This window comes from Mytilus trossulus, chromosome 9 (assembly GCF_036588685.1).
Source record: "Mytilus trossulus isolate FHL-02 chromosome 9, PNRI_Mtr1.1.1.hap1, whole genome shotgun sequence".
Taxonomy (NCBI): domain Eukaryota; kingdom Metazoa; phylum Mollusca; class Bivalvia; order Mytilida; family Mytilidae; genus Mytilus; species Mytilus trossulus.
Window position 1 is genome coordinate 13,100,618 of NC_086381.1, and position 120,309 is coordinate 13,220,926.

General features: G+C 32.1%; 5 protein-coding genes across 5 annotated transcripts; 2 read left to right on the forward strand and 3 right to left on the reverse strand.

Moving 5' to 3' along the window:
- Positions 1–7,640: 7,640 nt before the first annotated feature.
- On the reverse strand, positions 7,641–17,280 carry LOC134685165 (sulfate transporter-like). Its single transcript, XM_063544643.1, has 2 exons — positions 17,247–17,280; positions 7,641–10,615 (listed from the first exon to the last, which is right to left on the reverse strand). The coding sequence occupies exon 2, from the start codon at positions 10,601–10,603 to the stop codon at positions 8,498–8,500; it is 2,106 nt and encodes a 701-aa protein (XP_063400713.1). The 5' UTR covers positions 10,604–10,615; positions 17,247–17,280; the 3' UTR covers positions 7,641–8,497.
- Positions 16,913–30,653, forward strand: LOC134685168 (endothelin-converting enzyme 1-like). The gene is made up of 4 exons (XM_063544645.1): positions 16,913–17,065; positions 25,009–25,104; positions 27,811–27,884; positions 29,957–30,653. Exons 1-4 carry the CDS (start codon positions 17,033–17,035, stop codon positions 30,054–30,056), a joined length of 303 nt encoding a protein of 100 aa, XP_063400715.1. The 5' UTR covers positions 16,913–17,032; the 3' UTR covers positions 30,057–30,653.
- LOC134685166 (uncharacterized) lies at positions 17,393–87,959 on the forward strand. The gene is made up of 13 exons (XM_063544644.1): positions 17,393–17,422; positions 66,684–66,899; positions 67,715–67,892; positions 68,322–68,466; positions 70,356–70,562; positions 71,124–71,182; positions 74,508–74,603; positions 75,722–75,865; positions 76,192–76,315; positions 77,089–77,164; positions 80,494–80,566; positions 81,600–81,725; positions 87,542–87,959. Exons 2-13 carry the CDS (start codon positions 66,688–66,690, stop codon positions 87,638–87,640), a joined length of 1,539 nt encoding a protein of 512 aa, XP_063400714.1. The 5' UTR covers positions 17,393–17,422; positions 66,684–66,687; the 3' UTR covers positions 87,641–87,959.
- Positions 38,934–41,151, reverse strand: LOC134683604 (sulfate transporter-like). The gene has a single exon (XM_063542911.1). The coding sequence runs from the start codon at positions 41,143–41,145 to the stop codon at positions 39,043–39,045; it is 2,103 nt and encodes a 700-aa protein (XP_063398981.1). The 5' UTR covers positions 41,146–41,151; the 3' UTR covers positions 38,934–39,042.
- Positions 87,960–97,006: 9,047 nt separating the features above from the next.
- Positions 97,007–115,310, reverse strand: LOC134684306 (uncharacterized). The gene is made up of 15 exons (XM_063543592.1): positions 115,221–115,310; positions 113,851–114,085; positions 112,782–112,857; positions 111,159–111,326; positions 110,726–110,927; positions 109,680–109,970; positions 106,881–107,004; positions 105,206–105,306; positions 104,714–104,826; positions 104,105–104,202; positions 103,282–103,343; positions 99,309–99,533; positions 98,728–98,831; positions 97,871–98,657; positions 97,007–97,454 (listed from the first exon to the last, which is right to left on the reverse strand). Exons 1-15 carry the CDS (start codon positions 115,300–115,302, stop codon positions 97,375–97,377), a joined length of 2,748 nt encoding a protein of 915 aa, XP_063399662.1. The 5' UTR covers positions 115,303–115,310; the 3' UTR covers positions 97,007–97,374.
- Positions 115,311–120,309: the final 4,999 nt, after the last annotated feature.

The window sequence follows — 120,309 nt, forward strand, 5'->3', positions numbered from 1 at the left end:
ATGATATAGAACTACCATATCAAAATAAGTGCCATAAGAACATTTTGAACATATTTATACCATATGCACTCTTTTATACCATATATACTCTATACCCTTTAAATTCATTTAAGTGACATGTGCACCGATTCTTAATATTATATTTTATTAACCACAACAGAATTGACATTAATATGTACCCTAAGCACTGCCCATCAAAGCACCATTTTTACTAGAGCGTCACAAATTCATCTAAATGCTATTTGCACTCAAAACTAGATACAATGAGTACTCAAACACAACAAATCTATCTATATGCCATATGGGCATGCTCCTCAACGCACCATATGTACTAGAGCCTCATAGAATTCATCTAAGTGTTATAGGCACCCATCATGCATACAACTATGTACTCAAGCACAACAAAACTATATAAATGCCAAATGGGCATTGCTCATCAAAGCACCATATGTACTAGAGCCTCATAGATTCAGATGCGCTTGTGTTAAGTACATAAATGTATCCAAGTACACTATTTATCTAAGTGGCTCATCAAAGCACCATTTGTACTAGAGCCTCATAAATTCATGTAGGTGCCATAACACCTGTTTAAAGTACACAATGTATCCAAGTACACAATTTAGGAAAAAATAAAATAAAAAATTAATCATATTCTATACATATAAAGTACCATTTGTACTAGAGCGTCACAAATTCATCTAAAAGCTATATGCCTCAAAACAAGATACAATAAATACTCAAACACAACAAATCTATCTATATGCCATATGGGCATGCTCCTCAACGCACCATATGAACTAGAGCCTCATAGAATTCATCTAAATGTTATAGGCACCCATCATGCATACAAATATGTACTCAAGCACAATAAAACTATATAAATGCCATATGGGCATTGCTCATCAAAGCACCATATTTACTAGAGCCTCATAGATTCAGATGCGCTTGTGTTAAGTACATAAATGTATCCAAGTACACTATTTATCTCAGTGGCTCATCAAAAGAGCCTTATAAATTCATGTAGGTGCCATAACACCTGTTTAAAGTACACAATGTATCCAAATACAAAATTTACGAAAAATAAAATAAAAAAAAATATTATGATATTCTATATATGTGTCATATGCACTATTAACTAATAAATATGTGAATTCTAATTACAATGATTCTTGGTGAAAAAGTCTACATGTATAATGTTACACTTATAACAAAACGCAAGGAGATTTAAGCTCTGTAAATATACGCAGTTCTGTTGCCAGTATTTAATTGCCCACCTAATTTGCTATGATAAGGACTGTTAAATAAATTTCTCTTAGTTGTTTTCATGAACTCTATCAGACTGTCTGAATGACCGTTAAAAGTAATGTAATATGCAGCTGTGTTTTAATTTGTTGGGGATAAGGTTGTTAAATAATTTTATCTTAATTGTTTTATGAACCTTAGCAGACTGTCTGGATGACCGTTAAAATTGATTGATGGTGCAGCTGTGTTGTTACTATCATGACTTTAATTACAAGCCGTATAGTTTAAGAGTTTGTTTATTTATCTTCTGCTCCTATGTGTGTTCCCGATTCGATACAACCACACGAGAAAGTATCCAAGGAATATAACGTGTTGTTATCATAAAAACTGTTATAATGATATGACACTCCGGTTAAAACCCTAATTTTAATATAATTATTATTGAAACAAATCATCCTGGTATAAATATACCATACATGTAGTTGCATAAAACTATTTCTGGCACATAATACCCAAATTATACGTCCAGTTTTGAAAGAAATTGAACATTAAATCGCATTGTTCTGTACAAGCATGTTTATGGGGAATTTCCCTTGAACTTAATATAGCTTTTAACAAACAAATAAATAAATAAAAACCTGTCCAATACTTAACTGCTATTAACTTTCTTTATTTCATAGCTTGAATAATTGACCCTCTTATATTTCGAAAATATTTTGGCATGCCAACATCATAGTTAAAGTGAACACCATCAACATAGTTATTGCGATCCGAATTTTCACCCCTGTTATTTTCCAGTAACGACAATGTGGTTGGTCCTTTATTTGTGCTTTCAAAAATCTGTCAGTCTTAATAACTAAATCATTATACACATTTGATGCAATGACTCGTGTCGATTCTCTTGGTAGAAGTTGGCATATTGTGTGTTACTGACTTAATCTCGAATCGGGTTGTCAATGTTGAGATTTACTTTTTGTCGAGTAGCAAGTATCAAGTTACAAAAAGCGAGTATCGAGTTATAAAAAGTGAGTAGCAAGTAACAAAAAGCGAGTAGTGAGTTATAAAAGTGAGTAGCGAGTAACAAAAAGCGAGTAGCGAGTTACAAAAAGCGAGTATCGAGTTATAAAAAGTGAGTAGCGAGTTATAAAAAGTTAGTAGCGAGTAACAAAAAGCGAGTAGCGAGTTATAAAAAGTGAGTAGCGAGTTATAAAAAGTGAGTAGCGAGTAACAAAAAGCGAGTAGCGAGTTATATAAAGTGAGTAGCGAGATATAAAAAGTGAGTAGTGAGTAACAAAAAGCGAGTAGCGTGTTATAAAAAGTGAGTAGCGAGTTACAAAAGCTATCATTTATATGTTTGTAAAGATTATTATTTAAACGAATGATCATCTCATGGCTTGTTTCCCTTTTCATTTATACTTACTAATTCTTAGGCTTTCAATTAACTTCTTAATATATTTCAATACAATTTGATACATTGCTATTTTATATGAATTCATTGCAAAGGATAGTCGTTTGACTTTATTTATAAATTACCCTAAATCAGGATAAATGTTTTAATTCTGTCATCTAACCTGGTTATTTGTTTATAGTTTGCTTAGTATCGAACCGATGAGTTAAAACTTAAAAGCTGTTCTCTTCAGAGTTTTACTTGGTTGTTCTTATATATGTTGTGCTGTAACGCCACTGTCCTAATATATGTTAGAGGAATGACAAAATCTTTTTGATAAAAGCAATTATAGGTCACAGTACAGCCTTCGACATGGAGCATTGGTTTATGCCGCAAAGTAAGCTGTAACCCCCCAATTTTACATGTAAAACAATTCAGATGAGATTACACAACACCCAGATTTAAATACGAAATCATCAATGTTGAAACATATATGATTTACAGTAACAAGAGATAACAAAAATCATAGGCTCCTTACTTGGAACAGACAAGTTAGGTAACAGTATATATATTTAGGGAGGTTAAACGTATGTGCAGGATCAGTCCCCTTCCTCTAACATAGGACAGTGGCGTTACAGCACAACATAAGAACAAAGATGTAAAACTCTGAAGAGAACATCTGATCGATACTAAGCAAACTATAAACAAATAATCAGGTTAGATGACGAAATAAAAACATTTATCCTGATTTAGAGTAATTTATAAATAAATTAAAACGACTATCCTTTGCAATGAATTCATATAAAATAGCAATGTATCAAATTGTTTTGAAATATTTCAAGAAGTTAATTGAAGGCCTTAAGAATAAGTCAGTAATGAAAAGGGAAACAAACCATGAGATGATCATTCGTTTAAATAATAATCTTTACAAACATATAAATGATAGCTTTTGTTACTCGCTACTCACTTTTTATAACTCGATACTCACTTTTTATAACTCGCTACTCGCTTTTTGTTACTCGCTACTCACTTTTTATAACTCGCTACTCACTTTTTATAACTCGCTACTCGCTTTTTGTTACTCGCTACTCACTTTTCATAACTCGCTACTCGCTTTTTGTTACTTGCTACTCACTCTTTATAACTCGCTACTCACTTTTTATAACTCGCTACTCGCTTTTTGTTACTCGCTACTCACTTTTTATAACTCGCTACTCGCTTTTTGTTACTCGATACTTGCTACTCGACAAAAAGAAATCCTCGTCAATGTTTGGGATAATAAAATCAGCCGTAACCCCAATTCCTCTGTCGTATCTTCTGAGGCTCCTAATATATCCAAATCGTTACCACTAATGTGAACAATTACATGTTCTGGACGATTTTTCTCTATGAAAGACAAAATAGTTTGCACATGATCTGAATTTGAACTTTTCCGCCGCCGATCCCAAGACATTTTACCTCACAGTTCATCAAGTTGAAATTATATAATGCAGGTCGATCATAAATAAAAGTTCCCAATCTACGAACGTGTGAACTACCAACTTCGACAATTTTCATCGTAAAATTATACAGTCTCTCTAATTAAACTATAATTTTATTTTCTGGCGCTTCAGCTGACCAAAATCACTCACTGGATCTAATACAATATTCTCTGGATACTTTTTCTTGTACTTATATAGGAACCGTTCCGTGAAAAGTAATACAAGAAAAACCTTTCAATAAAATTAGACTACAATGTTCTTTAAACTCTAGAAATCTCAAGCAGGTAGATGCAGCATTACGACAAATTACGGACCTATAAATTACAATGTCAGATAACATATTAAAGTTACCTAATTAACTACAGAATATAATCCTTTTTCTTCTCAAGTCACAATATTATCGTATTATTTAAAAACACAAATTACGCAGAATGTAATATAATTTTTAGTTCCAAAATTTTCCTGCCACTTCTAACTGCAACTGAAGCGCCTTCTGAGATCATATAACATGATCAGGGGAAGGAATAACTTGGTATTTGCGTTTCTACCAAATAAGAACAAAGAGTTATGCCGCTTTCCATAGTACCGCCTAGTTTGCCAAAAAATCATTTTTAATAAAAATTAGCATTATACTAAATTAAGTCCTGGTATCTATGATGAGTTTCTTTATAAAGCAGATAAAATTGAATTTTTAACTCATTGATGACGTACATCAGTCATCGGACAGAAGTGACTTCGCACTAAAACAATGTCCTATCATTTCAACTAAAATCGATATTTCAAAAAATTATTTCCAAGTAACACTAAAAGCGATTTTTATATAATTGATACCATTAGATGCAGAAATGTCTGATGTTTTAATTTTTATTTGGCCATTTCTGCATCTTATTGTATTTTTTTTTTTTTTATAAAAATCGCTCACTTGGTAATAATTTTTGAAAAATATCAATTTTAGTTAAAATGACAGGACATTTTATGAATGGGAACTCACTTTTGTCCTATGACTGTACTTGCTAGAAAAAACATGTAACCAAAATAATGCGATAAAAAAAATGTACCTGTTTCACGATACGTTGAAACGACTACTAATTAGATAACTAAATACAAGTAAATCTACAGGGACTTGAATGAATTATTTGAAATCGGCTTAAATTAGAAAAAAAAAAAAATCCATCTATATAATATTTATGTAAATAATGTATTTTTTTAAATCTAATATGCTTATATATATCTTACGATTTGTTTGGAGTTCTATTGTATTTTTTTGATATTATTTTGCTAACTTCCTGTTTACTTTTATATAGATATTTTGGGGATTGGAGCTTCTAACTTCACATCGAAAGAAGCACACACATAATGTAAACTGTCGTTTGGAATAAAGGCAATAGTAGTATACCGCTGTTCAAAACTCATAAATCCATGGACAAAAAAAAAACAAAATCGGGGTAACAAACTAAAACCGAGGGAAACGCATTATATATAAGAGGAGAACAACGACATAACACTAAAATGTAACACACACACAGAAACGGACCGAGCATCAGACAAAATCCCACGAGAATAACATATATAACATGAAAACCAAATACATGAATTTGGGATAGACAAGTACCGTGACGCGTCTTATCGCAATGTGTTACACTAAAAAATAAGAGAAAACAAACGACGCAACGTTAAAATGTAGCAGACACACAAAAACGAACTATAATATAACAATGGCCATATTCCTGGCTTGGTACAGGTCATTTTTATAGGAACAAATGGTGGGTTGAACCTGGTTTTATGGCATGCCAAACCTCGCACGTTTATGGCAAAACACTGTTTATTAACAAACCTTAAAGATGCCGAAACGTAAAATGTGGCATATAGTTCAGGACGAGGACGGGCACATTCATTTATTTTTCAGCCCGAACCAGTCATATAGATTGTTAAACGATGGACTTTTTCTGGTATTTGGTCATGATCATGTCATGGATAGTTATCGTTTTTCGACTAATAGTTTTATTTAATTCTTTGGATTGTGAATCTCTTATGCAATGGCAGTATACCTTTGAAATAACCATTTACACAGCCAATTTTGCATAGGTACTATCTTTGTACTTAACATCTGCAGTACTGAAAATTTACATTTGATATTTAGTACATTTCTTTAAATTATTGTACTATTAACGTACCTGTACTTTACAGTACTTGATTTCTACTTAAAATTTTGGTACAGAAATAATATCAAAAGCGATCACAATACTCCATGTTTGAAAATCGTGATTTGAAGAGATTTGAAATAAAGATACTATCAAAATGCTGAAAATCTAACGTTGTAACCAAAAATATGTAGTACTTAAATTTTCAAGTACAAATCAAGTACTGTAAAATACAGGTACCTAAATATTACAATAATTTTAGAGTAACAAAGTAGTATTGAATATGAAAAGTAGATTTCTGGTACAACAAATTTTTGGTACAGACATAGTACCTATGCAAAACTGGCTGTGTATGTGTTGCATTGAAGTGTTAATTGTAACACATTATAGGAGATGAAAAGGGTTAACAAATCATAAAAAATAGAGACACGTCCAGTCAGCACCATATCATTTTACGTTGCAGCTTATTGAAAGAAGTTCAGATTGAAAGGTAAAAATATTAAAATCTTGAAAGGAAATAAACCAAAAAACAAAACCTTAAGTACAAAACAATATAAAGTGTAAGTCAAGTATTCATTGTCCGTTATTTTCATTACTATTTCATAACATTAGAATATGAATATATATGGATCTGTTATTTACTGTTGTAAGAATTAACCTTAAACTTAGATTTAAAGTACAAAACACACTAGTTTGTGATACTATGTTATGTTTATAAAATTTGTGAGGGTTCCGCGGAACCCAGTGTCTCGCCTACTTTTTCTGTAAATTGCATGCTCAACAAAAATGAGGCAAAAAATCAATAAAAATATTCCTCTTGATACTATCCTATGATTGTAAGAAGGTTCTGTCCAAGTTTGGTAAAAATCTAGGACAGTTAATGAATCTAATAAATGTGTTGAAAACTTTAACTGCTGACTGTATGTAATGTTAACTGGAAGAAAATCTAAGTCAATTTAAAAGTAAAATACAGAAAAAATGGAGTTATCTTTATACAAAATTTACTAACTTATGATCATAAATAAGCTTCTGTCCAAGTATGGTACAAACCCAGGATAGTTTAAGAAAGTTATTCTAATTCTAAAAACTTTAACCACAGAGTGAATGTAATGTTTCCCCGCAGAAAAAACTAAGTCCATTTAAAAGTAAAATACGGAAAAAATGGATTTATTTTTTTATGAAATTTGCTTCTGAATACTATCTTATGATCATAAACAAGAGTCTGTCCAAGTTTGGTACAAACCAAGGATAGTTTAAGAAAGTTATTAAAATTCTAAAAACTTTAACCACAGAGTGAATGTCATGTTTCCCCGCAGAAAAAACTAAGTCCATTTAAAAGTAAAATACGAAAAAAATGGAATTTTATTTTTACAAAATTTACTTCTGTTTACTATCTTATGATCATAAACAAGCTTCTGTCCAAGTTTGGTAGAAATCCAGTATAGTTTAAGAAAGTTATTAAAATTTCAAAAACTTTAACCACAGAGTGAATATTTGTGGACGCCGCCGACGACGACGCCGACGACGGAATGTAGGATCGCTTAGTTTCGCTTTTTCGACTAAAGTCGAAAGGCTCGACAATAATGAACAGAATGTTGATAATCATATTGCATGTTTTGAGTGGCAGTACTTTCATATATAAAACTTAGTCCTGGTATCTATGATGAGTTTATTTTCAATGTACTATCTAAAATCGATGTTTACGAAAGCCAGACATGTTTCTTATTCGTAAGATTAAAGGGGGTCAAGTTTTAATGAGATAGTCCTCGTCCTCTACTTAAAATGTGAGGTACTCCGTAAATTCGACTATTTTTTGGACAGTTGAACACACCAAGTGTTGTTTCGGATTTTCCGTTTTTTTTTCACTTTACGAAATCCCGATATTAAGATCAGTGCTCTGAAACGCTGAATTAAAATCTGAATTATTTTCCATTTAGTATAACAAGAAGAATCAACATTCTGCAATGTTCCCCCTACAACCTGGTTCACGTTCATAAAGTATTTCAAACATTTGTGTTTTCGAAGAAACGCTGAATTTCCGCACAGAACCGACATAATCAGTTTGTTTTTGAAGACCTGAAATCGGCCGCTTCAGATTTTTATTTATTTCTTGTCAACAAATTTTATTCCCACTTTTAAGAAATAGTAATCAAAGTAAACAAATATGGAAACGTATCATGGGAATGCACTATAAGTTGTGTATAGTTGTGTGTCTATGTAATTGGAATTTGGACATTTCGCATTGTTCAAAGCTTCGTGTTTTCACTCAAATCTGATTTCGTTGTGGTATTTTCATTGTTATCGGTAGCTTTATTTGAGTTAATAACATAAACTGCATCTGCCAAATCATAAAGCAAATTCTCTTTTGGAAAGTTTTCAAAGAAGTCAGCTGCTCTTAGTGTTTCTGTGATTTTTGAAGAACACTTTACAATGTATATCTCTATATCAACGGCTTTGTACTCCTTCATGATCTGAGTAAGAATGTTTATTCCAGATAAATCAACATTACTGATCATTTGAAAGTCAAGAATAATGTGACGGACGATTTCATCAAGTTTCTTCCCTTTCTCAGATACATCCTGATTTTCAACTTTAACGAGTTCATATTTTTCTTTTGTTTTCTTAAGATGAATGGCGTCTGCAACTTGACTATATAATATTTTTCTAAAATTTTCTGCATTCGCAAAATGCAGTGGTGCTTGATATTGGAAGATTTTGATAGAACTGATTTCGATGACGTGAACACGGTTTTTCGAATCTACAAATATGTCTTCTCGGTCAGAATAACCAATAACTTTGCCGGATGCCATTTGATTTTGAATCACTATGGATAATATTGAGAAGCCTATGCCAGCCATGAGTCCATATTCCAAATCTACCAGTACCGATACAGAACAAGTAATCAGCCAAATTATACAATCAAACTTATTTATTCGCCAAAGCCTTGGTATATCTCCAAACTGCATCAATAGGTTCTTCATAGCCACAATTATCATAGCTGCCAAGATTGCAACAGGCAGTGATTCGAAAAGAGTTCCTATCCACAAAATAATAAGCAATATAATAATTCCAGTTGGTATGGCATTCAATGTTGATTTCGCGCCCAAATTGCTTAGAACCATTGTTCTAGGGGCTGCTGTTGCTTGTGGGAAACAAGAGAAAAACGATGACCCTATGTTACTAATGCCATATGCAATCAATTCCTGATTATTATCAATGGATATTCCATGTTTTTTGGCAGTTAGTTTTGCTAATGATATTGTCATCGCGAGAGATAAAATTGCCATCACAAAACAGTCCATTATCATTGTAGATGCAGTGTGTAATGCCGGAACTTTAGGCATGGGAAATCCTGAAGGAATATCTCCTACAATTTTTACATCGAATTTTTCTTCAAATTTTCCAAAATATGAAACGATAGTCCCTATTATTACAACGATAAAATCAATGGGAATTGGTATTTTCATGCGATCTTTATATTTTTCGTTAATCAGAATTTTTACAATGAGTAATATAATAATTGTAATTACTGCAACTAAAAGTTCAGAAATAACGGTTAATTTTATATTTGAGAAAAGCTCAATGTACATCTTTACTAACTTTCCTGCTCCAGAGTGTGGTGACACGGCGATTCCAAGCATTTTAGGAACTTGGCTTGAAGCAATATGAATTGCTGATGCCGTTGTAAAACCGCCGATAAAACTAACGGACATGTATCTTGTCAGAAATCCAAGACGACAAATACCAAGTCCGGCTAAAATGAACCCTGTTAGTAAGGACGCTGTCATGGCGGCTCCAACTTTGATGTCCTCCAAGTCGTTTTGTAAATAACGAGTAGAATTGTTTCCCGTAGACTCATTTGTATGATTAATCGTGGATATTAAATGCAATGTGTTGCTGCCTAAATAGCGATCAGCCTCGCGTTGGACAACAGTATGTGTCAAAAGAGCCATGACTGCATTAGATCCGAAAGAAACGTGTGGAGACGTCCCAAAAAACATATATATCAAAACAGGAAAGAAAGTTGTGTACACGCCATTGATTGGTTGGAGTCCCGCTAATATTCCGAACCCAAGCCCCTGTGGAAGGTGTAAAAATGTTGCTGTAAGACCGCTAAGGAAATCACCGAGGATGTTTGACGTTTTGTATTTCTTAATGAATTTAATTATAGGTAGCAGTGTTGTCAACACTTTCCAAACGCGTGTTCTAGAGCAAAAGCAGTTGTCCTTGATCTTTTCGATTTTCGAACGTCTCTTGACAGGTACCTTATAATATACGCTTTCAAGTGTTTCAGATGAGTACCATCTTCTTTGCGTTGATATCAAGTCTTGGGCTTTTAGTTTTACTTCCATTGTTGAATTTATCTGAAAAAAAAACCCAATTGGTTATTATTATATTGGTAACTAGCTTCATGATATAAAAGATACATTACTTCTTTCGGTCTTCCCTGCTATATACATTTCAACTGATGTTCCCAGATAAATACTAGCGGAAACTATAATGTTTTTTTTCAATGTGTAATGGCAAACATTTTCAACACTAGGCTCGTCAATTTAAGGCAAATTGTTTTGTGAACATTTTTATTTGCTACCATTATGTATACAAGAATTATAGAAGATGCGGGGTAGACCTCATTAATCAAACACCCAACGAGTCCAATAACAATAATACTTTCAGCGCATCCTATGGATCGAGCGTCTTATGTAACAAATAATGGTATCTGGTATCCGATTGTTTTAATAACACGTGACATGTAATGGACAGTCGAGGTTTTTAGTCGAGGGACTAAAATATGATTTTATATGTGAAATATGCCCAATAAGGGGAAGAAAAGAAACAACGTTAGTAACACAAGTGACAATAGTGCTACAAATGATCCCGATGGAAAGAAACCAAAGAAAAAGAAGGCGAAACAAAAAAAAAGTAAACCTCAATCAAAATGTACTAAGGAAGACGATAAAACAGGTGACATTACAAATGTAAACAAACAGTTAACCAGTACTCACTTGGATAACGGCGATTTAAAAAGTGTATTACAAGAAAATATTATGAACAATATGAATCAGTCTAGTTTTTCACAAGACACAAACTTTTACTGCCCTAATCCAAATAATATGTTTCCAAGCCATAGTCAAAGTCAGCAGATGTGTTCAACGCCAAATACTGGAATGATTGCTATGCCTATGCAACACGTCTCGCCCCAAATGTTTTCCACCATGCAACAAAGACCACCATGGGTAGACGAACTATTTAGTAGAATAGATAGATTTGAAAATAAGTTAGACCATTTGAATTCAAAAGTGACAAAATTAGAAAACACAACAAAGGCATTAGACGACCGTTTTTGCCAGATCGAGTCCAGTACACAGTATATCAGTAACGAATTTGAAACGCAAAAAACCTCTATATCAAATATTAAAACTGAAGTTGACAAATTAGCAAAGAAGTTAAAAAACAACCATGTGAATGATGAAAAGTTAAGCAAAACAATAGACCAAGTAAAAAAGGAAAATGACAGGTTACAAAATGAGTTAACTGATGTCCATATGAGTTCTATGAGAAATAATCTTATATTTTACAATATTCCGGAAAATGAAACAGACCTGTGTGCGGATGTGGTTTTTGAATTTTGTAGTAAATACTTAAAAATTGAAAACCCTGCAGATAAAATTACAATACTTGATTCGTTCAGATTAGGAAAAAAAGCTGAAAAAAAGAGACCAATCCTGGTAAAGTTTGCAAATTTTGAGATGCGGGATCTTGTAAAGAAAAGTTCAAAGAATTTGAAAGATTCACCTTTTGGAATTTCTGAACAATTACCGTTAGAAATACAAAAACGTAGAAAAGAAAAATTACCATTACTGAAGGAACTGCGCTCTAGGGATATCAAGGCATATTTTGTGAAGGACAAAATTTTTGTGGGTGGTAAAGAGTATGTCCCATAGGGGCATCACAGGGAACAATTGAGCAATTTAAAATGTTTAAGTTGGAATGTACATGGTTTAAATTCTTGTTATGAAGACAATGGTTTTTTGAATTTTGTAAATACTTACGAAATTTTGTTTTTATGTGAAACTTGGTTACAAGAGAAAAATATTATAGAAATAGAAGGTTTTGTGAAACTTATATGTTTGAATAGAAATGTTAAAATTGGTACTCGAAGTGAAGGTGGATTAGCTATTTTTTGTAAAACAAAGTTATCAGATGGTATTTCTATAGATAGAGAGATAGAATGTGGTATTGTTGTAATTAAACTAAATCATGAATTTTTTAATACTGCAAATGACATCTACATATGTTTTTCTTATATTCCACATGAAAAATCAAACTTTTATAACAAATGTGATGTTGATTTTTATGATATTATAGAACGTATTTGTTTAGAGTATAAAGAAAAGGGTTCATTTTTAGTGTGTGGCGACCTAAATAGTCGTATTGGTGAAATTGATGATGTTTTATCAAATGATAACTTAGATCTGTATTTAGAAAGTGTAGACCACGTGGAAACCCCGATTATTCCGAAAAGGCACTCCGTAGACAAAACCGTTAACGCATTTGGTCGAAAACTTTTACAGTTATGTTATAATACAGAACTTACTATTGCTAATGGAAGAATCGGAAATTGTGTTGGAAAATTTACATTTTGTACAATGAATGGCAGGAGTGTCAACGACTACCTACTTGTTTCACCTAGCGATTATAAACTTATTAAGAATTTTGATGTGCTGAATTTCAACGAATTTTCTGATCACGCTCCATTATTATTTGAACTTGAATTTCGAAATTTCAGACCGGAGTTATCGTTTCCAAAGATTCGCAATTACATAAAGTGGGATATAAAAAGATCTAAAGAATATATAGATATTATACTACAAGAACAAAATAATTTATTGTCTATAGTGAGTAACATTACCAATGAAAATAACTTAAATCATGCTGTTAAGGAAATTACAAACATCTTATTTGATAGTGCTAATAAAGTTTTTGGTAGATCTGTGTTAATACACCAAGATGAAATCAAAGTTAGGCCTAACAACGAGTGGTTTGATAACAATTGTGCGATTGCACGTAAAGATTTTCATGTAGCTAGAAACTTTTTCCAACATCACCCGTCAGACGTCAACCGAAAGGCATACGTTATTTCAAGAAACAACTATAATAAAATGAAACGAAAAGCACAATTTAAATACAAACGTCAAAAAGGTATCGAACTTTGCGACTTAGCTAGTACCGAACCGCGAAAGTTCTGGTCGTCGTTAAAACGAAAAGTGAACAACAAGTGTAAAATTGATAACGAAACCATGATGAAACATTTTGAGTCAATACTAGGAGACAATTCGGAGGATATATGTGAAGAAGTTCGTAATCTCATAGACAATACGGTATTTGGCGATATAAATGTTACACAATTAGACTCTGATATAACTGAAGACGAAGTAGTAGCATCAATAAAAAAAATGAAGTCCGGTAAAAGTTCAGGTAACGATGGACTAATAAGTGAAATGTTTTCTGCATGTCCTGACGTATTTGCGCCAATATTAAAGACTCTGTTTAATTACATTTATAGTTCGGGAATATACCCAGATTCATGGTCAGAATGTCTAGTAGTTGCTGTCCCAAAGAGTGGTGATCTATCCGATCCTAATAATTATCGTCCGATTGTATTGATCAGTGTTTTATCGAAACTTTATACTACTATTTTGACAAATCGTTTACTCAGTTGGTCCGATGAAGAAGACATATTAATCGATAACCAATTTGGATTTAGACCCGGCAAGTCAACTGTAGACGCTATATTTATTTTATTTGGAATAATTTCGCATACACTTCAAAATAAACAAAAACTTTATTGTTCGTTTGTGGATTTCTGTAAAGCGTTCGACAAAATTAGCAGGAGGATTCTCATTTATAAACTATTACGGAGTGGTGTTAGCTCAAAATTTGTAACTATGGTTAGATCAGTATATTCATCTGTAAAAATGCGTGTCAAAACTGCCGATTTACTGTCCGACTCATTCGAAAATTTTCTTGGTGTAAAACAAGGGGAGCCCTTATCACCTTTACTGTTTTTATTTTTTATAAATGACTTGATTGAAGACATGAACATCAGTCCTTCAGCTGACATAGTTAACATTAATGAAGTTCTGATATACTTAATACTATTTGCAGACGATACTATATTATTTGGGAAATCTCCTGAAATTCTACAGGAACTACTTGATAAACTACTTATTTATTGTAATAAATGGAATATAGAAGTGAATATTAACAAAACGAAAGTTGTTGTATTCAAAAATGGCTGGCAACCCGTAACTGAAATTTTTTTCTATAACAACGAAGAACTAGAAATTGTCGATTCGTATATATATCTTGGTATGCTGATACAATGTAACGGAAAATTTTTAAAAACACAGAAGAGATTAGCCTTACAAGGTTCACGATCTTTGGCAGCTCTGAATAATTCTACAAATGGTTTATACTTGACGAAAAAAAAGAAATGTGATTTGTTCGATAGTATGGTTGCGTCTGTGATAAATTATGCCTCGGAAATTTGGGGTTTCCATCGTGGAAATGATGTTGAAATTATTCATAACCGTTTTTGTCGATCTATTTTGAAACTGGGTAAAAGTACGCCAAATGTATTTTATATGGCGAACTAGGGCGTTTGCCAATGTATGTAATAAGAAAACAAAAAGTTTTAAAATACTGGTTAAAAATTGTAACTCATAAACCACTTATTGTGTATGATATCTATATATTGTTACTCAGAGATGCAAATACTGGTAAAACTAATTGGGTTTCTAATGTTCGTGACTTATTGTTTAGTATTGGTTTAAACTTTGTATGGTACCAGCAGTCTGGTATGAATATATCATTAGATGTAATAAAAACTAGATTAAAAGATCAATATATTCAAAGCTGGTCTGCATCTATGCAGGATTGTGAGAAACTTACTATGTACAGAATTTTAAAATTAGATTTTTGTTTTGAAGATTACGTAGATTATAACTATAATTCACATTTTTTCACAAAGCTACGTAGTGGTACTATGAAGTTAAATGTTGAGATAGGCCGTTATACAAATATACTAAGAGAAAACAGATTATGTACTTGCTGTAATATGAAAAGTGTTGAAGATGAGTACCATTTTACTCTAGTGTGTCCTGCGTATAGGCATGAACGACTGCAGTTTTTACCAAATTATTACTGTTCATGGCCAAATGTGACAAAACTTATGTATTTGTATCAAACCAAATCTAGATCTTTAGTTGGAAAATTATGTAATTATTTGAAATCTGCCTGGCAGATTAGATCACATTTGATAAGTTGATAATTTTTCTATTGTACTATCTTATGAAATTGTTCTCTGTTGTTTATTGTGTGTCACAATGTAAATATGTTTGTGTTGCTATAGCATGTAACTACTGCTTTGCAAATAAAGAATTCATTCATTCATTCATTCAACACCGAGAAAATATCACTGTTTGGGTACGTTTCGCTCCCGAAGGTGAAACAGCCCAGTCGTCGTCATATCTTTTTTGACATGCAATATCAACAAATATGTTATTTCCTGTACTCTTGAAGGTTAATGAAATTTGAAAAATTCGACAAACAAGAAACCCGAAGGCATAGATGGACGCTGTCGTATTTGGCACACAAAAAAAATCTTGTTTGCAATGCTTTTCATTATCATATTTGATTTCTTCCAACTGTTTTGATTCGAGCTCTGCTTGTGAGTCTTATATGGTGTCTAGCGTATACAAAATAAGTTATATCTGGTATCTTTGAGTTTTAAAATGCATCATACAGACTTCAACTATATACAGGTATAATACAATTCATCGATCTCTATCTAAATAGTTCCGAGTTTATTCAAATGGAGAAAAAATTCAACAGAAACAATCAAAGAATTGCAATTAAATTGCCCAATTCTCCAAATGACAATATTGTTAAAGATACTGGTATTATATAGATAACTACTTTTAGTTGTCAAAGAATATAAACATATCTAGTTTTGTTATTCAGAGACATGATTCGGTGACTGACCTAAAGTAACGACGCACCTGGTACATGTTTATAAAAATATATAAACATGAATTATATCTTTCTATCGAGTAAATCACGCATGTTAACCATAATTTAACACATTTGTCATTAAATTTGTCTATTTCTTGCTTGCTTTTAAACTATGCACGTTTGCATGTTATTTTATTGAACATACAAGTACATGTAACATACGATTATTAAGAAATGAAAGACAATTTTCAACATAACAAATAGACCTTTTTGACTGTATACCTGAATTGTCAATTGGAGATAAATAAGGGATTGCAAATTTAAGACGAATTTAAACGTGCGCAGAATATAAATTTAGAAGTAAATATATTTAAAAAAGAAAACTATCAAACTTGTGTCCGATGCGTCGACATTTTCGGTTAATAAATTGCGACCCTCTTCAAAAAAAAATAGACAATAGTAATAAACCTATGATAACGATGCTGTTCAAAATTAATCATATCTATTGAATTGTAAAGTGCGGGTGCCATCGTCTCATGTTTCTTGGTGAATGTACATCAGAATATTTAACTTGATGATACATTTTTTTAACTGATTCTGGTATATATATCATGCATATTTAGGACGGACAGTATATCCAGATTTGTTCTGTAACTACGTTCGCCATTAGAACTGTCACCCTTCCCTGAATACTGAATACATACTGCATATGTCCATATGAGAGGTAGACACACAAGAAGCAATAACTAATTTGATTGAAGTCCATGGTTGGCCTAATCGGACGTTTAAGAGCAGAGGTGAGTAAGCTTCAGCCTGATCACTTAGATAAAAAATATTGTCAAGAGTTTTAAAAAGGTCAAAACAACATATTTTTTTTTAAATTGATAAAAATACAAGTTTCTTAAACTTAACCGTTTTAAACATAAAGTAAGTTCTTTTTAAGAAAAATTGTAAACATTGTAAAATTAATTAACATACCTTTAGTTGTACATGTGTGTACTACAAACATAGATGAGAAATAAATGTTTTAATTAAATGTTTTCACAGATAGACATAATACATATGTCTTACTATTGTTTTTTTGTAATTAATTTTGCATGTAAAAATTATAAGATCACGTGAGATACAATCTATGTCCCTTCAGGTACGGAAAGGTAAGAAAATATAAGTTTCAAAATCCTACTTAACTATTTTCAGGGCATATCAATACAATACTACAATTTTTTTTCATATAACACAACCTAATTTTTAATTATCAAACAAAATATCATTCATAATTTCATAATTTATGTACATGAAAATCAGATATAATCTTATGATCATGTGTGTTCTAGATATATGTTTCTCTGTCGGACCCGCCGTCCAGGAAAACCAACAAAAACTAGTTAACTCGGTCAAACTAAATTTAAAATGCAGAAGAAAATATTTGAAACACCAATGCTCGAAATATATATGTATGTATGAAAAAACTCAGATGTATGTTTTTTTAGAATACATGAAGTCAGTGTGTAAGCAAATTAATAACCAGTTGAATTCCAAAGTATAGTTTGTCCAGTCTGATATACGGCTAGAAGTAAACATCAAGGAAAAATATGCCTGCTAAGTCTAAATATCACATGCTTATAAATGTAACAAAAACCAAGCATCAATAAGATCAACAATTGCTATAACTAGTGCATTGGATTATGAGCCTGAAATTGTTATAAATAGATTGATATAACCATGGAAGTATCATATAATACTAAATGAACAAACATGAATGATTTCCATGTAACAGTATACACAATATTCTTATTATTCAAAAGACCTTTCATGATAATTAAAGTTATTTCTCCATATTTATTACAATGTATTACATTGTACACTTCAATGAGACACCAATCCAAATAGACCAAAATATTCGTTTACTTGTATGCTTAATGTATCTGCATATAGTTTGATGCTTAATGTATCTGCATATAGTTTGTATAATATTTGTGCTGATATAACTAAATCATTTCAAGATATTGGACTGATGATTTTAATTATGAAGAATGGACGATGGCATATATTTATCTGCTTTTATTTAAAGTTAAAACTGGCTGAAATAAACAAAAAGGAATAAAAATAAATGTACAGTACACGTAAAATTATTATTTAAAATATTTGGTTCGTTAACTTCCAGTGATGGTTATACTCTCATATATCATGAAAATTTATGTACAATTTTGTCTGTAGCACTTGACAGGATAAAACTTGACTCGTATCAAGTATTTCTTTATTTGAAACAATTGAAGATAAATTCTTCACACAATTTGATAAATTAACTTCCAGTGATGGTTATTCTCTCATATTCTATATAAAATTTATGTGAAATTTTGTCTGTAGCACTTGACAGGATAAAACTTTACTCGTATCAAGTATTTCTTTATTTGAAACAATTGAAGATAAATTCTGCACACAATTTGATTCGTTAACTTCCAGTGATGGTTTATATTCTCTCATATTCTATATAAAATTTACGTGAAATTTTGTCTGTAGCACTGGACAGGATAAAACTTTACTCGTATCAAGTATTTTTTTATTTGAAACAATCAAAGATAAATTCTTTACACAATTTGATTCGTTAACTTCCAGTGATGGTTATTCTCTCATATTCTATGAAAATGTATGTGAAATTTTGTCTGCAGTACTGGGCTGGATAAACATCTACTTATATCAAGTATTTATCTTATTTGAAACAAAGATAAATTCTGCACAATTTTGTGAAAAGTGCAAATTTAACAAAGACCAAAGCTCGGTGTTGGAGGTCGTACCTTAACCTATAATTGTTTTCCTTTATGAATTATTACTTGGATGTTGTATCATTGGCAAATCTTCTTTTCTTATATACACAACAAGAAACCTGTACGATTGCTATTATTCCAATATATACATTCATACTCATAATAAGACAGTTGTGCAATTCCTGCAATGTCTCAATAAACATTCATACTCACACTAAAAATTGTTCCGTTCCTACCATTTCATGATATACATTCATCCTAGCAATAAGAAACTGGTATGTATACTCACAATTAGAAACTTGTGAAATTCCTACTATTTCATGATTTACATTCATACTGACAATTAGAAACTTGCGAAATTCCCATTATTTCATGATTTTCATTCACACTGACTCACAAAATAAGAACAAATTATACGATTCCTACCATTTAATGATATTGTTGTGGCAACGCAGATCTTAAACACACTTTATCTAAACTTCCCAAATTTTAGAAAGTCCGCCCACTACTAAATTCCTACATGAAATGCATAAAAAATGAAGTGGTGCATGAATTATAAGCATTGCACTGATGACGAAACAAATACTTAAAAAAAAACAATAAAGAAGTCGCTTTCATATAATAAAAATATGAATTGCGTCATACAAAAGATTTGGTTAAAGGTATAGATGAGCACGGGTGGGGGGGGGATGAGATTAGTCTTTCACATGAAACCCCTCCTACATGTCTAACAAATATAAACTTTTCAAACTGAAAACTAATTACTATTTTAACTGTGTAAGTTATAAGAAAGTCCCCATGTAACAATTTTGAAAAGCAACATTGCAGCCGAATCGTCGAAGCGTTAGACGGCGTGCACAAAGTTGACGGCAACTGTAAAATGCGCTTTTAAAATATGTTTTATTCAACCTTGTTAAAATATCGTTTAAGCAGGAAAAGGTTATCAAAATTCAATATATAAAGTCTTTTAAAAAAGAGCTTAGAGAAAACGACAAAAATATGTGTAACTTGTTACATTAATTAAATTTTCGTATAACAAAATTTTTCGGATTCGGACAATTGCGTTATACGCAATTTACCCCCCCCCCCCAAAAAAAAAAATAATCAAAAACGGCCATGGTGAATGAATTTGGAACGTAGTTCGCTATGTGAAAGAAGTAGTAATTTGGAAGGGTTAATATTCGAAAAAGGAAAAATACGGCAAGAAAAAATATGTAATTGCTGTTTTTTTATTAAAAAAAATATTTCTATGAACTGCTGATCCCATATATCATTCAAAATTTACAACCACCGTTTACGTTTTAAATCTCACAATACATAGACCATAATCAAGACCTGTTGAAGGTAAAAACAAATAAATTTTGATCCTATTAGCTGCTTTCTCATAGGAATGAATCGAAGCAACAACAATCGAAATAGCTTACTGAGATTGCTAGTAATCGGACTAGTAGAAAATACCTTACAATTACTGTCCAAACATTAAATGAACGTGGCATTCTCCAAGCAATGGTTCAGAATTATACTTGACAAATGTTTTATGATATGGCTTTCTTTGGTCTGGTAACCTTCTATTTGAGTATCTTAAAAAATATGTGTACCATTTACATCTCCAAATCGAAACTATACATTTGTATATATAATACTTAGAACATGATTTACTGTTGTCAATTAACAAAAGCATTTATTTGCCTTATTCTCAACTGGTTGATCTTTTAACGATGTGTATAAAAGGATGTGTCTTATTTTCACTTCCATCCACTCAGTCCCCTTACTCACAATTCCATTCTTTCAACTCCCAGACAAAAATCAGTCAGAGATGATTGTCCATCATATTCCTTATTTTCGCAACTTGTTCTTTCAGTTCCTGTCTCCTCTGAAACTTCGTGTCCATTCAACAGAGAACTGAAATCAAGAATTAACCAGCTGTTGTTTTTCACTCTTCCTATTATATTTCTTTGCACAAAAATAATTAAATCAACCATGGGTAGGTTCATATAACTTCCATGATATACCTATATGGAGTTATTTTCTTTCAGAACGTCAGGTTATTCTTTTTCAGAATCAACCCGGACGATACCATGTTTCAATGGTATATGCTCCAAGGCATAACATAATGACCTGTGTAAGGTCATTATTTTCCTTGATAAACATGCAATCTATGATTTACTTTAAAATTTTATTCGTCTAATAGTTTTTTGTTGCCGATTTGGAGATTTATTTTCAAAAGTTCAACCGAAGACAGATGTAAAAGAAACCGTCATTGTAGACCCGCAATTTAATTTTAGAAACAAATAACGTGAAATTTTGTTGATTTATCGCTATAATAAAGAAACATTATCATATAGGTCAGATGAATTTTAATGTAGACTTTCATAAAATAAATCCAGATTTAACATATTCGTGTGTAAGATTTTGAAAATCTTATTGAGTCAAACTGAATAGGTTGATTGCTTAACGTCCAGTGGTCAATATTTCATGCATGTTCAGAACGATACACAATGAATAGGAAATCATACTGTCACCTACATGTATTTATATTCGTCTTCTTGTCAGTTCGTAACTTTTTAAAATTTATGTATACCTTTTATCAAATGATCAACTAATAAAATAATCTTATATTCTATTGAATAACATTAACGTAACTCACGAAAGGGTCGGGTGTGGAGGGTATATAATTTTATCCTGATTATCTTTTAACAAAATGTATTGCTATTCGAAAGACAATCTTTCTGAATTTTTCATTCCATTCAAGTAAAATGATTTAATAAATAACAACTTTTCCGCGATAGAAATAACATAACAAAACGAAAAAAAACAACATACCCCTCCCCCTTTTCCATAAGCTAAGTGATACAATAAATAACTTACAATGTGTCTTGTATTTGTCATACACCGTTATCGGATGGCAACAATACATTTGTGTCTTACTTCATGCAGTTACAGTAATATTTTTTATTGTGTATGGATAACAATTTTTAAAAGGTTTATATCTCAATTATTCAGTGAGTTTTATTTCACATTTTAGATGAGCCGCAGGGCGTATTAAAACCTGAACGCATTAGAAAGGAATATCCCACTTTAGTGTTGTCGGTTAAAAAGGATACTAAATTTTACAAATCTTTATAAAATTAATATTTTTTTACGGTATATAAGTCAGATAATGCATATTTTAAGGTTTTTCTTGTCGTAGATCACACCTCAGGGTGTCAGGATTGTTCAAAGAAAGACCTCCCTCCGGTCGGTCTTTCATTTGATCAATCCTGACACCCCTCGGTGTGTTCTACGACAAGAAAAACCTTAAAATATGCATTATCTATAACATAACTGTCGGCAAAATATATCTAGTTATGTTTTAAAAGCAAATCAAAGTAATTACCAATGCTGACAATAAAGCATTTAATCAACCAACCAACCAACCGACCAAAATTAGCATAGATGAATGAACATGAAATTCGTCAAACTTGATGATATGCTTAATATATACCAATAACCAAACAAACTAACACACTCACAACCATCAAAATCAATCAAACCATGGAAGTTATATTTAATATTACTTCCATGATCAAACTAACCAATATGTGGAGAAAATGCTCTTTGATGCAAACAATTTATCAATCAAACAACCGACACTAGTATACCGACCAACCCCAAAATTGTATTATTGAAGACACGCTGAAAGGGCCTGCAGTGACAACTGTGTAATGATTCAATTAATTGGAAATAATTCCCGTATACTGAATAGTAAGGAAGGGTATTGGCACCGAAAAAAATCTGTCTTTTTTCCTGTGATTATCAATGTTAACGTAATTTAACAAAAACATTCGCAATCTTTCTCAACCCTTTTATCAATTCACAATTGTATAAAAAAAAAATTGTACATCTCTCGGATATTGCAAGTCACAGACTTTTCAAACTAGTCCGCATTGGAAAAGACGAAAAAGATAAAAAGATATTTCCTTAATTTTTCCTTTGCCAACAAACATGACAAAGGTCTCGATTACGTCAACATAGGCAATATCCTTCATCATAAATTAGTTCAATCGAAAATACCTCCTTATTTCAAAGACCAGTCTGTGCTAATCATTTCTTATACCTATACCAAACCAATTGCAACTAAAATTTTCATTTACAAACACGGGTTCAAGGATATTGATATTGACGACTTCAAGTCTAAACCTCCTGATTGCACTTGTGCTAGTTCACATATAATCCGGCTGGCCACGGTATGACCGGTGACCTCAACATTGTTAATAACACTTCTCTACGAAATGTGTTATCGAAAGGTCCGAGATATCGTGAGCCTAAATCCATCCATTGGAAATACAACCTTAAATTTTTTATGGATTCAGTTGAGGATTATGTCAGGCAATGGGCTAAGCGCGAGAAGGTAGACGTAAACACTCTTTCCGAATGGATTAAGGCAGTGAGGTTCGTTGATACAAATCAGAATTAAGAAACTGAATGGGTCTATCAATGTTCATGCTACGTCAATCTTTAAAAACGCAAATGTTGCAAAACACTTATCCTACCTCCATGACAAATATGTTGTTGTCCCCACAGATAAAGCCCCAAAACAACATCGTTTTTGTGTGTAAAACTCATTACATTACCTGCTTGATAAACGAATTAGGTATTGACAATTCACTTGCAAACTCAACATATACCCTCACGACACTTACGAAAGAGGAAATCCTGGATAATCATAGGTTTGTTCTATGTTCTTTTGGAATTTCAACCAAAGATGAAGAACTGGATCTTCCATCACTGTTATGGATACCTAAACTACAAAAGCGACCTTACAAACAACGGTATATTGCTGGGTCTTCCAAGTGCTCCACAAAACCTCTTTCTAAATTATTAACATCTATGTTATCAGCAATCAAAGACGGGCTTCAAAGTTATTGTGAAACTGCCTATTCCAGAGGTGGCATGAATCCGATGTGGATACTTAAAAATTCCAAAGATCTTTTAGAGAACATACAATCTAACTCTCGTTCATCTTGTAACAGTATGAAAACATTTGACTTTTCTACTCTTTACACAAGTATTCCACATTCCAAACTAAAAGACAAATTGAAAGAGTTGGTATTACTTTGCTTCTTTAAAAAGAATGGCCAACGTAGATACAAGTATCTTGTCTTAGAGAGGGATAAATCCTATTTTGTAAGGATCACCCTGATTCAAACAAAAAATTCTCTGAAACTGATATTATCAATATGCTTGATTTCTTGATTGACACCATATTTGTAACGTTCGGATGACGTGTTTTTCAACAGACTGTCGGCATTCCAATGGGAAAAAATTGTGCCCCTCTACTTGCCGACTTGTTTCTTTATTATTATGAGGCTGACTTTATGCAGAAATTTCTTAGGAAGAATGCAAGAAGTTAGCGATATCCTTAAACTCTACCTTCCGCTATATCTTGGCTTACATCTAGAAATTGACAATGATGGTCGGTTGAAAAACAAAACTTTACGACAAAAGAGATGATTTCAGCTTTCCAATTGTGAACTTTCCATTTATAAGTAGCAACATTCCAGCAGCACCTACATACGGGGTATATGTCTCCCAATTGATACGACATTCTCGTGCTTGCTTTTCTTATCATGATTTTCATGATACAGGATTGTTGCTCACAAGGAAGCTATTAAACCAACAATTCCAAATGGTCAAGTTGAAATCATCCCTTCGTACATTTAACGGACGCCATCACGAGTTTGTTGACCGTTATAGAATAACCGTTTCACAAATGATATCGGATATGTTCCTTACGTCGTAACTACAATCCCCTTTCCTTTCATGAATGCGACCTACCGAATTAGACTGTTTACCGGATTTGTTATCACATTAGCAACACGACGGGTGCCGCATGTGGAGCAGGATCTGCTTACCCTTCCGGAGAACCTGAGATCACCCCTAGTTTTTGTGGGATTCGTGTTATTTAATCTTATAAAAATCGACTTTTTTTATAGACTTATCAGAAATGGACGGCGGCCAACAGGATTGAGAAACTATCTCCAGGAACAGGTCTATCGAATGAACAAATGTTCTTTGTGTCATATGCACAGGTATAAATAAACTCATTATAGATACCAGGACTAAATTTAGTATATACGCCAGACACTCGTTTCGTCTACAAAAGACTCATCAGTGACGCTCGAATCCGAAAAAGTTAAAAAGGCCAAATAAAGTACGAAGTTGAAGAGCATTGAGAACCAAAATTCCTAAAAGTTTTGCCAAATACAGCTAAGGTAATCTATGCCTGAGGAAGAAAAGCCTTAGTTTAAAAAAAAAAATCAAAAATTTGTAAACAGTAAATTTATAAATTTAACCATATCAATGACAATTCATGTCAGTACAAATAGTGTTGACTACTGGGCTTGTGATATGTTTCTTTCTCTTACATAGTGTTACCAAAAGACTGTAATTGGTATTTGCTGATTTTTAGCCAAACACGCGACATTCAAGAGTAAGAGCAAATACTGGTCACTCGGAGTCAGAATAAGGTATCCGGGTCATGTTACATTTCTTCCTTCTATCTGTCTCTTTGTGAAGAAGTCCACTGATAATCCAAACACTTTACTGTTGTCAAAAAATACTGCTATGTGTAGGGACTGTTTTGTTCAAAATATGTAAATGTTTCTTGCATGTTCCTTCTAACTGGACCCGAATTACTGATTCGAAGATTTAAACTTTTCTTTTTTGTATTTTTTAGGATAAATGCAAGATATTGTCAAAATTATCAGAATTGCGGTTATGGATATTCTTCATATGTTAATGATCTAATGATTTGTTTAGAATTCAACATACTTGGCTGTGACATTCAGAATAAGGGCAAATATCAAAAAGACTTCCTGAGAATGGCCCTGGTATGAAATGAATTCAGGGGAAATTGGGTCTACTCTCTTTTACAACTTTTCTAGAGAGATCAGATCAATTAAGAATTTGACAAACGGAATAGACATTTGTATGATGTTGAGTATTGTACGAAGAGGGCGACTGAATGTTTGGTATTATGCGTAGTGTGATATTGACACATGCCATTCATACTTGAGAAATAGAAATACCTAAAAACTAGAGGCTCTAAAGAGCCTGTGTCGCTCACCTTGGTCTATATCATGTATGTGAATATTAAACAAAGGAAGTAGATGGATTCATGACAAAAATTGTGTTTTGGTGATAGTGATGTGACAGTGATTTACGAAAAATGGTTAAAAATTGACTATAAAGAGCAATAACTCCTAAAGGGGTCAACTGACCATTTCGGTCATTTGACTTATTTGTAAATCTTACTTTGCTGAACATTTTTGCTGTTTACAGTTTATCTCTATCAATAATAATATTCAAGATGATAACCAAAAACAGTAAAATTTCCTTAAAATTACTAATTCAGAGGCAGCAACCCAACTACAGTTTGTCTGATTCATCTGAAAATTTCAGGGCAGAGAGATCTTGACCTGATAAACAATTTGACCCCTGAAAGATTTGCTCTAAATGCTCTTTTGAGTTATATGCTAAAAACTGCATTTTACCCCTATGTTCTATTTCTAGCCGTGGCAGCCATCTTCGATTTGAAAGCCGGGTCACCAGACACATTTTTTTAACTACCCCAAAGATGATTGTGGCCATGTTTGAATTAATTTTGCCCAGTAGTTTCAGAGGAGAAGATGTTTGTAAAAGACTTCTAATATTTACGAAAAATGGTTAAAAATTGACTATAAAGGGCAATAACTCCTAAAGGTGTCAACTGACCATTTCGGTTTTGTTGACCTATTTTTAGATCTTACTCTGCTGAACATTATTGCTGTTTACAGTTTATCTCTATCTAAAATAATATTTAAGATAATAACCAAACACAGCAAAATTTCCTTAAAATTACCAATTCAGGGGCAGCAACCCAACAACCAGTTGTCAAATTCATCTGAATATTTCAGGGCAGATATATATTGACCTGATTAACACTGTTACCTCTATCAGATTTGCTCTAAATGCTTTGGTTTTTGAGTTATAAGCCTAAAAGTCTTCATTTTCCCCCTATGTTCTATTTTTAGCTGTATCAGCCATCTTGATTTGATGACCGGGTCACCGGACACATTTTTTTAACTAGATACCCCAAAGATTATTATGGCCAATTTTGGATTAATTTGCCCCAGTAGTTTCAGAGGAGAAGATTTTTGTAAAAGACTACTAAGATTTACGAAAAATGGTTAAAAATTGACTATAAAGGGCAATAACTCCTAAAGGGGTGAACTGACCATTTCGGTCATGTTGACATATTTGTAGATCTTACTTTGCTGAACATAATGGCTGTTTACAGTTTATATCTATCTCTAATAATATTCAAGAAAAAAACCAAAAACAGCAAAATTTCCTTAAAATTACCAATCCAGGGGCAGCAACCCAACAAGGGGTTGTCTGATTCATCTGAAAATTTCTAGGCAGATAGATCTAGACTTGATAAACAATTTAACTCCCATGTCAGATTTGCTCTAAATGCTTTGGTTTTTGAGTTATAAGCCAAAAACTGCATTTTACCCCTATGTTCTATTTTTAGCCATGGCGGCCATCTTGGTTTGTTGACGACGACGGACGCAGGATGACGCCGGACGCCGGACGCCAAGTGATGAGGAAAGCTCACTTGGCCCTTCGGGCCAGGTGAGCTAAAAAAGGTTTTACGAGCGTCACTCCTTAGTGATTCATTCGTAGACGAAATGCTCCTACAAAATAATAAGCCTACTGTCTTTAGTAATTGTTTTTAACCTTTTACTTTGCAGAGTGAATGCTTTAATAGAAATGACAGATATGCATACAGTAGAGCTATCCGGGGAAGTGTATCTGAAGATATAGCGTATGTATTCATTGTGTTATCGAATGAGTCTTTAGCGTGTCTCTGTATAGTGCACTTATTTAGATAACAGTATTTTGTCAATGTATTATGTATGATTTAGATAACAGTATTTTGTCAATGTCTTATGTATGATTAAAGAAACAAATACATACTCCGGGAATCTTAAAAAGAGCGAGATCATATGTGTCGACGAGGTAAGCGTCTATTGCTATACATACATCAACCGTTTTACGATTCAACATTCAGTCGTAATTGCACACTCAGGACATAATCAGTAAAATTTGTGACGTCATAACTACTAATTAGCAGAATAATAGGTAGTTTCGTTTTTGATACTGACTATATCATGTGGAATATCTAAACTCGCCCTGACATATGTAGATAAGAAGATGTGGTATGAGCGCAAATTAGACAACTTTCCATCCAAGTTACACTGAAACAAAGTATGTTTCGATTTCTCAACCAATTTTATCATTACAACAGAACTTTAAACAACTGTTATTAAGATAGAGGGTTAAGTAAGCAATCAAACCAGGTTCTTCCACCATTTTCTACGAAACAATGTCTGCACCTAGTCATCACTTGTGTCAGTTCTCTTTTGCTTGTTCTGTTGATTTTTAACGTTTGATTTTGTCAGTTTCTATGTCGTCCCGTTTTTGTAGTTTGCCTTTCAATTTGGGTCTTTTATTTTATTTGTTTGGTAAGAAAATATCAAAGATTTCAATCACATTCCGCCTTTTCGTCTGAACTCATGAAATTTAAAATACGGATATCTCCCCGCGTCTGGCGTACAAGAAAGTAAAACTTATCATGAGTATATACAACTAGTTAATTATTTAAGTACATAAATGGCGTTTCAGGTTAATATGTACATATCTATATCTTGTTTTTAAACTCAATTTTGTCGAGCCTTCGACTTTAGTCGAAAAAGCGAGACTAAGCGATCCTACATTCCGTCGTCGTCGGTGTCGTCGGCGGCGTCAACAAATATTCACTCTGTGGTTAAAGTTTTTGAAATTTTAATAACTTTCTTAAACTATACTGGATTTCTACCAAACTTTGACAGAAGCTTGTTTATGGTCATAAGATAGTATCCAGAAGTAAATTTTGTAAAAATAAAATTCCATTTTTTCAATATTTTACTATAAATGGACTTAGTTTTTTCTGCGGGGAAACAAAACATTCACTCTGTGGTTAAAGTTTTTAGATTTTTAATAACTTTCTCCAACTATCCTGGGTTTGTACCAAACTTGGACAGAAGCTTGTTTATGGTCATAAGATAGTATCCAGAAGTAAATTTGAAAAAAATAAAATTCCATTTTTTCCATATTTTACTATAAATGGACTTAGTTTTTTCTGCGGGGAAACAAAACATTCACTCTGTGGTTAAAGTTTTTAGAATTTTAATAACTTTCTCCAACTATCCTGGGTTTGTACCAAACTTGGAAAAAGCTTGTTTATGATCATAAGATAATATCCAGAAGTAAATTTTGTAAAAATTAAATTCCATTTTTTCCGTATTTTACTTACAAATGGACTTAGAATTTTCTGTGGGGAAACATTACATTCACTCTGTGGTTAAAGTTTTAAAAATTTTAATAACTTTCTTAAACTATCCTGGGTTTGTACCAAACTTGGACAGAAGCTTTTTTATGATCATAAGATAGTATCCAGAAGTAAATTTTGTAAATAAATTAAATCCATTTTTTCCATATTTTACTTTTAAATGGACTTAGTTTTTCTGCGGGGAACCATTACATTCACTCTGTGGTTAAATTTTTAAAAAATTTAATAACTTTCTTTAACTATCCTGGGTTTGTACCAAACTTGGACAGAAGCTTATTTATTATCATAAGATTGTATCCAGAAGTAAAGTTTGTAAAAAGATTACTCCGTTTTTTCTGTAATTTACTTTCAAATAGATTTAGATAAAATTCTTACAATCATAAAATAGTAACAAGAGGAATATTTTTATTGATTTTTTTCCTCATTATTGTTGAGCCTGCGCATTACAGCAAAAATAGGCGAGACACTGAGGTCCGCGGAACCCTTACAAATTTTGTTTATTTCAGTACAAACAGTGCAATGTCACACGTGAGAGAGTTTTCACAAGCATTTAGATGTCCAGTTAACTCTCCGATGAATCCTGCCAAGAAATGCAATCTGTATTGAAGTGTTCGCTGGTAACGAAAAAACATCATCCAAATGACTGGTTTCATCTTCTCCATAGTATAAAACCAAATGAAAAGACTGGATAATCTCTATCATTCATTTCCTTTTTTATATAGTCTTCCATATTTATCAGACCGTTACATTTCAACCTTAATTAAAATCACAATGTTTTCATCAGCAAACTGTTCTCGTACCATTGTTCATCTTAAAAATCTGATTTCTAGAATTAATCGTTTGTTATTCTAAAATACTCAGGCTTTACCAATACAATGTATCTATTTCTTGTAAAAAAATTTACAAAAAGAGTCACCTTATATAGTGTAACATAAACCATATGTCATGCAATATCAATGCTTTGAAATCATCAGTATATGTATTTGCAGATTTTTTCTGAAACAACGAATGGCTTTCATTTGAATAATTTTTGAATTTTTCAAGGGTCCATATTGGTTGTGACAGCATGAGGAAATAGATATTTTTTTATGGTAAAAAATACAAAATTCCTTTAAAATAGTGTCAAAATTCAATAATCTACTATGTGTTCGTTAAGTTTTGTTGATATCATTTTTACCTATTGAGAAATAAACTTTATGTGAAAACTCAAATTGTCAATCTTTAAAATACATTTGTAACTGTTATGTGATTGGTTTTAAAGTGTTAAAATCTATCATAACAATCATGTTTGCTAACATTGAGTGTCATTTAATCTTTTAATAAAACAAAAATTGCATAATCAATATGTAAAACAAAATATGTATTGCAAATCGTTGAATGATAATGAGGATCACAAATGAGCTTGTAAACATAACAAGTTAGTTTTCGACTGCCACAATCTGAACCGTTTTAACAGGAAACTTTGCAAACACATGTGTCAGCCATTTTAACATCATATCAGTTTCTGACAATTTAGGATATAATACAAGTCAATTCTGCCTAATATCTAGACTCTCACCCAGAAATTCACAATGCATGTTGGAAAAGAGCAAAACTTTAATTTTCTCTTTCTCTCTCTAGATATATTTTTGTTCGTTATTACGCTACACTTCGCGAAACAACGCAAACATTTGTAGAATAAGGAACCTTTTATAATATTCACAGTTATATGTTACATTGTTTTGACGTATTTCTACTCTGATACTTACTGTAGTAGATAAAGGCAAACGTACTATTCCGCTGTTCAATAGTCATAATTCGACTAAGCAAAAACCAATCAGGGTAAACAGTAAACACAAAAATACTGAACTCCGAGGAAAATTCAAAACGGAAAGTCCCTAATCAAAAGGCAAAATCAAAAGCCTAAACACATTAAACGAATGGATAACTGTCATATTTTTAACTTGGTACAGGGTAATATAACAGACTTGAATCAGAATTTCCCAAATTAATTCTGTTCTTTCCATTGAAAAATGTTCATATAGCATATTTTTAATATTAGAATTTATTTAATTTTCTGATGTTATTCTTAATTTGTGTATAATTTCGACTATAAATTCTTTCCTGTGTACATTTATGTTTATGATGGTTAATTGGCCTTGTGTTAATGTTGTGTTTATTAATTTGTTTTTATTTTTAAATATCAGTAGGACTATATATCTCATCCATCTATAGAGGGGCAACATTTTCGTGTTTTAGATTTAAAGACCTGTCCAACCCAAGTCAAAGAACTGAAGAAAATCTTTATGTTTTAAAAAAAAAAATCAGTTTTGTAAACAGGAAATTTATAGAAATTACAACATTGATATTTATGTCAATACCGAAGTGCTGACTAATGGCCTGGTGATACCCTCAGGGACGAAACGTACACCAGCAGTGGCATCGACCCAGTGCTGTTATAAATAGTTATCAAAGGTACCAGGATTTAGTACGCAAGATGCGCGTTTCATCTACAAAAGACTCATCAGTGACGCTCATATAAAAAAAAAAAGTCAAACAAATACAAAGTTGAAGAGCATTGAGGATGCAAAATTCCAAATAGTTGTGCCAAATACGGCTAATGTAATCTTTTCCTAGGATAAGAAAATCATTAGTTTTTCGGAAAATTCAAATTTTTGTAAACAGGAAATTTACAAAAGTTACTACATAATTGATATTCATGTCAATTCCGAAGTGCTGACTACTGGGATGGTGATACCCTCGGTGACGAAACGTCCACCAGCAGTGGCATCAACCCAGTAGTGTTAATAGTTAGCAAAGGTACCAGGACTATAATTCAGTACGCCAGACGCGCGTTTTGTCTACATAGGACTCATCGGTGAAACTCATATCCAAAAAAATATAAAGCCAAACAAATACAAAGTTGAAGAGCATTGAGGATTCAAAATTCAAAAAAGTAGACATGTCAATAATAGGGATACAGCGGTCAACAATGTGTTACTCTTAAAACATTCACTAACAAACATTAACTATGGCAAAATTACACGTCATATGTAAGAAAGAAATGCAAAGGCATATAGACAATTAATATTGAGAATGGAAATGGGTAATGTGTCAAATAGACAACATTCCGACCATAGAAAAAAACAACAGCAGAAGGTCACCAACAGGTCTCCAATGTAACGAGAAATTTCCGATCCCGGAGGCGTCCTTCATCTGGCCCCAAAACAAATACATACAAGTTCAGTGATAAGGAAGTACACCACTAATTCATGGTCCCATTGCTTTCTATGTTAAATTCCTCCGTTTCAAGCAGGCACACCTCTTTTATTTTAAGTTCAAATAAAGTGGCAATCATTGCATTTCAAAGCAACACCTTCTGGTATCCTGTACTGAAAAAATCAACATACCTTTAATTGCATATAAGAAAGAACTGGTTCCCGGAGCTACGGATGTACCAAAACAGGTACTTCCGATCTGACAAAAAGGCAAAATGTACCCTCCTTTTTAAATTTCATGCCATTTTTTTATTATTCAAATTTATCAGTCAAAAATTGTTCTACAATGATCACCAGTTATGCAGCTTTCATTTGATACCAAAATTAATAAAATATTCTACACATTTTGAAAGATATGTCCATGCGTAGGAACTATTTTGTGTTAAATATGTACTACTTTCTGGTATGTGCTTTCTGGCCGGGCCTGAATTAGTGGTGTTACACCTATAACAGAACCAAACTTGCTATATTGACTTGAGCATTACTTTATTTCATTCTATGATCTATTTCAAGCAATAAAAAACAAATAAAGCTTTTGTCCAAATACTATTTTATTAATTTAAAGCTTAAATTGGACTGGTAGTAACATATGGGTTATTCAAAGAAAACTGCATATATGTATATTACCATTGGCCAATATAATTTTTTTATTCTCAATATCATTCTTTTATTTATAAATTTCTATTATGAAAGCTATGTACTTACTGATAGTCATATTTTTATCAGAGGTTCTTCATTAAATAAAAATATATTAGTCCAAACGTAAGACATAAATGAGAAATTATCCCCCCTTTTTTCTTGAAATAGGAAAAAGGCTTTTTTTTTGTATGAATTATAATTCTGTGGTAAAACATAGATTAATAAGAGCAATTTATATATCCCTCAGCTAGATAACTGGCTAAACTGGTCCAAAATTGCATGTACAGTGAGATTTTAGAATTCTTATATGAGTATATACCATTTGCCTAGATTGTAAAAGGCTACCATAAGAAAAGCAAGAAAACTTGAAAATTCATGAGATTATTTTGACCAAGATCTATTTTTTTCCATAAACAAGTCATAACATACATGTTTTATTGATTTCAATCAGAAAAAGTGCAAAAATGAGAAATTGGAGTCAAGTCTTAACTGAATGCATGTTGTATGACCATAAAAGGCTAACATTCTTGAGTATGCCAATTTAAGAGCTTAAATTTCCCATAAGCAGGACGGTTGACCCAAAAAAGATGATTAGACATGATTCCTAACATCATATTTGACTTATTTTCATTGGAATAGGTACAACTTCTAAAAATTGGATTTCTGGTGATTCTCTGTAATACAGAACCAAACTTGCTATATTGACTTGAGCATTACTTTATTTCATTCTATGATCTATTTCAAGCAATAAAAAACAAATAAAGCTTTTGTCCAAATACTATTTTATTAATTTAAAGCTTAAATTGGACTGGTAGTAACATATGGGTTATTCAAAGAAAACTGCATATATGTATATTACAATTGGCCAATATAATTTTTTTATTCTCAATATCATTCTTTTATTTATTAATTTCTATTATGAAAGCTATGTACTTACTGATAGTCATATTTTTATCAGAGGTTCTTCATTAAATAAAAATATATTAGTCCAAACGTAAGACATAAATGAGAAATTATCCCCCCTTTTTTCTTGAAATAGGAAAAAAGGCTTTTTTTTTGTATGAATTATAATTCTGTGGTAAAACATAGATTAATAAGAGCAATTTATATATCCCTCAGCTAGATAACTGGCTAAACTGGTCCAAAATTGCATGTACAGTGAGATTTTAGAATTCTTATATGAGTATATACCATTTGCCTAGATTGTAAAAGGCTACCATAAGAAAAGCAAGAAAACTTGAAAATTCATGAGATTATTTTGACCAAGATCTATTTTTTTCCATAAACAAGTCATAACATACATGTTTTATTGATTTCAATCAGAAAAAGTGCAAAAATGAGAAATTGGAGTCAAGTCTTAACTGAATGCATGTTGTATGACCATAAAAGGCTAACATACTTGAGTATGCCAATTTAAGAGCTTAAATTTCCCATAAGCAGGACGGTTGACCCAAAAAAGATGATTAGACATGATTCCTAACATCATATTTGACTTATTTTCATTGGAATAGGTACAACTTCTAAAAATTGGATTTCTGGTGATTCTCTGTAATAGGAAGTACACCACTAATTCATGGTCCCATTGCTTTCTATGTTAAATTCCTCCGTTTCAAGCAGGCACACCTCTTTTATTTTAAGTTCAAATAAAGTGGCAATCATTGCATTTCAAAGCAACACCTTCTGGTATCCTGTACTGAAAAAATCAACATACCTTTAATTGCATATAAGAAAGAACTGGTTCCCGGAGCTACGGATGTACCAAAACAGGTACTTCCGATCTGACAAAAAGGCAAAATGTACCCTCCTTTTTAAATTTCATGCCATTTTTTTATTATTCAAATTTATCAGTCAAAAATTGTTCTACAATGATCACCAGTTATGCAGCTTTCATTTGATACCAAAATTAATAAAATATTCTACACATTTTGAAAGATATGTCCATGCGTAGGAACTATTTTTTGTTAAATATGTACTACTTTCTGGTATGTGCTTTCTGGCCGGGCCTGAATTAGTGGTGTTACACCATAATAAACGCCATACTTAACTCCAAATTGTACACAAGAAACTAAAATTAGAATAATACAAGACTAGCAAAGGCCAGACTTGTTTATGATATCTCAACCCATACCATGTTTATGAGATCTCAAAGCATATAAGCAAAAATGAAGGACAAGAGTACAAAAACTATCAACAGAACAATAACAACACGATGGGATGTAAAAGTACAGAGCCACGTTATATATAACAAATTATCAGACAAAGGCATCTTGACAAAACATATTAGCAAAAATGAAAGACAAGAATACAGAAATTATCATTGAACAATTACGGAATGATTAAGTACATAGCCACGCCAAATGGATACCACCAAAAGCAGACTAAACAGTAAAAATAAAATTCATAAAGACAAACGTTAACAGGAGATAAAAGCAGACTAAACAGTAAAAATAAAATTCATAAAGACAAACGTTAACAGGAGACAAAAAGCAGACTAAACAGTAAAAATAAAATTCATAAAGACAAACGTTAACAGGAGACAAAAAGCAGACTAAACAGTAAAAGTAAAATTCATAAAGACAAACAAAAGAATATTTTTGTAGATGAAACACGCATGTCTGGCGTAAACATTTCTAATTTTTATTTAGTCTCGATGATAGCTTGTGGTAGGTTGTTTTTTCTAAATTTCCTTAAGCTTGGTAGTTTGCCAGTCTAATGATGCATTTTTCTATTATTCATTGCATGCGAAGCGTTAAAGTTTTTTGTACCTGCATGATATCTAAAAATAAATTAGAAACGATGCATTTCCATGTAAAATAATGATGCAAATTTAATGATTTTTACTATAAAAGCTTTATAGCAGATAAAATTGTTTTTTAACACATTGATGACGTATGTCAGCCATTGGACAAAAGTGAGTTCCCACTCAAAATATGACCTATTATTTCAACTAAAATCGATATTTTTTAAAACATTATTTCCAAGTAACACTATAAGCGATTTTTATAAATTGATACCATTAGATGCAGAAATGTCTGAAGTTTTATTGTTTATTTGGCCATAATATTATTCATGCATACTTTTAATTTCTGACAAGGCGAACACAAAAAAAGAAAAAAAGTTTCTTGAAAAGTTTGCTATGTATTCTAACCAAATTAAAATCTTTAAATTTTGCATTTGTGTTTAACCATTAGATAAAGATTATGAACTTTACCAAAATTAATGCCAAATAAACAATAAAAGTTCAGACATTTCTGCATCTTATGGTATTTTTTTATATAAAAATCGCTCATAGATTTCCTGTGTAATAATTTTTTGAAAAATATCAATTTTAGTTGAAATGATAGCACATTTTATGAATGGGAACTCACTTTTGTCCTATGACTGTACTTGCTAGAAAAACATGTAACCAAAGTAATGCGATAAACAAATGTACCTGTTTCACGATACGTTGAAACGACAACAAATTATATAACTAAATACAAGTAAAGGTACAGGGACTTGAATGAATTATTTGAAAACAGACTTAAATTTTATTTTTTTTGATTCATTTTCCATCTATATAGTATTTATATAAATAATGTATTTTTCTTTAATCTAATATGCTTACTTGATCTTACGATTTGTTTGGAGTTCTATTATATTTTTTAATATTATTTTGCTAGCTTCCTGTTAGATATTTTTGGAATTTGGGCTTCTAACTTCACATCGAAAGTTAGGATACACACAAACATAATGTAAACTGTCGTTAAATGTGGCATATAGTTCAGGACTCATTTTTCAGCCCGAACCAGTCATGTTGATTGTTAAACGATTGACTTTTTCTGGTATTTGGTCATGATCATGTTCATGGATAATTATCATTTTTCAACTACTAGTTTTATTTAATTCTTTAGATTCTGAATCTTTTATGCAATGGCAGTATACCTTTGAAATTACTATTTATGTGTTGCATCGAAGTGTTAATTGTAACACATTATAGTTGCTGAAAATGGTTAACAAATCATAAAAAAACCTCCAGTCAGTACCATATCATTTAACATTACAGCTTATTGAAGGAAGTTCAGATTTAAAGGAAAAAATGTTACAATCTTGAAAGGAAATAAAACACAAAACCTCAATTACAAAACAAAATATAGTGTGAGTCCAGTATTCAATGTCCGTTACTTACAATACTATTTCATAACATTAGATTAAGAATATAGATCTGTTATTTACTGTTATGCGAATTAACATTAAACTTAGATTAGAGTACAAAACACACTAGTTTGTGATACTATGTGATGTTTATATAATGAACAAAATACTGATAAGAATACTTAAAATTATTACTGTATTCAGAGTAGGAACTAATGGGCCAAACAGACAATTCATATTGCATAGTTTGAGTGGCAGTACTTTCATATATAAAATTTAGTCCTTGTATCTATGATGAGTTTATTCTTAATGTACTATCTAAAATCGATGTTTGCGAGAGCCAGACTTGTTTCTTATTCTTAAGATTAAAGGGGGTCAATTTAATGAGATATTCCTCGTCCTTTACTTAAAATGTGATGAACTCCGTAAATTCGACCATCCAATGTTGGAAAGTTGAACACACGAAGGGTTGTTTTTGAAAATTTTCCGTTTTTTTTTTCACTTTATGACATCCCGATATAAAGTTCAGTTCTTTGAAACGCTGAATAAAAATCTGAATTATTTTCCATTTAGTATAACAAGAAGAATCCACATTCTGCAACGTTCCCACTGCAATCTGGTCCACGTTCATAAAGTATTTCCCAAATTTGTGTTTTCGAAGTAACGCTGAATTTCCGTACGGAACCAACATAATCAGATTGTTTTTGAAGACCTGAAATCGGCCGCTTCAGTTTTTGTCGAGCCTTCGACTTTAGTCGAAAAAGCGAGACTAAGCGATCCTACATTCCGTCGTCGGCGGCGTCAACAAATATTCACTCTGTGGTTAAAGGTTTTGAAATTTTAATAACTTTCTTAAACTATACTGGATTTGTACCAAACTTGGACAGAAGCTTGTTTATGATCATAAGATAGTATCCAGAAGTAAATTTGAAAAAAATAAAATTCCATTTTTTCCATATTTTACTTGTAAATGGACTTAGTTTTTCTGCGGGGAAACATTACATTCACTCTGTGGTTAAAGTTTTTAGAATTTTAATAACTTTCTTAAACTATCCTGGGTTTGTACCAAAATTGGACAGAAGCTTATTTATGATCATAAGATAGTATCCAGAAGTAAATTTTGAAGGAAAAATAAATCATTTTTTTCCATATTTTACTTTTTAATGGACTTAGATTTTCTTTCAGTTAACCTTACATACATGTATTAAAAGTCTACAGTTAAAGTTTTTAAATCATTTATTAGATTCATAAACTATGCTGGATTATTACCAAACTTGGACAGTAGCTTCTTACAATCAAAAGATTGTATCAAAAGGAATATTTCTATTGATCTTTTTCCTCATTTTTGTTGCGCCTGCGATTTACATCAAAAGTAGGCGAGACACTGGGTTCTGCTGAACCCTTAGAATTTTTTTATTTATTTCTTATCAACAAATTTTAGCTCCCACTTGTAAGAGAAAAAAATCAAAGTAAACAAATATGGAAACGTATCATGGGTAAAGCACTATAAGTTATGTATGGTTGTACGTCTATGTAATTGGAATTTAGACGTTTCGCATTGTTCAAAGTTTCGTGTTTTCGCTCAAATTTGATTTCGTTGTGGTATTTTCATTGTTATCGGTAGCTTTATTTGAGTTGATAACATACACTGCGTCTGCCAAATCATAAAGCATATTCTCTTTTGGAAAGTTTTCAAAGAAGTCAGCTGCTCTTAGTGTTTCTGTGATTTTTGAAGAACACTTTACAATGTATATCTCTATATCAACGGCTTTGTAATCCTTCATGATCTGAGTAAGAATATTTATTCCAGATAAATCAACATTACTGATCATTTGAAAGTCAAGAATAATGTGACGGACGATTTCGTCAAGTTTCTTCCCTTTCTCATATACATTCTGATTTTCGACTTTTACTTCATTTTTTTCTTTTGTTTTCTTAAGCTTAATGGCGTCTGCAACTTGACTATATAATATTTTTCTAAAATTTTCTGCATTTGCAAAGTGCAGTGGTGCTTGATATTGGAAAATTTTGATAGAACTGATTTCGATGACGTGAACACGGTTTTTCGAATCTACAAATATGTCTTCTCGGTCAGAGTAACCAATAACTTTGCCAGATGCCATCTGATTTTGAATCACTATGGATAATATTGAGAAACCTATGCCAGCCATGAGTCCATAGTCCAAATCGACCAGTACCGATACAGAAAAAGTAATCAGCCAAATTATACAATCAAACTTATTTATTCGCCAAAGCCTTGGTATATCTCCAAACTGCATCAATAGGTTCTTCATAGCAACAATTATCATAGCTGCCAAGATTGCAACAGGCAGTGATTCGAAAAGAGTTCCTATCCACAAAATAATAAGCAGTATAATAATTCCAGTTGGTATGGCATTCAATGTTGATTTCGCGCCTAAATTGCTTAGAACCATTGTTCTAGGGGGTGCTGTTGCTTGTGGGAAACAAGAGAAAAACGATGACCCTATGTTACTAATGCCATATGCAATCAATTCCTGATTATCATCAATGGATATTCCATGCTTTTTGGCGGTTAGTTTTGCTAAAGATATTGTCATCGCGAGAGATAAAATTGCCATCACAAAACAGTCCATTATCATTGTAGATGCAGTGTGTAATGCCGGAACTTTAGGCATGGGAAATCCTGAAGGAATATCTCCTACAATTTTAACATCGAATTTTTCTTCAAATTTTCCGAAATATGAAACGATAGTCCCTATTATTACAACGATAAAATCAATGGGAATTGGTATTTTCATGCGATCTTTATATTTTTCGTTAATCAGAATTTTTACAACGAGTAATATAATAATTGTAATTACTGCAACTAAAAGTTCAGAAATAACGGTTAATTTAATATTTGAGAAAAGCTCAATGTACATCTTTACTAACTTTCCTGCTCCAGAGTGTGATGACACGGCGATTCCAAGCATTTTAGGAACTTGGCTTGAAGCAATATGAATTGCTGCTGCCGTTGTAAAGCCGCCGATAAAACTAACGGACATATATCTTGTCAGAAATCCAAGACGACAAATACCAAGTCCGGCTAAAATGAACCCTGTTAGTAAGGACGCTGTCATGGCGGCTCGAACTTTGATGTCCTCCAAGTCGTTTTGTAAATAACGAGTAGAATTGTTTCCCGTAGACTCATTTGCATGATTAATCGTGGATATCAAATACAATGTGCTGCTGCCTAAATAGCGATCAGCCTCGCGTTGGACAACAGTCTGTGTCAAAAGAGCCATGACTGCATTAGATCCGAAAGAAACGTGTGGAGACGTCCCAAAAAACATATATATCAAAACAGGAAAGAAAGTTGTGTACAAGCCATTGATTGGTTGGAGTCCCGCTAATATTCCAAACCCAAGCCCCTGTGGAAGGTGTAAAAATGTTGCTGTAAGACCGCTAAGGAAATCACCGAGGATGTTTGTCGTTTTGTATTTCTTAATGAATTTAATTATAGGTAGCAGTGTTGTCAACACTTTCCAAACGCGTGTTCTAGAGCAAAAGCAATTGTCCTTGATCTTTTCGATTTTCGAACGTCTCTTGACAGGTACCTTATAATATACGCTTTCAAGTGTTTCAGATGAGTACCATCTTCTTTGCGTTGATATCAAGTCTTGGGCTTTTAGTTTTACTTCCATTGTTGAATTTATCTGAAAAAAAAAACCAATTGGTTATTATAATATTGGTAACTAGCTTCATGATATAACAGATACATTACTACTTTCTGTCTTCCCTGCTATATACATTTCAACTGATATTCCCAGATAAATACTAGTGGAAACTATTATGTATTTTTCAATGTGTAATGGCAAACATTTTCAACACTTGGCTCGTCAATTGAAGGCAAATTGTTTTGTGAACATTATTTTTTGCTACCATTATGTATACAAGAATTATAGAAGATACGGGGTAGACCTCATTAATCAAACACTCAACGAGTCCAATAACAATAATACTTTCAGCGCATCCTATGGATCGAGCGTCTTATGTAACAAATAATGGTATCTGGTATCCGATTGTTTAAATAACCACTGAGGAAATATCACTGTTTTGGGTATGTTTCGCTCCCGAGGGTGAAACAGCCCAGTCGTCATCACATCTTTTTTGACATGCAATATCAACAAATCTTCTATTTCCTGTACTCTTTTAGGTTAATGAAATTTGAAAAATTCGTAAAACAAAATACCCAAAGGCATAGATGGGCGCTGTCGTATAAAAAATAAGTTATGTCTGGTATCTTGGGTGAGTTTTTATTAGAATGCATCATACAGACTTCAACTACATACAGGTATAATACAATTTATCGATCTCTATCTTAATAGTACCGAGTTTATTCAAATGGAGAAAAAATTAAAAGAAACAATCAAAGAACTGCCATCAAATTGACCAATTCTCCAAATGACAATATTATTTAAGATACTGGTATGACATAGATAACTGCTTTAAGTAGTCAAAGAATATAAACATATCTAGTTTTGTTATTCCGAGACATAATTCGGTGACTGACAGAAAGTAACGACGCACTTGGTACATGTTTATAAATGTAAACAAACAAGAATTATATGTTTCTATCGAGTAAATTACGCATGTTAATCATAATTTAATACATTTGAAATTAGATTTGTTGATTACTTGCTTGCTTTAAAACTATGCACGTTTGTATGTTCTTTTATTAAACATACAAATACATGTAACATACGATTATGAAGAAATGAAAGACAATTTTCTACATAAGAAATAGATCTTGTTGACTGTATACCTGAATCGTCAATTGGAAATAAATAAGGGATTGGATCTGACCATAATACCAGAGAGAGAAGATTGTCCCATTCAAATAACAGACTTTTAATTGATAATTAGCAAAAACATCAGAAATGTACAGATGTTGTTATATTGAAGGTCTATCTAAAATTTCATAATTAAAAAAAAATGTCCTAAAAGTTGTTATTGATGAAGTTCATTGCTTTCGGATTTTTTGAAGAAATTTAACTAGATAAACTTACGGAAATATAATTAGGAAAACACTTTACATTCATAAAAAAAAAGTTTCTATAGGCATAAGATTGTATAAACTAAACTTTGTCAGATGAAAAGTTCAAATTTGGACGGCAAATTTCAGCTTTTTATTGCTCCGTTTGGCTATGAAAAATATAAAATAAACTATCGCACCAACCTTGCACCAAAAAGATTTTTTATCCGAAGTTTGATATGTATGAACTTGTCAAAAGGTTAAAATTTCTAATTGGTGCAAGCATGGTGCGGTGGTCAAAATTTAGAAAAACCATCAAATTTTCTGTATTTTTGCTTATTTTCCTAATTATGACGTCATTTGCACCTACCATTGTGACGTCATTGAACCTTTTTTAGTTAAATAAAAACATTTTTTTTTAAATCATTGACTGATATTTTAATAATTTATGGAGAAAAATCTGCTCTGTTAGAATTTTTATTATCTTGTAAATCTGGGGCCATTTTAGGCCATTAAAGTCCCTACTCCTTTAAGACGAATTTAAACGTGCGCAGAATATAAATTTAGAAGTAAATATATTTAAAAAAGAAAACAATCAAACTGGTGTCCGATCAGTCGACATTTTCGGTAAATAAATTGCGACCCTCCTTCAAAAAATAAAATAGACAATCGTAATAAACCTATGATAACGATGCTGTTCAAAATTAATCATATCAGATTTATTCTATTGAATTGTAAAATGCGGATGCCATCGTCTCATGTTTCTTGGTGAATGTAACCACGTACATCAGAATATCTAACTTGTTGATAAATTTTCTTAACTAATTCTGGTGTATATATCATGCATATTTAGGACGGACAGTATATCCAAATTTGTTCTGTAAATTAGTTCGCCATCAAAACTGTCACCCTTCCCTGGATACATACTGCATATGGCCATATGAGAGGTAGACACACGAGAAGCAATACATAATTTGATTTAAGTCCATGGTTGGCTTAATCGGACTTTTTAAGAGCAGAAGAGAGTTAGCTTCAGCCGGATCATATAGATCAAAAGTATTGTCAAGAGTGTTAAAAGTGGTCAAAACAACAAAATTTCTGGCATGTATATGGGTTTCTTAAACTTAACCGTTTTAAACATAAAGTTCTTTTTAAGAAAAATTGTAAACATTGTAAAATTAATTAACATACCTTTCGTTGTACATTTGTCTAGTACTACAAACAAAGACGAGAAATAAATGTTTTAATTAAATGTTTTCACAGTTAGACATAATACATATGTCATACTATTGTTTTTTGTAATTAATTTTACATGTAAAAATATATAAGATCACGTGAGATACAAACAAGTGTCCCTTCAGGTACGGAAAAGTAAGAAAATATAAGTTTCACAATCCTACTTAACTATTTTCAGGGCATATCAATACAATACTACAACATTTTTTCATATAACACAAACTATTTTTGATTATCAAACAAAATATCATTTATAATTTCGTAATTTATGTACATGAAAATCAGATATAATCTAAATATGATCATGTGTGTTCTAGATATATGTTACTCTGTCGAACCCGCCGGCCAGGAAAGCCAACAAAAACTAGTTAACTCGGTCAAACTATGTTTAAATTGCAGTCTAATGAATACATTTCAAGTATTGTGGAAAACGTCGGAAACCTTGGTCAAAACCCCAATGCTCGAAAGATCGTCTTGAGAGTAATGTATGGACAGTATGACAATAAAATGATTGTATTAGAATACATAAACTTAGTGAGCAGGCAAATTAATAACCAGTTAAATATCACAATATAGTTTATTTCACTATTGTGCAGTCTCATATTTTGTAAGAAGTAACCAACAAGGAAAAACATTCCTGCTTAATCTAAATATATATGAAATTAAATGCATATAAATGTTACAGTTAACAAACATCAATAAGACCACCAACAACTTCTATAGATGATGCATTTGGCATATGAGCCTGAAATAGTTATAAATAGTTAAAAAATAACTTATAATTGTAATTAAGTATTCGACTTCATATCTTTAATACTAATTGAACAAATTTGATGGCTTTTCAGGATGAAAATCATTTGTAAGACTGTAACTCAGATTACACAATATTCTCATTATTGGAACGCGTCTGGCGTACTAAATTATAATCCTGGTACCTTTGATAACTATCATGATAATTAAAATTATTTCTCCATATTTATTACAATGTATTACATTATAAACGTCAATGAGACCCCAACCCAAACAGACCAAAATATTCGTTAATGTCCCTGCTTATATAACTGAAACATTTCAAGATATTGGAATGATGTTTTAATTGTGAAAAAAGAGCGAGGGCATATTTATCTGTTTATATTTATTATAAAAATGGCTGAAATAACAAAAACGAATGAAAATAAATTGAGTTTGAATTGTGTTTATACAGTTTAAATTATTATTTTTATATTCTCAATAACACAAAATTGTTAAAATAGGAAACATTACAACGTAACTCACGAAAGGTTCGGGTGTGGAGGGTATATAATTTTATCCTGATTATCTTTTAACAAAAAGTATTGCTATTCGAAAGACAATCTTTCTGAATTTTTCATTCGATTCAAGTAAAATGATTTAATAAATAACAACTTTTCCGCGATAGAAATAACATAACAAAACGAAAAAAAAACATACCCCTCCCCCTTTTCCATAAGCTAAGTGATACAATAAATAACTTACAATGTGTCTTGTATTTGTCATACACCGTTATCGGATGGCAACAATACATTTGTGTCTTACTTCATGCAGTTACAGTAATATTTTTTATTGTGTATGGATAACAATTTTTAAAAGGTTTATATATCAATTATTCATTGAGTTTTATTTCACATTTTAGATGAGCCGCCGGGCGTATTAAAACCTGAACGCATTAGAAAGGAATATCCCACTTTAGTGTTGTCGGTTAAAAAGGATACTAAATTTTACAAATCTTTATAAAATTAATATTTTTTTACGGTATATAAGTCAGATAATGCATATTTTAAGGTTTTTCTTGTCGAAGATCACACCTCAGGGTGTCAGGATTGTTCAAAGAAAGACCTCCCTCCGGTCGGTCTTTCATTTGATCAATCCTGACACCCCTCGGTGTGTTCTACGACTAGAAAAACCTTAAAATATGCATTATCTATAACAAACACAACTTCTCACATAAACACCATAAATGTAAATTCGAGATAGTTTTTGATCATGAAATATTTACAACTTTATGAATAATAGATATCAACATGCTTGCGTTATAACGCAAAAGGTTTAAGGTATAAATGGGTACAAATAATTATAGAATTGGGCCTGCACAAAATAGACATGATTATATTGGACTAATCGGTCGTGTATAATTTTTAAAGTTTTATTCGTAATGAACGCCATGTAGAATTCTTTTTATATCAATAATCGAAGTTGTAAAGATTTAGATTCAAGAGCACAGTTTTGTGATGTTCTGTTGAATTATGCAACAATTCGAATTTAAGTACACAGTTTTAAGATTATTTTCATAATTCCGCAACAGTTTTACAGTTGTTTTCATAATTCTCCAATGATTAAACTTTAGTCCACAGCGAGTTTTTTTTTTGTATCTCTCAATTCTTCAAAACCAACTTTATTTAGTTCAAAACCCATTGTGCTATGTTCTCTATATCGTTTCGTAGATGTTTGCATTCTTCATTTTTTCCCCTCTTTTTTAATTAGTTGCATAGTTTTGCCAGTTTCTTCAGTTCTGTTAACAATATTTTATATATTGTGTTATGTGTATAGTTCTCATTTAATTTTGGTGCACAGTTTTACAGTATTTATTGTTGGTTGTTTATTTTTGTGATTTACTACATAGAAACTTAGGACTGATCAATTTGATAGTGGACATTTTTCAACCATTTCTGATTTAAGTATACGAAAAGGATTATTGTGTTAGCATCGAACTGCTGATTCAAGCACTTTTCAACAGAAATTTATAATTTGTTGTTTTGTTACATCACTCTCTCGAGTTTTAGATGGATGATTGTGTGTCAACAATTATATCAAACCCCTTATTCATCATAAAACTATCACATTCGAGAAACCTGTAACAGTTATTCTTAAATAGTTTTCAATGTCTGTCATGTGTGATTTCGGTCAATTCGTTTTCTCTTTTGTATTGTTTACTTAAATCAAGGATTTGTATATAGACAATTATAGTGTATTGACTTGACATATAAACGATACTAGAACACACCCGTGATATCGCGGGTCCGTGACTGAATTAAAGTATATAACTATGCGTAAGCCTTATTTTAGTATTGGTATTAACATCTGATAAAAGTCTTGCCGATTATATAAGATACAGTTTCTCTGCTTTCAAATCTTTCTGTTTGAACCCGTCGACCTAGAACTCTTCAATTATTGGTAATAATCAGGTCCTTGAATTGAGTATTTTTAATCAACAGCATTGTCCAATAAAGTTCAATTCTTTGATTCGCTGTTTTACGTCATGCCCGCTAACAAATTGAAAACTGTACCTAAACGCCTTATTTCAAGTTAAGTCCACATTTTTAGTATTCGTATTGTTATCTAAGAAAGTCTTACTAATTAAAAAAACTACAATAGGGAACAATTTGACAATGATTGAATTTAGTTGTGTCGACCCTGTGATTATGACTCGTGTTTAAAGCAAAATCAATTACACCATTTGGTGGTGCGCCTGTCAGATGCGGAACGTACATATAAGGTTAAAGTAACAGGTGAATATACTAAATTGGTATCGGTATCGGATTCGACCCGGAACTTGTTAATTATTGGCAATATTAATTATCTGGAAAACAAAAGGGTCTGGAGTGGTGTAATTTTTAATCTACACCATTGTACTTTATTAGTTATAAATAAATTTGAATTCTTTGATTCATCGTTTTAACGTGATGCCGGCTGATAAATTGGACCTCGTAATTTTAGTATTATAGATAAGGATGAGGCTTAGAAACGGGGAAATGCGAGACTATGCCTAGCTATTCCCCCGTTTCGGGCCGAACGCGTAAGTTATATCGTTGATATGTCAGGTCAATGCACTAGTATTGTCTTTATACTGCAATATAAAAATAATATATTTTGAATTGTTGTTTAATCCGTTAATGTTATTTATTTGATTTAAATATTGGGATCCCCCCCCCCCCCTTAAAAAGGCCTCATATCATGCTGACGGAAAAATATACAACACAATGAAATGTACATTACCTGTTGAAACCCACAAATCGATTGTGAACGAAATCGTTTGAGTATTGAGTAAAATATCAACAATAATCATAACATATAATGATGTTTAGGTTGCAAACAAAAATTATAAACAGAGAAAATATGTTTTTTTCCAATAACTGTAAAAGAAACAAGTTCGAGTATCCACGCATCATTCTATGAATTGGAAACAAGAACAGGTTGAACATGTTGAAGAGGTCATATGAATATAAATTAGATATGATTTCGACAACTTCTATTTAAATATTCATGAGGAAAATTGATATTGGGTCAGTGACTGTATATGACATAGAAATATACAGTCAACGCATTTTGACTGCTCAAATCAGTAGAACGAGTGCAGTATAAAGTCTAATATGTATACTATACAAATACTTCACTGTTAACTTATGTTTTATTTTCGTGTGAGATAAAAATTGAAAAAAATGCCGTGTGTAATTGTTGTGTTTATCTAGTTCATATCAAACTGAAATTAGATATTACAAAATCATAGTCTAGTTTTGCGTTGATAATGCATACCGATAATTTTAATATGAGGCAGGCATTACCTGTAAATGGGGACGAAGTCTATATGAATTATTGTTTGTAATTTTTAAAACAAAAAAACAGAAATACCGTGACGTTTCCGATTTTGGTTCTGTTGTTAGGGATTTTAGTTGTGACGTTATCTAACTATGACGTCATATGCAATGTAAACAAAGAAACGCTTTCATCAGGTCATCAGGTTACGTTTTTTCATATCAAGGAATTATTTTAAAAAAAAATGAAATTGGTATTGCATTCCTTCCTATTTATACTAGACTGATAAATATATATTTTGCTCAAAGACCGGAAAAAGGAAGTGCATTGTAGATTTCTGCGCAGGTCCGGGATTTCAAAACATGACATAAAAAAAATTGAACGATTTTGAGTTCATTAGTACAATGAAAAATTCGGGAAATTTTCCCGATTTTTTTTTTTTTTTATTGAATTTTCTACTGTTATTGGGGACTTCGTCCCCATATAAAGACAAATTTCAGATAAGCGCCGGTAATTTGTTCGTCATTGTGCGAATTGCTCCTTTGAAGAGGGATTTTCTAAACCAGAACAGAAAATATGGCATAATTTTATTACGGTGGAAAAATCAATAAAAAAAAATTGGGAAAATTTTCCCGAATTTTTCATTCTACTAATGAACTCAAAATCGTTAACTTTTTTTTTCAGATCTATACTTCCTGTTCCGGTTTTTCCCGCATTTGCGCAGAAATCTGTCTTGTTTGCATGATCGAGACTTTTAAAAACAAAACAATTTATCAGTCTAGTAAAATATAAAATTGGATCTCAATAGAAATTCATTTTTAATAATTGTTTGATATGGAAAAAAAACGTTACCTGATGAAAGCGTTTCATTTGTTTACATTGAATATGACGTCATTACTAAAAGAACGTCACAGCTAAATCCCTAACAACAGAACCAAAATCGGGAACGTTACGTATATAGTATTTCGGTTTCTTTTTCAACGTGTTTGATAAGAATAATGATACATACAGACTTCGTCCCCATTCACAGGTTATGCCTGCCTCATTTTATGGGGACGAAGTCACCAATAACAGTAGAAAATTCAATAAAAAAAAATTAGGGAAAACTTCCCGAATTTTTCATTGTACTAATGAACTAAACATCGTTCAATTTTTGTTGTCGTGTTTTGAAATCCCGGACCTGCGCAGAAATCTACAATATACTTCCTTTTTCCGGTCTCGTTTGTATGAATCTTTGAGTAAAATATTTATTTATCAGTCTAGTATAAATAGGAAGGAACCCAATACCAATTTCATTTTTTAAAATAATTCCTTGATATCAAAAACGTTATCTGAGGGATAGCGTTTCTTTGTTTACATTGCATATGACGTCATAACTTAAATAACGTCACAACAAAAAATCCCTAATAACAGAACCAAAATTGGATACGTTACGGTATTTCCGTTTCTTTTTTTAACAAATATTTAAGTTACAAAAATAATTCATACACACTTCGTCCCCATTTACAGGTAATAGATATAAGAAGATGTGGTGTGAGTGCCAATGAGACAACTCTCCATCCAAATAACAATATAAAAAGTCAACCATTATAGGTTAAAGTACGGCCTTCAACACGGAGCCTTGGCTTACACCGAACAACAAGCTATAAAGGGCCCAAAATTACTAGTGTAACCATTCAAACGGGAAAACCAACGGTCTAATCTATATAAACAAAACGAGAAACACGTATATATAACATAAACAAACGACAACTACTGTACATCAGATTCCTGACTTAGGACAGGTGCAAACATTTGCAGCGGGATTAAACGTTTTAATCGATCCAAACCTTCTCCCTTTTTCTGAAACAATAGCATAACACCTCAACATAGAAAAACATACAATAAAATATCCATTGGCAGACTTAACTCAATCAAAAAACGTATGATTACACAATGAACGAATAAATTTGATCTGCGATATCTGAATACAAATGCACAGTAAATTAAATATTAGAGACAAATATTCATGGCCAAAAAGCTAACAAACAAATTCAAACACACTGAGAAATATTTAACCAATCAATGTTCACTTTAGAAAAAAAAACGGTTGTTTATAATCTTGAAGTTTATACAAATGTTGTAAGAATAAGTGAAAAATTGAAGATATTACAAATAATCAAAGCTGGTGTACAGACAAGATCCATATAAATAAAAAAATAACAAAAAAGCATTATAAACAGTATCAACAGGTCAAATTAACAAGAAAATACGATTTGAGAGTACTCGCAGTTACTGACAGCTAGTTAAAAGCCAAAACCAATTAATAGTAAAATTCAAGCATCAGAGACTAAAATCGACTAAAACACATCACAGTTATTTAGATTTTAACGTCATTAATAGTCAAAGAAGACATGACTTGTGCAATGCCAAAAATAAATGTATCGACAGGTAGTAGTATAGTGAAGAGCGACTTCTATAGAAATACAAGTTAACGTGTCTGTGTCCTTATACATCTCGCCTCAAAAGATAATGAAATTTAGTTATGTTTTAATTTGCTAATGACAAAATCAATATTAGTGCCAATGTGAACTATATTCAGAGATCTAATTACAATATTGGTACGATAACCCTTACTTATAAGTTTGTTTAAAGGTTCGATGAGTTTACAAGGATCACATAGTGATTTCCTCGCTTAAAGTACAATATTACCATAAAATTTAGGATGTGAAATACCATTTTTAATAAGCTTTCTACAGGTATAGCCAAATTTACTTATTAAATCTTTGTATCTATGAAAGAATTTAGTAAAAGTTTTAAGTAATTTATGGTATCGAAATCCCTGACACAACAATTTACCAGTGATGCATTGATTACGTTCGTTAAAATCTGACATCAGAACACACACGGGCAAACCGAACGAGTTGCGATATATAAACACCGTACAGCCCGTAACAGAGAAGTGATCGAATTTGCGTTTCTTTACCGTCAAAATTAGCTACGTTATCGACAAACTTAATTGAGTAGTGACCGAACTATTGGTACTTTAACGTTAAAAAGATTGACAATGCTGACAAACTTTCATGTGTCGATAATCAAGTTTAATACCGATAATATTGAAAATAATTCTAATAATATGAAACAAAATATGTCCATGCACCATTTCGATTGGGCGAAAAGTAGTCATTTCTTCATCAGAACAGAAAAAAAAGATTTATGGAAGGACGTCTTGATAGTATTATTTCCTTTACAATTTTACCCAAAACTAAAAAAAATATACTGGTAAACAATTAAAAAGGTGTTTGATAGGAATGAAGTCCTTTATTTTTTCGGACTACAATTTGTACCGTATGTGTGATGGATTTAAATTCAATCAATAACTTTGAAATGTTTTTTTTTCATATGTATACACAAAAGAGAGGACTGGTATTTGTACTTGTGTTAGAATATATCTTCGTCCGTTTCACATGCCAAACTATTTTCTAATACAGTTTAAACGGGAAAAGTTTGTTGAGAATTTTTTTTTAATGTGACAAAATAACGAGCAAAACTATTTCTTGCAATGGCACACACAGAGAATATTTTTTTTTTGTAAAAATCAGTAAAAAAAAAATTCTCCAAAATATACCAAGGCCTAGACCTGACAGTTTTTAGCAGTGTACAAATGAAAATCGTCCGGAAAACTGCGCTTGCCGTCATTTTGAGGGATCATGCAATATTTCACCTATTACTCATAAACAACATAGGTTCTCAATTACTAAAAAAAGTTCTAAAAGATAATTTCAAATAAAAGTAAACATATAGTTCTCTTCCTTATATACAGTCGAATTTGTCTATAGCCTTACACAAAGCTGGTTCTCAAAACGTTTGTATCAGGGAAAACATTTTTCTTTTACTTTTAAAACATGTAGGGGAAACGGATTTCCTAACCATTCACATATAATATTCCGTATTTCTGATTTTTTGTTCGATAACGTAAATTATAAGACTTTTTTTATGACTACGTAAACTTGTGCCATTTGTTTTTGCTGGTTTTTAAGAAGACAATTTACAATTGTGCAGTGAACGGAGGCACTTATACATAACCTTATAATTCTGTTTTGAAACAAAAATAAAATCCCAATATATAAATATACATGTATGAATATACATGAATTTTATTTCGTGTACATGATTGGATTTTGTAGATATAACTACCGCATGGATTTCGAGGCTTTCATATTTAAGGTTTTGAATTCAACCCTTACGTCGGATACCGGGCAGTTTCTTTGTTATATCTGTACTTTATCAAATACATGTACATGTTAATATTTACTTAATATTAAATAGGTAAAAATTATTGCTGAAAGCCTGTTCAGGATTTCTTTCCTGTGTATGATTATATAATTTTTCACATGCCTGAACTCATTGACGATAATATAAGGTGCTCTATTAGAAAAAAATGGATTTCTAGATCGGGTTTGAAAAAGAAATTTCGCCTGTTCTTGAGCCTGTTTTCTACATTTAGTTTAACAGATATGATCTAATGGAAATTTTCGCATGGAACCTTCGGTAAATAGGAAAATGAAAAGATATGGGGTAATTTACAGAGATACAACACTCCATCCATGAGAAAAACGGAGGGAATTTAAATTCTAGAGGTCTCCACAAGGCTTTCAACAAGGGTGGAATCTCACTCCTTCTGAAAAGCTCTAAATCGCCCCAACGTGTACACACGTTTGGTCATCAAGAGATTCTTGTTTCTCGTTTTGTCTGTCATAAACATTCAATTCGGATTTGAATTTAATTTACCGAAACATTTCCGTACATAAAATCTTAGGACGGTCAGAACATTTTAAGGACGGCAACCGATCGAAGTACAATTTTAAGTAGTACATAGATATGCAATAATTCAGCTTCCTGTACATGTTCATGAAGTTCTAAATTTTGAATGTTGATTTCTTTAAAAAAACACATTTTTTTACAATAAAAAATCTCAAAATGTCCGTTAACAATGAAAAAGTTTGACCATGAAAAATCACATATCTAAGAAAAGCAGTCGCTTGATTGATTATAAGAAAGTTTCAGTATATCATGTCAAATTTCTTTAATTTGAGAGTTTTCCGTTAGTTACAAGCTCCATGTCTGATGGTGAAATAAAAACGAATGTCTCAGAAAGTTGTGACTCAGTTTCCATAAATGACAGATGAATCGGGCCAAGCTTAGTAACTTACAGTAAAAAGACTACTGTAACATTGACGCACTCGATTCGCACGACGAAGCCATTGTCAGTTATGACAGAACACACATTCTAGATTATGTATTTTTGTTTCCGTCAGTTCAAAAGTAGTTGATCATTTCAACTCCTTTGTATTTCATAATATGTGTCATGAACGAAGACAAAGACATTATGTTCGATTGAATAATGATTTCCTCGTAACAAATGATAGAAATTTCGGAGATCCCGTATTTGATCCTTTACCGTTAAAATGAAAATGCAAATGACAGAGGAAACTCTTAAATAATGAAAACTTACACGTTGGATATGAAATATTTTGTCGATGAAGAAAATTAAATTATGTCACTTCTAAAATAAGTTTGTCGATAACGTAGCTAATTTTGACGGTAGGAAAACGCGAATTCGATCACTTCTCTTTTACGGGCTGTATGATGGAGCCAACGGCACATCGCCGTCTAAAAAAGGAAAATTAACAATAGGAAATGAAAAATCGTCTCTTTTGTCGTAAATTTTAGTGTGAAGTTTCCCGTTTGAAATTGAAATGTCTAAATCTAGAAAAGGACAACTGCTGCTGTTTATGTTAGATTTAGTTAAAGTAAGTTCGTTTGGGTATATGCCTGTCTCATATAACAGTAGAAAATTCAATAATAAAAAAAAAAAATTGGGAAAATTTCCCGAAATTTTCTTTTCACTAATGAACTCAAAATCGTTCAATTATTTTTTTTTGTCGGGTTTTTGAATTTCCGGATCGGCGCAGAAATCTACTTCCGTTTTCGGTCTTGTTTACATGAGACTTTGAATAAAATGTTTATTTATCAGTCTAAGAAAGGATCTAATACTAATTCATTTAAAAAAATGTTTGTTATTAAAAAAAAACGTTACCTGACGATAGCGTTTCTTTGTTTACATTGAATATGACGTCATAACTTAAATAACGTCACAACTAAAATTCCTAACAACAGAACCAAAATCGGAAACGTTACGGTATTTCTGTTTCTCTTTTTAAAACTGTTGATTTAAAAAAATCATAGACTTCGTCCACATTTTTATTTATGTTTATCGAAACGGACGTTATTGTTCATTTTTTCATATAATTTTCGTTGGTAGTTGGTATTGATAAAATAGACAAAAAAAAATATCAGAAAGTATGGAATTAAGGAAATTTAGGAAAACAGCCTCAACAGGAGATCTTCAACCATCAACAATTAACACCAGGCTGTATACCTTAAATAAAGAGAAAGCCCTCCAAAAAAAATCAGATGCCTGCCAGAGACAACATTTAAAATACGAACTTAAGGCAGGAAATAATTTCGTTGTAGAAATGAGTGCAGGAGCATATGAAATACTAAAAGGAGAAATACACAAAATATTGAACTCTACAGATGAAAACAGCCTTGCCGTAGTACAAAAACAAGATGGAATCGAGGAGGCAGGTTTAACAGTTGACTCATGCTACCGAGTATATAACAGGAAACAAAATGGTCAAGCCGGCAGCGTATTGAAATTCTCCATTAATCTATACCATACCAGCTGTTCAATGAACGTTAATGGAAAGAGAGTAGATATATTTATCAACGACATTTTTGATAAACTTTGTGAAAAAATTAGAAAGGAATATTGCGAGATACAATTGCTTAACAACAGTATTCATACCTGTATATCTCAGATGAAGAAGTACTCTTCAAAAGTGATACAAAAGTCTATAACAAACAGCGACAATAGGCAGGGTAGTCATCAAAAAGACAATGAAACTAGTTTGAATATATACAATAGAAACAACCAGAATGTAGAGGTACAAGGAGCTGAATCAGACACAAGTATATGTCCATCCTGCAGAAAATATGTAGAAGATGGGATAGGCTGCGATAGGTGTGACTACTGGTACCACTATGAGTGTGAAAACATCTCGAAGGATATAGGCAGTGAAGAGCTAAAACATATAGAATACATATGCAGATTCTGCAATGACGACATGCTATATGAGAGCAGAAATTACATGGAGTGCGATGAAGAACAACATAATTCTCCAGAAGATTCAAGCACAGATGTAGAGACTTATCAAATACATAATATAGAGAGTATACAGGAAATTCAAGATCAGAGCCTAGAAAATAATAATACAGAGAACATCAAGGAAATATTGATAGAGAAAAAGGAAGCCATAAAAACCTTGAATCCTGATGACCAAAATAAAGATCAGAAAATGCTGCCAGAAGCAACAGAAGATGAGACTGTGGTCAAAAGGGCAATATCACCAATTCAACCCATAATAAAAATGAATACAAAATCCCATGAGAAGAAAGCATCAGGACAATCATATGAGAATAGTCAGAACATCGACAAAACATCAATGCAATCCACAGACAAGAAAAAGGGTTCCAAATCAACAACTGGGACAAAAAGATCAGATAAAGACGAAATTATAGTCTCCCAAAAGACCAGGATACTGAATCTTGAAAATGAAATCAAACACATGAGAACTGTAATAGAGACAATCAAAACGCAAAATGATCAACCAAATCAAAACCAGACAAGAACTGATAATACAACCAGGATTGATAATAACCAACAAGAATGGAAAGCGCATAACAACATGAGAGAAATGCTGCTTGAACATCGATTAAGAGCAATTGAAGCCCAAATGACACAAAATATGTGTATTCAAACAGCACTCACAACGCAAATTGCGCTACAGGTCAAAAACCATCCTCCTACAAATCCATGTATGTGTACAGGAAATTTTCCATCTCACCCACACTTGATGAATCATGGATTACCACAATATACACATACAGCATACACAAACCAACATGTGCCAACGACAAACATACCAAGGTATATGCCAACTGGAATGTACAATCAATATGCTATGCCAACTGAGATGCATAATCCATATACTATGCCAACTAGGATGCATATGCAAGGTCCATATACTATGCCAACTGGGAGGCAGATGCAAAGTTCATATACTATACCAACATATATAAATCAGCAGCAAACATCAGGAGTTTATATACCAACTGCTCCATTTGAAGTACTGCAAAGACAACAAGGGCAATATCAACACCACAACTTGTCAAATACACATATCAATCCAAACATAGGGCAACAGAATCAACAAAGAATGAATGCAACAAGCCATCCATTGAATCCTGAGCCTATACAACAGACAAAAAAAACAGGACTCCTGCCACATCCTCAAAATTTCAACAAGAATATGAATCATACAGGTCAACAAAACCAAAAAAATGCAGTAAGAGCTAACACAATACAAAAGCAGCAGAACATCAATACTCAAAGAGAGAGAGATAGGGATATCTCTATAAAAAGCAAAATAACAACCCTTGACAGGAGAACACACAATCAAGGATTGACTGGCATGCTCGACCAAAGCCAGAGGATGGACACACATAATGAAATAAATATACCATCACAGGATATTGAAAAACATCAAAATACCCTGTCAGAACACTTGTCTTGTACACATCCAACATCTGACAACCTAAAAGTACAGACAATCAATGACACCAGTGCTACGGATAAAGAGCAGGGAAATTTTCGTGTACTAGCCCAAGAAAGCCGCCCGCCAGATCAGGAACAAGCTGCAGGAAAGGTAAAAATTCTAATCCAACAATAGAGATTATCACAAACAACATTGAAGGATTAAAAACAAACATTACATTCCTACATTCTTTAGACCTGTCAAAATCAATAGTATGTCTTCAAGAGCACTTCCTATGGGATTTTCAAATTAGAGAAATTAAAAACATACTGCCAGATATGGAAAATCATACAAGATGTTCGGATACCAATGACCCAATAGACAGTTTTAAACTTCCTAAAGGCAAAGCTGGAGTCTCCATATTATGGCCAAATGCATGGAATAACAGCATTAAAAAGCTAAAAGATGGCAATGAAAGAGTAATTGCAATACTAATAACAGCCTCACAAGAACTATGTATTATAAATGCATACATGCCAACTTGCAATACAGACTCCCAATTTGAATATACAGAATGTTTGGATATAATATATGATATCATACAAAAGTATCAGGAGACTCACAAAGTTATACTTTGTGGAGATTTGAATGGGACACTCCTATCTACGAGAAGTAACAAACATGACAAGATGCTGAAGAACTTTGTGGCAGAAATGGGTTTATCAACAGGACAAGATATATGCGAAAAGCACACATTTTTCCATCATGCTTGGTCATCTTCATCACAAATTGACTATATACTAGTCCAAGACAAAAAACTAGTACTAAACTACACTATAGATGAAAAATCCAGTATCAATCTGTCAGCGCATACCTCAGTCAGAGTCATTACAACAATAGACATACCAGCAAAAGTGAAATCTGCAAATAAAAACAGAAAAGCTAAGTATAAGTTACAATGGGACCAAATGGATACAAACCAATACAACAGGCTCATACAACAGGATATAACTGCAATAGTGGATGAAAATAACATTAACACACAGGTTGATATTCTAACAAATAGCCTTGTAAGAGCAGGAAATATTACAATTCCAACAAAACTCCTGCAACTTAAGGGTCCAAAATGGAAAGCATCCCCAGAGGTTCAAATACTTATAAAATCTTGCAGAAATATATACAAACAGTGGCAAGAAGCTGGTAAACAGAAAGAACATCCATTAGCTACAACACTTAAGCTGGAGAAGAGAAAATTGCGTAGCAAAGTAAGAATGGAACAAGCTGTCAGTAGACAAAGTTTATATCAACAGATAATGGACAACCCAAATACCCAGCTTTTCTATAGACTAATCAATAGGAACCGTAGCAGCCAACAAACTTCTACAAACTGCTTAAAAATCAATGGGGAATTGAATTTCATACCAGAAGATCAAAGAAGAAGTTTTGCATCCTACTACGAGGACCTGAGTGTCCCAAAGGAAGAGTTATTTGACAATAGCTATCTCAACCTATGTAAAATCAGACAGCAGCTATATGAACAAGCAATGGACCAAAGTATTGTGGAACCAGAACTTTTTACAGATACAGAAGTCATGAAAGCAATAGATGAGCTTAATACCAAAAAAAAGTGCTGATGAATTTGGGATATCAGCTGAACATCTAAAGTACTCCAAAACTACTATTACCCCTGCATTAACATCAATTTTTAACAACATCCTACTAAATAAAGCAGTACCAACAGCATTTACTTTTGGCCTACTTACTCCAGTACTGAAAAAACAAAAAGATCCAACTATCATGGGGAACTATCGTGGTATAACAGTCACAGCTACTATTGGAAAAACCTTTGAATATGCTTTTATAGGAAAACTAAATCTAAAATCAAAAACATTGCTACAGTTCGGATTTACAGAAGGATTGTCACCAATAATGTCAAGTCTGCTTATATCTGAAGCCCGATATGAAATCAAAAAGTCAACTGAAAAATTTTATATATCTGTTCTAGATGTTCAGTCAGCATTTGATGTTGTCCAGCATATAATTCTTATGGACAAGGCCATTGATCAGAATATTCACCCCACCTATTGGAAGATCCTAACAGAACTATATAATGGGCTTAGCTCCAAAGTAAAATGGCTAGATGGAGTAAGCGAATCCTTCACAATAAAACAAGGAGTTAGACAAGGTGGGATACTCTCTACTCATCTATATAAAATATTTGTGCAAGATTTGTTAGTTGAGCTAGAGCAGAATTCCTTGGGTTATCATCTAGGAGACATCTATATAGGAGCACCAACCTGTGCCGATGATATCGCCTTCATCTCAAATAATGAGCATGAGCTCCAAATAATGTTGAATGTTATAGACAGGTATGCAAAGGAACATCATTACAAAATACATCCTACAAAAACTGAAATAATCGATTGCTCAAAAATTAAAACTGATTACAACTGGACTATGGATGGTAAAAAAGTAAAAACCACTGATTGCAGTGAACATCTAGGAGTAAAAAGAACAGATGGTTCAGAAAATAACTTCAACGTAAAAGACAGAATTCAAACAGCAAGAAGAACAAGGTATGCTCTTATGGGATCTGGAGTACATGGCACCAATGGACTCAACCCAGAAATCTCCTACCAAATTTATAGAACATATGTTATACCAAGATTAATATATGGATTAGAGGTACTTCCATTAACAAAATCTAATCTTGAAGATCTAGAGAAATTTCACAGGAAGAATCTGAGACACCTACAGTCCTTACCAGAAAGGACATCAAATGCTGCTGTCCTACTGTTTTTGGGAGCCTTGCCGATAGAAGCTGAAATACATAAGAGACAACTATCACTACTATATTCCATTATAACATGTGACAATACCAAAATCAAAGATGTCATGAACAGACAGATAGCTAACAATTTCGATAACAAGAAAAGTTTCTTCAGCAAAATACTGAACATTTTAGAGTTATACAGTCTACCTTCAATCAACATACTTCAAAATAGCACACCCCAAAAAAATGCATGGAAGGAAGAAATCAATAGATAAATTCACAAATTTTGGAATGATAAATTAAAATCTGATGCTTGTAATAAAACCAGTCTTAAATATGTCTGCATAGATAATTTGGAAACAGGAAAAACAGCACATGTATGGAAGCTAAAAAATCAACCCAGAATTGAGATAAGAAAATCCATTGTGAAATCCAGAATGATGACTGGAACTTATATGTTGCAATCAGACAAACATAAGTTCACACATTTCTCAACAGAAGCAACATGTCAACTGTGCCATACAGAAAGTGAAGACATAGTACACATGATAACCACCTGTCCTGTACTAAGCACTATAAGAGAGAAATATTTTATAGATATAAAAAAAGTCATTCTGGATAGCTGTGGTCCTGCAAAATGGAATACATACTGCAACAATAAGATGGAAATTACACGTCTGATATTAGACTGGAGCAATTTTAAAGAATCCCTTAGTATAGGAATGGAACTGGCAGAAAAGTTAGAGCAGAAAGCTAGAAACCTACTATTCCAACTACATATCAAGAGAATTGAAATATTAGATGCAAGGAACATCAAATAATATTGTGTAAAACCAAAGTGTACAGGTATATGAACAATTATACTGTGTATTAATATTCAATATTCAGTGATTAGTGAAGAAGCAAAAATGGATAAATGTTTATACATATAAGAACTGTTTTATTAAAAATGTTAAACATGGAGAAACAAATATATTCATATTCTCATTACATGGACTAGAGATAGATGATTCAAATAAGTGTGTTAGTAAAGAAGACAAAAGGAGGATATTCATCAAGATGAATTGATAATCACCCGAATGCGAGTTCAGCTCTAAATTTATGAGTGTAATTTTAAGTTTAAAATTTCTATAAAATGAGAAATGTTATCATATAATTAAAATAATTAAAATTAATGACAAGCTCCTGTATTATAAATGATAATTTTATATGATGCCAAAATATTTTTAACCACATTTTCCACTTAAAACAAAGTAAATTTATTACATGATACTGAACCTAAGAATAAGAACTTTGTTTTTAATGACTGTCTTATTTTTAATTTTTTAGCTTTTTAATTAGATAAAAGATTATAATTTTTATCAATGAAATTCCACATCACCAGTCAAGAAAATTGATGTTCACTATTATGAGATATTTTATCATATTAAAATTGATGCAAAATATATTTTTACTTTTTAAAATACATACTTGTTCCTTTTAAAATAATTAAGTAACCTCATTTTTAGAAAATTAATCTATAACTCTATCCTTTTATAAAAAAAAATAGAATTATATATATATAACTACTATCATTATAGACACTTATTTTGTTTTTGTACAACTTTTAAATATTGGATGTTTAAGTTTTAAAACAAACAAATAAAACAACAAAAAAACATGTATATAAGACCCTCACATGTAAATACTGCTATGGTGCACGTTTCTTTTATTATATTAAAAAAAAAATTTAAAAAAAAATAGATACAAAATAAAACAGTCTGTAACGTAAGGGTACCCAAATTGCACCGAGTACCCAAATTGCACCTATTTAGAAAAAATAGCAATGGTATTCTTACAAGATTTCCTAGAGACTAAACCATTTGTACTTTTATGATTTGATACTATGCACGTCTTTCAACATAGGTAAACATATTTAGATTTACACAAAACGTTCACAGTATTTATCAACAGATGGACTGTTTACTGAAAAAGCAAAATGTACGAAAACGTCACCATGCGACGTCATCAAAACGTCATCTTTTTGAAATTAGCAAATACAATTTGTTATGAGTATACATTTCGAAAAATATGAAAAGTGAGCATGGACTTATATCCAATTGTTCAAAATATTTGAAGAAATTAAACAAAAACTCGGTTATTCGACTTTTGACGATGTGAATTTAAGCATAGATGCAATTTGGGTACTCCTCATTACAGAATCATGGAAGGTTTGAAGGTTGATTCAAACCCATTTTTTTATGACTCAATATGGATTAAAAAATAAATTGGTGTACCTTTATAATAAAGAAGGATAGGGCTTCAAAATAAACACAGTTTGAATATTTTTTTCTTGATCCTAAAAAAACGTAGGTGATGAAAAAACTGTCAAAATAGGTGCAATTTGGGTACCGTCACGTTATATATATATATATATAAAAACAACTTATAAATGAAAGTAAACCTCCTACATAGTGTGCTGTACATAGTTATCTACATACAACCAAAAAAAAATCTTACAAAATTTACCCCAAATACTCTAATAATATATATATTAGAGGTGTTCCTATTTAAAGGAAGCTAATACAGAGAAGAAGAAGAAGTTTCATAAAAATTAAATCATTTGTGTGTTTTTAAAAAGGTGTGGTAGTATCGCAAAGATAAAGATGACGTTTGACGTCAATTAAACTTTTTCCGCACAAAATTTGATTGATTTTCTCTCACCGAATTGGATAAGTCCGGTCCATTTGTCGATACAAAATCCTGTAAAGGTATGACAGTAGTGTTTCTGTTTGTATACACCTTATCGCTATTTATCCGCCATTGCTGGATTTCACACAGGTTCCCGTAAAATGTTGACGTCATAAAACAAAATATCTGACGCCACAATAGAAAAGTGATTGTTGTTCACGTCAAAAGTTCAAGCGGCAGGGTCAGCCGGGAATGGCGATAAGGTGTATTCCCCACTGAAAGGCATTATGTTTTGGCACTGGCTACGGTAACATGGAAATTTAACAATAATATGAGGCAGGCATAAACCGTGCATAAACCTGTAAATGGGGACGATTCGAAGTCTGCATGAATGATTTTGGTTCTGTTGTTAGGGATTTTAGTTGTGACGTTATTTAAGTTTTGACGTCATATGCAATGTAAACAAAGAAACGCTATCATCAGGTAACGTTTTTTTCATATCGAGGAATTATTAAAAATGAAATTGGTATTGCGCTCCTTTCTATTTTTCCTGGATATAACAGACTGGTAAATATATATTTTACTTACAGATTGATACAAACAAAACCGGAAAAAGGAAGTACATTGTAGATTTCTGCGCAGATCATGGATTTTAAAACATAACATAAAAAAATTGAATGATTTTGAGTTCATTAGTACAATGAAAAATTCGGGAATTTTTCCCGAATTTTTTTTTTATTGAATTTTCTACTGTTATTGGGGACTTCATCCCCATAATAAAAATATTATTGTTACATTAGAGACTAAATGCCGGAATGGGGTAAGGACCTGATTAATCACGAATGTAACAATAACTATTGAGGCTACGGTTACATTGCGTTATTGTTACATGAAAAACAGCAATGTACAATGTCATTAGAAATATGTATTAAATAATAAAAGTTTCAAGACATTTATTTTATATTTACAATACATTCAATAATACAATCAATTTCTTTATTTTTTTATTTACAATATTTAACAGTTTATACATTCAGTAAGTGGTTTTTAAAGCATGTTTAAGTCCTACACATTTTAAATGAACGAACTTTCCGTCCTCCATGGATACAGAAGTTCCCAGTATATAAGTTCCACGTTAGCAAACTTTGCTTTTGATGTATATTTTTTTTTTAAACTGCGTTTGTATAGCTGTGTGAAGGTCGTGTCTTGCTATAGTTTCAGTTTCGTTTCAAACGCATCCCAAGTTTTTATTTTTTTACCCTAAACAAAAGTTGGTAATGGGAATCTCTCCATCCATTGTTAAAGTATAATGACAGTAATAATAGTATGTAAGTAAGTAAGTAAGTAAGTAAATTTTATTTAGAGTCGGCATATATATACATTATAACAGAGAAAACATGAGCTCTGGTGAGCTCTTTAACCGACTATCACATAAAAAATCATGCAGCATCATGCAAATACTACTAAATAAAACATGCAATATAATGAAAGCAAACTTCTATTTGATTTGATTGCTGTTTTCATGTAACAATAACTCAATGTAACTGTAGCCTCAATAATTATTGTTACATACGTAATTAATCGGTTCCTTACCCAACTTTGCATTCCGGCAATTAGACTCCAATGTAACAATAATATTTTAATTATTGTTACATTTCCATGTAACCGTAGCCAGTGCCTTATGTTTTTCGGTCGTTGCGTCCGTTTGTCCGTGATGTTGTCCGTCCGTTCGTCCCACCTCAGATTAAAGTTATTGGTCAAGGCACAGGAGCTTGTTACAATAGGCTATTTGCCAACTTCCGTAATTGACCATGTAATTAGAGATCCCTTCTTTTGGTTGTCCATTTTGTCCGTCTTATGAGGGACATAAATTTTTAATTACTAGCTAGCAGAAAGAGCAAATTTACCTTTGCGTAATGTGAGTAATCTATAAGATTTCCAAATCTTTTAATTACAATAATTTGTTGTTCAGCTAAATACTTTTGACATCAGAAATTATTTTTCATGAAAAATTAGTTAAACCGCCAGTCCATCACTTTCATTTCATTATGTTTTGAATTAGCTGTGGAACTGTAGCTTTTAGGTCCTTATGACCATATGGTCCTCAAATAGTAAAAAAAATAACATAAGGACCTATTAAAGAGCTACATTTACGCAGCTAGTTTTGCATTGGCAAAAGCCATTTTTGTCCAGTATGGAACCAGTCTACGATTGACAAAGGGAAGTAATTTGTTTAAAAAGTGTGTAATAATAGAATCAAATAGGAAATTGGCAAATGGGCTATTGCCGGGTTAACTAACCATAAGAACCCCTTAAAAACAGTTTTTGATGAAGCTGAAGTCCAATCAACTTGAAACTTATTACACATTTACCTTACGATACCAATGGATATGATCTTTCTAATTGTAAAGCCAAATTAGATTTTTTTTACCAAATTTCATGGTCCATTGAACATTGAGCAGGTCTGCAGCAACCACTCATTTGCATATAAATGTTTGCAGCAAACACTCATTTGCATGGTAATTTATGCAATTAAGGCTAACACGCCGCAAACATGGACTCTGTGTTTGCTGCAAGTCGCAGCGACTTGCAGAAAATGTTTGCAGGAGGCTTAATATTTCAGTAAGGGACTATAAACTTATAGTATTTGTTAAAAAAAAATAATTAATAAGTAAAAAAAATCTGCCAAGACAGTTTAATTTTAAGAAAATAATGGCTGAGATTTCCGAGAAAGTTTACTTGTAATTGAAATATTTTATCTGAAACAACTGTCTGGCATAATATTTTTGTCAATTTTAAAGTTTCTGAATATTTATTCTAAAAGTGTGTAATTTAATATTTTATTCACCTTTTAAAGGTAAAATAAACTGCCAGTAGCCTTTCACGTTAGATATTTTGTTGAAAGTATTTCAAAATCAAAATACAAAGTTAAATATCTTCATCAAAATAAGTCATGTAAGTGTCTTGTAAACAAATGTTAGTTTATTTGAGAGTTTATAACATTGTATAATATAAGCTTTATAAAATTATAAAATTATATGAACTTTTATGTCATTAACGCCAAAAGAATCTGCCAGGACAGTAGCCTACTCAGTTAAATTTTTAGAAAAAAATGGCTGAAATTGTTGAGGAAAGTTTACTTATACTTGTGATATTTTCTTCAGAACAACTGTCTGGCATAATATTTTTGTACGATTATAAAGTTTATGGCTTTATTATTTTTTTTGTCTTTTAAAGGTAAAAAATCTGCGAGGACAGTATTTACGTTAGAATTTTTTTTTAAATTAGTTCGAAATCAAAATATAAAGTTAAATATCTTCTTCAAAATAAATGTCTGGTAAACAAATGTTAGTTCATTGAAAAGTTAAAATCATAATCTTTTAGATTTTACGTTTCAAAGTAATGAGTTACATGTATGTGATTTTGTTCATAAAAAAAAGGGTATTTTACAGTTTTCCTGCAACGCTTCAAGCAGTTATCGTGAATGTTTGGTGACTGGTTTATATCTATGTTATATAACCTCCCTTTAGTGTTTTTATGAATTTATGATACATGTATGACATTGAGAAGTAGTTGTTTATATGAGGCAGGCATTACCTGTGAATGGGGACGAAGTCTGTATAAAAACGGAAATACCGTAACGTTTCTAATTTTAGTTCTGTTGTTAGGGGTTTTACTTGTGACGTGAGTTCCTATATTTTACTAGACTACTCAAAGTCTCACAAAAGCGAGACTGGAAGAAGGAAGTAGATTTCTGCGTTCTGTGCAAATGTTGGAATTACAAAAAGCGACAAAAAAAGTTTGAATGATTTTCATTAAGTACAATGAAAATTTTGGGAAATTTTCCCAATTTTTTCTTTTTTTTTTCTTTTGATTTTTCTACTGTATTAGGGGACTTCGTCCCCATATTATTTGAAAAAGCGACAGGCATTAAGCTCATCATGCTCATGACCCAGCTGTTAATTTATATAATACACCTTATCGCTATTAGCCGTAACTTGGCCGGCCGACCCGGCCCCTTGACCTTTTGACGCATACAACAATTACTTTTCCATTGTGGCTTCAAATATTTTGTTTTATGACGTCAAAATTTTACGGGAACCTGTGTGATATCCAGTAATGGCGTACAAATAGTGATAAGGTAATAAGGTGTATTGCATGGATACAATGTAATTGTATGTATGATATCTATCTAATCACATTTTAGTCTAAAATTACAAAATCACAATAATCTGATAATAAAAAAATATAAATGCAAGCATTAATTTCTGAATTAACAGTTTATTGGCTGCAAAAACATGTTCCCAATTTTTTGAAAACTGATGAATTTTGTTGTTACAGGACAATGTCAGATGACAGATTTATCAACACTATACCTATAGAATGGAGAGGATTGTTCCAATCTGCCATGAAATCCAATAATACTGTTCTAAACAGGATGAATGCATGGTATGAAGAACAATGGTCATCTAAGTATGGAGGACTATTGCTATGGACTGATCTTATACAGAGTTTGTTGGCAGAAGAACCCTTCATCATGGAAGGAGAACTTGTATTGTTAGTATTAATACTATTATTACTACCAATGTACAATATCTTATATTCAGTTGAATGACAAATATAACTAGATATTTGAGTTCATACATGCTACCAAATATAGTCTACATCCACAAAAATGCTGTGAAAACAAAAATCATAGATTTGCAATTGCCATATTTCATCAAATATATTACTTTAATTAAGAGATAAATCTGTTTAATACAATCATTTAAGTTGGACAGCATCCCAAGGAAAAATTATACCTGATTTGCCATTTCAGAATTTTAAAAATTGTGGGTAATTTCAATATTCAAATCACCAAAACTAAAATAACATCACATCATTGGATAAAAGGAGTGGAACACCTTGCCCAACTCTACTCCACGAGTCCTGAATATTTCAAGACTCAGCTTCGTCATTAGATTTAAATGACATGCTTTTAATTGCACCCACTCTTTTTTTGTTTATTAAATTTCATAAGTATTGCATGAGCTCACTCCAAATTTAAATAGTCAACCAGCTGATGGTGGCCGTTTACCGGAAGAAGCAGAAGAGGCCAATCACAACATTTTGGTGTAGGCATTTGAAACATTACCTAGTACGCATTTGTTGCTAAAACGGTTAGTATATATTTTATCAGTAAAATAAAAACACAAAAACAGCTGTCACTTGAGGATGTTACAGTGCTCTCAAATTTCTCAAATTATTATTTTCCCAATTAACATGAAAAATTGAAACAGTAATAAGTTTGTTTTCTATTTTATCTCTAAAACAATAAACATGATAAAGAAAAGAAAACTACTACCACTTTCACCATGAATTTTCTATTTCAGTGTCACAAGATACAGCCAACTACCAGGATTTCTACAACAAGGTTTCCTGTCCTTTATATTGCATCATAGACAATGTATTCCAAAGTCCAGTCTGAATTGTTTTCTGGAAGGAATAAGGAATTCTATGCAAGTGGACTCCTGGGTTGAAGTTCTGTACAGAATGTTACAAGCATACCTGGTAATACTTCAATTCTTATGTTTTAGCTTTAGTATAGTGAATGTAAGGTTTTATTCAGCCTGTTTGACAAATTGTAAATACTCTTGTGTAACCATGGTGACAGTGCAAATTTATAATCATCTGAAAAATTCATTTAATGTTTATACATTGTACTCTAACCTTTATCAATTTCCTTCATTAGAATATTTTTTCATCAACAATGTCACAGTATACGTAGGCAATACTTATCTTCACATACATGTTTTACTTCCATTTACAGGTCTGTTTTTATTTACATGAATTAAATGTAATAGTATATTTTAGATACTCTTGTGCAAAAATGAAAGAATTTCTTTGTTACTCTTTATGTGCCGTATTTTCATTAATATATCAATCTTTTTTTTTTACCTACATATAGACTTTATATTAACTGAATAACATGATTAATAGGTTTCTACAGAAGAACAAAAGAAAGGATACTTTCATTATGAATTTACACCTGCAAACCAAACCTATGCTCATTCTGTTTATCAGCAGCTCCAGAATTCTGAAATTAAAACCTCTCCATGGACAATAACAGCGCAGGTTAATATTGGTATGTTACTTCATTCAGTATGTACTCGCTATGCATTTCAATAATGATTTACAGTTACTGTGGATTCATTTATTTTCTTTGATATCAATTTTTGATAGATTGTGGAAAACTTGCATTTTCCCAGATATTTAATTTCGTTGTTTTGCCAATCTCTGCATACAAGGAATTTATGAAATGTGTTATTTGTTGATCATTCAAATTTGTGGTTCACCTGTACCCACGAATACCACGAAAATTGGTATCCAACGAATAATAATGAATCTGCAGAATTAGACATAAGAAGATGTGGTATGAGTGCTAATAAGACAACTCTCCATCCAAGTCACAATTTGTAAAACTAAACCATTATAGTTCAAAGTACAGCCTTCAAAACAAAGCCTTGGCTCACACCAAACGGCAAACTTAAAAATAACTAGTCTAAAACAAGTATTTTTTTTAATTTGGAATAATTTGAATTCTGGAAAATTGATTAGAAATGTATGATGAAAAGTAACCCAACTAAATAGGGTTAGCCATGGCTAAGGTTAATTTTACTTTCAATATCATTTCAGTATGAACTAACCAACCCTCCTTAGCAATGCATGCATGGCTAACCTTATTTATTTGGGTTAGTTTTCATCATAAATTTCTTTATATCAATTTTCCAGAATTCAAAATTATTCAAGATTCAAATAATTCCTTGTTAAGAGTAAAATCATTCAAACAGGAAAGCCAGCAGTCTTATCTATATAAAAAAACAACAGACAACAAACACTTATGAACCACATAAACAAACTACAACCACTGAACAACAGGTTCCTAACTTAGAAAAGGTGCAAAAAAATGCAGCAGATTCATTTCATGAATGTCGGGTGAAAATTTTCATGAATAAATTTTTGGTTGCACGAGGGTGCAAGTACAATATATATTCTGTGACACATATTATATAAATATTGACTATCCAAATTGACATTGAATTCATTTTTAGAACATCAGGACATCCTTGTGCAATGCAACATGCCGTTAATGTACATAATCTTTGGAACATTTTTTTTATTAAAGATAGTAGTCAGTTATTCATACAATGTTTCAGACCTAAAAAAGAACAAGAAATAATATTATCATGGAATAGAACTAACTATTGATCAGTACTGTTTATCAGCACTTATTTCATGTTTAGTTATAAAGCCAAGAGGGTTAGACAAATTGAATATACATTTGTAAATTAAAATTTTTTGTTCTAACTGTTTGAAACATATTTTTGTCACTGATGATGAGTTTGATCATTTGAATATTTATTTGCACTAGTGCAATACAGCAATATTGCACTCAATCTTTTCATTATGTTCTTTGTGAATATAATGTTGATACATATAGATTCTTACATTGATACCAGTGGATTATCGGATTTATCCAATCGAGATAGTTAAATTATCAATTTTAAAGTCCGAGCTGCCTCGGCGAGGACTTTAAAATTGATAATTTAACTATCGAGATTGGATAAATCCGATAATCCACGAGTAACTATGTAAGAATCTGTTTCTCTACTGATTAAAAAGACATTTTCTTTTTTTGTTAACCGAAAATCCCCTTCGAGTGCCTTTCACATTGCACGAAGTTGTCAATTTCATTAACACCTGTTATTATATTTTGATTCATTCAGTTTGCTAAAAAGGTCATGACCCTTAAAATCATCCAGGGATCTTTTGAGATCACCAGCAACCACACGTTGATTAATTTTTTTTTATACAATGTGTTCAGAAAAGGATAAATTTCCATAGAATTAGAGAAACAATGATATTGCATGAATATTGACCAATAAAGACTTAACAATATCATATCTTTTGTAAGTCACTGGAATTGATAAATATATATTTTAGGTATAATATGAACATTTTTAATGTTTTAAGGATCGGTTATACAAGACAGTGATAATACCCGGGAAACACAAGAAGAGCAGGATATTGAGATGGAAGGAGTTACCTCTCATGTCAATGAAGGAGTTATCTCGCCTGACAATGCAGGAATGACCTTGCCTGTTATAATCATGCTAGAGGATGAACCAGCACATAAACTACCAAGACTTGAAATACAACCTCTCACTCAAATGGACCATTGTAAGATTAACATTTATTTTGTTTTATATTATTGTTAATTTCAAGTTGAATATCAGCAGATTTTGTATCCCCCCTATATAGTTTGCTCAATTATTAATCAGTGCACAAAATACCATGACTGAATGATAACAAATTTATTGTGGATAAATAATTACACAAAGTTAAACAAATATGTATATCCACCACTGCTAAGCATAGAAGCAGCAAATACTAATTTTTAAAGTCTTTGGTTTGACCTAGCCATGGTCAGAACTTACAACCTCCCTTACTCAAAGGGAACATAAGACCACTGAGGTAGCCAGACAAAAGGAAAGCAAGACAATTAGACAACAAATGAGTTTTGACCAAACAAAGCTACTTCCATTGACTTCAGATATCAAGGGAACCACACATTTGATTATAAAAATATTGGGGAAAGTTGAAATTGCTAAGAATAAGAGAAACGCTGTTACTTATTTCATTTAATTTGTAACTCGAGATAACCAAGTGGGAAACAGAAAATTCGATTTGTTTTTAATTTAATTTTATTTTAAACATAAGTCTATTATTATTTTTATTTAGCTCAAGTAACTTGTATGACAGAAGAAAACTCACAGACAGATATACAACCTGAACATTTGGTATGATTAGCTTTACATATGCAACTCAATTTTATAGCATTTCTTTAAGAACTTTTTTTTTATCTAGACAAGTTTGAATACATTTTTTTTGTGCATCATCTATCAAAAACTTGAATATCAGAAATTTTCCTCAGATGGTAAAGTTTGAATTTGATTTGATCTAGCACATATTCCTTTTAATGTATCATAGCAGTAAAGGGTATAATGTATTAGAGTCTTTATGTGTTTCACCACCTATCCCAGGGACTTAACTTAACGCTCGCCCGGGCGCCCGAGGCGACCAGATTTTCGGCTGGGCGAATATATTTAGTCATCATGGTCGCCCAGCTGGCGACTGTAAAAAAATTGAAGTAAATCCTATTTGTACCCTTTCCCCCGCGATATTAACAAAGCATACCTGCCAACTTTTGAAAATGCCCATGGGGGTTTTAGCGCGCGACAACAATTTCAAAGGTTAAAATTCTTTGCGACGACTATTTTGCGCGTGCTGTTTTGTAGTCTAAAAAAAGTGTCATATTTGCATGATTTGTAAGATGAGCTTACATCCCTTTTTCTTAAGTTTATTTGCATGATTCTAGTTATTATATCAGCAGAAAATATGAACATGTAGCTGTAAGACCAGGAATTATTTTCATGTGTAAGGATACTTAATAGTTGTTGACTTTTCAAATTTATAATTATACACAAGGAAGGACCTTTATCAGGTTGGGAACAACACATAGGGATCCCTCCCTAAATGTTAGGACAGTAAAAACCACTTTTTAAGTACAATTGAGCACACATTCATATTATTTGAAGAAACTTTTCCCAAAGAACTATACATCTTATGATCTATCTGGTATTATATGGTCAACACATGTCCAAGAATTTTGTTATGTTCTTGGCCTTATATCTTCTTTATTATTCAAAATAATAGGACTCTTCATCTAGAAAAGCTGTTCCAAATATAATGTCAGAATTTCCCATTTTCAAGTTAATAAATTTACATTTTTCTATTTTATTTTTACAAGAGTGGCCCCTTGACTAAGGTTAGTCCCTCATTTAAGGGATTCCTCATGTTGATGTGGGTGTGGTTGGGGGTCCAAGTGAAAAATAATGAATAGTACATTATACTTTAAATGATTGAATACTTATACATAAATAAAATTATGTTACAGCAAGTGTACATGTAATGTCATTAAATTAGTAAATAAACTACTATTTATTATATTCATGGTAGTACTGCATCATTGTCTTTGTCAATCAGCCATGCTTTTATTCTTATTCTGTGTAAGAACCTCCTTGCAATTGAAAAATCATTTGCCATGTTCACGTTTTTACAAGTCTGAGCAACAGAGGAATACAACACAAGTTCAATATCTAGCATGTTAAAACAATCTTGAGAGAAAACGATTTTGATTGGCTGATTAATTTGATCATGAGAAACACACAATTTGATTGGCTGAACACAATTTTCCTCCATTGTACACAGGTCAAAATCGGGAACAACAATATTTTTCGTGTAGATTTTCACCAAATCGTGTTTTAGAGGGGTTTTCAGGAACACGATCGTGCAATCGTGACAAAGGGTCAAAATCGTGCAGTACACGCCTAAATCGTGAAAGTTGGCAGGTATGACAAAGACTGTTCCCAAAAGGAAACCTGTTTGTCTTATCAAAGCGATATAGAAATATAGAGTATTTCCGAAAACCAGATAACTGAACCCAGTCGAACAGCTATGTTTTCAATCCGGAGTCACGATGTTGCATATATATATACCTTCTTCTTTCCGCATGTTTTCTTAGTTCTACGATAATTTCACTATTTTACTGTTCAATAAGCATCGTGAAAGGGATGTTTTCTTATTGTCCTGTGAGTCATTACAAGCCTGTGTTAGACGGTAACTTGTTCCTGAATCGCTTTTTACAAAAATATTTAATAAAAAACGAAATTTAAAATCTCGTAAATAAAAATCCCAATATCTAGTTTGATTTCCAATCTTCATTAAAAACTTATTGAAAAATATATTTTGATCAACACTATTAGAGGATGGCTTGGATTGAGATAAAATTTAATGTTCAAAGAAAGAGCCATATTGTCTAAAGGTCAACAGGAAGTTGAAAATTGAACAACCTAAAATAAATATTGTCAAATCTTATGATACATTTCTGTTGGCAATAATTCAAATATTATAATGGTTACCACAGAAAACATTTTCAAGACTACAAGTATGATTTCACAATAAGGCTTCATTAGAAAAACTGTATTGTTTCATACCATGAACATACATTTAAAGAAGAATCAAAGAAGTTTGTATTTGAACATATATATGAAGACTACTTCCTGTTTTACTTCTTGTATGAATGATCCTCCTTACGTGGGAGCACTTAACAAATGTACAAGTTTGTTAACATAAACATCAAAATGATTTGCTTTGCTTCATGGTATGATAATTTGATAAAAAAAAATCTGACTGGAACCAACATCAAGAACATATTAATTTCTGAATAAGGTTTAAATACAACTAATGTTCTCCAGCTGAGCCTATAGCTAGCAATATTCAAGGTAATTTATACAATCCCGGTTATTGCGCTAAAGTGCCCTTTCAGAAACTAGCACCCTTCTGCCCTGAGATTTAAGCTGGAACACTGTTAGTAAGTATATACTAAGTAATTTTCAGTTTTGTTTTATTTTTGTATAAATATTAGTGGGCTCCTAGAATTTAAAGCGGGCCCCTGAAAAAAATATCTTAGGGGCCCAGCTGGCCCCTAGAGAAAAACAATTAAGTTTAGTCCCTGCTATCCTGTATCACATGATAGTTTTGGATTAAAGTAGTTTCAAGTCAAATCAACTTCAATCTTAGTACATAATATATTTGGCTTTTGGTGGATAGCTATCTCATGTGAAGTCAAACATATTTTCTTATATATTTTAATTACTATATATAAAAAAGAAGATGTGGTATGATTGCCAATTAGACATCTATCCACAAAAGACCAAAATGACACAAACATTAACAACTATAGGTCACTGTATGGCCTTCAACAAAGAGCAAAGCCCATACCGCATAGCCAGCTATAAAAGGCCCATACAATACAATGTAAAACAATTCAAACGAGAAAACTAACGGCCTTATTTAAGTAAAAAAATGTTCATATTATGAAGAACTCTCGAATCATTGATGCAGATATAATGTCATCTACTGAAAAAATAAAAGTACATCTATAATAAAAAATACTAATAATTGATAAATCAAATACCTCTTGTTAATTTAAATACAGCTAATGATGTTTGATAACTTTTTCAAGTAAATGTTTAAAAAAATGAACTGTTTATTTACTTCCAGGAAAAGATGAAAATGATAAAAGATAAATGTGAAAGTGGAGAAGATGCTGATGTTCAAGCTGAGATGGATTTCATTTTGACTTCAAATACAAGTGTGGTAAGAGTCAATAAATAACATAGCGAAGAACAGTTTACTTACAAAAATGTTTAGGAGAAGGTAAGTGTAAGTTTTTCAGTGAATTTTACAAATCAGCTAATGGTGATAATTAAGTATTATTGTAAAATGGCAAAAAATCTAAGGCATTAAGGTAGCACAATACAAAGATTTTTTTACTTCCAATCACTAACCTTTGAAATGCTGTAACTTTCTTATGAATGCATAGAAAATAAAAAAAGAGGTATATATAGATAGATAAAAGATTAATCTTTTAAATGAATGCAATATTTTTATTATGCAATCATTATGTTATTAATTATTATGTAATAAGTTGCAAAATCTGTGTAAGTTCACTTGAATGAATTTAGCTCTATCATCTCTTTAACTATACAGACAATTTTAACGAAATCTTAATCGACACATCATTGGCTTCAAAAGGGTGTCTCAGATTGTCTCTATGGTATTCCATTCTCTCATAAATCTCTAATTAGTGTAAACATCCTAACCACATAAAAGAAGATAATGTTTAATTAGCTGTAAAATTTGTTATATACATTCTATCTGAAATCTGAGACACCCTTTTGTAGATAATGGCCATAGGAACAACATATAATAAAATCAACCCTCTAGGGATACCTATGCAGAAGCTAATTTCATTTGAAAGTGGAAATTTTGTGAAAATTATTTTAGACACAGTTATCATTATAATTGGTTACATAACTGTTGCATAATACTAACAATGCATTAATTAAAGAGTAATCAGATAGCTATCCAAAACTACCACTTTTATAAATTTTCAAGCATTATTAAGAAAGTTACAGCATTTTAAAACTTGGGAGATGGAGTTATAAAATCTTTGTATTGTGCTACCTTAAACAAAACAATCTCAAGTTTATATGCAATGGAAGGACATGAAACATTTTCAAGTAATTGTTTAGTGTCTCAATCGATTTTTTTTATGTCTTTGACTAAGAGTGATTGTTTTTCAAATGATAGTTTGTCAATTCACACAAAATTGAGGTCACTGGGAGTAAAAATGCATGATAATAACTTTAAACATGCTGATTTTTAAACTGTAATATTTTAGAAACTTTTAAGATAATAATTTTTTTTTGCAGATAGAAATGTTGTGTAAAGAAGTGTGTGTTGCAGACATGTCTGAGACTGCCATGGCAACAGCTTGTAATCAGATACAACAGCTAGATAGAATGATTTCTCATAGTAACTGTACAGTTTTGTTGTCAGCTTTATTACTGCAGAAGGTATATTGAAAGACCTTAAGATACAGTTTTGATCCCGCAGTGATTTTTTACGAAAATTTGCATAATAGCTATTTTTCACCTAGTAGTTAATTCAAATATTCAATTGTGTGCTACTTTAAAATCTATATGGCATCAAAATTTCAATTATTTTTTTTTACGTTTTTATCCTTTGGAAAGCATACTTTTTTGTTTCAACTGAATTTGAAAATGAAATGTTTCTTGTCTGTTTCTTTATTGTCTTAATAATTGCATATTTCTGAAAGTAAAAAATGCTTTGAAGACATTCGCTTCAAAATTTCTTTTTCTATCATAATTACTTTTTTCAGGTTATAGAAATGAACCAAAGTGCATCAAGAATGTTAACAGGAGTAGTTGCCATGGTGACAGAATCGTTTTCTAAACCTTTAATTGAAGGAGTACTTGTTCCTGCTTTTGAATATCATCAGTTTGGTTAGTTAATATTATTACATGTGTGAATCAAGTAATTTTTTGGCTTTGCTGTAGTGGAGGGTGTATTAAATTTTATCCCTGTGTGTTTATCTATATGTACATCCTGAATGGTTTTCATTGTCTAACTTTAGTTTGCCTCAACTCAATATTATGAAACTTGTACACTATGCTTGTTAATTCTACCACCAATAGAGATCAAGATCAAATTTGGGTGGTGTTACTTTATGGTTTTGTAGTTATGCTCCTTTATAACCTTATATGTAAGCTGCGGCATCATCTGTCTCAAAGACACATTCTCCATTTATTTTAATCATATATTGCATATAATTAAACCAACCCTCTGAGAAATAAGCATCAGTTATTACAATTATTGAGATATATGTACAAAATCAAAAGCACAGAAGACACATCACAATAGGTTCTTGCTAAACAAATGTATAGTAGCACTTTTTGCACTTGTAATAAAGACTAATTTTAATATGTATGTTTGATTTCATCAGTGGTGCTAGCATTAACTTTTGTATAAAACATGTAGGAAGGTAGAAAAGCTGAACAATCCATATTTTCTATATTCACCTTATAATCAGCAGTTATTAGCTTTAAATAACTTGAGAATTATTTTTTTTTAATTTTCATGATTAGGTGATTCAGTTATGCATTTGTTAGATGTCAGCTGTACCTAAAATCTGTGGTATTTTACAATGCAATACATGAAAATATGCAAAAATACTTAACCTCCTAATGATAATGGCCGATTCATTATTTTACAACAGGAATATATCAAGCTGACCTTATAATTAAAGTATGCAAGGAGATATTTAATAATACAGACAAGTTATATTTTCTGGAGTAAGTATTAATTTAAAGCCCCAGTCACACTAGATCATGATCACACTACCCTCACTGTGATCTAAAACAAATTCAGATGGTTGTGAGCTCCCAGTATGAGCATCATGAAATTGGAAAATTTCGTTTCTTTCACAGTGCTACTATGTTCTCATTATGCTTCTACAAAGATCCCACTAATTATTATACAACGTTTTTACCAGGCTTATTCTGCAACCTCACTACAATTATCATGATCTTTCAAAGCTCATCACCTCCTCACTACAATCAAACTAAGATTTATCAGATTGCAGCACGATGTTACCACGCTTCTACTGTGATTATAGCAAGCTCTTACCACGACACGATCATACCACATTTATACTGCGATTTTAATATGCTCTCAGCAATATATCATCAACATCTCGTTCCATTTAAATAATGCATCATTCTGCTATTTCTCATTGATACGTAGAGTTTCTCCGAAACAATAGTCATGCAACCAAAATCTACCAGAACTCATGAGCGTAGTGGTAGGGGTAGAGGCAGAGGTAGAGGGAGATCTGATAGTAACAAATCCTGATCCAGTAGATATGTCGGATCAACCAATCCAACCTCAATCACAAACTATTGCTTGTCCATCAAGATTAAATGATGATGCTTTAGTGAACAATAGTAGGGATGACACAGATGTGTCAAGCATGGTCGAGCCATTAGAGAAAAAGACAACAGGTTCAAAATACGTACAGGCAAACAAAACCTGGAGAGCTTTTATATCTTTTACAATTATGTAACAATAAGCATGATGATCTTAGTATTTAACGTAGTCAGGTCGTAAGAACAGCATGATGAGGATGGCATGAGCATGCTTAAATCAAATGATGGTCTTGAACAGCTTGGTATTAATGTGGTATATTCGTAGTGGAAGGGTGGTTGGGTCGAGGTGTGAAACTGTTGGTTGTAAGGAGGTTGTAGTAAAGTACCTGAGGGATCGTAGCGCAGTCTCCCCGACCATAATCACGCTCTCACTACGATGGAACAGCAACCTTTGCCATCTTACTGTGCTTCCACTGCGCTTCACTACAAACTGTTTTCGCCACAACCACACTACAATTGTTTTGAACATGTTCAGAGTTGGCCACGCTCATCACAATCATGAAGACCTCACCAGGACGGTGCTAGGACCTTACTGAAATTTGAGGACTGCACTACGATTGTCAAATTTTCATTTTTTTCACAGATCATAGTGTGATTGTGGCCTAGTTGGTCTATGATATAAGGATGTTTCAAAAATAACAAGCTTTTCAAAAGTTTTTTTTGTCCTTTAACATATTTGAAATAGAGAGAAACAGACATAATGATAATTTATTTCTTTTTTTGCCCCATTCATAGGCATTATGTTTCCTGGTCTGTGCCTCCCTTTGTCCATCCAAATTTCTTTGTCTATCCATCTGTCAATCCATCTAATCTTTGTCGATCCATCTGTCCTGCTTCAGTTTAAAGTTGTTGGTCAAGGTAGTTTTTGATGAAGCTGAAGTCTAATCAACTTGAAACTTAATACACATGTTCCCTATGATATGATCTTTCTAATTTCAATGCCAATTTAGAATTTTCATGGTCCACTGAACATAGAAAAAGGTTGTGCGGATAGTGCATCCATGTACTATGGACACTTTCTTGTTTTTGTAAAGTTATTCTTAGCTCTTTTATCTTGTTCAGGTTTAATAAATAATGAAACTTCTGGACTTCACATTATGTAATGTCACTGTTTTTATACGTCCGTCAAAATTTTGACGGGACATATTATGGTATACAAATGTCCGGTGTCTGTCCGTCTGTCTGTCTGTCCGTCCGTATGTCTGGCGTAAACATGTTGCACAATAACTTGAGAACGACTTATCCAAATTTCATGAAACTTTACATAGTTGTTTCCTATGATGATCAAATGATCTGTATACTTTTTTGTGAAAATAAGATTAAAACTTTTTGAGTTACGGCACTTTGTAACTAAAACAGGGGGTGTTTTTTCACATGTCGCACCGTATTTCAAAAACGATTCTTGATTATGGCTTAAAACTTTAAATACTTCTTAGTTATATTAATCTTAATATCTGTATACTTTTTCGTGATGATTCAAAATTTAATTTTTGAGTTATTGAGTATTTTGTAAAAAAGGGGGAGGTTTTTTTTATATGTCACACTATATCTCAAAAAGGATTTATGATTATTGCTTAAAACTGTACACATGTCTTTGTTTTATTAATCTTAAGATCTGTATACTTTTTGGTGATGATTCAAAATTTCATTTTTGAGTTATTGAGTATTTTATAAAAAAAAAGGGGGGGGGGGGTTACATGTTGTGCCGTATCTCAAAAACAATTTATGACTATTGCTTAAAACTTTACACACTTCTTTGTTATATTAATCTAAAGATCTGTATACTTTTTGGTGATGATTTAAAACTTAATTTTGAGTTATTGAGTATTTTGTTAAACAGGGGATTTTTTTTTACATTTCGCGCCGTATCTCAAAAACAAATTATGATTATTGCTTAAAACTTTACACATGTCTTTGTTTTATTATTCTTAAGATCTGTATACTTTTTGGTGATGATTCAAAATTTCATTTTTGAGTTATTGAGTATTTTATAAAAAAAGGGGGGGGGGTTACATGTTGTGCCGTATCTCAAAATCAATTTATGATTATTGCTTAAAACTTTACACACTTCTTTGTTATATTAATCTAAAGATCTGTATACTTTTTGGTGATGATTTAAAACTTTATTTTGAGTTATTGAGTATTTTGTTAAACAGGGGAGTTTTTTTTACATGTCGCGCCGTATCTCAAAAACAATTTATGATTATTGCTTAAAACTTTACACACTTCTTTGTTATATTAATCTAAAGATCTGTATACTTTTTGGTGATGATTTAAAACTTTATTTTGGAGTTATTGAGTATTTTGTTAAACAGGGGAGTTTTTTTTACATGTCGCGCCGTATCTCAAAAACAATTTATGATTATTGCTTAAAACTTTGCACACTTCTTTGTTATATTAATCTAAAGATCTGTATACTTTTTGGTTTTGATTTAAAATTTTATTTTAGTGATATTTAGTTTTTTGTAAAAAAAAAAACAGGGTTTGGGGTTTCACATGTCCTGCTGTGTCTCAAAAACAATATATGGTTATTGCTTAAAACTTTCTCAGAAACTATTTATGATAATTGCATAAAACTTCCACACAAGACGTCGGGCGTATCATGCGCTCATGGCGCAGCTATTTTGTTCTTGACTAATATACATTGTTAATTTAATTGTTACTTTTTTAAATAATAAAGTATGTTCTTTTTTCAGGCAGATGTTGAAAAAGCCTATAGATATTACAGATAATCATATTTCTGTTTTACATGCTTTGTTTGAAGGCAAGGTAATTATTTGTTATTTGGTTTTCTTTAATGCAAGCCTCTCTGACCCAAACCTTGTGCTGTTATTAGTAGAACTTCATAAGAAAATCACCAAATTAAAATTTTAAAATGCACCTCATGTAAAGCTACACATGGTTACTTTACAAATTGTCTTTATTTAAAAGCCACTCATACATTAAAATGAGGAATAAAACAGTAAAAATAATTTGTTTATTTAAGTGTCACATATTGATTGAAATAAGAATTATTCATACACAATATACTAACATAATAAAACAACCATTCTAATGCAATCATTTTGTAACGATACTTTTCATTGAACATTGACAAATATTTTAAGGGGTTAGATTCCACGTTCTACCAGTCCATAACTAAGAAAGCCACCATTTTGAATTTCATTTTTTTTTTGGGTATGTTATTTCAAAAATAAACAAGATAGTCATATTTTTAGTCTCAAAACCTTCTTTTTGTCCCTATTTAAACCATTCTAAAAATACGTTAAGTATTCATTTTTGACATCAAGAGTATACATATGACGTCACATTGTTTAGATGCTGAAGAAGATGCAACAGTTTTGCGGACTTTTTCATTTATGCCATTTTTTACCAAAATATTTATTAAATGACATTTATTTTAAAATGTGGCATTAGAATGGAGATAACTGTATTGTATTTTAAGCTTGGCCTTCGTAAAACTTGATTTTACTGTCGCAAATATCCGTTTACCTATCTCCGCTCCGCGTCGCTAGGTAAACTCAATTTGCGACAGTAAAATCTACGTTTTACGAAGGCCAAGCTTAAAATACAATACAGTTATCTCCTAAATATCCAGCAGTGATATCCAGCCAAAAATCTGGCTTAGGAAACACCATATTGATGAGACTATCTAATGTCAATGAACTTGGTACAAGAACAAAATAGAGTAGTGTTACAATTCTTTTCAAGAACTTTCTGATAATTGAAATTGTTTACATTATCTTTTCACATTGCACTCAAATGTCATGAGTTAATACATTTGATATTCCGTTAATTTCAGGTAGACATCAGTGAAAGCTTACTTTTGACAGTATTGGAAACTTTTAAAATATATGGATGTAAGCTTGAGAAAAATTTAAAGTTTGGAAAGTTAATTGTTGCATTGGTCAACAAATATGGTGCTCAGGTAAGGCCTTTAAAACATTCGGTAGGCATTAATACATTGTTTGGTTTAAGACAGACTTAAACAGATGATTCTTTTAAGTTCTTATTTTAAACCATTTTAAAAGTCATTAAATGTAGCAGGCATCCCTTTTTAGCTCACCTGGCCCAAAGAGCCAAGTGAGCTTTTCTCATCACTTGGCGTCCTTCGTCCTTTGTCGTCGTCCGTCGTCGTCCTGCGTTAACTTTTACAAAAATCTTCTCCTCTTAAACTACTGGGCCAAATTTAACCAAACTAAGCCACAATCATCATTGGGGTATCTAGTTTAAAAAATGTGTCCAGTGACCCAGCCAACCAACCAAGATGGCTGCCATGGCTAAAAATAGAACATAGGGGTAAAATGCAGTTTTTGGCTTATAACTCAAAAACCAAAGCATTTAGAGCAAATCTGACGGGGTCAAATTGTTTATCAGGTTAAAATTTATCTGCCCTGAAATTTTCAGATGGATCCAACATTCCGTTGTTAGGTTGCTGCCCCTGAATTGGTAATTTTAAGGAAATTTTGCTGTTTTTGGTTATTATCTTGAATATTATTATAGATAGAGATAAACTGTAAACAGCAATATTGTTCAGCAAAGTAAGATCTACAAATAAGTCAACAATGATCAAAATGGTCAGTTGACCATTTTAGGAGTTATTGCCCTTAATATTCAATTTTTAGCACACCTGGCATAGCCATGTGAGCTTATGCCATCACTTGGCGTTTGTCGTTGTCTGTCGTCGTCGTCTGTCATCGTAAACTATTTCAAGAATCTTCTCTGAAACTACTAGGCCAAATACTTTCAAACTTTAACTGAATGTATCTTTGGGTATCTAGTTTATAGATTGTATCCGAAGTTTTGATCTATCAACAAACATGGTCGCCATTGCTAAAAATAGAACATAGGGGTCAAATGCAGTTTTTGGCTTATATCTCAAAAACGAAAGCATTTAGAGCAAATCTGACATGGGGCAAAATGTTCATCAGGTCAAGATCTATCCGCCCTGAAATTTTCAGATGAATCAAACAACCCATTGTTGGGTTGCTGCCACTTAACTGGTAATTTTAAGGAAATTTTGCAGTTTTTGGAAAGTTAATTGCCATCACTTGGCGTTTGTCGTTGTCTGTCGTCGTCATCTGTCATCGTCGTCATCTGTCGTCGTAAACTATTTCAAGAATCTTCTCTGAAACTACTAGGCCAAATACTTTCAAACTTTAACTGAAAGTTCCTTAGGGTATCTAGTTTATAGATTGTATCCGAAGTTTTGATCTATCAACAAACATGGTCGCCATTGCTAAAAATAGAACATAGGGGTCAAATGCAGTTTTTGGCTTATATCTCAAAAACGAAAGCATTTAGAGCAAATCTGACATGGGGCAAAATGTTCATCAGGTCAAGATCTATCCGCCCTGAAATTTTCAGATGAATCAAACAACCCATTGTTGGGTTGCTGCCACTTAACTGGTAATTTTAAGGAAATTTTGCAGTTTTTGGTCATTATCTTGAATATTATTATAGATAAAGATAAACTGTAAACAGCAAAAATGATCAACAAAGTAAGATCTACAAATAAGTAAATATGACCAAAATTGTCAATTGACCTCTTAAGGGGTTATTGTCCTTTAATGACAATTTTTCACAATTTGTTCATCATATTTGCTAACTTTAATAAATCTTCTTCTCTAAAACTACTCAACCAAATTCAACCAAACTTCAACTGAATGATCAGTAGGGTGTATAAAATTAAGTTTGTGTTTTATTTTCTATTTCGTCAAAAAACATGGCTGTCATGGCTAAAAATAGAACACAGGTTAAAATGCAGTTTTTGGCTTATATCTCAAAAACTCCAGCATTTAGAGCAAATATGACAAGAAGTTAAAGTATTTATTAGGTCAAGGTCTACCTGTCCTGAAATTTTCAGCTGAATCAGGGAACTGGTTTTGCAGGTATAATGCCCCTGAATTGATGATTTTAAAGAAATTTTGCAGTTTTTGGTTATTATCTTGATTATTATTATAGATACAGATAAACTGTTAATAGCAAAAATGTTAAGCAAAGTAAGATCTACAAATAAGTCAATTTGACCAAAATTGTCAATTGACCCCTTAAGGAGTTATTGCCCTTTAAAGACTTTTTTTTCACAATTTCACTTTAAAAAATCTTCTCCTTTGAAACTGCTGTATCAATTTCAGCCAAACTTAGGCTAAATGAGTTTCAGAGTATCTGGTATACATTTTATATTTTATTTCCTTGTATGTCAAGAAACATAGCTCCTATGGCTAAAATAGAACATAGGAGAAAATGATTTTTTATGCCCCACCTATGATAGTAGAGGGGCATTATGTTTACTGGTCTGTGCCTCCGTTCGTTCGTCTGTTCATCTGTGCCTCCGTTCGTTCATCCGTTCGTCTGTTCGTCCGTTTGTTCGTCCCGCTTCAGGTTAAAGTTTTTGGTCGAGGTAGTTTTTGATGAAGTTGAAGTCCAATCAATTTGAAACTTAGTACACATGTTCCCTATGATATGATCTTTCTAATTTTAATGTCAAATTAAAGTATTGACCCTAATTTCATGGTCCACTGAACAAAGAAAAGATAGTGTGAAGCTCAGGTTTAAGTTTTTGGTCAAGGTAGTTTTTGATGAAGTTGAAGTCCAATCAACTTGAAACTTAGTACACATGTTAACTATGATATGATCTTTCTAATTTTAATGCTAAATTAAAGTATTGACCCCAATTTCATGGTCCACTGAACAAAGAATAAGATAGTGTGAAGCTCAGGTTAAAGTTTTTGGTCAAGGCAGTTTTTGATGAAGTTGAAGTCCAATCAACTTGAAACTTAGTACACATGTTAACTATGATATGATCTTTCTAATTTTAATGCCAAATTAAAGTATTGACCCCAATTTCATGGTCCACTGAACATAGAAAATGTAAGTGCGAGTGGGGCATCTGTGTACTATGGACACATTCTTGTTTTTGTTTTGTTTTTGAAGAAAATAGGACGATTCAAAGATCATTTAAATAAATTGAAAAGCCAAAATAATCATTGATGAGAGATTTAACCAAAAAAATTTAGGTGAGTGATTCAGGCTCTTGAGAGCCTCTTGTTAACCATTTCTCGTAAATCTTAGTAATCTTTTAGAAAAATCTTCTCCTCTGAAACTACTGGGCCAAATTAATTGAACTTGGCCACAATCATCTTTGGGGTATCTAGTTTAAAATATATGTCCATTAACTCGGCCAACCAACCAAGATGGCCGTCATGGCTAAAAATAGAACATGGGGGTAAATTGCAGTTTTTTTGCGCCCGTATTATGGTATACCGTTGTCCGTCCGTCCGTCTGTCCGTCCATCCGTGGTCCACACTTCTGACAATAACTCAAAAACACTTTCACCAATTTCCATGAAACTTAAGTGAATTGTTTATATCTACTGACGCAAGCTCCCTTTGGTTTTTTTATAATTTCAGATTTTAAGTTTTGGATTTATGGGGCTTTATTCATAAAAAAAGAGGGATTTTCAACACTTCAGACAATAACTGAAAAAGGCTTTCACCAATGTCCATGAAACTTTAGTGAATTGTTTATATCTATTGATGTAAGCTCCCTTTCAATTTTTATAAATTTCAGATTTTAAGTTTTGGATTTATGGGGCTTTATTCATAAAAAAAGGGGGGATTTTCAACACTTCGGACAATAACTCAAAAAGGCTTTCACCAATGTCCATGAAACTTTGGTGAATTGTTTATATCTATTGATGTAAGCTCCCTTTCAATTTTAATAAATTTCAGATTTTACATTTCCGTGTAATGAATTTTTATGCTTAAAAAAGGGGGGATTTTCCATTTTTGGGACAATAACTAACACTTTCACAAAATTTTATGCAACTTTGATAAATTGTTTATATCTATTGACATAAGCTCCCTTTCCATTAACAGTGCCAATTTTTTTGTGCATTTTTATTTTTATTTTTTTTTTTGGGGGGGGGGGGGGTATTTGACAGGGCTCACACTATTTCTAGTTGATCATATAAATTCATTTAAAGCATAATAGACAAGTTAAAAGAGCAACAAGCGTATCATGCGCTAAAGCGCAGCCCTTTATTGGCTTATAACTCAAAAACCAAAGCATTAAGAGCAAATCCGACAGGAAGTAAAATTGTTGATCAGGTCAAGATCTATCTGCCCTGGAATTTTCAGATGAATTGGATCATCCGTTGTTAGGGTTGCTGCCCCTGAATTGGTAATTTTGAGGAAATTTTGCTGTTTTTTTGTTATTATCTTGAATATTATTGTAGATAGAGATAAACTGTAAACAGCAATTATGTACAGCAAAGTAAGAGCTAAAAATAAGTCAACGTGACTAAAATAGTCAATTGACCCCCTAAGGAGTTATTGCCCTTCATAGTTATTTTTTTTAACAATTTTCACAAAATTTGTAGATTTTCAATAACATTTTCCACAGAAACTACTGTTATAGATAGAGATAATTGTAAGCAGCAAACATGTTTAGTAAAGTAAGATCTACAAACACATCACCATCACCAAAACAAAATTTGTCATGAATCCATCTGTGTACAATGTTTAATATCAACATAGACCAAGGTGAGCGACACAGGCTCTTTAGAGCCTCTAGTTTAAGTTGGTCCTGTCATAAGGTAATGCTTTGTTATACATAATATTTTCTAGAATGAGCAACTTGGCAAGGATATGTTGAAGTGTGTAGGTGTTTTGTGGACTAGTCAGACACACACTGATTGTTTGCTAAACTAAGGTGTTTTGGGGATTAGTCAGACACACACTGATTGTTTGCTAAACTAAGGTGTTATGGGGACTAGTCAGACACACACTGACTGTTTGCTAAACTAAGGTGTTTTAGGGATTAGTCAGACACACACTGATTGTTTGCTAAACTAAGGTGTTTTGGGGATTAGTCAGACACACACTGATTGTTTGCTAAACTAAGGTGTTTTAGGGATTAGTCAGACACACACTGATTGTTTGTTAAACTAAGTTGTTTTGGGGATTAGTCAGACACACACTGATTGTTTGCTAAACTAAGGTGTTTTAGGGATTAGTCAGACACACACTGATTGTTTGCTAAACTAAGGTGTTTTGGGGATTAGTCAGACACACACTGATTGTTAGGTGTTTTGGGGATTAGTCAGACACACACTGATTGTTTGCTAAACTAAGGTGTTTTAGGGACTAGTCAGACACACACTGATTGTTTGCTAAACTAAGGTGTTTTGGGGACTAGTCGGACACACACTGATTGTTTGCTAAACTAAGGTGTTTTGGGGACTAGTCAGACACACACTGATTGTATGCTAAACTAAGGTGTTTTGGGGATAAGTCAGACACACACTAATTGTTTGCTAAACTAAGGTGTTTTGGGGACTAGTCCGACACACACACATTGTTTGCTAAACTAAGGTGTTTTGGGGATTAGTCAGACACACACTGATTGTTAGGTGTTTTGGGGATTTGTCAGACACACACTGATTGTTTGCTAAACTAAGGTGTTTTGTGGACTAGTCAGACACACACTGATTGTTTGCTAAACTAAGGTGTTTTTGGGACTAGTCAGACACACACTGATTGTTTGCTAAACTAAGGTGTTTTAGGGATTAGTCAGACACACACTGATTGTTTGCTAAACTAAGGTGTTTTGGGGACCAGTCAGACACACAATGTCTGTTTGCCAAATGAGGAGTGGGGCCTGTGGCAGTATGTTTACCAAGGTTTGCCTGTTTTTTCTTCATGATGTAAGATTTTATAGGTGTGTTATTATACATTTCAGATGAACAAAGACCATAAAGAAATTTTGACCCAAATGGTGATGTCTCACAAGTCATTTCTGAAGAAATCAATACAAGCAGCTGTGATTAAATTAAAATGATATATAACCACATATATTTTTTTATGGAATATGTTCAATTTACCTGATAATTAAAGGATTTATTGTGCAGGAATAATAATGGTTTCTCTGAACTTTTGTATCAAATTCTATCATCATTTAAGTCAAATTATCAATGTATTAAGTTGCATTAGGGGTAAAATATAGTGAAATGTTACGATCAATATTTTTAGTTATTAATCTAAAGAAGGGCCAATAAGTTTGTTGGATCACCTTTTTTTGTAGTTGACCATTTTTCTCTCAGTGTTTGGATTAAAGACCAATGACAATGATAAAAATATAAAATATTGATGCAAGATTATTTTTGTTTTTTTGTTTTAAAACAATTAACTGTAGTATAATTTGTTATGAATTGAAGAACACTTTTTAGTTTGATTTGTTATTGCTTTGTATTTAAATTCCAACATCACAAAACATTGCAAGATCTTTCAAACCTAAACATTGCTAGATCTTTCACACCTAAACATTGCTAGATCTTTCACACGTAAACATTGCTAGATCTTTCACATGTAAACATTGCTAGATCTTTCACACCTAAACATTGCTAGATCTTTCACATGCACATGTAAACATTGCTAGATCTTTCACATGTAAACATTGCTAGCTCTTTCACATGTAAACATTGCTAGCTCTTTCACATGTAAACATGCTAGATCTTTCACATGTAAACATTGCTAGATCTTTCACTTGTAAACATTGCTAGATCTTTCACACGTAAACATTGCTAGATCTTTCACATGCACATGTAAACATTGCTAGCTCTTTCACATGTAAACATTGCTAGCTCTTTCACATGTAAACATTGCTTGATCTTTCACACGTAAACATTGCTAGATCTTTCACATGCACATGTAAACATTGCTAGCTCTTTCACATGTAAACATTGCTAGCTCTTTCACATGTAAACATTGCTAGATCTTTCACATGTAAACATGCTAGATCTTTCACATGTAAACATTGCTAGATCTTTCACATGTAAACATTGCTAGATCTTTCACACGTAAACATGCTAGATCTTTCACACGTAAACATTGCTAGATCTTTCACATGTAAACATTGCTAGATCTTTCACACCTAAACATTGCTAGATCTTTCACACGTAAACATTGCTAGATCTTTCACACGTAAACATTGCTAGATCTTTCACACGTAAACATTGCTAGATCTTTCACACATAAACATTCTGATCAGAGTTTGAGACACATCACAAAACTTTGCTAGATCTTTCACATGTAAACATTCTCATCAGAGTTTGATATAACTCTTCACCAGAGACCAAATGATGATATTGTTAACAACAATTAGCAAAACCAATACTGCAGAAATAGTTAAAGGCCCTAAAATGACAAATGTCAATTAATTCAAACGAGAAACTGATGGCCTGATGTATGATCAAAGTTAACAATAAAAACATGATTTCTTGGAACAAACTACAACCACTGTGCTACCTGGTTCCTGACTAGGGACAGACACAAACTGAATCTGTAGGGGTTAAACATGTTAGCAGAATCCCAACCCTCCCCTAACCTGGGAAAGTGGATTAACATTACACCACAAGTATAAACTAAAAAAATCAGTTGGAAAGGCATTAACTCAACAGATAAATTCATAACAAGGAAATAGTTATCAAAGGTACCAGGATTATAATTTAAGGAAAAATATAAAGAAAAACCTGCAAAAACGCAAACGATTCTAATTAAGGGCTTTATGAGATTACTCTCAGTAACCAGTTGCTGACTACTACATGTACTAGTTCAAAGCTTATGACAACTTATGAAAATTGATGTGTTTAAAATTGGAAAGTTGAAATCATCATGGTTGTCATAGATTCAAATTTAAAGTATTAGTATATTTGTTTCATCAATGGAAAGGTCACAAGATATGAAGCTGATCTACTTTCAGAAGTATCTTTTATTTCAAGTTCACTGGGATACGATATTTTATCGTGTGTTTTTCTATGTTGTGATTTTATGCTTTTGTTTCAGAAAAAGGGAGAAGGTTTGGATCCATTAAAACGTTTAATCCCGCTGCAAATGTTTGCACCTGTCCTAAGTCAGGAATCTGATGTACAGTAGTTGTCGTTTGTTTATGTAATATATACGTGTTTCTCGTTTTGTTTATATAGATTAGACTGTTGGTTTTCCCGTTTGATTGGTTTTACACTGGTAATTTTGGGGCCCTTTATAGCTAATCGAAAAGTGGGTTATTGAGTAGGAACATCATCACTATTGCTGAAAGTGAAATGATACTACTTTCTAGTATGCTTTTTTCATGTAGTCTTTGAGAAGGTTCTGTATGAATTCTGCTTCATATGAGTATTTAAGTAGTGGTGCAAAATCAGTACTCATCAAAATATTGTCTGCTAAAAGAAAATCCACCAATCTCAATAAATATGTTGCAATCAAAAAGCCCAGCGTTTTGATAATTTCATCTTCGGAGTATTTGTTATGGGATTTGATGTGGTTCTTCCAAAGTCAGATGTTTCATAACTTACTGAATATAACCTGTGATACAGCTACATTTACTATGTCAAAACCTGAAATCGTCAGTCCACTCTTCCTAGAAATTCATTTTGCTTGTTGTTGTTTGTACTTATATTGAAGGTGTGCATGTGGTCAAGGTTTAGTTTTTGGTTTTGCTTAATATTTGTTCTTTTATGAGATAGTTGAACTTGGCCTTTTTAGCTCACCTGGCCCAAAGGGCCAAGTGAGCTTTTCTCATCACTTGGCGTCCATCATCCGTCGTCGTTAACTTTTACAAAAATCTTCTCCTCTGAACTACTGGGCCAAATGAAATCAAACTTGGCCACAATCATCATTGGAATATCTAGTCTAAAATTTGTGTCCGGTGACCCGACCAACAAACCAAGATGGCCACCATGGCTAAAAATAGAACATAGGGGTAAAATGCAGTTTTTGGCTTATAACTCAAAAACCAAAGCATTTAGAGCAAATCTGACATGGGGTAAAACTGTAAATCAGGTCAATATCTTTGTGCCCTGAAATTTTCAGATGAATTGGACAACTGGTTGTTAGGTTGCTGCCCCTGAATTGGTAATTTTAAGGAAATTTTGCTGTTTTTGGTTTAAACTTGAATATTATCATAGATAGAGATAAACTGTAAACCGCAAAAATGTTCAGCAAAGTAAGATCTACAAACAAGTCAACAGGACCAAAATGGTCAGTTGACCCCTTTAGGAGTTATTGCCCTTTATAGTCAATTTATAACTACTTTTTGGTAAATCTTGAATATCTTTTACAAAAATCTTCTCCTCTGAAACTACTAGGCCAAATACTATCAAACTTGGCCACAATCATCATTGGGGTATTTTGTTTACAAATTGTGTCCGGTGACCCAGCCAACCAACCAAGATGGCTGTCATGGCTAAAAATAGAACATAGAGTAAAATGTAGTTTTTGGCTTATAACTCAAAAACCAAAACATTTCGAGCAATCTGAAAGGGGTTGATATTGTTTATCAGGTCAAGATCTATCTGCCCTGGACTTTTCCGATGAATTGGACAACTGGTTGTTAGGTTGCTGCCCCTGAATTGGTAATTTTAAGGAAATTTTGCTGTTTTTGGTTTTATCTTGAATATTATCATAGATAGAGATAAACTGTAAACCGCAAAAATGTTCAGCAAAGTAAGATCTACAAATAAGTCAACAGGACCAAAATGGTCAGTTGACCCCTTTAGGAGTTATTGCCCTTTATAGTCAATTTATAACTACTTTTTTGTAAATCTTGAATATCTTTTACAAAAATCTTCTCCTCTGAAACTACTAGGCCAAATAAAATCAAACTTGGCCACAATCATCATTGGGGTATCTTGTTTAAAAATTGTGTCCGGTGACCCAGCCAACCAACCAAGATGGCTGTCATGGCTAAAAATAGAACATAGAGTAAAATGTAGTTTTTGGCTTATAACTCAAAAACCAAAACATTTCGAGCAATCTGATAGGGGTTGATATTGTTTATCAGGTCAAGATCTATCTGCCCTGGACTTTTCCGATGAATTGGACAACTGGTTGTTGGGTTGCTGCCCCTGAATTGGTAATTTTGAGGAAAGTTTGCTGTTTTTGGTTTTTATCTTGCATATTATTATAAAGATAAACTGTAAACTGCAAAAATGTTCAGCAAAGTAAGATTTACAAATAAGTCAACAGGACCAAAATGGTCAGTTTACCCCTTTAGGATTATTGCCCTTTATAGTCAATTTTTAACCATTTTTTCCACTACGCTTATCAAGACCTTTCTACGCTCTTCACGTACTCACTACGACCATACCACGATTTATGCGATTGTAACACAATCTTACCACGCTTCTACTGCGATTATAGCACGCTCGTCCCACGAACTTACTACGACCTTTCCACGCTCATACCGCGATCTTGCTACGCTCTCCATCTCTTCTGAAATTCGCCCGCTATAGCCCTCCAATCATTTGGGTCAGTTGGAGATGAAATCACCTCATCTTTATAATCGTCACCTATTGCAAACCTCGGGTAAAAATTTACTTATAGAATTCCGAGCAACTTTGAAGTCATACTGCAAGGTCGAATACTTGTCACCAGTAGCTAAATGTCTTAAAGTGATGGCAAGTTTAAGACAAGGCGATAGAGCTCTTCTAAATAGCGTATCCGTCTTCTTAATTCTTGGACCAACTCGGTTAAGAAGTTCATCGTACATCACTGGAGGCATTCTTAAAAAAATTGAAGAAGGAAGGTTCATCCTCAATTTTTTACTCGTTCATCAACTGATCATAATGACCAAACTGGAGTCTCCTATCCGTTGCTAACCAAAAGGACATACGCTGTCTAAATGACTGGTCGTTAAGATTTTGTATCTGAGTTATTGATTGAAGAAGCATTACTACATGTACATGGTCTTGTGTTTCCATGGTTCAATTGAAATTGATGTTTCAAACAAAATCTGGAAAGCTTTTATACATTTATGTGACAATGAGCATGACAAGAACTCGAAATAGTCGTAGTACGAACGTAGACAAGTCGTAAAAAGAGCGTCATGAGGACGGCATTGGCGTACTAGAATCGTACTATGGTCTTTAACAGCGTGGTGTAAACGTGGTATGGTCGTTGTGGGAGCGTAGATGGGTCGCGGTAAGAACGTGATGATCGTAGAGAGGTCGTGATAAGGTCGCTGTGAGATTGTAGCGTAATCTCTCCGAATAGAATCACGCTCTCGCTACGATGAAACATCGATCTAACCATGACCTTACTGCGCTCTCACTACACTTCTACTACGACATGATTTCGTCACGACCGCACCATGCTTGTTTTGAACATGTTCAAAGTTGGCCACGCTAATTACGATCTCCAAGACCTTACCACGACCGTATTACGACCTCACTGCGATCTATACGATCGCACTACGCTCGTCAAAATTTGCATTTTTTTAACAGATCGTAGTGCGATCGTGGCCTAGTGGGACTGGGGTATTAAGGAAATTTTGCAGTTTTTTGTAATTATCTTGAATATTATAGAGAGAGATAAACTGTAAACAGCAATAACGTTCAGCAAAATAAGATCTATAAATAAGACAAACTTGACCAAAATTTTTTAATGACCCCTTAAAGAGTTATTGCCATTTATAGTAAATTTTTAACAATTTTCTTTAATTTGGTAAATTTTTGTAAAATTTCCTCTGTCAGTTCTGGACAAGTTTATTAAAGACAATTTTCATTAATTTGGTAATTTTTGTCAATTTATAAAATATTTTCCCCTGTCACTTCTGGGCCAAGTTTTAAATATTAAAGACAATTTTCATAAATTTTGTAAATTTTTGTAAATCTTTACAAAATATTTTCTACTATCACTTCTGGGCCAATTTCAATAAAGATAAAGATAATTGTAAGCAGCAAGATTGTTCAATAAAGTAAGATCGACAAACACAATTTTGTCATGAATCTATTCGTGTTCTTTGTTTAATATGCACATAGACCAAGGTGAGCAACACAGGCTTTTTAGAGCCTCTAGTTGGGGTATTGATAACTCCTCCAACAATGAACCATAAACCTATGTTCTTCCATGCTCCACGTTGTTAATTTTAAAATAACACTTTGCATCTGCGGAGACATCATTAGGTGTCAGCCTTAATTGTATCTCAAAGAAAGTTCTACATTTACTTTGATATACTACTGTTATTTCAGAGAGAAGTGCAAGGGCATCACTTGGTCATTAGGTGAAAAATCATAGGAGATGGGGAGAAATTATAAATAACAAAACTAATTAGCTAAATAAGGCCTTTTATAGCTGACTATATGCGGTATTGGCTTTGCTCATTGTTGAAGGCCGTACGGTGACCTATAATTGTTAATGTTTGTGTCATTTTGGTCTTTTGTGGATAGTTGTCTCATTGGCAATCATACCACATCTTCTTTTTTATATTTACAAATAAGAAGTATGCCTGATATCGTTAGTTAACTCCATATGAATCATTGCCTATGCAAGATGAGGATGAGTTATTACCAATTCTGAGCGTTCTTACTAATATATTGAAAAATTATACCGCAAAACATTTATGCTTCATATACAAATAAATCAGTCGACCCATTACTGGAGTTGTTTCTCATAACGTACAATTTCAACCCGTTTTTATATTTAAATTGTTCATGTCTTGAAGAAAAGAAATGAATACACAGAAACTTTGTCCAGCAAGGCGTGATTTTGACTCCATCTGTTTGTAGTTAGATCAAAATTTTCGTGTTGTATTGTATCAATTTTATGCTGAAGTTTGAGTTGAGCGTTAGATGACTCTCTTTAGAGCCTCATGTTTAGATGACATTGTTAAGTTTAACGCTTCCTATGACGTGAAATGGGTTTTAATGATTCCGACTTAAATGAGTGTAGACTTGTATGACACAAGTTATTTGATAGGTTCGTGTTTCCTAGTCCATGTTGATGAACAGTTGTGTTTTGTATACTGTTGTTTGTCTTTTGTTTTTTGTCATGGGCCGGTTTTGTCAGTTTATTTTCGATTTATTATTAGTTTGAATGTTTAATGTCTCTTTTGCATCCTTTGTCTCTGTTTTACCGTTATAGCGTAAACATATTTATTTAAGTCTTTCGATTATTTGAGGTTTCCATATGCATCTTTAGATATAACAGTTCTCATGAAATGAGTAATATTAAGACTGCATTTCTGACTGTTTATGGTAGTGTTGTAAATCAAATTAAAACTTTGGGAAACTACTTTCATTTTTAACAAACCAGGCTACATACGTAATATACTGAGTTACTTGGGTAAAATGATTGTTTCTCCCATGATCTGAGTACCTGCTGGCCTCTCACAGATCGATGTGTACATAAACTGGTTATATAGATTAAAATTATGAAAAATTCCTTACGTCTTCTTTGAATTGTGACCACCTGAATCTACCTTTTTATTTGTTATAACATTTTATCGTGGAAAAGATATTATTTTTCAACAATTTTTAACGAATGAACTATTCAGAAAAGTTTTCTCTTTTAAAATGGCAATACATTTTTTTAAACAGAGAACCTGGATTTAATTCTATACCCCCGACCCCATTGTGAGGTTTGTTTCATGGCTGTTATTCAATAGAATTATAAGAAATGTGATCTGTTGATCATTTGATAGAGTAAGAAGAAAAATGTAGATGTAAAAATGTAAGAACTGATTCATGTACGAGGAGAGTAGGAACTGGTCGTGGATGCATATGCATTCAACACGAATATGAATATCAATGCATGTAGGTCACAGTATAAAAAAAACTTTTTTAGGGGGGGCAGCACCTACTTTGATGCATACTAAAAATACACATCACTTTTTTCAAATATTTTTTTAAAGTAATGTCCAAGTCAATATACAGAACAAATATATGTTGTTGAGGAAAACAGGACCCATGACACAAAAAATATACTCTGATTACATATAGCCATATTAGTCAATCAATTTTTCCCCTATTAGGTTTAGAGCGGAGATGGGGGTTGGGGGGTAAGTGTAATGACTATGTGAATTAAGTTATTTTTATCCTACATTGAACTTTTGATGTTGTCCCTTACTATTAAATGTGAATCAATAACATTTTCATCTCACATATAGGATAACATAAAAATTCACATCATTTTTTTTAAAAATTAAAATGCGCGTCAATGGCGATTTTTTTGTAAAATCTATCAAAGATGGAACTATAAAATCAAAAAAATAGATTCCCTAATTGACAACAACAAACTATATCAATCGAGTTAAATGTTGAAGTAAATTATAGTTTGCATTTTTAACAATGAAAATAATGACCTCACACCGGTCGTTATTTTATGCCTTGAAGCATATTTCATTGAAACATGGTATCGTGTGAGATGATTCTTCGAAATAATGAACTATTGTTCTAAAAGAAAATAACTCCATATAGGTATATAATGTATGATGACATTTTCTACATAAGAAAATACCTGTACTAAGTCAGAAATGTGACAGTTGTTATTTATTCGTTTGATGTTTGAGCTTTAGATTTTGCTATTTGATTATGGACTTTCCGTTTTGCATTTTCCTCGGAGTTAAGTATTTTTGTGATTTTACTGTTTATTCATTTGTAATGCCACAAATGATGTACAATCCCTCCAATTTAACGTTAATGGCTTTGTTTCCAAATTGAAAGAAGAACGTCAAATTAGAACATAAACAAAACTGTGACATCTAAGTTATATAAACGGGGATAATAATCTTCGAAGATATGAGATGTTATAATTATTTTGTATTGTTATTTATTTGATATTGATATTTATTTAAATAATTTATGCGATATCATAAAATTTAAAATATTGATATTTGTTTCACAAAAAGAGAGAGATTACTTCATAAATATATATATATATAGATTCTACAGTGTTGGAATATACAAATAGAGTCTCTCAAGAGCCTTTGTCGCTCACCTTGGTCTATGCATGTTAAACAATGGACACAGATAAATGCATGACAACATTGTGTTTTTGTGATGATGTGTTTGTAGATCTTACTTTACTGAACATTTTTAAGTTGCTACAATTATCTCTATCTATATAGAACTTGGCCTAGTAATTGCAGTGGAAAATATTTTGTAAAAATTTACAAAAGTTTACAAAAAATTATGAAAATTTATGAAAATTGTTAAAAATTGACTATAAAGGGCAATAAATCATTAAGGGTCAATTGACAAATTTGATCATGTTGACTTATTTGTAGATCTTGCTTTACTGAATATTATTGCTGTTTACAGTTTATCTCTATCGATAATAATATTCAAGATAACCAAAATCTGCAAAATTTCCTTAAAACTACTAATTTGGGGGCAACAACCAAACAACGGGTTGTCCGATTTGTCTGATAAACATTTTACCTAACGTCAGATTTGCTGTAAATGCTTTGGTTTCAGAGGTATAAGCAAAAATCTACATTTTATCACTCTGTTCTATTTTTAGCCATGGCGACCATCTTGGTTGGGTGGCCGGGTCATCGAACACATTTTTCAAACTAAATACCCCAATGATGATTGTGGCCAAGTTTAGTTAAATTTGGGCCAGTTGTTTCAGAGGAGCATATTTTTGTAACAGTTAACGACGAAGGACGACGAAAACGACGGACGACGGACGCCAAATGATGAAAAAAACTCACTTGGCCCTTTGGGCCAGGTGATCTAAAAAGTAATATATTAAAATGTTTTTCGCCTGTCAATATATTTTCATTCTAATCAAGAGCTAATTCCCAGTATCTTCCACGGTATACTCGTTGTAGCCTTTGTTGACATTTGTCGGTGCTCTGAATTGTCCTTTGATTTCTGAAAGTTCAAACAATCCAATAATTAGATTTGAATATTTGTAAAATATGTTCTTTTAATTTTAAACGAAAAAAGGGTAATATTTTCAAGGTGAGTCTTGTGTAGAATAAATACATAGTTATGAATGTTAACAAATCTGGATAACGAAGCTCTTTGTGTATGATCTTAAGTATTACGTTAACTAAAATTTGTTCCTTTTATACCTTAGCTTTGCTCTTAACTCGACTAAGTAATATTAGAAAATAGTAAGCAGATGATTAAAAAACATCAAATAAGACTAATTATAATAAAAGATATAATATATGAAAATATTCAAGTAGGTACTTTTGATGAAACTGATATATATAACAAAAGTGTTACAAATGCAAAGTATTAAGATATGCATGTAGATACTATTGAAAAATGAAAACTTTTACCTTTCTTGCTGCTTGATTCTTTGTATGTCTTGCAAATTAAAAACAACAAGACAGCAATAAGTAATAAACCGACAATAGAAAAACCAGCAATGATGCCAGTGGAAGATGCAGATGTGGAACTGGTTCCTTGGGATAGTTGGCTTTGTGATGATTCCTTTGGATCATTATTAGTTGTACAAGTCATGCTTTTGATTGCTTCCTTAACTGCGTCGTTTAACGACATGTACCCTCGGTTATATTCAATTCGGTTGAGGCCTGTCAAGTCCATCGAAATAACGACAGCTTCTCCACTATTGTCAGATTTTCTGGTAAGTTTTACATTTTCAAATTTAAGTTCTGCTACCAAGCTGGTTTGTTCTTGAGTATTATGTAAAGCTTCAGCAGTAAAATTACAGTCGGTTTGACTTTTTGCTAAAGGAGTCGTTAAGGAAAATGAACCGGACACGGGTTTTTCTAAGAGGTTAAATAATTCTTCACGATTTATATTTGTGTTTTTCGACTTTGGAATGACCTTGAGATATGGAGATGTCTGTATTTGATTCTCGCTCAGTTTAAGCTTCCATTCTTGGTTGATGGTTTTAATTATACCAGTGTTTGTGTCTACAACTGCGCGGGTACAACCAACTACTGCTACCATTTTTATAATTTGAGTTATATTTGTGTTGGTATCAATATGAATTGAAGATATTTTGATAGCCGTAGTGTACATCGCAGATGGCAAAGTAAGATTAAGTGTATTGTCCATTACGGTTCTTTTAAGATTAGATATCTGTGAATGCCTCATTTTCTTCGTTTACATAGGCTAAAGTAAAGTTATATTTGTCAAAGTCATAGGCATGTTCTATCTCTAGCTCTACATAATTGACCATGACGTTGACATCAAAAGAAATAACGATATAATCAGAAAAATCGTATCGATCAGTGAAATCAGATGAGCTTGGATATATCAATGCGTTGCAAACTGAAATAGAATAAAATTTATTATTGAATAAAGAAATATACTTTTTCCTCTACTTCTGTAGACACTTACATGAGTGATTAATGTCACGCAGGGTTGACGAACTATACCATGTATACTAATATAGTGTTGAAAACACACTTCCATATGCACATGTCTTCCTTGTATGTTGTGCTGTAGTAATTTATAAAACGACCAACAACGATCTTTAAATTCGTTCTTGCTTTAGATTTTAAATATTTTACATTCGAGCGAACGGCATAATGATCTTTTTTTTACAGAACGCCCTTTGGTGTAAATATTACACGCTTTGTAACCTTGATGAGTTAGTTTTTAACTTAGAATATCTTTTGTGTTAATTAGTGAAATAGTTAGTACATATATTTAGAATATTAAAAATTTAAACAACAAACTATCTTTATTTAATCAAATATTTGCAAGAAGTTCTTTAAATGAGGAATGCAATATTAATACATATACCTGTTGAAATCGGTTGATGTGCTCCTGGTCCTATTTCTTTGACTCCTAATTTACCCATGCTTTCTACACTCATTAACTGTGTAATTCCATGGTCCCAGAAAGATTTTCTTGGCATTGATGATAAAACATGAATAAAACCCGTGTCGCTGACCTTGACAGGCTGTCCTTGTAGGTTAGTTTTATCTGTACTATGGAATGTAAACTTCACTGGATACAGATCTAGATCTACGATCACAAATAACATCGGTGAGGTCAAAGTCAAATATGTTCAACAAGATCTATTGTCATATTTGATAAATAAAAGAACTACGATTCTAATGTAAGGTTTTGATCTGTAAGGTGATGTTTATTCATTTATTATGTTAAAAAAAAATTTGCTGTTTGCATTTGGTACTATTGACATATTTTCATTATTAAACAGAAGTTTATATCTAGTAAATACACAATATTGTCAAATTGGAAAAGAAGCACGCAATTCTTTTTTAAATAGTTCGTCATTTTGGAATCCGATTCAATCAACGAAATTTGATATATAACAATAATTCGTACTTTTTTCTACGAAATTGGAATTTTTATGAATTTGCAGTTTCATTTTACACAGATACAATCAAACCTTTCCAGTTTAACGGTCTCAATAGTAACGTTGATTTTCCTTTTTAGATTAACTACATATTTTTTTATTTCCTGCTACACATGTGAGTAAACATTAATTACCATAATGGTTACAAAAAATGCAAGAGACAGACGATAAGAAACTTCCTATCGAACAAAACTCTTATAATGATATCACATCCAAGTTGAGGTAGAAAATACTGATACATGTGAAGAAGGGATAAGAAACGGTTCTTGTTTATCTTGGTAAACCTAAACCTGACAAAGTATTGTTGTGCAGTTATAAAAGAAACTAATGAGGCATCCTGGAATTTATTTATCGTTTAAGGTATGAGATAAAAAAAAAAAAAAAAAAAAAAAAAAGTTTGATACTATGGTTCGAAATGGCGATAACAAAACTAAACAAATATCAGAAAATCTTGATTTAAATAACAGAAATATACAGGGATGCTTTTCTACTTCTCGTTGAAAAGAGTAAATATATGGTACCAGTTAAAGCTTTGAGAGGGTATTTTCTTCTTTCCTAATCTAAGAGGGTAGAGAAATTAGTTTGCCTCTCATTCAAATTATCAAAACTAGAGGAGAAAACTAACTGTTGATGTGTGTAATAATAATAAATATTTACCAATTGCTCTTTGTTTAAATTGAAGACCACTTCTGATCTCGTATATACGACCAATACAATGGCCTTTATTCCAAAATACTTGTCTTTTTTCACCATTTATCAAAACTTTAATGTATACTCCATATATACGGTTTGTTGTTATTCCATGGAGACCCTTCAGATAAAAATAAATCATAATATATGCGTTAATTAAAAAGGACATCAATAGCTTACTTGAAATCGAAAGTAAAACAATCTTTACTGTACATCTGAATGATTAATGTATTGGCGAATTTGAGATTTTGCCCATCATTTTCTATAATCCCAGTTTAGATAGTTTACCTTTTTTCAAAGTTGTGATTAACATTCTGTAAAGACATTTTGTAGTAAACGGCACGCTACCCTTTAGATGTTTATTTTTATTTATTTGTGTCTTTCATTGTCTTCGCTCAATGAGTACATTCTGACTACTTTTGCTTTTTCATCACTGGTTGTAGAAGGGAGAATATATAAGTTTTTACAATTTTGAGTTTTGAACCATAATGCATGAAAGAAACGTTGGTATAATGAAATACAATCTCAAAAATGATAAAATAAAAAAAAAAGATACTAAAGGGATAACTCATAAGTCAACGACAAATACAATGCCATGGCAAAGACAAATAAAGAGCTGCGCTGTAAGCGCATGATACGCCCGTTGCCCTTTAATCTTGTCTTTATGCTTTAAATGATTTTTTTCAACGAATAAATTTCCTTGGCCTTTTCCGAAATATTTTTCAAGAAGAAAAATTCCATAACTGTACAACATCAAATCAGATATTATATAAAAAAAAAAAGGTACTAAGTTCAATAGATATTAAAAAGTCAGCATGGTTTCATCATAAACTGCTGAAAGCATTTTCGATTCATTATTCGAAAAACTGGAAAAAAGCCAAAAATGTAAAATCTGAAATTTATAAAAATCAAAAGGGATCTTACATGAATTGATATGAACAATTCACCAAAGTTTCATAAAAGTTGGTGAAAGTGTTTTTGAGTTATTGAGTTATTGTCCAAAAACTGGAAAATCTCCGATTTTTTATGTTTAAAAAAGGGGAGATTTTCCAGATTTTTCAATAACATGGAAACGTAAAATCTGAAATTTATAAAAATCAAAAGGAAGTTTACGTCAATAGATATATACAATTCACCAAAGTTTCATTAGTTGATGGAAGTATTTTTGAGTTATTGTCCGAAAACTTGAAAAAAAATCCCTTTTTTTCTAATATGGAAACGGAAAATTTGAAATTTCTAAAAATCTAAGGGAGCTCACGTCAAAATAGATATAAACAATTCAACAAAGTTTCATAAAAGTTGGCGGAAGCGTTGTTTAGTAACTGTGCGAAGTGTGGACGACGGACGAACGGATGGACGGACAACGGTATACCATAATACGTCCCGTCTTAGACGGGCGTATAAGAACGGTTAACAGACAAAGCACAATACACACATTTTTTTTTGTAAGACTGAGGAACACAAAACCCACCAAAAACCGGGTTAGGATACTAAGTTGTCAAGTGATATATAATTGACCTTATGAAGTCCGTAAGTATACTTTAAGCTCATGACAGCTGTGCAGATTTTGCATTATTAAGTTCTTCTATGTATCGTCAATCATTTCAAAATATTTATATACTAATGCCTTGCAAACTTATATCAAAATTAACCATACCATAATTCGTAATTTGCCAACTTGTCCAATATCGTGCTCAATGATAATGTCGTGAAACCAAATGAACCCACATATACCTCTCTTACAACTACAGCGAACATTCACGTTACTTCTTATCGTGCCTTCTGATCCGATTATTTGTACTTGGAAAAAATAGTTTTCCTCAATATGACATGCGTATTTCAGAGATACTAAATACGAACAATCTAAAATATTGGTAAATTACATTATTATTTACAGAGTAAAATTTATGGCATTACACAAGCAATTCTTTACATGTACCACACATTTATAAGATCAATTATATTACATTGCATAAAAGCTTTTAGTGCGCAACTGATAAAGGTGTACATTTTGTATTGGCTTTATCTAGAGAAGTGTACCATAAAACTGTTTTGTTGTTTACAATGTGTTTATAAATTGCAGCACTTTAAGTTTTTGTATTATGAAGCATGACAGGTTTGTAGCAACAGTATTTATTATAGTGATATTTTTACATTGTAAATAAGCGGGAGGTTTGTCTAGCCATACAATTTGGTTCAACCCACCATTTTAAAATGTTAAGTAACACTTAAGAAATACGGCAGTTGTTATCAAATATTTCGTTTATAGGTATGTTGTTCTTTGGTTATTTTCCTCTTATAGTCGGTTGTAATTTGTAACTCGGATTTTTTATCTCAATCGATTTACGACTGTTGAACAGCAGTATAATACTGTTGATTTTCTTCATCATAATTGTCTTAATTGTTATATAGGGGACATTGGTTTTGTATTTGAAAATTTGGGGCATTCATTGGCAACCCAACTGTTAAAAATTGAGTTACTGGTGAAGCGACATAGTATATAGGGTCCAGTAAATGAGTATTGTAAATCATCAAATATCAAAATAATAAGTTCATCCGTTTTAAAATCAATTGCATGATGCGACAAATTGAGACAATCAGACTTTAACTATATGACCTTATAGGCGGTTTATTTAATGATAACAAAAAATAAACCTAGAAGTACTAAAATACTTTAGATGTCATGAATAGTAATTAACTTACCTTTCTCCTTCTTCAGAAAAATTGAGAAGTCAGTGATCTGACTGTGACTGATGTTGACATTTCTGATAAAAATAAAGTCGATATTTATAGACAAATTTTATTGCCCTGCTCTCATAAACATTCATATACTCATAACAAGTATTCGAAATACTAGTATCAAATAAAACGCGCTTCAGACAACATTGATTAGGTAGTTATGAATGATAAGGTGGAATAAGTAGTTTATGTTTGAACCAATATCTCATTAAAAATGGTTTTTATATTCGATTGACGCATTCAGGCTTTCTCCCTCATGAGTTTATTCGATTCCTTTAGATATTTACACGGGATTTGTATATTCAAAACTTGATTGATGAGAAGACAAGTAAAATCACAAAAATACTGAACTGTGAGGAAGATTAAAAACCGAAAGTCCCTAATCAAATGGCAAAAGCTCAAGCGCATCAAACAAGTGCACAACAACTGTCATATCACAGAAAATAAATGCAAACTGGAAGGATTGTGTATCCTACTGAATTCCATGTCGTATTGTATATAATATATACATATAGATGTATGATTCCATGTCGTATTGTATATAATATATACATAGAGGTGTATAATTCCATGTCGTACTGTATATAATATATACATAGAGGTGTATAATTCCATGTCGTACTGTATATAATATATACATTGAGATGTATGATTCCATGTCGTATTGTATATAATATATACATAGAGATGTATGATTCCATGTCGTATTGTATATAATATATACATAGAGATGTATGATTCCATGTCGTATTGTATATAATATATACATAGAGGTGTATGATTCTACCTTCGTTCGTCTTTATCTGTAAACACATCCTGTAGTCTTGCGTCAGATGGCATATCTGTATTTAAAATCATCACTTTACCCATATACAACATATCGCCCTGTAAATAAAGAGAAAATAAAGAAAATGTACACAAAATATATTTGTAATGTCAGACAATCTCTTCCTTTGAATAGTTATTAATCACATTTCTTTATATGCCGTCTTTGTATTATAAATTTATGACTATAATTCACTATTTATTGTTTATAACAAATAGTGTCTAAACATGAATGTGAACGACCACTTGTTTTTCGAATGGAAGAGGTTTTTTTAGTTTTCAATTCAAATATCATAACTTAATCATGGGCATACAAAATCTTAGAAACTTGAAATAGATATTAGATTTTGGCTTCTAATTTATCTTATACTATCTTATCTATACAAATATAAAAAAAGAAGATATGGTATTATTGCCAATGAGACAACTATCCGCAAAAGACCAAAATGACACAAACATTAACAACTATAGACAACTAGAGAATGGAAATTGAAGCGCCTGATTATGCGCGTGAATCTGACAAACGATGTTACCTGTTTCTGAACGTTGTATGAACTTTTACTGTATTTACCTCTAACGTTTTCAGAAGGTAAGGTTCTCCATAATGTAAGTTATTTCCAAATGCATTGAAACCCTCTGGTGGAACAATTTGGAATAATCCGTCGTAGTTCGTTACTTCGGGCACTAAAAAGAAATATTCAACAATTAAAATATGACATTTTGTAAACAAAAAAACCTGTAGGTACCTCCATAATTACCACAAACCAAGGTGAGCTTGGATAGGGCGATTGAAGTACATTCATCGAATGTTTTCTTATACATCCTCCCTATGATACGCTAGAGATGTAAAGTGAGATAGCATCAAAACAAAAGAGTGCTAAAACTATATTATCAGCTAATGACTGCTTTGTCTGCATGAGTTGCACTGAATAGGTTTGCTTTCATAGTAGTTCTCTATTTACGCGACATTACAAAAAAGTTAAATTTGTACTTATAATTCATTTATATACATCTATATGGTTTCTGGTGTTCAATGAAATTCTGCCCTAATAAGTTAAATCACCTGTAGTTAAAGGTTTGACTGTCATTCCTGGTGATATTCCGTAATGTTGGGACAAAGCCAAAAAACTATTTCCATTTGTCACTTTGATAAAATCACCAAACCTGTAGAAATAAAAAAAAAAAAGGACGGATTGTATTTACACATAAATTGTACGCAATCCTCACTCCTAATATTTTTGGTTTTAAAAATAGAATAAAACAATATCAGTCATATGAATATTATATTGCAAAGGAAAATAATAATGTTGATGTATATGAAAAAATTTGGACCCCATTACAATATATATTTCCACCATAGAGAATGATATTAATCTGTGAGCAAATTATTTGATTAGATTTTGTTTATTCTTGGATGAATATAATTGTAAACAATAATTATTTATTATTAAGTAATGTATGTGTCTATACAAGTAAGAATTGGAGTGTTTATGAGAGACTGAGAGAAAGTGAAAGTGAATGCAAATGGTTCTCATTTCTTTTTTCTATTTACCTCTTTACATTGATATTTCCTGATATTTATTAATATATTCATAAATTTTTACCCTTTCCTTTTTGTTTTTTGTTTTTTTTTGCTTTCTTATTTCTTAATTACTTTAAGCGTGTTTTAAAGCTTATCTTAGTTATTTATTTTCATTTTATTTATTTATATTTTTTTTCTTGTGAGGGAGGAGTTAAAATTTAGTAAAATCATTTAAACATTTATTGCTTTCAAAAAGGGAGGGAAGAGAGAAGAAAGAGAAAAAAAAAATGAAACTACTCTTGATTTATAATCTTTGTTGTTTGATTCCTTAAAATCAAAAACTACATAATATGTCATTCATGAAGAAGTGTTTATTTTTTGTTTGTAATATTAGACATTTATGTCGAACCATCTTTATATTTGTTAGCATTTAACTTACATGTATTTATACCGGCATATTATATATATATATATTTGGTGAATATTACTAACAACCACTAACTCCTGTATATATAAATATCATTACTAATGTTAACGAGGCCGGGATAAGGTACCGGTAATCGATGTTTTAAACTAACAAATGTAAAGATTTCAATAAAATATATAAACCTTAAAAAAAAAAAAATTGTACCCAATCAGGGTTAAAGATTAAAAAAAAAATGGAAATCAAAATTGAAAATAAATCAGCATAATACTGTTTAAAATGGAATAAGAATGATGCGAAGTCACATATGTTATCATATATGACTGAATGGAAGTCGACACAGTTAGATGGCAAATAACTTTTAACGAGAAATATGTTTTAAGTTCAATGATCCGTTGTTTCTAGTTTTGCTTGTGATGAAGAAGTCATGTACAATTTTTAGATAAAAATTTGAAAAATAACAACTTATGCAAAAGGAGTTATCGAATAAGTAGCAAACATTTTACTATTGGGTTCACAAAACATATATTATATTGGTTTTGAGTAAAAGTCATTGCCTGTATTTCCCCAAATTTCAAGCAACGATTTAGTCCCGCATTTTCGGCAAAAACAGTTAAAAAAAATATTTGTATTTTGTCACAGTTGTTTTTTGTATAGCGATCACTTTCCAAACAAGGATTGAAGCTTGTACATTCTGCTATCTATTGGAAGTCAGTTAACTTTTCCGTTCATTTCTTTATTCCTTCACTTCTTTTGTACTTAAATTCTTTCTATGTATTTGTTCGTGCTTACTTGAAAGTAGTTGCGTTTCCGTCCGAACTTGATTCTGATAAAAGACTACAATGATTTGCTGATATTGTTTTAGTACAGTAAGTAAACAGAGCCTTGCGCAAACATTTCCGTCTCTCGTACAATCCTAAAAAAAGAAAGACGATGGTGCATATATCATTTATGATCAGTTTTATATAAACAATTAAATATAATTTCAGTGATGACCTGCTTTCTGATATTTATAGATTAACTACTCCAAGAATTCAGTATCAATGAGTTACCGAATAATGCATACATTCACGAATTAGATTAATGAATATGAGTAAATTATCAGCGTCATTCGGTCACAAGTTGCATATTGTTTTTTGATATTGGGAACCAAATTTAATATCAATATACAAAAACTGAAAGAGTATAAAACAAAAAATAAATGACATATGGGGACGTAGGAGGAATACTGCCATCGCTTTTGCAAAAGAAAAGAGACAAAAGACAATCATAAGTCCACATTTTCAAAACAGAAGATTGAGAATTGCTAACCCATTAAATTGCAAAAAGGTTACTAGAGGCGCTATGTGCATTTTCAAATATGGCCACTGTCAAAATCGTTATAGGAAGAACATTGATGGTATACAAAATGCCAAAACAAATGGATAAACATTATCATTTAGGACAATAACTCTCTTGCAAAAGACTTGTTTAATAGTCACATTGGCCTTTGTGTACATCTTGCATGGTTGATATTTTTTTCTGTTTACAGTTTCTAGCTACACTACTAGAACTATAATTTACTTAAGGAATGACTGTAATAACTTTTCTGTCTATGAAGAAATAACATTAAAAATGTGGTGCACACTGAATAACGCGCGTAGCGGGTTATTTAACAGTGTGCACTACATTTTTTATGTTATTTGGAATAGACAGAATAAAAAATTACAGTCATTTCTTATAATTTAATTCTAAACTCCATTTTAAACAGTAGAAAACCATTAAAAACGTTGATGACGTCACTGTCACATGACTAAATTATGTCTATGGGCTCATAACAAAAATACGTCAGCCAATCAAAAGACGCGTTACATCCAAAATTAAATTATAAGAAAATGAACATAAAAAGTCATCCAATGAATTTATTCTAATACATTAATTCATGATCCTAGCTTTTAAATTTTTGGGGTTCAGACATTCCTGACAAATGGCTTCAGAAACACATTAATTATAAACGGAGTGGCTATTCGTCCGGCTAGCCGGACGAATAGTTAAAAATCTCTATTCGTCCGGCCATCCGTCTGCGGATGCGCAAATCTTCAATATCAACAAAAGTGTCATGTGATGCGGAAAGTGTCCCGGATGGTGTCGGATAACACACGCGGTGTCGGATAACACACGCGCGTATGCAATGGACGTTTTGAGATTGGAGATAGTTACTTATATTTAAAGATGTCATAGAGAAAACCTGAGAGAATGTGATTGCTTTAAACAAATGTAAACAGGAGTGATTCTAGAAAAATAGCGTGTACATGTTAATTGTGAGGAATCTGAGTGAGGAATAAGCTTGAAATCGAAGTGAAATTGATGATTTACCCCCATTTACCTTATGGAGGCAAAACGCATTCGGAAAAAATACTATATCAAACTTGCTTGAATGAAAATTACTATATCAAACTTGCTTGAATGAAAATTACTATATCAAACTTGCTTGGATGCATTATTTTCAAGTTCTACTACAACGGAGATATATGAACATACTGATGTGCCTTGACAGTGAATAAGACACAAGGGTTGGAGTACCCACTCCCTTTTTTCTGTTATATCTATACACAATTCCCAAAACAATATTATCGAAAACAAAATCCTACTTTTGGGGACAGGTTACACGTGCCTGCCCTTGTCTCTAATTTTCTATGAATTAAAAATCTCCGAACAATTTAAATGAAGAATCGTGCATAATCATATGGAGACCTTCCTTTAACCAAACTTCACAGAAACAATAAATTAAGGATCTTTTGGAATCATAGATAAAGCCAATAATGATTGGCCAGACTATTTACCTTTAATGAAATTCTTAGGCAGAACTACAAAAGAGAGAAACATCCCCCCTCCTACCCAAATTCCTTAAGAATATTAAAAATAAAAAAATCTGAATCAAATGTATAGTTTTTTTTTTTCTTTATTAGAATGAGTTCTTTTTCATAAAACGATGTTAGACAACATTTTTTCAAACAACTCGTGCTTTATTTAAAACCTTCAAAACACAAAGCTATATCTTGATTATTATGTTTTTGGCCGGACAAATAGCGAAAAACCGTAAAAATGCTATTTGGCCGGCTTGCCGGATGAATAGACATTTTTGACTATTTGTCCGGCTAGCCGGACAAATAGCCACTGCCAATTATAAAACAGGGGCGAACGATATCAAAAAACATATCATAAGTCGAAAATAAACCTACACAACACAAAACAGAAAAAAGACAGAAAAACACAACAATATACGAAATAAAACATATGAAACTTAAAACTGTGCAACACGAACCCACCAAACCTGGGGGTGATTTCATGTGTTACAGTAGGGAAAACAAATCATGCTCCTCTTGCGGAACCCATTGTGTTGCTCATTTAAGTACATATCCATTGATAAGCCTTATTCAATTTGTCACATTTGTGGGAAAGTGGAAGGGATTGTAGGTACGACGAATGGAACAAATCCATCGTCATCTATAAAACAGATATTACATAACGGTCAACCAACTCTTAATGGCTTCAGTTAAGTAAAATTAAGTATTGTTTCACATTATTAAGATAGAAATTTTTGTATTTTACCAGGTATAGTCTTTTTAAAGTATTCTGGTTTAATTAGCGTGTCGATTGAAGACAATTTATATTTGATAGGCGCTGGATTGTCCGCCGCAGATTTCGCCCATTCACGTAAACTGTCTGTAGATCCAGTGCTATCATCACCGAAACCGGAAGGAGGACGTCCACCGGTATAGTATTCTCTTTGCTCCTTTTCAGTATTTCGAACCATTTCTCTCAATTCTTTATTGCTTGCTACTCCTACACTAAATCCCCCACTTACACCATAAGGAGTAGATAGTTCGGCTGCAACCTTAGTTAAAACAAACAAATGAATAGTCAAACCTACTAGGCTTATAAATGTGTATGCCAGACACTCGTTTCGTCTGCATAAGACTCTAAGGTAAAACAAATGAATGTTCATATTTTTTTAATATATTCTTCCTATTTTACAATATCATGGCAATATAAAGAAGACGTGTTGTGATTGTCAATGCAACAACTCTCCATTCAAGTCGCAGTGTATTAAACGTTAAAAATGTTTGGTCAAAGTACGAGTCGGCTATACTGAGAGTAAAAGTGAGGACCATATCTAAGACATAATTTTTCACTCATAAATGCAATACTGAGGTATATGCTGTGCATTTTTAGTTTTATATAAATACAGGAATGAGCTGTGGCTTTGATATTTATTGACATTTACGCTTTTAAGAATGTAACAACAACAGCGCCAGAAAGATACTCTTTAAAAAAAGTGCAAATATAAAAAAATTTAAAAAATGGAGCGCACATTTACTATAAATTAAAGTGCAAGTGTTTTAAAAATTAAATCGCAAATGTTTTAAAATATTAAATTGGGAAGAGCAAATATTAGTATTATAAAATTTAAAGTTCAAATGTCAATTATAATACCAAATGTTCTATAAAAAAGTACAAACTCCTGTGCCGAATTTATTCAAGTTGTATGAGTTATTTTAGTGCTAGTATTTGAATTTTTTATTTTTTTCGATGCTGTTTCTGATAATTTATTTTTTCTTTTCCTTCTTTCATTTCAATGTTTTTGCTTTCCATAGCCGAGATACCAACAGACTGGAATCTATCGACATCGGAATTCTTAAATCTAAGTTCCTGTGTTGCCTTTGCTCCCATGACTACTTCAGTTGTATAATGTGTTCCAAACTCTTCGACCAGATTAATATACATCTGTTGTATCGCATTCTCTTCACAATTCTCACTCGGCAAGGCTCTGAGACTGTTATCCAAAAAGACACTCAGCTTGATCATAGAGTCAATATATAATCAAATTAGAATTGAAGAAAGTTACGACAATGCGACTAATAGAAATGAATGATACAATGATAATTGTTATTTTTAATGTGAGATAACAAACGTTGAAGATAGATCTATTTTTGTTAATTCCACCGTATCTTATTTTAATGTATAACATATTTGTATAGCTTTAAAAATGATTATGCTTGTGGCATGCGTTTACATATTAAAATTCACCTTTGACATTGTTCCAGTTGACGCTAATCTAGCTTTGTAAACATTGGCTCTTCCAATTATATCCAAAGTAGTTGCTTCTCCTTTAGACATCTCCTTTACTGTTTTCTGGTAGGAAGCGCTGGCACTGAAACTTCCAGTGTAACCATAACCGCTACCTTCTGCGTGGACCTAAAGAAATTGATGAAAATACTTTTTTTCAGACAAAATTCATGTTATCGATTGCCAACGCTAAATAACAGCTGAAAAAATTAATTGCAAAAGTTAATTAATTTATTTTTTAAACTTTTTCTAGGTATTCATTTCAGACATTTTATTATTTTTTAAACTGATTTCAATTTTCTGATATTATATTGTGAGATTACCAAATTTGAATTTGATATCATTGTGATTCTGCTCAAAATCCGAAGAAAAAAATTGATTTAGTTTCCGCTGATAAAACAAATTTAAAAGTAGATAAACCCCCATATTGCTGAATTGGTTATTTCTATGGTTTTGTCACTGTCTCAATTTATAAACATCACGACATAAACAAAAGCAGTATGGAAGTGAAAACAGATCAATATTTGTGCCAACGGTTTTAAACAATGTATAAGGAATGAAAAGTGGAAATCGAAAGAAGTATTTTCTTATTCATGAGTCAAAATAATTAATACTAATAAGATAGTACATTGTAAGTCAATTACATCGAACTTTCATTAAAAGTACAAACGAACGAAACAAGGAAAGGATAATAAGTCCATTTAGTTGATAAGTTTATTATTTCCCCAAGACTTTAGTATGAAACCGAAATTTGAATAGCAAATCGTTGCTCTCATAAAATTTAATATGGGGACGAAGTCCCCAATTACGATAGAAAAATCAATGAAAAAAAAATAAACTTCCCTTTTCCGGTCTTGTTTGCATGAGACTTTGAATAAAATATATCTATTTATCAGTCTAGTAAAATATAGGAAGGAACTCAATACCAATTCATATTTTTTAATTTAATTTTTAAAAAAACTTACCTGATGACAGTGTTTCTTTGTTTAAATTGAATATGACGTCATAACTTAAACAACGTCACAATTAACGATATGGCAAGCCACAAAACCAGGTTCAACCCACCATTTTTATCCTTTTAAAAATGTCCTGTACCAAGTCAGGAATATGGCCATTGTTATATTATTGTTCGTTTCTGTGTGTGTTACATTTTAACGTTGCGTCGTTTATTTTCTCTTATTTTTTAGTGTAAATTCACATTGCGATAAGACGTGTCACAGTACTTGTCTATCCCAAATTCATGTATTTGGTTTTTATGTTATATTTGTTATTGTCGTGGTATTTTGTATGATGCTTGGTCCGTTTCTGTGTGTGTTACATTTCAGTGTTGTGGCGTTGTTCTCCTCTTATATTAAATGCGTTTCCCTCGGTTTTAGTTTGTTACTCCGATTTTGTTTTTTGTCCATGGATTTATGAGTTTAAACAGCGGTATACTACTGTTGCCTTTATTTAAAATCCATAATATCAGAACCAAAATCGAAAACGTGACCGTATTTCCGTTTCTTTTTTTTTTAACATGTTTGAATTTAAAAAAAAAAATCATATAGACTTCGTCCCCTATCACAGGTTATGCATGTTACTTACGGAAACATCTACTTGTAGCATGCTCTGGTAATCTGTTTCCGTAATCAATTGATGATAGGACGATCCAAATGACGCACTGTGTGCAAGGGAAAAAAACAGCAACAATGGAAGAAATATCATAAATAGTACTTATTAAAATAAAATGCTATAAGTTATGGCTTCAAATCTATTTTAATTCACATTATCATGACTTTCCGTGTGCATTATGAGCTCGGGTTTACAACATTTTGTCCAATATTTGATAAATCAATTGAATAACGAATGATAACATAATTACAAGTGCTGCAATTTTTGGTTTGGTAAATCTTGATAAATGAGAAGCGAGTGTCATCAAAATAAATGTTTTATCGAGATTTTTGTATTGGAAATAATTCTAGGCTCTTCCAAAATTTAATTTAAAGGTCAACCCTAATTTGAGACACATTTTCGATCCTTTTGTTGCTATTATACGGTATGGGATTTTTCTCACTGTTATCATAGATGGCATAATGCTAACACCCATTTCAATTGAACCCTGTATGATAATTGGTTCACATCTTCTTATTCTTATATTCTGATGCCTCGTTCATACGTATATTTAATACGAGTTATATTCGAATCGAATGCGAATCGAATTCGCTAATCGTGTTTACACACTCTTCTTTTTTAATTCGAATTGATTCGAATTATCCAATTCGAATTAGAAATACACTTTTGTTAATATGAAGAAAAAAGTAGCGTCGTTTGGAGAGTAAAGCAAATTTAACGCGCATTGTTATTTGAATTAGAGTGGACGTAAGGGCTTAATCCGTTTAGACTGCGAATTAAACCAAATAGAATTAGTTAATGCGAATCAAAATCGAATTACGTGTGAAAAATATGAAACAGTGTCATTACATAATTCCTTTGGGCTTAATATAGAGAAATATTGAGAAATGCAGTTATACAATTGTTGTCCTAAATCCTTGCATCTTGTAATTTTAGGATAACTATTTTCTGAGCTGTTTTTTGTTTTACTGATAGAGTAAGCAAGAGCCATGAGAGGTAATGAAAGAACTAAGAATATTAATAACGACAAAATGTTCTCTACCTTGTTTCAGATATTACGTCAACGTTATCGGGTATTCGGTATTCTCCATCAGTGGTGAACCGGGACGTGGAGAAAGGTAAATCTATGACAGGAAGGCGAAATCCTTGGTCAACCTCTCCATTTTCGCTTGCTGGATTTCCTTTGTATATATCATATCCTCTGCCTATGTATCCTAAACTTAAACGGGACTTTGTGGCCATGAAAGGAGAATTTATTTCACTCTCACCTTGAGCATCTGAAAAAAGGCATACCAAAAATGTCAAACGATCAAGTGGTTCACAAAATTTAGAAAGTGCAATAAAAGTTTCTTTAAAAAGTAATATTTTTTTTTTTTTTTTTTTTTTTTTTATCTATTTATGAAAAGTTAAGCAATTGTACATAAACAAATATACAATTGTGTTTTGTTTTTAAGATTCAACAAACATAAACAAAACTCAAAAATTAAGAAAAGTTTTAAGAAAACCGTTGCTACTACCATTACGATAGTAAGTCGAAAGCAAATTATTTGTTTTCAAAAATACCCTCTCATAATTTTCAGATCACCCAAACTTATAAAATTGTAAATGATGGATAATACACTGTTTTGAAATCTCGCCAAGCTTTAAATATTTACTGCAAAAACAAACCCTCATGATTTGACCATAGCCCTGTTAAAGGTAAATCGTAGTATAGTATATTAATATACATATGGTTAAAGTCATAAGAAACGAGTGACCGGTGAAAAATAATGTTCTTCCAATTCTTGAACCAACGCATACAAACATCATAAACTTAGTCTTCTGTACTCGAATTTATCATTTTTTTCGTGTAAATTTCGTATAATCGTCATTTTTTTTTCGATCGGTCAGTGTTGTTGTGAAAATATGGCAGGTAATTAAAGTTCGTGTTTTGAAGCCGAAGTTTAACGATTGTCACCTGTTTGTCAACAATTGACGAAAAATAAACAAAAAAGCATGGAAATTGAGCACGTGTTTAAATTGTAAATACAGATAATAGTTTATTTTAAGGACATCCATGCGTATTGTGGTCACCGGATTTTTACGAGATGGGTCACACTGAGGTCTCCTTGCATACGGAAAAATGTCGGGGGAATAGCTTGCTGGAAGGAAGCAATTCAAATAAAGTAAACTTCTTCTAAATATGAATAAATTAAAGAATTTTCTTCAGAAAAAAGTATATGTACATAAGTTTTATAATGAAAACTATCCATTGAGTTATAAAAAACATATGCATTAATTTTTTTTTACTTGAGGTTTCTTATGACTTTAAACTGAACTATAGGGTGATAGACTATTATACAACAAGATTTATTAAACAACTTGTATTCAAGAAAAGATATCTGATTGTATCTTCAGACAGTTAATACTTACACACAAATGCTGCTAGTATTTCCAAACTGGTGAAAAACAACAGCCATGGCGCATGTACTAGCATATGTTGAAAGAGTATCATGATAATTCTGAAAAGGGAAATAATGGCAAATATTTACATTGTTTATCAGTTTCAACTGCTCCAACTTCAGTGTGTTACACATGGGCGTCAATTATGTGTTTGTCTCAATCTTTGAATGTCACAAAGTTTTTGGTAGGATTTCATGTTTTGTCCCAATTTCACCATAGCAGTAATGATGTCTGAATAACACTTATTTACTTAGTAAATTGTATAACATTAGTAACAGCTGTATGCATAGAATGGGAAATATTTTATATTTAACACTTGTTCATTGTGTAAAATTCAAACATTTATCGACATTTTTGTATTGGGAATATTTTTAGGCTTTTCCAAAGTTTAATATAAAGTTGCATTTATGGTAAACCCTAATGTGAGACACTTTATTGATCCTTTTGTTGATATTATACGGTATGGGATTTTTCTCACTGTTATCTTACGATGGCATATAAATTTATTTTTCTTCAATTGAAAAGAAGAATTTGAAAATGTAAAGAAGTGATATTGCTTAAATCGAAAAACCTCAAATAAAAGAGTTTTAAATTATCATACTGCAAGCGGAAAGTTTAAATTCAATTGTTCATTACCTTTTTTTAAATTAAAATCAAAACAATACACTTACCTAACAATTATGATTTTCTTCTTTAATGAATTTCAATCCCTGCATACAAAAAAATATTTTAAGGCATATAAAAATATCATAAAATTAACATAGATAGGTAGATGCAATATGAGAGTAAATTAAAGTGTATAGCTTTTTATATACAATATGTGTAGGGGTACTTTCGTTATGGTTGGTTGGACATGCAAATGTGAATAACATGCAGGGGAAATTTCTGAAAAAAAATGTTGGAAAGTTCACAAAAAATCTAGGACAGGACCTTTTCTCCAAACATTCCTGTATATCACTCAGGCAGAAAGAATTGAAAGTAGAAGTCCCGAAAAAACATCAATTATTGAAATGATATGTTAAGGCTATCTCAGTAAACTAAAATTTGAAGAAGGATTGATAAAAGTTTTTCAATATTAAAACAGAAGATGTGATATGCTTGCCAATGAGACAACTCTCCTTAAGACTTGTTTTTAAATCCCGTAATTAAGTAACATGTGACATTTTATTTCTTATTTGCTGTAAATTTCATTAATAAATACTGTTTAAATTAAAAATAGACGGTAAGAACCTTCATAAACAAATTCTATAAACTTGTTTTGGTATTTATTGATACAAAATTACTTTATTTTGAACATATATTTTAATCAGAAAAAAGGGTTTTAATGTTGCAATAAAATTGAGAATGGAAATGGGGAATGTGTCAAAGAGACAACAACCCGACCAAATAAAAAAACAACAGCAGAAGGTCACCAACAGGTCTTCAATGTAGCGAGAAATTCCCGCACCCGGAGGCGTCCTTCAGCTGGCCCCTAAACAAATATATACTAGTTCAGTGATAATGAACGCCATACTAATTTCCAAATTGTACACAAGAAACTAAAATTAAAATAATACAAGACTAACAAAGGCCAGAGGCTCCTGATTTAGGACAGGTGCAAAAATGCAGCGGGGTTAAACATGTTTAAATTTAAACCCTCCCCTGTACCTCTAGCCAATTTAGAAAAAACAATACGCACAGTAAAACTCGAGTCCGATGTCAGAATAGGTAACAAACGGAACTAAACAAAATGATTTCATACACAAATGACTACTAGTAGTAACTGACATGCCAGCTCCAGACCTCCATTAAACTGATTGATGTTTTTTTTGGGGGGGGAACCGCCGTAATATTACGGCCCACGCATGGTAAGAGTTAAAAAACGGAAAGCAACAAGTTTTAAACGGAAACCAATAGTTACAAAAGATAACCGCCCGGCAATCATCAGTCAAGGAAGACAACCTGCAATCATTAGTTACAAAAGGTAATCTTCTATCACGATTTACAAATTTCAGTCTGCAATCAACGTAGATAACTTGCATCTTTCAATTATGCTAATGTGCTTTGTCTGTATGACTTTTTGGGTTTCTGTGTTACAAATGACGTGACTTTGTACTTATACATCACGTCATTGTGTTATGGTGCTATGGTAAATTTTTATATTTTTGTCCTTCATTTTTGCTAATGTACTTTGTCTATATAGATACAAGAAGATGTGGTATAAGTGCCAATTAGACAACTCTTTATTCTTTATATGTATTTTTGTGCGTCTTTGTTACATATTTGTTTGTTTTTATAGTGATTAAAAAAAGGACAATAACTCCATAAGTGGTCAATTTACCATTTTGGTCACGTTGACTTATTTGTAGATCTTATTTTGCTTATCTTTATTGCTGTTTACATTTGATCTATATCTACAATAATATTCTAGAGCATAACCAAAAACTGCAAATTTTCCTTAAAATTAAAACTTCAGGGGTAGCAACCCAACAACTGGTTCTCAGATTTGTCTGAAAATTTTAGGGCAGATAGATCTTAAACTGATAAACAATTTTACCCTGTGAGTTTCGGAGATATAAGTCAAAATCTTCATCCTACCCCTTTGTTCTATTTTTAGCTATGGTGGCCATCTTGGTTGGAAAACCTGGTCATCGGACATATTTTTTAAATTACATACCCCAATGATGATTGTGACCAAGTTTGGTTTAATTTGACAGTGTAGTTTCAGAAGAAAAGTTTTTTGTAAAATATAACAACGGACAACAGACGACGGACGCCAAGTAATGAGAAAAGCTCACATGGTCCTTTGGGCCAGGTGAACAAAAAAACACATATATTGCATAAAAGTCAATGGAATTGTTCATGATTAATCATTTTCCGTTGAGTCTGAAACGGTTAGCTCACATATTCACGGATTTCATAAAACAATGCTATGGTAAAATTTATCAAAAATGTAAGATGCTACGACGAGGATAAAACCGGTTTACTGTATTCATTTAGATTGTATTGACAAATCATCGTTTTATCTTTATCTCCAGTGGTAAATTGTTATTTATCCCAAAATAAACCAGTATAAAACTTGTACTTTGAACACCGGTATACTGCTTTACCTTTATGTATACATATATGTATTATACATATATGCATACTAGTATAAATATATCGAAACTGATTTTTTTGAAATTTTGTCATTCTATTTTGACAATTTTTCTGTAAACTATTAGTTTCCCCTATTCTCGGAATCAAACAAACGAAAATGATACAATATTACACCTTTTAAATAAATGCATATGATTATCATAAATTATTTTCTTTTAGTAAAAGCACGTTATGTATTGAATTACTTTTTGAAAATATATGACAATGTTATACGTTACTTCCTTGTATATAAAATAATATAATAATAAAAAAAAAAAAAATATCCCCTCTGATTATCAGGGCGTAAATTGCTCTGTGTAGCGGTAAGATTAACGCACATACGGGCACCTAAAGATGTTAACCTCTAAGTCTTGTTTCTAGTGGAGAGTTGTTTCATTACGGAATGACTGTAATATTTTTTCTGTCTATGAAGGAATACCATTAACAATTTGATGCACATTGAATAACGCGCGTAGCGGGTTATTTAACAGTGTGCACCACATTTTTTATGTTATTTCGAATAGACAGAAAAAGTATTACAGTCATTTCTTATAATTTAATTCTAAATACCATTTTAAAGCGTAGAGAACCATAAAAAACGTTGATGACGTCACAGTCACATGACTTAATAATGTATATGGGCTCATACAAAAAAAACGTCAGCCAATCAGAAGACGCGTTACATCCAAAATTAAATTATTTGGACATACTGCAACATTTTCATATTTTTTTATATTAACTGCTTAAAAGGAACTAACATAGCTGGAAAACGCCCAAACGTGCCCCTTTAAACGTTGGTGAAATGATATTTAGCAAAGTTAATGCTAGTTACAGATGTATAAGGGATAAATGTGTCATTGCATGCATGGGAAGAAATCCGTACCATTTGGTTTGAAATGTAAAATTACGGTTATTCCTGGTGTCAATATGATAATATCTTTTGTTTTTGCATTAGATTGAATGCAAGTCTAAGGATTATTTTTGCAAAAACGATGGAAATTCAAATAAATGAGTTTCCAACAGGTTATGGTGATTCTCCTCTTCGTCTCGAGTTCTCAGCTGACACGTTAAACGTGTTTCTTTTTAATATTCATCATGTTCTGCAACACATACAGTGTAATGCAAGTTGTCGAAACATATCTATTTTCTTTATTTGCATTAACGCTAGTTAACAATTATTTTGAAGTACAGTTAAATTGAAGGTTAACATTTTCTTTCTTTTAATTTGAAACTTTTGAATCACATTGACTTTTTGAAGGCTGTTCAGGAAGGGAAAATATGTTGAAGGTAACTTCCTATATTGACGAAAATAAATTGTGTATTTCAATGACCCTTTGATAGAATAAAGTCGATCAAAAACTGTCGATGCTATATAAATAGATTCATCATAGATACCAAGCTTCAAATTATTTGCACTAGACGCGTTTGTCTACAATATTTTTGTGCTTTTAATTTTGTCTACAAAAGACTCCTTATTAATGACGTTCGAATCAAAAAATTTCAAAAGGCAAACTGAGATACAAAGTTGGAGAGCATTGAGGACCCAAATTAATACATTATATTCAGTTTTTAAACACAATGCTGATAAGTATTATGTGGACGAAAAGCGCGTCTGGCGTACTAAATTATAATCCTGGTACCTTTGATAACTATTTACACCACTGGGTCGATGCCTCTGCTAGTGGACGTTTCGTCCCCGAGGGTATCACCTGCCCAGTAGTCAACACTTCGGTGTTGACTTGAATATCAATAATTTGATCATTTTATATAAATTTCCTGTTAAAAAAAAGTTAGAATTTTCGAAAAACTAAGGATTTTCTTATTCCAGACATAGATTTCCTGAGCCGTTTTTGGCACAACTTTTTGGAATTTTGGATCCTCAATGCTTTTCAACTTTGTAATTGTTTGGCTTTATGAATATTTCGATATGAGCGTCACTGAT

What these genes read in the sequence shown, in the direction of transcription:
- LOC134685165 (XM_063544643.1), bottom strand. Translation starts at nt 10,603, where the DNA reads ATGGAAGTAAAACTAAAAGCCCAAGACTTGATATCAACGCAAAGAAGA.
- LOC134685168 (XM_063544645.1), top strand. Translation starts at nt 17,033, where the DNA reads ATGGTTGGCCTAATCGGACGTTTAAGAGCAGAG. An exon ending in TCTTTGTGTCATATGCACAG is followed by an intron (nt 25,105 to 27,810) that starts GTATAAATAAAC and finishes TTTACTTTGCAG; the next exon opens with AGTGAATGCTTTAATAGAAA. An exon ending in AGTGTATCTGAAGATATAGC is followed by an intron (nt 27,885 to 29,956) that starts GTATGTATTCAT and finishes TGTTTATTTCAG; the next exon opens with TACAAACAGTGCAATGTCAC.
- LOC134683604 (XM_063542911.1), bottom strand. Translation starts at nt 41,145, where the DNA reads ATGGAAGTAAAACTAAAAGCCCAAGACTTGATATCAACGCAAAGAAGA.
- LOC134685166 (XM_063544644.1), top strand. Translation starts at nt 66,688, where the DNA reads ATGTCAGATGACAGATTTATCAACACTATACCTATAGAATGGAGAGGA. An exon ending in AACAGCGCAGGTTAATATTG is followed by an intron (nt 68,467 to 70,355) that starts GTATGTTACTTC and finishes TAATGTTTTAAG; the next exon opens with GATCGGTTATACAAGACAGT. An exon ending in CAGCTTTATTACTGCAGAAG is followed by an intron (nt 75,866 to 76,191) that starts GTATATTGAAAG and finishes TACTTTTTTCAG; the next exon opens with GTTATAGAAATGAACCAAAG.
- LOC134684306 (XM_063543592.1), bottom strand. Translation starts at nt 115,302, where the DNA reads ATGATACTCTTTCAACATATGCTAGTACATGCGCCATGGCTGTTGTTT. An exon ending in GGAAACGCAACTACTTTCAA is followed by an intron (nt 105,307 to 106,880) that starts GTAAGCACGAAC and finishes TTATTTCTACAG; the next exon opens with GTTTGGTGATTTTATCAAAG. An exon ending in ACATCAACCGATTTCAACAG is followed by an intron (nt 98,832 to 99,308) that starts GTATATGTATTA and finishes ATTCTATTTCAG; the next exon opens with TTTGCAACGCATTGATATAT.